Source organism: Silurus aristotelis, assembly GCF_946808225.1.
Source record: "Silurus aristotelis genome assembly, chromosome: 14".
NCBI classification, from domain to species: Eukaryota; Metazoa; Chordata; class Actinopteri; order Siluriformes; family Siluridae; genus Silurus; species Silurus aristotelis.
Genome location: NC_139587.1, coordinates 9,611,377 through 9,755,555, shown reverse-complemented (window position 1 = coordinate 9,755,555; position 144,179 = coordinate 9,611,377). Strand labels below are relative to the sequence as shown.

The 144,179-nt window shown below is 37.1% G+C and overlaps 7 protein-coding genes and 1 long non-coding RNA gene across 10 annotated transcripts in view; 5 read left to right on the top strand and 3 right to left on the bottom strand.

Annotated features, from left to right (window-relative positions):
- Positions 1-207: 207 nt before the first annotated feature.
- Positions 208-38,641, top strand: LOC310736524 (fibronectin type-III domain-containing protein 3A-like). The gene is made up of 26 exons (XM_083560071.1): positions 208-455; positions 8,513-8,642; positions 15,043-15,118; positions 15,216-15,292; positions 15,434-15,638; positions 17,022-17,255; positions 18,763-18,821; positions 18,981-19,144; positions 20,032-20,091; positions 20,920-21,058; positions 21,194-21,247; positions 21,336-21,460; positions 21,684-21,867; positions 23,029-23,115; positions 24,231-24,369; positions 25,149-25,211; positions 25,344-25,462; positions 25,560-25,665; positions 26,683-26,858; positions 29,590-29,703; positions 29,794-29,943; positions 31,113-31,399; positions 31,495-31,698; positions 32,981-33,147; positions 33,527-33,648; positions 34,294-38,641. Exons 2-26 carry the CDS (start codon positions 8,544-8,546, stop codon positions 34,594-34,596), a joined length of 3,513 nt encoding a protein of 1,170 aa, XP_083416197.1. The 5' UTR covers positions 208-455; positions 8,513-8,543; the 3' UTR covers positions 34,597-38,641.
- A 2,503-nt stretch (positions 38,642-41,144) lies between these two features.
- rraga (Ras-related GTP binding A) lies at positions 41,145-53,612 on the top strand. Its single transcript, XM_083559905.1, has 11 exons — positions 41,145-41,339; positions 43,998-44,113; positions 44,273-44,372; positions 46,136-46,202; positions 47,174-47,396; positions 48,470-48,565; positions 49,472-49,594; positions 49,781-49,872; positions 49,964-50,079; positions 50,529-50,660; positions 52,984-53,612. Exons 2-10 carry the CDS (start codon positions 44,087-44,089, stop codon positions 50,630-50,632), a joined length of 948 nt encoding a protein of 315 aa, XP_083416031.1. The 5' UTR covers positions 41,145-41,339; positions 43,998-44,086; the 3' UTR covers positions 50,633-50,660; positions 52,984-53,612.
- On the bottom strand, positions 51,963-52,261 carry LOC310736425. Its single transcript, XR_014536550.1, has 2 exons — positions 52,129-52,261; positions 51,963-52,049 (listed from the first exon to the last, which is right to left on the bottom strand). It is a non-coding gene; the product is annotated as an uncharacterized lncRNA (long non-coding RNA).
- A 27,604-nt stretch (positions 53,613-81,216) lies between the features above and the next one.
- Positions 81,217-94,029, top strand: LOC310737390 (endothelin receptor type B-like). Its single transcript, XM_083561697.1, has 8 exons — positions 81,217-81,564; positions 84,094-84,557; positions 86,926-87,038; positions 90,759-90,963; positions 91,210-91,359; positions 91,469-91,602; positions 91,815-91,923; positions 92,007-94,029. Exons 2-8 carry the CDS (start codon positions 84,153-84,155, stop codon positions 92,142-92,144), a joined length of 1,254 nt encoding a protein of 417 aa, XP_083417823.1. The 5' UTR covers positions 81,217-81,564; positions 84,094-84,152; the 3' UTR covers positions 92,145-94,029.
- polr1d (RNA polymerase I and III subunit D) lies at positions 92,915-104,400 on the bottom strand. Its single transcript, XM_083561701.1, has 6 exons — positions 104,365-104,400; positions 103,282-103,440; positions 98,882-98,979; positions 97,179-97,255; positions 94,737-94,819; positions 92,915-94,298 (listed from the first exon to the last, which is right to left on the bottom strand). Exons 1-6 carry the CDS (start codon positions 104,383-104,385, stop codon positions 94,251-94,253), a joined length of 486 nt encoding a protein of 161 aa, XP_083417827.1. The 5' UTR covers positions 104,386-104,400; the 3' UTR covers positions 92,915-94,250.
- An 818-nt stretch (positions 104,401-105,218) lies between these two features.
- sybl1 (synaptobrevin-like 1) lies at positions 105,219-122,420 on the top strand. Of its 2 annotated transcripts, XM_083561699.1 has the most exons (8): positions 105,219-105,349; positions 109,136-109,290; positions 109,389-109,446; positions 113,521-113,658; positions 115,286-115,376; positions 116,174-116,241; positions 116,333-116,425; positions 120,945-122,420. In XM_083561699.1, exons 2-8 carry the CDS (start codon positions 109,145-109,147, stop codon positions 121,011-121,013), a joined length of 663 nt encoding a protein of 220 aa, XP_083417825.1. In that variant the 5' UTR covers positions 105,219-105,349; positions 109,136-109,144; the 3' UTR covers positions 121,014-122,420. The 2 variants fall into 2 exon arrangements, with proteins under 2 accessions (XP_083417825.1, XP_083417824.1); XM_083561698.1 differs by lacking the exon at positions 120,945-122,420 and having other exon boundaries at positions 116,333-116,808.
- A 4,071-nt stretch (positions 122,421-126,491) lies between these two features.
- On the bottom strand, positions 126,492-136,867 carry LOC310736652 (calnexin). Its single transcript, XM_083560374.1, has 14 exons — positions 136,524-136,867; positions 135,970-136,043; positions 135,762-135,820; positions 134,029-134,170; positions 133,218-133,299; positions 132,954-133,146; positions 132,458-132,647; positions 131,636-131,749; positions 129,857-130,013; positions 128,905-129,102; positions 127,321-127,440; positions 127,009-127,111; positions 126,855-126,928; positions 126,492-126,741 (listed from the first exon to the last, which is right to left on the bottom strand). The coding sequence occupies exons 1-14, from the start codon at positions 136,593-136,595 to the stop codon at positions 126,739-126,741; spliced, it is 1,581 nt and encodes a 526-aa protein (XP_083416500.1). The 5' UTR covers positions 136,596-136,867; the 3' UTR covers positions 126,492-126,738.
- Positions 136,868-144,051: 7,184 nt separating this feature from the next.
- The window catches only part of rhogd (ras homolog gene family, member Gd), a 4,437-nt gene continuing 4,309 nt past the window's right edge, over positions 144,052-144,179 (top strand). Inside the window, exon 1 of one of the 2 annotated variants that reach the window (XM_083559944.1) lies at positions 144,052-144,179. The gene's annotated coding sequence lies outside the window, so the exon portion shown is untranslated. The other variant, XM_083559945.1, reaches the window with a different exon arrangement.

Here is a 144,179-nt window from a genome sequence, read left to right as displayed (position 1 = left end):
TACATTGTATATACCTAAGCTCCAAAAGGATACGATCCCTAATGCATGATTGGGATTAGGATCAAATAAGAAGGAAGACGGTGTAAATGGTGTAAAATTCTGAGCTCCCGCGTTTCCGCTTCTAACTTTCCCCCTTCCTTCTTCCCACTATGGGAAGACCCGGGTTCAGGCGAACGGAATTTCGCTCGCACTGCGCATGCGCCCGCCGAGGCTGATGGCGATGTAGCAGCGAGCTCCGGGAATTCACCTCAGATGTCCCCAGTTTGAGTCTGAGTGGAGGTCGCAGTGGGGATGAACGCCTACAAGCAGCCGTGCGGAATAACCGAGAGCTCGGGCACGGATTAAAGTCTGACTTCATTTTTTTATTTTATTTTTGAGAGGGTGGTTCAATTCAGCGCCATATAATCACACGCGAGCTGCGTCGTCCATGTCTTCTCCGTTCCGGCACTATTGCGGTAGGCAACGACTATTTCCTCCCATCACTCTTGTATGAAAACGGCGCTGCTTCGAAGCAACGCGTGTCGAGGTCCGGTCCAATTTCCATTCGCGCACTGGGACTCCTTCCTGATGGTCCCCGACTCGTAGACTACGCCCTGTTCGTCATTAACTGACCCTCATCATGGTTTTTCCCAACTTCCGCTAGAAACAAACCGATTTTTCCCCTTCTTTTGAATAGAAACCGGTTTCTGCTTAACTTAAAACCAAAGGCAACATTTCCACAACATTGAGAAAACGTAAAGGGAGTTTTCATGCGAGATTCCGTCGAGCGGTTTCTCCAGGGCTGTAGCTGTAGTCTGATTAAACACGAGGACGTGGCACCGTTGTAATTTATTTGACATTTTTTTATTTTAATATCCTAATGCTATCACAACCATTTGCTTTGTTCAGCCAAAATTCAGCCAGTGGAAGCGAGTTTCTTTAAGATTTAATGGTTCTGGAACCATCCATTGAACAATATTTACTTTTAGTCATTCTATACAAGGCTTTTATACACGATGATACATTTATATCTAAAGAATGAGGTATTAGTTTTATATATATATATATATATATATATATATATATATATATATATATATATATATATATATATATAAAATGTGTGTGTATGTTGTTTATATTGCAGCTTTGTTACTAAACGTATTGTACAGACATATTGTGTAAAAACATTTAAGTATATTTGGTACAAGATGAAAGAAGGAAAAAAAATATTGATTTAATTAATTAATGATTATTAGTTAGTTATTTAACACAAAACAGTAAAGCGTATTCATAAAAATAATTATTAAGAATAGTTTTACCCTGACATCATTTATTACCTTATTATTATTATTATTATCATTAATATTATTATATTTCTAGCTATGGTGTGTATATATATATATATAAACATGTTGCCTTAGTATTTCCACATTTCCAGGTGCACACATCTGTCTTTTTGGATTTTGGATTTTCTTTACATCCTCTTAGTGTAGTTACAAGATTATCTTTATGGAATAGAGATACTACACTTTAATTTCCTTGGTGGATCAACAGGTAAATAAATGCCCAGTTTCAGTTTGTTCTGCTCCCTCTCCCATTTCCCATTGTAAAAACAGTGGGATTCAAACTACAATTTTCCACACATTATACAATCCCTTTCATTTTGTCTGCAAAATCATTTCAGAAACATGGGCAGTAAAATAAGTAGCATATTAAACAGACCAACAGTGGATTACATCTGTGTGAGTGTTAATAAATCATTCCTCTGACAGACGTAAAGTCTGCCCTGTTGTTGTCCCAGTTCTAAGCCAAGGCTTTTTCTTTTTTATTTTTTTCACACAGTAAAATTTCCACCTGCAGATGATCACTTGCAGGTTGAATTGATACCTACAGGGGTGTATTAGCTCATACAGTGTTCATTTAGGCCCAGATGGATGTTGCTCTGTAGCCTGTTATCCTGTTTTGCTCATCTGTGAGGCATCTCGCAGGTCTGATGTGAGGGAAAATGTGCTGGTGTGTGTTAGAGAAAAGAAAAGACAGACACTATGCGAGTTGTCGAATTACACACCGTAATTCTGAGCTGCTCTGTCCCTCGACCGACATTGTTTAGGAAAACTAAATTTCGTTCGAATAAAAGTTGGGTTATTTTTGGACACGAGTAATAAAGAAGGTAGAAGGAAGGTGAAAGGAGTGGTCGCGGGAAATCGAGATTTCCCATTACAGCATCTTTTGTCTGATGAGGGGTTTGGTTTCCTCAATGCCCCGCTCCTGGTGTCACACCTTTGAAAACCTGGCCTCATGCTGGATGTCCTGAGGGCATTTTCACACAGAGGTTTTTTTTTCCCCCTGGTTCCCTCCCTGTGACACATCCAAACTAACATGTTAGAGGTATGAGTAGTTCAGTGGTTTAAAGGCTGAACTTCTGCTCCAACTGTTCAGTTGTATGAATGAGATACTTGAAGTCGCTCTGAGAAGGGGCGTCTGCCAAATGCTGTAAATGTTGAAAATGCTAGCTGATTGGTTGTGTGAAAGGAATTCAGAGCCTCTTGAGCCTCCTGATAAAACATATCAAAGATTTTAGCCACAGAGAGACATTTCCAGGTCTATAGTGTTTTAGGCTACACATTTAATGACAACAAAATCAGTGGCACAAATATAGCAAAAAACGAATCATGTAGATGACCTGGTGGCCCAACTGAAAGAGTTGATAACTCATTTCCATCAACAGGGCCTTTCTTTTAGTTCAATGACTAGCTCTTTCTTGGATGTAGCCTCCTATGTGTATAGCAGCAACTGGGAAGTTTTTCCATTAAGTTCAGCTCCAGCCTCAGTAACATCAAGAATGTGTCTGGATCAGTCTAAACTCGCTTCCTGGAACAGGAGAGTGACGTGGCGGCTAATGTTTTTTTTTTTTTTTTTTTTTTTTTTTTTGCACAATGCAACAGTGCAAGGGTTTTGTTTCAAATTCATTCGGCTTGAAAAAACAACAAAATGATTATGCAAGGTATTCAAGCTGAATTTAAAAAGACCTTGTGCATAACCCTGCATATAATAAAACTTACATCATGTAAGTAATAGCATTCCATAATTTCAAAAATGACTTTTCCCAGGATCGTATTGCAAACTACATAATTTGCAGACTAGCAAAGCACATTTAACTCTTCTGGGCCGTGTGTTGAGACTACCACTCATGACTAGTGAATAGATAGTACATTATATGGTCAATTCAACCCCTGGCTATTTCACCTCTTTATTTTCTTAAAACTAGATTTTGCAGTGAGGTTGAGGGGATTTGTCCATTCACCCACAGGAGCATTAGTTAGGTCAGGCTCTGGTGCCAGGTGAGGAGGCCTGGCATGCAGTCCAATTCCAGTTCGTCTCACAGGTCCAAAGTTCAAGTCAGTTCAACTTTACACAAACCGTGTACCAACAAACGATGAAACATGTTTGGATTCAAGTGAAGGACCAATGTGATATCAGCTGTCCACAAACTTTTGAATATATTGTGCATTAATCTGTACGGCTGCTATCTTAAACATCTGGCATGTCCAAAATTGGAAAATGAAAATAGCGTGATGTCTTTGAATGTGATAACAGCACAGACATATATGCTTTCAGAAGTATATAAAGACTTTATTATAAACTTTCTTTCGGCTTCTCCCATTAGGGGTCTCCACAGCGGACCAGCCGCATGTTTGATTTGGCACATGTTTTTACGCTGGATGCCCTTCCTAACGCAACCCTCCCCATTTATCCGGTCTTGGGACCGGCACGAAGGCTTGTGCAACCCTAATGGCTGGGGTTGGTTCCTTGACCGGGGATCGAACCTGAGCCGCAGCGATGAGAGCACTGCATCCTAACCACTAGACCACCAGGGAACCCTATATTAAGACTTTATTATAATATTGAAATTATATTGTTATATCACCTCAACCTGTATGTCAGTAACTGTTAATGTAAAACTGTTAAGATGAGTTTTATCAGAAGCCAAGAAAGTAACAAGCAGTGGCGGAAAACAAATTGTTGAAAAACAAAAATATGTTGCTAATATCATAATGTGAGCGCCTGAGTTAGCGCTGGCGCATGTCTATGCAGGACTGAACAGGGCTTGAGGTGCTTTATTCAAGAACAGCTGTTGAACAGAGGCAAATGGAAGGACCCAGCTCCCGCCAATGTCAAAGAGTTATTGTGTGGCACTGGTGCGCTTGGCTAAAGGGGTGCCTGGCACTGCCAGACCTCTTCACCCACAATCCCATACTAAGCTTCCAACACTTATGGGCCTCTGTTAGCATGAGAGAAACAGAATGATAAAGAAGCACACAGGCAGAACTGAGTCATTCTTTTTTCTTATGATTAAAAAACCCTCACAAAAAACAGTGCAAACTTTTGGTCAAATCCCATGTGTACAGCTGAGCGTAACACTTTCATAAACGCTGTAGAAGAGCAATTAATTATTAATATTATAGTAATCATGAAATGATGTTCAAGCGAAATGGATGAACATTGAAAGAAATGTTACTTACATTTATATACATTTTCAATGGGTGCTTTTTGCAAGTGAGCAAATATAATATGTTTAATGAAAAACATGATTCTATACCTACAAGAATCTTAGTGTAACGAATGCTGTTTGTCTGCTCCAACAATAAAGGGCAACTGTTTACATAATAGGTAAAGTAAATATTACAGTTATTCACTGCTAAAAGGTTTCCCAGCGGAGTACTGTAAAAAAGTTTGTACTTTTATTTTCAGTTCTTTAAACTGACCTGTTTTATATATTTACATGTATGTTTTAGCAGATCATAACATGATAGAAGCATTTACATATTTGAAGTTATTTCTTTTCTTTAACTCCGACTGTCATGACTTTAGTTTTTTGCATATTGAACATCTTATTTTTAGGTTTATTGGCCCGACGACCTGTAGAATTTTTTGAGTTTAGTTTCAAGAGGAGTCTATTCACAATTTTAAAGTCAGCAAGTGCATATTATTTTCTAGGTTTAACTACCTTGAAATGTCTCTCATTGTACTGGATTATTATTATAACTCTTCTTATTATTGTTATTTATTTTACACTAAATATACTTGCAGTTGGTTATTTTCCTCTTTTTTTTTTTTTTTTATGTATGACGATTTATTGGCAACCCTGTAAAAATTGACAGTAAATTTTTTAAAATATTAATCTGTCTTTTTTAAATCACAGTGCTGTTGAATTCTCGATTCTGATTGGTCAGAAGGGGTTAATTTTTCACAGTGTTTCCTAACCAAACCACAGAGGAGTTTCATGCAAGCCAAATTTTCCACAGGTTGTGGTTAAGGGGGGGTGCACATCCATAACTTAACACAATAACATGCATATTAAATTACTATTACACACCTTGGCTGATTTATTTATTGTTTATTTCATATATAAAATGTAACTCAGTTAGGCATGATGCAGAATCAGTGGAAGCTTTAATAATCGATGTGTAGAAAAAACTGCGACTGAAACAAGTGCGGGAAATTGGCATAGGTAGAAGTGGTAATTTTTCCAAAACATACACCCTGCAGACCATAAAATGGAAAAAAATAAAAATTCCTTGTGCAAGCCGGTACCAAATGAGCCACAGCTTTGGCCCAGTTGTTGGGAACCAGTGAATTAAATGTTATAACACAAAAAAAGCATGGGTTTATAACCCATTCTAATATGTAATATAATCGATGACTTAGTGTTTACATTCAGGAGTCTCCAGTGTCAGCACTGGGAACAGTTAAAAGTAAAGCTGCATTTTTTGTCCTATTATCTTCAGGAGAGGTTTTGATAGGGCAGAACCGTAATGTAATACAGGAACTAATGTGTGTTGTTTGTTTTTTTGGAAACATTAAATAATTAAAAATGAAAAAATGCAGGTATTGGGAAATAATCAGCTTTATGTAGGGACACATCACACAATTGTGCTGTTTATAGATTTTCTACAAGAGTTATAATTTATTCCTCAAGTGTTTATTAGTACGTTTTAACATAATTACTGTAGAATAAGAAATCAATGAAAATAAATATAGTTGATTAAACAGTGATACGATTAGACACCTCAGTTTTACCATTTTGAGCATTTGTGTGTTTCCTGTTTCCTCACACAACATCATTCAGGCTGGGAGGTTTGTTCCAGTTTTCTACCCAAAGGGGAATCGTGTGTGGTCCGTGTGGCTCTTCCCTGTGTGCAAGCGCAGGTCGTCTTGTGCTCTGGCATGGTGCAGACTTTTCTGTCACATCACACGTGTTCCCCCGTGTTTCCTGTTTACAGCCTGGGCTGAATTTGTACTGAGGAGCGTGGAGTTATTGACTCCAGATGGGTAATGTAGCATGAATTTGAGAGCGAGCGAGAGAGAGAGAGAGAGAGAGAGAGAGAGAGAGAGAGAGAGAGAGAGAGAGAGAATCATACCACATCACTGCAGTTTCTCTGTTTTTCTTTCTTTACTTGAAAAGGACTTTAACTTTTGCAGAAAACAAGTAGAGGTCAAATATGTTCTGATAGGGGTGGGGGGTTCAGCATCAATTTTCCAGATTTCTCAATCTCAATAAAAGCTAGACTTGTTTCAAACACAGATCACAATGTGGAATATTGTACTGCTCTTTCTGTTAAGGTGGAAAATTGCTAGTGGTTTAAAATGGACTCCTCATCTACAATTCACTGAGGTTTAGGCTTTCAGTTACTGAAAGACTGAAAGAAACTCCTTTTTAATGCAGCTAGTCTAATGAGAGGCCGCTGTTGTGTAAAGAATATCACAGTACTGAATGGTACTCCATATTGCTTGTTCTTCACTATTTAATGTACCTAATAAAAAAAAAATCCAAATGGCCTGATAATAATAATCAGAATAAATTGCACAAACAGAAAAGATTATTTGTATGTATAATATTTTATTTAAATCAAATGTAACTGCAAACAAATAAATCTTCAGTATAATTATGTATCATTCGAATAGACATTGAGTCTTGAGATGTGCTGCTTTTCTCGTTTATTTCTAAGATTGTAGCAGTTTTCTTGGCATTGATATATGAGCAGAGGAGAAAACAATTCAGTTTAGAAAATCTTGTAGCTTTTGGAACTATATATACACTCTGACTGGGCGATAAAGCGAAATGTTTGATGGATATTTTGATATCTTTGTATTTGCTTTGGAAAAAGGGGAAAAAACTTTTGGAAAGAATGGCTGCTGTTGCGGAGTACTGATGGAATGTTTAGCGCAAAAACTCACAGTAAAAAATTATGTATCCATTATGCTAACGATGCATGAACTAGATTTTTTTCTATGAGCACATCTCTTGTGCTGTCATACTCATTAGACTAAAAGAAGGCGTGTCATCGGCCTGTAGGCTCCGCCTTTTTTAGCGTTATAATTTTTTTCAGCTTAACATTCTAATATCCAATGTATTGCTCAGCCCTAAAATATGGAGCATCCTAAAAGCCTGTAATTACAAGGGATCATTTATATTATGTATATATAGGGATTATGTATACCTGCACCACATTGTGTATGCCACGAACATCCAATTGCATCCTGTGCACAGTCTTCAATGTCGTTCATGATGTCCTTGCCATGTTTATTGTTAAAGTCCATCGCAACCTTGTTACAGCTTCCCGCTCCAGCCATGAGAACGATTTCAGTGCTTTTTTTTTTTTTTGACAAACGCATTCAGAAATGCTATTTTTAACATATGTATGAAAAATGTGTTTTTGCTGAAAAGTTCAAATTCCCTCTACGTATGGAGAAATATAGGAAAACATTAAAGTAAATAAGTAGTATATAATATGTTACTGTAAAAAACTGTTTATTCTGCTCTAATGGCGTGGTTATTGACTAGCAGACACTGAAAACTTCAGTGTTTGAGAAATCATTGTTTTTACATGACTTTTTTTTTTTATTAAAAGATAACTGATATTACTAACTCCTGTACAGTTGTACATACAATGTACATACTGCATATTGTAATTTATATACCCCTGCTTTTCTACACATATTGTGCCTTACATACATCTGCAATAATATTTTATTTGTGTATCTATACTGTATATGCTTTACATACTGTACATCCTGCCTAAAATTTCACATTTGTAAATACATATATATTTAGTGTACTTGTTTATTCAGCTTTTTGCACATTTCACTCCCGTTGCCTTATAACCTTTTACTTGTTGTACTTTTCAACTGTGTCTACACAGTCTTTCACTGCTATAGCCTTTATATTTATTTATTGTACATGTATCTACACATGCTACTATTTACACTTCTGGTAGATGCAAAACTGTGTACCTGTACTATGTAACGGCAATAAAGTTGTATCTATGTGTCTGTCTGTCTGTCTGTCTGTCTGTCTGTCTGTCTGTCTGTCTGTCTGTCTGTCTAAAAATGGCACATGGATATAAGATAATCAGGAGTCACAGTTGCAGTCGTACTTCCCTCATTTTACGCTCCTGCTTCTAAACCATGATTATAGTGTTTAAGGGTTTAAATCGTGTTTCTTTTTTTTTTTTTTATCGTCTCATAGGAGTTGATGTCAATGAACGCTCTCTTCAGCTATGATGACAGATCAGCACCTCCCACTTTTGGAGGCCACGTCCATGTTGGCTGAAATGCCCCTCCACCCGCACATGCTCAGCCGAGACGGCATGCAGCAGGTGAGTGACCCAGAACGACGAGGCTAGATCATCAGATAGCAAGCTCTTCTTTTATTCAGCTCACAAAAGACACTCAGGGAATCTAATGCTTAGGGCACAGGCTTGGTTCTAGCATGTAGTTGGCTGAAAAGAAAAAAGCTTAAGATAATCCTCATGGACAAACAGTGTATACATGCTTTCTGCTTCTTTCTCCATTATTATACAGATTAGAGTTTTTGTGTTGTGAATGATCCATGCCTACTTATTGTTATAAGGTTTCGCAAGATTTGGATCTAAATGCAGGGTTTATTAGAAAACCGAGGCAGACAGCCCTGAAAGCCAAAGCTAACTCCGAGTGCTAAACAGGCACAAGGGGAGATGATCAGCAGGCAGATATCACCAGTCAAGGTCTAGCCCGTAAACTATGCAGAACTAACTCAAAACCAGATGCTGATAAAATCGGCAGACTTGGATCCCGGAGTGGCAGAGAACTGGTGCTTGCTGTGGACATTTAAACGTGGACAGCTGAGTTGAGTTACTGGAGACAGTGAACGAGGGTGCATGTCATGTGACTAAAAATGGTAATGATATGATGTTAATGAGGTTTGGCATTAGACGTTTGTTGAGTGATTTTGTAGTCGAGGCCGTGACATAAAAGCTTCTACTGTCAGGAGAACTTAACTCCCAACAATCCTGTAGCTCGGAGCCAAAACATCAAAATTGGATGTCCCTCTGGGTGGAGGTTTGTGGTCGGCATATTCTTCCAAACCTGTCAATCACACTGACACGAGCCAGCAGTAGGCGTATACAGTATGAGGTCATTAATGCGGAAAAATTTATTGCACAACGTTAGCCTTCACTGGTCCTGACTGGTAGCTGGTTAATGATAAGTGAGAGCTGGTCAAGGGGTTGGGAATTTTGGCATTTTTAATGTTTTTAAACAGATCACCGGAATTGTTTTCGAAGTCGTTTTTATATTGTATCATGGCTATATAAAAAGGTGTATTTTTTAATCAAAAACTCAATTAACAATTAACCCTTTCAACTCGAAACAAAAAAAGATGGTGCTCTTGGTGGACCTTTTCTGAAGTACTGTGCATTGCGTACGCACCTAACTTTGCCGAGCCCTGATACTATGGTTTGGTTATCAACTGACCTTGGTCTATTTCCTGTTTTGAGTGTGATTCACGTTTTTTGGCATTTAACTGCCTGCTTGTCAATAAACACATCCGTTTCTGCCCCAGCCTCCTACCACAATGAGAACGAAATGCAATGTGGTGTGTTTTTTTCTAACTGTTTACTGCATTTGACTGCAAAATCACTTTAGAAATCCAGCATCCAGCTGAGTTTCCGCAACTGGTGCAGTTGCTGACCGCACAGATGAGAATATTCTTACATACTCCTTTACCCTCGAAAAACGGTTGAAATCCTGCTTACTGTCACTGTCGGTTAAGGGGTTAAGGGTTTTGGACGATTAAATCGTTTCTTGCAAAAATAAAACAGAAATAATAATTCAGAAAGCAATTATTATCGCACATTAGTTCAAACTAGTCGACTAAGGATACATTTTTGCACAATCTTGTGCTTCTTTCTTATTAGTGGCCTTTAGACAAGTGTTTTAAGAAAAGTCAAACATTAAAATTTTATTTAAAAAAAAAAGAGACAAAAGAAAAAAAATCTGCCTTTAGTTGTTCGTAACTAAATTCAGGTACCAGCGAGCACGTCCCCGAAGCGCCTGGCTGATCTCAGCTTGTTATCACTGTTCCTGCACGTTATTATCGTCTGCATTACGGTGAATTACAGTGTGCTGTTGTCAGGATGAAACTCGTGCAGCGTAAAGCTGGCTTTATTACATGTTTATTTACACATGTTAATCATTAACAGCTGCAGCTGCTCATATGTCTTGTGTGTCGATGGGATTGTGTACGTGTATGTATGTGTGTGTGAGAACTTTTTTTCGTCATCTGGATAATTCTGCGTGCTTTAGTGGTCACACTCTCGTACCAGTCTGTTCTTTTTAACCCAAGTGGATACCAGTTAGTCTTTATTTCGTTCGAACACTTTCTTTAGACAAAGCACTGGGTCATGCGAGGGCTTTCGGGTTTAGTCAAGCTAAGTCGAGAGACTGGAGAGAGGAGAGAAGCGAAGAGAAGAGCGAAGTGTCTGCATTCCTCACAGCCACACTCTGCCAGCAGAATTTCCAGGAAGAGGAGGCAAAAAAGGGGGGGAGGGAAAGGGGCTGGAAGTGTACACATCCGGAACTCGGTCCTGATAGCCTCCGCTGATAGGAGGGTGTCAGTGTGTGTGTGTGTGTGTGTGTGTGTGTGTGTGTGTGTGTGTGTGTGTGTGTGTGTGTGTGTGTGTGTGTGTGTGTGTGTGTGTGTGTGTGTGTGTGTGTGTGTGTGTGGGTGGGGCATGTGTGCTCTTCCCAGCATGTGTTTCTTTTTCACAGTTACTTTCATCAGTGTGTGAAGCAATCGTCTTCTCTGCTGTACTGTAGTGCTTATTGTTCTACAGAAGTTCTGTAAAATAGTGTAATATCTGTTTTAAAACCAAAAGAAACAAATGCAATCTTCTTAAATCGTGGGTGCTTTTAGTTCCAAAAAAACTTTTGATGTGCATCAATTCAGCATTAGCAGATGGTTTAAAAAAAATAAATAAATAAAAAAGAATATATATATTATTAAATTAAATGGGGTTGTGGCCCATGTAAAAAGGCATGCTGTTATATAGCAACAAGAAAAAAAAAAGTGTGGGTAAATCTTTTATTCATCCCACCCACCCCCACCTTTCTGAAAAAAGAAAGCCACATTCCATGCCTGCTTTCCCATCGTTTGGCCTCTAGATCAAAGCCTGCTGGGAGCTCAAAGGCCACACAAAGAGCAGAGACGAGAGCTCGGGTTGAGACGTGGCTTTTGAGCAACTTTATCTCCTTGAGAGTCAGCGTCAGATTAGCCTTAAACAGTCCAGGTCACTGCGTCTCACCATGCTGTCTATCAGTCTTGCAATGGGGGGGCTTGATCTTGTACTTTTCTAATTAAGCAGCACATTTCTTCTTTGGCTGAAGCGTTTAGTGAATCGTACCTGAGAATATGAAGGTACGTTAGAGGAATGCACCAGAATTTTTGCGGAAAGGCATTAAGGAGATGCGATTATTCATCCTAATTAAGCCTCTGTGACTGGGATATGTGACTCAACCCAGGCAGTGACTGAACTTCCCAACACTCCCACACACATTTTACCAGAAGCTGTGTGTTTTTTTTTTGTTGTTTTTTTTTTTTTCTAACAGTGACTAGACGTTACACAGACTGGCGTTAGTCTTGAAAATGTTCTTCTGAATTACACCAAGAACTAACGTTTTGGATCAGACAGTGTTTTTTTTGCCTCTTTGTGTACCCGATTTACATGTCTTTTACTTCCCAGCGATCAAACTATTTTTTTTTTTTTTTTTTGACGTCTTTGGTCCGGTGCGCAAACGAGATCTGCCGAGGAACAACTGTCTCTTCCTATTTTACGTCCTCTCGCCGAAGTTGGAAAAGAGTCTAAATATTTACCCTGCGCCTTTAAAACTGCTTCCTCAGCCCAAACACGTTGTGGGATTGTTTTCTTTTGTTTTGGCACAGACAGAGCAGCTGCTTGACGTCGTTTGTGGTTTTTGGTACGAGATTGGACCGAGCTTGGATGTCGCTCCGGTTCAGCAAATTCTTCCCAACTGTAGCACAAACGCTCCAGCTACTTTAACTCTCAAACGGCTTATTCCTCTTAGGGTCATTTGTCAGTGTTCGCTTTGTTTTCCATATTGTCCAGTTTACACAGTACAACACACACACACACACACACACACACACACACACACACACACACACACACACACACACACACACACACAAAGCCAGAAGGATCTACCTCAAGTGGAGACTATTTTTATAGCAGAGAAGAGTTTTTTTAAGCCGGCACCAAGTCAATTAATCTTTATCGTTCCTTTTTTTTCCCCTCAAATCGTGACGTTAGGACCGAAATATAGTTTCCCTCAGAATCAGTGATGGAATTGAGACCTAATAAACACATCGACAGACAGCGCAGCATCAATTATATACACTAAACACAGACAAGCAACCACAGCCACATAATAAACTTGGACTACGCAAAAACTATTCTATGATTCTAACGTTGTTGTACTTTTTTTCCCCCTTTTCGTATTAATGCCCAAATTTGGAAGTCAAATTTTACTTTCCGTAATAAAACAATTAACAATCAGTATTTAAGCAGCTGTATTGATTACAATGTTTATTGTGTGTAATGCAAAAGTGCAGCCTTACAGCATCAACATATTATGGAAAACTATTCAACGCCTTCAGTTCAAGAGTGCTGTAAAAACACTGCTAAGTATTATTATTTTTATTTATTTTTTCATTGTTTATATCAAACTGCTTTTAGTGTACGAATGAATCAGGCAGTGATAATGTCTGTGCCTTGCTTTTTCCTTTTTACCTCCTTTACCCTAGCCACCCCCCTTTTCCCTCTCTCCCCCTCCCTGTTTCCTCACCTCTGGGTTTTGGCTCCCAGGGATGGCAATGGCTTTGGGGTCTGGTCGGGGCATTCCATGCATACTTCTGCCCCTCTTCCACCGTCTGTATCCTGCATTCCTCACATACTGCCCCAGTCCGCTTCCTCCCCCACTCTTTCTCTCCCTTTTCATTCCAATTACTTTATCTCGCTCTCTCTCTCTCTCTCTCTCTCTCTCTCTCTCTCTCTCTCTCTCTCTCTCTCTTCTCTCTCTCTTTCTCTCTCTCTCTCTCTCTCTGCCCCCCCTTCCCTCTCTCTTTCTCTCTCTTTCTCTCTTTCATACGTTCCACCAGCAATTGTACATAAACTGTTTGTTCACGGCCTTTTGTAAACAGGAATGTGTGTTCTTTCCCCTGTTTTTTGTCATTGATATATATTTGTCACATGCCTGCGACGGCCGCTGGGTCAGTGCAGCAGCGACTGCCTGTGTGCAGAGACTGATGTAACATCCAGGCTCGTGTACATTTCCCATGGAGGCGTATTTTGTCAAATGGGGCCGAGGCTTTGTGCACACACACTCTGCAGGCTAGGGGGAAACAAACGCATGGTTTTGGAGTGTGTGGACGAGTGTTTTTACTGAGCCAGACATCATATGGAAAGCATTCAAATAAAACTGGATATAAGCCATTAGAAATGGGAAATATGCATATTGTTAATATTAAAAGTAATAAAAAATATATATATATATATATATATATATATATATATATATATATATATATATATATATATATATATATATAAAATCTAATAAGACACAAAATGCACAATAATGTTGGCTTGTATACACCTTTGTTATTATAAACAAAAAATCAGTGTTGTAGTGGTAAGACGTGGCATGTCCAGTAACGTCACATCACAACAAACTAAAGCAAAAGCAAATCTTTTATTCCCCTTATACCACCGCAAATTCTCAACAATTACAATTCTGAAATGAATAACGAACACCACATTTCACTGAAAATATATTTCTTGTTGTAGAACATGCTTAGCTTATAATATCTATAAACAGACGTTCCACCACTGCCTTAAAGCGATTTCAATAAAGCTTTTTTAATTCGACCAGGACGGGCCTAATTTCAATTTTAAAAGGTGTATTTCCACGATAAAGTATTAAGACATAACAGTAAGCCATGTTACTGTTTAAAACGTTTTGCCTATTACAAAACTCTGATGCGCAGATCTGCGTTTACATCACAGAATTCTTCATCACATTAAGGATTCCATGTATTAAATGAAAGACTTTACTTATCTGAATCTCATTGCCCATGTAGGCACATACATAGGCGGCTGCAATGGCAGGTCTTCCTGTACCAGAAAGAAAACCAAAGGATATATTCTATTATTTAGTTTAGGTGCTTGTATTCAGACACCAAGCTGTAATTTCAATTTCTATTTTGACTTCTCAGACTTGATTTGGAACGCTTTTCTGCAGAATAAACACCAAAAAACAGCCACATTTCGAGATTTTAGCCACACTTGTGCCACTGCTTGTGAGAAAGATTTTAAATACTGGTTTAAGTTTGCAGACAATGATGTAGAAAAAGAAAACTTTTGTTACCATAATCATAATACGCTGCCCAGCACTTAGAAGCACACACAAAAAAAACCCTGTAGTTAAAACACATCAAATGTAATCACCGCATAAATCACAAAGCTGATGCAACTCTTTCCAGAAATCTTTATAATGACTGTGGAGTTTCAGGACACAGTAGCAGGGACTTTTTGTTTTGGAAGTAAAGATAAACAAACAAAGCGGGGCTCCATGTATTTGAAGTGTTATTTCACGTTCACATGGTTCACATCATAGCTCAAGACGTCTGATTGTTTTACTGTTTGTTTGTGTCTTTTCCAGATGGTCCTGGTGCAGGTCAATCCAGGAGAGACGTTTACTGTACGCACAGACGATGGCCAGATTCAGTGCATTACAGGTAAATTCTACACACACACACACATATACACACGCATGTATGTTCAGGTTTTTAGTTTGTGGTATTTATATATATGCTGCATTCTGTGTTTTTTCAGGTCCGGCACAGGTGCCCATGGTGTCGCCTAATGGCACCGTGCCTCCAATTTTTGTGCCTCCAGGTTACATATCTCAGGTATTCTCATCATCGTTTATTATGCCATAAAAATCATTGCTGTAATTGTATTTTGAATTAATAGACAAGCAGAGATGAAAAGAAGTGATTCAGGACTAATAAACCCAAAAACTGTTTTGTGGTCTTGTGTGTCCCCTACAGGTGGTGGAGGAGAACGGCATGTGGAAGGTGCTGGTTCTGCCTCATACTATGGAGTTTCATCCCACTTTACCCCCTGTGCCACCACATCTCCCACTGTACACGCCACCACAACCAGCCATGCTGCACCACCCACACTTCTACCCCACCGAACTCTCTCCTCACTACATTCACCAGCTGCCTGCACTTCCTGTCTACCCTGATCAAGGTGAGCACAAACTCACACTCCCACACACCCTAATACATAATATGTTTGTATATGTGTATAGGACAGCGGTTGACCCATTTATTAGATGACACATATTATTAACTTTGCAACAATCTTACCCAGGGTGTATTCACCTGCAAACTTAACCAGAGTCCAGGTGTGAATAAAGAGTGCACTAAATTCTAGAGGTCCAGTTTTTATGATTGTAATTCGAGCTGTTTCTATCAATTATTTTAGTAATCGGGTACGCTGCCGATTATTCCAACCATTAATCGAGTAATCGGATAAAAAGTAGTTGTTTATAAAAAGAGCAACCCTAAATATACAAGAAAAAGTTTGTTTGCAACTTGTTCCCTTTTTTAAAAAATGTCAAATTTTGATTTCTGAAATTGCATAAAGAATATATGTGCAATCTAAACCTATTTAGTGCTTTTAATTTCCATATAACACTTGAAAATGTAAATGCAAATATATACATAAAAGAAAATCATAAATAAAAAATGTTTATTTTAAAATTATTCCAAACTTTGGAAACTTTGTGTGTCATTCTTTGACCTGAATCCTATGATTTTTTCCGAGTTTTTTCTCGCAAAACGATTTTATTTAACATCCGATAACATACAACATTTCTGGTGCATCCACCGGTATCTATGTTGTCGGCCTGAAGTGTGAAGCTGTTGGCGTATGAGTGAGGCTCCTCTGCTTCATCTGTCTTGTTCCGTCTTCTCCAGAGCTGATTGTTAGACAGTTCTCTCCAGGGATCGGAAGCTTAGTTTGGTACCATGCAATTTTATTGATTGTAGACCATTTTATAAGGCGGTGGCACTGCCCGATTTGATGGGGGGGGGAACTTAACTTTTTTTATTTAATGAGGCTATGATGTTTTTTTCTGTTAGTTGGGACCCACTAAAACTTCAAACTAGCTCAAACGAGTCTGGCCATAGGCCTCCTCTCTTGCTTTTTTTTTTATTTTTATTTTTTTATCAATTCTAATGTATATCATAAATATTAACTAGATCTCTTGATCTGTTTGCATGGTGTTATTTTGATTTAGTTTCTTTCCTAACCAGTTGTGTGCAGGAGGTAAGCTGAAGACTAAAGGTATAATTGTGCAAAGGAGTAGGCTGCATGCCCGGGACACAAAGATTACATGTCTGTCCTGATAGTTATTTATTCGTAGTTGCTCAGTGGACAAGTAGATTCATATTCATAGATGCTCGGTGGACTTTTACTGCTGAAGTGACATGTTGCCTTTTTTTTTGTCTACTTCAGACACTTGGCTAACTAGCATAACATATGTTATAAGACTATTTGGTTTCTAGGACAACTGTTCTACATTTATGATGTGTTCTGAGAATTGTGTGTCTGTCTGTATGCACCCAGACATGATGTGCCACAGTGTATCAATGCCCATCCGTGAAGAGCGTGCAGTAAAAATGCAGGAGCAGCTGCAGCGGAGGCTGAAAGGCGGGCATTTGGGTGCTACTAACGGCATGCCACTCACTCACAACGGACACAGCAAAGTCCGGACAGGCATGGCTGCATCTCCAACTCCACCACGTCTTAAACACTCAGTCCGCAACAGAGGCTCGTCTCAGAGTGACTATGAGGTTAAAGGTGAATTGTGCACACACATGCACACACTGTTCACTTTAACTGGAACGCATGTACATTTGCCCAATTATGCAGTTATCTAATAGAAGCACGATGCATACACTCGTGCAGATACAAGTAGAGATTCAGATGTTTGCATTATACATCTAAATAGGGGAAATGTGTGTTTTTTGTGACTCTAATTGTAACATGGTTGTTGGTGTCATATAGGCCAGTGGTCCCCAAACTTATTTTGCGCCACAGACCAGATTAATGTCGGACAATATTTTTACGGACCGGTTTAATGGCAGATATTATTTTGACAGGTCGGCCTTTAAGGTGTGGTGGATAAATACAACAAAATAAAATGATAGGACGGCATAAAAACTGGTATTTTCTAAATATTATAATAAACGTGAATCCACAGTGTTGTTCTTTGTTCGTTTTGCTAGCTTGGGGGTTTCAATTTAGCTGTTATGTATTATGTGTTAGCGGCTGGAGCAGCCCCTTTAAGAAGGTATGTACCGGAGAGAATCCGGTAATTTTCCAAAATAAAACATCGTTCAGAATCAGATTATAAATAAAACGGAAATAATGAAGGTAATGTATCCTTTCCGTGCGGCCCGGTACCAATTGACCCGCGGACCAACCCGGAGAGAGCCTCTAGAAAAATTGAGCGAGCAATAGATCTGTGGGTAGTAATGCGTTTCAGAGGAAACGGCTCAGTTGGTTTAAGCGGGCAGAAAGGATAAATTATCTCAAATATTCACTTATTACAGTCATGGCGAAAAAATGTGTCTCAGCATGTACAAAACACAGAACCTTGTGGTGGATGACCTACAACGTTAAAAAACACACATCAAGTTTTACTTACGTCAGCCAAGACCAACAGTCTGAGGCTACCTTGGGAACAGTTTAACCCAAACAGACAAGCTAAAAAGTAGAGAAATACATCTAAACATCATCATCAAAATCAATCATTAGAAAAATCACAGTCTTTAGCTGTCTCTTTATACTTCTATGACAGGACACCAAAACCCTTTGCAGAAAATAGAGATCATTTAAATGGCATCTCTTGTGCTGATGCCAAGGCTTTAATAGATTTTTAGTTGCAGTCTGGTGTTTAAGTGACAGCATTGAACAGCATTTGTATATATATTTATAGTTACCTAAATATACTTTTTAGATCCATTATAACAGATGAATCATGTTATAATGGAAACCTAATGAAGTCATTTTGACTTGGGAGCAACTTGAAATAAAGATGTCCACAAATACTGGCTTTTGGAAACATGCAGAAATGTGAAATTTGTCAGCGTCACATGACACATATCATATAACATATATCACAAACATACCTCACACACATAGATATTCCATCAGTAGGATACCCAAACAGTTTTGTTTTATATAAACTAAACAACATACAAACAAACATAAACTCATCTTTGTTTTTAATGCAAAAAAAATCTGTCTGGAGCGGGATAATAGAACGTGACACTTTTGTCTAATGGAACTGTTACATCTGCAGATCCGGAAGAGGAAATGAGGCGAGTGCAGGAGCTGCTATCTTCTGTATGCAAACCAGCAGTAAGTATTTTACACTTATGGAGATGATAACAGCCTACAAGTCAGTTTTAAAGTGCATTAGTTCTGTTATAATTTCCTGTCCCCCCCCCTCTCTCTCTCTCTCTCTCTCTCTCTCTCTCTCTCTCTCTCTCTCTTTCTCTCCCTCCCTCCCGTCCTCAGGTTGGCAGTGTCACGTCACACTCTGCAGTTCTCTCCTGGCGTCCTCCCCTCAATCTACTGTCAGAATCAGATGCACACTTACACTCACACCCTGCATTGCCGCTCAGCTACGAGCTGGCCTTGTTCCAGAGTGGCTCAGAGGGAGATTTCAAACTCGTGTACCAGTAAGTCTTGAGATCCACAAAACCTGATTACAGTGTTAATTACACTATATAGCCGAAGGTTTGTGGACATGTTGAACATCCCATTCTAGATGTAGTCCTTCCATTTGTTGTTACAATCAGGTCCATCCTTTCAGGAAGACTTTTCTCTACATTTTGGAGTGTGCTTGTGTTCCTGTGTTGATTTAGACACACAAGCATTAGTAAGGTTGTGTTCATCCAAAAGGTGTTCAGAATCTGTGCAGGCCATTAAAATTCTTTTACTCCATTTTTGGCAAGCCATGTCTTTGTAGACCTTGCCTAATATTTATTTTAAAACTTTAGCATGCAAAGACATTCAACACAAGTGTGTGCTTCCAAATTTCTGCAAACAGTTTGTGGGAAAAACTCACATATGAATGTGTCCACAGTCCTTTAGCCATACAGTACCTGCACTTTAGCTTCCTCATTGGAACTGCCTCGAACTGCCTTGAAATAATTTGGGGGCATCCTCATGCCACAGCAAAGTCTCTTTATTTATTTATTTGTTGTTGATTTGTTGTTGCTGTTTTTGGTGTTTAAGAATCAAGAATACACTTTTACACAGTTTACGCTGACAGAGTGGTTTAGAATGTGCTTGCATTGCTGCTGGCGGAAACAGCACAGACAGGGCGCAAACATTTGCACTGGTTTCTAAAAGAAATGACAGCAACACATTGGATATCACAGTGGGATGTCGATCTGGAAGTGTCCTCTTATTAACATTCATTTAAATCTCACTGCTGATGCTCAAAACAATACAAAAAAAAAGAATGGCCTATGGTCTAAGACTTTATTTAGTAAAACTTTGATCTTTTGACTGCTTCTGTGCACATTCCTCGCATGCTTCATAATGCTGAACGTTCTTCCAGAGGGAAAGACACTGCATGTACTTTGGGAGAGCTCAGACCTGCTACACACTATTATGCCAGGTGAGACACACCGACACTCACATGTTAACTCTTGTCAATTTGATGGAGATTTGTCAATCAGAGATGTGTTTTGAGTTAACTGGGAAGTTGGGAGTTCAAACACCATCTTCCAGTCACTACCAGTTAAAAGTAAATTAGATTATTATGAATAAATAAGAATTTAAGATGAATCACCATGGTGTAATCATCCATTAAAACTTTGTAACTGTGGCTCAAAGGGTGACATTTTACTCTCTGCATCACCAATCAAAAAACCTGACCCAACATTAGCAGGTTCTACACCCATGAATGAGACACAGCATGGCAGATTAGTGGGTGTAACATTTTCATGAAAAGAATCCAGACATAAAGCTGTGTCTTAAATTCTTTACATATTGTGTTAGTATTTCATGTACCATAAACCATAAAACAAAATAAATCTGCATTTTATATATTAAACAACATAATTAGGAAACATTTTGGGATGTACATTTCCAGTAATCAGAATATGAATATATATATATTGTTATTTCTTAATCCATAAAGTATGAAAGTATGTTCCACAGTTGCAACCACCCATTGAGTCACTCCTGATCTCTTGACCTTTAACCTTTTAACCTAGGCAAACTTTTTTCTTGGGCTGTATTTAAAGTTTTAAGTCTTTGCATTCAACTGTCTAGCAAATGAAAAAATCAAATTGCTTGGAGTACATGTGAAGTTTCTGTTCGAATTATTCATATTATACTTTATAGTCTTTATAAGGACATATTTTCTATTTTAAGTTCATAAATGCATGTATGAAGGCCTTGACACTGTACTGTATGCTGATGCTCTGTCTGTGTGTGAAAGGGTGTGTGTGGCATGTAGGTCAATGAAAGGAGCCCCATCAGAGAGTATAACCTTCACTACACTGTGCAGCGTCCCAGACACTCCTGCAGTCCCCCAATTTATTCGGCACACCGAGAGCTCCATAAGCCTTCAGTGGAGAGTAGGCCCTTTTTTGTACATGTTCAATTTTTACAAGTCTAGGCTTAGTTTTCTCTTCTTATAAATGAAACAGTAATTCCATAATATAGTTTAAAAATCAGCTCATTATCAGCTTCTTTATTCTTGTCTGTCTCAGTCGCCCAATGACAATGGCTCAAAGATCACCGGCTTTTGCTTGGAATACCACGAGGTGAGGACTGGACACTGAACAAGCACCAATCTTTCTTTCCATTCAAATCATAATCTTGTAAGTATGAATGTGCATTTTGTTTGATCAGCAGGGAAAACAAAGTGCATTTAAGGAGATTTACAGTGGCCTTGCCAAGCAGTACAAAGTTGTGCACCTCATGCCTTCAACAAAATATGCCTTCAGACTTGCTGCTAAAAACGATGTAGGAATGAGGTAAGCATATTATTTCTCCCCTAGATCTCACAAATGAATTCAGTGATTCTTTGATTATATCACAGGTATTAATATTCTAATAATATAAATTGGATATGTTGTTGAATGTAATTCATGTTTCTGGATCAATTTTAGTCACAAGCTAGATTTATTTTTTCAGTTCTGGTCTAGATTAAGAATGATTTGCTCAACACAAGCATGTTCATCCGTCTTCTCTTTCCAGTGCCTTCAGTGATGTTCTGAGTTGTTGCACAGGCAGCTGTGTCATGTCTTCTCCAGTTCCTCCACCTACACCTCGTCTGATAGAGGCTGGCGTAACATGGCTGAGTCTAGAGTGGAGCTCCCCCTGTGGGACAGCCAGCCAAGAAACACTCTGTTACACTCTGGAGATGGAAGAGACTGGATCTGTGAGTGCGCACACAAACCAGTAGAAATACAATCACTGTAATTCTACTGGAGTATGTGGCAAACAATAGTGTTTCATTGTGTATACAACCTTGCATAAGTATTCGCTCCACTGAACATAGAGGTATAACGTGGAACTGAGACAAAACTTTAAAATTTTTGTTGCTGTGAAATCCCTTAATTTGGTGACTTCTGGTGCCATCTGGTGCTATCAGAAGTCACCTAATTAGTTGAATGGAGTCGACCTGTCTGCAGTCGTCTCTCAGTCTCAGTGTAATTTCAATATAAACAAATCTGTTTCTGGAAGGGCCCATATTCATTTTCTAAACAAACAGCAAAAGGAAACCTAAGGAGCTTTCAAGTATTATTTAGGGTTTGGCAATTAACAAAAAAACAACAAAAAACACAAACAAAATCACATACCTGCCGAGCAACATTAAATCTATTATATAAAAAAAAAAAAAAACACAAAAGCAACTCTGCCTAGTCAGTCTGTCTTTTATCTATTAGTCAGACAAGCAATCAGGAGACCCAAACCCAACTCTGGATGAGCTGGAGTAATCCAAAGCTTAGATTATAGAAGCTGTTCACAGGAAAAACACATCATTGCGCACAGCAATTTTGTGGAAGACTGCCAGTGTTCGGCTTATGTTTTGCAGGAAACCCACTCATCACCCAGAGAACACCGTTCCAACAGTGAAGCGTAGTGGTGCCAGCATAATACTACCTTTGCCCTCTTGGTTGCTTCTATAATTTTTAGGTGTACATCTTCTTCAGTTCATCAGAAGACGAAGGCCCCAATTGGACTGTCTGTGTGCATTTTTTTGTGTTTGAGAGATGACAAGAACAGCTGGTATCTGCAGTGTAATACTTAACCATAGCTTCAGATACTCAAGTCCAAATGCACTGCAGTGTGCCTAATTAGATACAGATGTTGGAGGCAGTTTATGCGCCTTCGTCCTACTTTCTTCTCACATATGTCTCTGTTTACCAGTCCTGCTTGACCACAGTGGCATGCTAAAGGTTAAAAAACAGTCAAGCCAACACTTGTTATGACTTATATTTTCTGTTTTAATGGGTAAAGGCCAGAAAGTGGTTTGCAACATAGTCATGTTGACAAGATGTTTTTTTTTTTTTTTTTTTTTTTTTTTTTTTATGTGCAGGGGTGTGGCTTCCAGCCGAAGCATAGAGGGGAGGAGCAGTCATGTATAGTGAGGGAGCTCAGGCGATACACCTCTTACCGATTTAGGGTGAGTGATGGAATATGAAGTGCATTTGACAAGTTAATATTTAAAGATTTAGATTTGTTTTCTATTTAACCAGCTTTTGTTGAATTCTGTACAGAATGAAATGGGTTATTTTAAAACGAGCAGTGGAAAATTATGAAACGGTTACTAAAGGTTTTGAACTCTTTTAAGTTAAACATTATCTAATTTTAAAACAATAGGCCCCCTCCCCCAACACAACACACACACACACACACACACACACACACACAACCTACACAGCTTCCTTCTACTGAGTTTCAGCTACATCCTCTGGCTCAGTTTGCTGTTTTATTTTAGCAGCTCACATGACAAAATGCTGCCCCACAACCTAAAATATCCAGCACGTTTGATTCATTTCCTGCAGTTGGATTGTATTGGGGTTGAACTGTGTTCTCATTGGAGTCAGACTGCCCCCGGGTTGTTTTGGACATGGCCTGAGAAACCTGGCTAGTTCTGTCGATACTGGTGAAATTGCTGTAAATGCACCAGTGTATGTTTTTAAATAAAACCTGCATATGTGAAACAGCACCAATTCTCGGTGTATGAAGTCTTTTAACCATGTGTCTGTCTGGGAAAAATGTCACTGTGGCTGCATTCTAGACAATATAAAAATGCAAAAATTATTTACAATTTCTACAAATATTTATTTGCGCTATATTGTCCTTTAAGATGTCACCAATATATTTTATTAAAACAACATGATTCTTTTTATTTTTTTATCTCGCCTAGACGTTTTGTCTAATTGCAAAGATTTGATATGATTTGATTGGGTGTAAAGACATCTAAAACCTCACCCACCAAATTTCCTCACAGAAACAAAATTCCACAAGGGAATTCTCACATTCGAATAGATAGATTCAGCAGAGACACATTTTACAGTCCAGGAAAGTCTTGGAATTTTTTTTGACCTGTAGTAGAAACTGTAAAAATATTAATATGTGAAGGGCAGACCGACTCACAGCTGGACACAAACATACATGTATACACATATATACACTTATATATGAGAGCACATCACAGGAAAAATAAACCTGTTTATTATTGATAATGTCCCTTTAATAATTCTAGTGGTTCATCATGTTCTTGTGTTTTAACAGGTGTCTGTGGCTGGACCAGAGGGTCACAGTGTGTCTAGTGCAGAAGTGGAATACCGAACCTTGCCAGAGCAACCAGGCAGGCCAGGAAAACCTTCACTGCACAGTTCGGTACAACCACACAGCCTGGATGTTGTCTGGGGTAAGCCACTCTCCGATCAGTACAAAGAGTTATTCTCAAAATATAGGTGTATACAGTGATGTGTGAAAACCTGTAGACTTTCTTAGATTTTCCTGGATGTTGACCAACAGAACCCAATTAAATATTAGAAACAAAAATATTATACATGGATATTTATTTATGATCCCATTTATGATGCAGTATTGCATGTCTGTGACTGGCAAACATACGCAAGCCGTTGTTTTTGGTATCATTTGCGACAGCCTCGTGTAGCATTAACTGCAGGACTGTGCCTGTGTCCGTTATCCAAATCGAATGTGTCTCGTTTTAAAGCAAAACATAAAATGTATTTTGATCTTACTGTACAGCAATACTGCAGGAAAGTTTGCTAGTACTTATCAATAGGTTATGGTGTCTATGATGCCCATGTCTATGGAACAGCATGTCCTGTGAGTAAAAATAAGTGCTGGTATGTGATCATTTATAACACCATCACATCATAGTACACAAAGAGTATCTCAGTTATGTAACTAAACACAAGTGATGATTTGAAACTGTTAAAAAAAATTTATATAACAGCTTGAAGTACTCTGTGTAGGCTAAAGCTTTCAGCATGCAAAATGTGAGATCTGCTGTGAATATGAGTGGCAACCAGTTCTGAACGGAGATGCTATAATACACAATCTGTATGTGTATTTAGCAACGCGAAAAAAACTCAGGCAGCTTTTAATGCTTATTTTATATTCTGTATTTGTATGTACTTAATTGTGAGATTATATTGACCACTTATTTCTCATCAGAAGCCCCAGAGGATGACGGAGGCTTGCCGATCACTCTTTATGTGCTGGAACTCAGTCAGAGTGGTGAGAGAAGCTACTGGCTTCAAATCACACCTATATCTAGTTATCATATTAGACCCGAAATATATTTAGCAACATAATAACTGACCAAATGTTTATAACGAACACATACTTTATATGTGTGTTTGTATGTAGATCACCAGTGGGATGTGGTGTACCGTGGCCCTCTCAGACACCATGTGTGTGAGGGCTTGCAGGAAGGGAGATGGTACAAATTGCGTGTGTACTGTGAGAGTTTGGGAGGTCAGAGTCAGGTAAGGGCATTTGGATATTTTGGAATGATGAGCTTTTTGATAGAGCAGGGACATTTGCTTGTGTCCTCTTTGAAGACCAGTTATTTGTTCCTTTCAGGTGTCGGAGAGTCTTTGTGTGCAGATGGCACCTCTGCCCCCAGGACCATGCCAAGCCTTGCGCCCTGCAGAGGGAGCCACATCCTCAGAGATTTCACTATCTTGGGGTGAAGCTTCTTTATTTTTGTTTCTGTTTTAGTTAAAATCGTGATTTATTCAATAGCAAACGTCAAAAACCATTAAACAATGGCTACATGGCCTTATGGTTATTATTTTATTGCATTTTGTTTCTTATTTTAATTTGAATCAAACGTGTTTAGAGGTCTGGAATAGGATCTATGGTTACATCTATTTATATTTATTCAGTTGCTTATGCGTAATAAGCAAATATAAGATACAGTTTAAATAGTGTAATTGGAATCCTTGATTTTATTGGTGTAGTATTTGAGATTTTAACCTTCTGTTATTGTTATTCGCATAACTTGATTTTACTTACTGGTACTTCATTTATATTACTTAGCATTTTTAAATAGTTCTTTCATTTAATTACAAACACTGTGAGATCCAGAAGAATCCAGAGGAAAATTCACAAAAAAAAAGAAAGCCTATATATTATATATACACTGTACATTTTCTTTGAATGTCCTAATTTGTTAGGAAGTTGAGATTAGAGCACATGGTCAGCACCCTTGGAACCAAGAGGGCTAAAGACTAAATAGTGGCAGCGCTAGGTTTGGGTCTGAACGCCTAATTAGATAAATATTCAATTCAATTCAATTTTATTTGTATAATGCTTTTAACAGTGGACATTCCCCCAAAGTAGCTTTACAGCGATAACGTGGTTATTAATTTTGAACTGATATGTTAGTGCCTATAGGATTATCCATAATGACAGCCAGCCATAAAGCCAGTAGTGACAGGGCCAAGAAAAAGCTCCCTGAGGCAGTATGAGGAAGAAACCTTGAAATTAACTGCAAAGGGAACCTCATCCTTATCTGAATGGCACCGAATGAATGTTAGCCTGCTTTCCGATTACTGGCTCACGATCAAAACACTAGCATAAATCTAGCATAAAGGGCGTGTGTCATGTAAATAAGATGTACATTTTAATTGGGATGTGTCATATGCTAATGACCTGTTTGATGAAGTGTTTATATATACATTTGTGTCTGTCTCTGTTCCAGATCCTCCAGTGTGTGATGGAGGGGCAGCAGTCTCTATGTACTGTGTGGAAATGGCTCAGTCAGTGGGAGACTCTCAACAGCAGGTGTTTCAGGGCTCAGATCCCTACTGCACTGTGGGCCAACTTCATCCTGGCACAACTTACCTGTTTTGGGTGAAAGCTTACAATGCAGCAGGGGTAAGTTCATACCGGAGAGCTGTGTGATGATGGGTATATTCGTTAATCCCATATGTGGAATATCAAAGTTTGCTCTACTTTATCATCATTTTTAATATCAAGAACTGTACAAAACTGTTAACAATTTAAGCTACACGTAGCATTTGTATGTTAGCAACAAATTTTAAAAGGAGTAGAAATAATGGCAGTCACAAAAGCAGTCACAAAAGCACAAAAGCATTTTTAGCACGTAAATTTGGACCAGTAGGTGGTGCTGGGAAGAAATGTATTTAAATTTGTTTAAAATTTTGACACACTTTTTTTCAAAGGTTACGACCACAAGCATGCTTCAAGATTAGGCCCAAATTTGACCTGATGGTGATGCTAGATCATTAGGGGCACTTGGCACAAATTTGGTCTAAGTATTTCTAAGACCTGCCCTACACAGATACAGTAGATATATATATATATATATATATATATATATATATATATATATATATATATATATATATATATATATATATATATATATATATACAGCCAAAAGAAGAAGAAGTGGGGGAAAGAAGAATTGGTAGAACAACAAAAGGTTGCACCTTTGGTGCGAAATAAAATAGCCACTACAATTGTGAATGAATTGATCTTGTTAGTCACTAAAATGCACTTAATACACTGTAGTGTCAATTTGTAGAGGTAAATCAGAATGCACACACATGGTTCTTTATTTGCTTTTTTAATCCTTCACTTCAGTTACAGTCACATTTGTGTACAAAAAGGCCACTGAGACACTGTGCTGAGGAGCCGCAGGGCCGATCACATGATTTGGATTTTTAAAGATGCTCTCTCAGCTGATTTATTTGAGGTTTTGTTTTAATCAAAATGTAGTTTTTTTTTTTTTTATTAGTTCAATTCATTTAAATTTTAGTTCAAAGAAAATGGAAAATAGTAATAGTTCCTTCACCATTTATCATTGCCTCTGTAAAAATAAATTGTGTTAATGTTATTTGAGCAAGTTCACATTTCATGTAATGCCTGCTTTCCAAAAAGAACGTTTTTATCGTCTTTAGAAAGTTTTAAACACCTGAAGTTGTAAATGCTATTCAACTTCACTGAAAATGTCTGCATTTTGCATGTGTTTGCAATGTTCATGTGGGTTTACTTCAGTTCTCTTCCCACTGTTCAACAATTTGCAACCTTCACTAACATGACGAGGATAAAGCAGATAAGCAGACAGTAAAATATACAGACAGACAGATACATAAGCAGGTAGATAGTTAAGGTTGATATCTAAAGGAAGATTCACTAAAAGAAGAAAGCCTATATATTATACATTACTGTACAATGGAACTCTTTTCTTTGAATGTCCTAATTTGTTAGGAAGTTGGGATTAGAGCACATGGTCAGCACCCTTGGAACCCAGAGGGCTAAAGACTGAATAGTGGCAGCGCTAGGTTTGGGTCTGAACGCCTAATCAGATGAATATTCAATTCAAATACATTTTATTCGTATAGTGCTTTTAACAGTAGACTTTCCCCCAAAGTAGCTTTACAGATAAAAAATGGTTTTAAGTTTGAATTTATATGTAAGTGCCTAAAGGTTATGCATAATGACTAATCCAGTAGTAACAGTGGCAAGAAAAAACTCTCTGAGGCAGTATGAGGAAGAAACCTGCAAAGGGAACCTCATCCTCATGTGAATGGCACTGAATGAATATTAGCCTGCTTTCCGATTACTGGCTCACAATCAAAACACTAGCATTTATCATATGCTTATGACCCGTTTGATGATGTGTTTATATATACATTTTTCTGGATGCTTGACTTCTTATGTGAAGCTACTTTGTGATAACATCAGAGTAAAAACAAACAGACGACTTAATTAGTCAAATATTCAGTAGGTAAATAAATAGGTTCTAATAGAGCATCAGAGATTCAGCTCGGATTCTGTGGCCACAAGCTTGACAACTAAGACACAGTTTTTTATTACAGCATTTATTCTCTTACACATTTTCAATCTTATTATTAAAAATCTTTTTTGTCCAAATGTATCTCGGATGTGTTTTAAATGCAAATCTGAAATAGGAACTTTGATGCATTTATTTTGGGACTGTAAGAACATCAAACCTTTTTGGCAGGAGGTACATGATATGGTTCAGAAGATGCTGGATAGACAATTTACTTTGTCTCCAACTATTTATTTACTAAACTGCAAAACATCATTGGATTTCTCTACTGACTCACAGGCTTTGTTAAATATAATTACTTATCTGGCGAAGAAATGCATACTTATTCTCTGGTCATCACCAAAGGTACCAACTTTAAAGATGTGTTTAGCACAAGTGGCTAATCTTCTCCCTTTGGAAAAAACTTACGTATGACTTACAGAATAAATCCGATGTATTCTGGCGGATATGGGCCCCTTTGTGGGATTTACTTACTTTGCAGGCAAGACCCTAACCCTAATTTATGTTTTCTTTTTTGTGTTTTGTTTTGTTTACCCATTTGTAGTTGTTTCCATCCTGTTTTGATTTGCCCTTTGCCTTTCCATGGTCACTTTCTCATATTAGCATTATATTGTTGTTATTAATATGCTTGAGTGTATGCTGTGTGTGTTGACTGAGCGGCTCTGTTGTTGTTTTGTTTTAGCGAGAAATAAATAAAAATATAATTAAAAAAAATAATAAAATAAATAAATAAATCTTATTTGTATTATTTCTGTACCAATTATTGCTCCCCTTTTTCCACCACAGTGGGGTCCCCTGTCTGATGTGTGCCAGGCTTCAACGATGCCAGGAGCCCCAGAAGAGTGCAGTGTCCCAAATATTATACTAAATACTTGCAGCAGTGTACTCGCTACCTGGGAGGTGAGAAGGTCAACTGCTTCATTTGTTGTTGTTTTTTTACTGGCAGAAATCTAAAAACTTAAGGAAATTTCTTTATCATTCTTATTACAGAGCCCAGCTTGTAATGGTTCAGAGGTGTATGAGTTTCAGTTGGAGTGGGGTATCGACGAAAGTGCTCTGGAGTTACTGTACTGTGGTTCTTTATCTCAGTATGAAGTGAGAGACTTACAGCCAGCTACACAGTATTACTGCAGAGTGCAGGTAGGAACTTCATGTAATCAAGGCTAAAAAAAAAAAGACATATATATATATATATATATATATATATATATATATATATATATATATATATATATATATATATATATATATATATGGATGGATGGATGGATTTGTATGTGAGTGATTGGCCTTTGTGTTACTGTGTCATTAATTTGGACTTTGCTTAGTTATTAGCTGTGGCCTTAAAGATAAATGATATTTTTTAGTGTGTAATCTGATAATGGCACATATATAAGCACAAGATGATTTTTTACTTTTTAACAATAACACAAAACATTATTTCAAATAATGTGTAAAAATGGATAATAGAATAACTACTTTAAAACATTTTGTGTATCACACTGTTTAATTTCCCTGTTTTATTACATTGGTTCTAATATACCAGACCCTTCACATTAATGTTTACATTAATCTCCTATAGCTCAGTTGTTGCCTTGTGGCTCAGTTTAGCAGCTCATACCTACAGAAATACGCTGCTGTCATGCTCAGATAAAGAGTTGGAGACCAGAATACAGTCAATAAGCTTTATTCGCCTTAGTACTCGAGACAGGAGCTTCGGCAGAAGCACAAACCGGAAAACAGGTAGAATCCCTAACATGGGAAGTCCAGTGATGATCTCAAGTGCGAACTGTAGATCGGACGGTGAGCGAGTGGAAATGGTGGCCTTATAAAGGGGAGAGTAGATTGAAGACAGGTGAAGGTGATTAGTAGGCTGTGCGAGTGTGCTGAGTGCAGAAGGAAGGCATGGCTGGTGGTTCCCTGACAGCTGCGTCCAACCCAAAATTCACAAAAATGCTTTTTTATTTGGGTCAGTTCAGGTTGAATCACTTTCTCACCGCAGTCAAAGCTCTTCACATTTCACTCGAAAGCCTTTAAGACAACCTGGGTTAAACATTGTCCAAACAACAGTACATGTGTGCGTCTGTGTGTGTGTGTGTGTGTGTGTGTGTGTGTGTGTGTGTGTGTGTGTGTGTGTGTGTGTTTAGATTGATTTAATGTTAATTATAGGTAATATTATAAGTCAGAATGAATTTAATAAATTTAAATAAATATTTAGGGTCATAGGTAAACAGAATAAAACAATAAAAGCATTACAATAGAAAATGTCAAAGTAACAAGATGGTTTGTTTTTCTTTTTACACATATAGGCAGTCAATGCTATTGGAGCTGGCCTCTTCAGCGATGTTGCCACAGTACAGACCCCAGCCTCCATCCCAGCAGCTGTAGAACATGTGGAGGAAATTGGGACAAACTCTCTGGGTGTTGGTCCAGCTCATAATACTGCTACCAGTCTGGCTATAAGGTGGACAGAACCTAAGTGTCATGGAGCAGAGATTTCTGGATACAACATAGACTTTGGAGAAGAGCACCCTCTGTCTGTAGGGAGGACTAATTACCACATACTGGAAAATCTTAATTCAGACACTACATATAGGTATTACGAATATATTTAAGATATAACCAAATATTGTTTATAGAAAATAATGATATTTTTCTCGAGAGGTTCCAAATAATTTTGCTGTGTTTCAGGATACGAGTGCAGGCAGTGAATAGCATAGGCGCCGGTCCCTTTAGCACAGCGCTGAAACTCAGAACACGTCCTTTGCCTCCTGAACCCCCAGTGCTGGAGTGTGTGGTGGCTGGACCTCAGAGTCTGAAGCTGAAATGGGGAGACAGGCTTCAGAACAGTCACGGAACACACTACTGTTTGCACATGCAAGATGCTACGGACAGGTACAGTCCCTGCAAGCCTTTAATCTGTGTAGAATATATGATCAATCATCATGTTCGAATGCTACGTAATTCAGACCCATGCTTTGTTCAAAAATTAAGACTTAACAATGTTGAATTTTCTCCTTGGCTTTCTTCACTTTCAAACAACAAAATTTCAATGCGTATGAACATGCATTTATGTAGCTTATTATTTAGAGTGTGCCTATTGGTGTTTTGAACTTCCCGTACTTCAAAGTTGGGATGATGGGATTTACTTTACCTTGATCCAAGTTAAACCACGATGCATGTTGCAAGCCATTAGTATGGCAAACATAATTTTTATGTAACGCAGTTCTCATCATGCATTGCTATAATTGTCGGTTCATTTGTCCATCAGGACAGAAAGGCACCAGGTTTTAAAACAAACGCTCCAAACATCCTTTGATTATCAGATGTCAGGCATCCAAATGCATACTCAAATATAGATTCTTGTTGATTCGTTTATGTCTGTCTCCCTGGTGGGTTAAACAGAGGTCACTGCATAATGATTATGGAGGATTCCAGAGAGAGGATTGAGAAACTTTCGGGGAGTCATAGCTGATTGCACAATAGATGAGCATATAATCAATTAAATACATTTGATTGGGTAGAAGGAAATGCATTATCAGTTGTTCTTTTTTTCATTCATTCATTTTCTCCCGCTTATCCGTAATTCGGGTCGCGGGGGCAGCAGTCTAAGCAGGCCCCCGCCTTCGACTGCTGCCCAATCCTCACAGCACCGTACCTTACGGTCCCTCCTGCAGGTGGTGAGCCCACGGGAAGGCGGCCCCACGTCAATCTGACGTCACGGACCTCGATATTTCCCTCGTAAGGGACCCCCGGAGCATAGAGGGTTAAGGGATTCTTGCTCAAGGGCCCAAGAGTGGCAGCTTGCTCAAGGGCCCAAGAGTGGCAGCTTGGCGATACCGGGGCTTGAACCACAGATCTTCCGATCGGCAACCCAGCGCCTTAACCGCTGAAGCCACCACTCCCCCCAAATTTATTTTATTTATTTCAAGCATACTTTGAAAAAATAGTGATATGCCCTGTTCGATTTATTGTTCGGTTTATTGTTTTGAGCTACCATATGATTTTGCTTGTGCGAGTTGGTTCTGGTAGTTCAGCACTCACATAAGGTACTTGTGAGATGTTTAATGAGGCAGAATTGTCTTGCATGAGAAGGAACCACAGAATATCTACACCCAGAAGAAAACAGCAGAAACACATCAAATGAGCTAAGATTCTGTGCATTTCTGTGTTGTAGGTTGGTTTGCATCTACAGTGGTCCCTGCCATACGTTTAAAGTGCAGAGATTGTGTGAGGCTACAGAGTACCAGTTCACCATTCAAGCTCACAGCGCAGCAGGCATGGGCCCCCTCTCTCCTCCATACATTTTCAGCACCACCCGCTCTCCACCACCTCAGCTCAAACGTAAGCCTTGATTTTCCATTTTACCTTTTTATACTTGTGTGCAATAGGGCTATTTTACAAGGGGGGAAGGAGCCAGTGGTGATTAGGATTCTAGTTTGATGTCCTAATTTGACACCAGAATAATTTAGCCACTTTTAAAAGAAGAGCTTGGATTAAAAAAGACCTGAAGACAGCTGACAAAAGGGGGAAAATGCATAGTTCTCATTTCTGGGCAAAATAAATGGACCAAGCCCAAAATATCAAAATATTAAGTATATTTTCGTCTTAACAACATGTATTTGGTCGGGAAATTAGCAAAAATTAAACAAATACTGTAGATCTGTCTATGCTCTATCAGTCGTGTTTTATTGCTTATTTATAATATTTATTGTTTCCATAGCCCCAAAGGTGGAACAGGTCGAGTGGAATAGGTATACAGTCACGTGGGAGGCACTTCAAGCAATGAGAGGAGACCCAATTGTTTATGCACTGCAGCTGCTGAGAGGCAGAGAAGTGGAGCAGGTATGGAAAGGAGGGACTAACCTCAGTGTAAAAATACACATAGTATAAACACAGTTCTCCAACTTTATATGTATCTTTTTCCCTGTATTAAGAAAAACAGAAGAACTGTTCACTCAGAGATCACTTAATTGAGATCTAATGGCAGTTGATAGACTGTGAAATGTTGTTACAGCCTAACAATGAAAATGTAATAGTGAGACATACATGAAAAAGTATATTCATAGATTATTTATATGTAGTGTTAAAGGAAGAAAGGCTGCCAACATTGACCATGAATGTAGGGGTAGATGGATAGATGGAAGTATGGAGGCATGGGTTAATGGATGGAGAGATGGATGAATGTATGGTTGGGTGGGCGAATAAATGAATGGATAGGTGGATGGAAGGGTGCATAACAGGAGAGGTGGCTGATAAATGGAGGAATGTCTTGATATTTAGTTGCATTGAGGAATGGGTGGATAGATAAAGAGATGAACTGAGGATTAATGGATTTATGAGCGTGTCAGATATTAGTCAGCTGCTCTTATATGATCACTATAAGTGTATATGAATAAATAGGTGCTAAGCCCGTTTCACTATCTCTCTCTGACAATCAGCAATTTCTCTTTATAGAAATATCATGAGTATCAATCCTTTTTTTTCCAGCTATATAAAGGATCTGGAACCTCATACACATGGCAAAACTCCTCAGTGAGTAGCATGTGTCGTCTGCGTGTGAGTGCCGGTCGTCGGAGCCCGGATGGTGGAGAGCTGTGGGGTCAGTGCAGCCTTAGCACGGCCCTTCCTGTCACTGAGCCGCCCAGAATCTCAAGCTCCCACAGTCCCCGGCCCAAGAGGAGTTGGTCTGTTGCCGACGAGCGCTTTGCAACCATCCTGCTCCTTGGCTTTGTCATCTTGGCCATTCTATTTGCCGTGGTTATCCAGTACTTTATCATTGAGGTGCAATGAGGGAAGAGGAGAGCAATTTGTTGCAAGAAGGGAAGCAAGGAATAAGAAAGAGGAAGGAGAAGGAAGAAGCGGCATCTTAGAGCAGAGCAGGCCTCGTAGCACATAGCCGCCCCGGCTAGCACAGAGCATTTTGAAATGGTCATTATTATTATTATTATTATTATTATTATTATTTTATATATTTTTTTTTAATGACTATTAATGCATGGAGGCAAGAAATCTATATATGGCATCAGTAGGTACTTTGTTGTGTAAACTGTGATGAATGGGATTCCAGTGTGGCGTCTGTATACTTTTCAGAAGGTTATTTCACAGTTTTGGCCACGATTTTTATCATCATTTCATCTGAATCGAGAATATTTTTAGATCACAGATGCATCTCTAGGCGAAGCCGATCACTCAATGCTTTGGTGAGCTTGGCTGGTATTCGGTACACAGCAGCCTTTTCTGAACATTAAAGGACCTCATTCTCAGTATGGAAGTCATGAGATTCTCCTGCGAATCCCCTGAGGATTGTTATATCAGTGAGTTTATTTTGCTTTATATAAATGAAGTTTTATGGGCCGAGTGCTTTTTACTGCCTTTGAATAATATGACGTTTTTTATTTAGCGCATATATCATGTAGGCAGTATGTTCCAATGTTTTATTTTTGTTTTGTTTTTTTGTTCTTTTCCTCAATATCACAAGTGTTAAAAATGGAGACAGTGCCAAAGCTTTCATATTCAAGATATTTCAGACATATTCAAACGAGCATACTCTCATCAACGACTGGAGACTATTGTACTCTTATTCGCAGATACGAATTATTTTTTACCCTTTCAGAATTCATAACATCATAACCACATTATGCATCGTAATCCATTCATGTATCTGAGACATTGGGAGAGCTCGATTTTTCCGTTCTGCGATCACCAGTGTGTTCTTTCTATGATAGACTATACATACATTCTAGCTATGTTCATGTACATACAGATATGGCAGTATTGCTTAGATAGCCTATATGGATATGCATTTGTTATAAATGTCTATATTTAGCTCAAACTGAGCAATGTAGTCCCCTTTTCTGAATTTTTTTTCTTTTTTTTCGGAGAAGAGTTTTATTTAACACTATATTTTCTCAGCTAATTTGTAATGTATTCTCATCGTTATTTCCAGAAGCAAATGTTAGCACATCCCATCTTTAGGGCCAGTAAAGCTGCTTCTCAGTTGCCGTGATCTTGATTGGTGCCTAGCAGTGCAGCAGAACAAATACCCATCCCTCCCTCATTCCCTCCTTCTCTCACTCCCTTATTCTCTCCTTCTTTAAAGGGCTGCACAAGACACAAGACCTTTAGCTTCAACATTTTATACTTATATCCAGACTGAAAAACCCAGTTTCCTTGTGGTGCTTAATCAAGAAAAAGTTCATTGATTTTAATAGTTCCTGTTCCACTCCAAGGTCGTTTAGATCCTAGATGCAACTTATAGTGCTCGATCAAGTAGACCCAGAGTGAAGTGCCTCTGTCTGTGAAGGCATCATGTTGTAAGTACGTCATTCGCAGTCTAGAATCTTCACCTTTCTTTGCCTTCGCTTACTTTAAGGACTTGAAATCATAATCATTAGTTGAAGTGCATTAGAGCGCAATTAGTGTCATATGCTTCTGTGCAAGGCCTACTATTGCGCTTCTCAAGCCGTGTTTCACTACAAAAAGTAGCGAGAAACGTGTTTATGGAGCTGCTAGTCTTTTTTTTTACAATAGAGAGAAAAGCTGCTGTCTGAACTTCCTCGGTTTCGAACTTGAATAGAGCCCAACGCTGTTCTTTATACCTCTTTCTTGTCGCTGAAAGCCATTCAATTGCACGTTTCTTTTTTCCCCCTATGCTTTTCTTCCATATAATCATTTACATTACCCCCCCATACATATCCCCATGCATAGGGAATTTCCATTTTTAAAGGTTTTGGAAGCAGGAATCTGTTGGGCCAAACTGGTAATGACTTTTCAGCCTTCACTGGAAAATAAATGCTGTTGCGAGCTACAAGTGAGTTCTGCGGCAGTCTTTCCTAAACGAGCACGTTAATCTCAGCCATTGGCCCGTTCGCAGTCACTGTTATTGTATGCTGTTGATGCTACTACAGCAGTAATCTGTGTTCACTGTCACATAGATCAGGTGGGCACAGGCCTGGATTACTCACGTTTGCACAATATAAGTGAGTTAAAATACAAAAATACAGAGCAATTCGTTATCTCTCGTTAAACACTAATGACATATCACCTCAACAACTTTTCATAATTCTAAATCCACAACTTTGAAGGATAAATAAGCTGCTAGCATCCCATCAAGTTGAAGAGTAAATAAAAGACCAATCCAGTCAGCAAAAAAAATAAAAGCCCAGTGTTCGAACCCTCACTACGTATGATACCATTTCCCTTTTTTTTTTACGTGTTCTCGCTTGTGCTCGTTCTCTCATGATTGGCTGTAGCTCCTGCCAGTCATTGTTTACTTTTTTCATGCCTGAAGTAGGGAGTGATAATGTTTAATGTATCTCAACTGGCATGTGCTGTTTATACATGCAAACTGCCCACTAAATTCTCTTTTGACTCAACCGATCCATGAACTTCAGCATTAATAATCCTATGGCGTGCTAATAATAAATAATAGCATGCCATAAATGTAATGAAAGCTTCATATTTATTTTGCATTGAGCCAAATAATGAACATACTCCATAAACACCAATATTAACTGGTGGGCAAAACATGTTAGTGAGGATTATTCCTGGGCGTCAACACTAATAGCACTGACCTGATTATGATTGGTTGAATTGATTAGTTAATTTTTATGCTGACTGACGTGAAAAATAAACCATTGGCAGTTTCATTGCAATCAGAGAGACCTAATTCCATAAAAATGTAGCATACTGAATTTCCATTCTGCTTCATTTTGTTTGGTTTGAAGAAATATATCATATTGTCATTTTCTTAATATGTCTTATAAATGCCTAAAGATTAGTGCTGAATGTTGTGGATTGGGAGCTTGAAATAATTCAGTAATTAATGACTTGATTGCACCTTCATGTAACGTGTTCCTTTTTGTAAGAAAGAAAAATCCTATCTACTTGCTGCTACAAGAAAATGGACTGTTCATCCTTTAAAGTGAGCCAAAAACCGAAAAGTCCTTTTGTATACTTCACACCGAACACTAAACCAATAGCATTTACAGTAACGGTGGCTCTAAGGAACGGACCAAAGATATTACCGCTGCGGTATATTTTAATACGGTTTAATGCCAGCCGTGCGTGATTAAACATCTTCAGATGTTTGATATTATGATTCATCTGTTCATCGCATCATTTTATTCCAATCGAGCTGCGGGAGTTTGAATTCACTGAGCTTGCAAATCAGATTCACACTTTTCATTATTTAATAAATTGTAGATTTCTGAAGAAATGACCCAGAACAACTGAGAAATCTGTGCTTTTACACCATACACTTTGTTTCCCTCTTAATCATTTAAGTTTCTAGTCATAACCCTGATCTCTGTGCAGCTTTAAAATTTGTGTTTAAGCTACTGCATTTGTAATCTCATAGAATTTCCAGTTTCCTGAAGAAGTAACCAAAGCCGATACAAAGACTGTTAACAGGCACCGAGGTTACTGTGCACACACTGTCATGCTTTCATTGTACATTAAAGAATTTCAATAAACAACAAAACAAAGACCGTCATAAAACATAAGAAGCCATAAAGGGACAACCTGAATTATCACGGTCTCTCTGTGTGTCGCTCGCTGCTAAAAACACAAACAGAAAATAGACTATGAAAGGTTTTAAGCCCTATGTAGTGTCTCTGTGTTTTAGATTGTCGTGTGTAGAGTATGGAGGTTGACTGGCAACACAAACACATTAGCAGTCAGTAGCCTGTACTGTGTGCCAGCATGTACATCATGGAATCGTCTTTTTTTTTTTTTTTTTTTTGTCAATCGATCAGCTTCAAATCACCTTTTTGTTGTCATGCCAGTGTTTATAGACTACATTTTTGATACTGAACTTTTTTTTTTTTTTTCTTTTTTTTTGAAATACAAAAATATATACATTCCAAAACAAATATTTATCTTTTTGTTGTTTTTTTTTTACTCACATTACAGACTGCCATGTACCGTATGTCATAACTGACTTGTAACATAGATAATATATTTAATATGTTCAATAAATTATAGTCATTCTGTGTATTAATTGTGACTCCTGGCAGTGGGGTGGGGTGGGGGTGGGGGATTAAATAAGGTAAATGATGACTGAATATGGATAGAGGCTTTTTGGGTTAACAAAAAGGAAAACTTCAAAAATGAATAAATGGTAAGATGAAATGAAATGTAGTCTTCTAAGAAGAGGAAGAAGAAGAGGTTAATGGCAAAATAGTAAAATATAATGTCTATCCCATACTAAGTTAATGTACCTATTTGTTTAATGCTTGCTCAATTTCTGGTCAGTGATTTGGGGCTTTAAAATCTTCACATTTTGCCACTTTGGATTTGGGCTCTTTTTTTTTTAGCACTAAGATTAATATAATTTAGCTTAATATAGATAAAGTGGATATAAAGTTGTTTAAAAGAATGGTGTTTAGTGCCTATACGTTTGTTCCTTATAATTGCAAGTTTATCCCAAATTAACAAGTCAGTGGCGACTGTGACAAGAAAAAATTTCCTGAGATGGCATGAGGAAGAAATCTGGAGAGGAACCAGACCCAAAAGGGAATCCGTCCTCATCTGGGTGGCACCGAATGTCCGTTCATTATGGTTCCATCATTGTTGAGGTCATTGACATTTGGTATATCAAATAGAATGTCAATGGTAAATTAAATAATAAATATAAATAAACCATAAATAAATGGATGGTGATACAACTAAAAGGATCCAGAAGATGCTCAGCTGGTACAAGGAATAATGGAAAAATGTGTACAAGTGAAATACCATTTAGAACTAATAATAATATAATTATAATAATGCAATTATTTAATAATGCAATGTAACAAGTTTTAGTGATGATCAGCATCAAAACTGATGAGATATAATACCACGTCTTCCTATGATCCGATCCTGCAACTTTTGTTGGTGCCCGATGTGTTAAATAGAGCATAAAACAATTAAAAAACTGCGGATCGTAAAGGATTTTACACTTAAATGCAGTAACAATGGGGCCCGAAGGCATCCCAATCGTGGAATCCTTTATAAGTGCAGGCAAATATGAGCTATTCGAGACTATCTATTTGATCTACGTTCTGATCATTTCTGCCTTACAGGTAACCTTTACTATCTATATACTAACCTGTCGATATATAACCTTAACCTATCTATATAGTGATGATTTTTGCCTTACAGGAATTTAATACTATTTGTCTATTGTTACACCAGACACACAAGACTTTATTGCCGTTGATATTCAGACATTGTTCTTTCTTCACTAAAGTATTTCAGGAGGTTGTTGAAGACAATTTAAATGGGTTTAAAACAGGTCTTTTACTGTTTTACACAGTTTTATCACTTATAAATGCAGACTAATATAAATAATTGGAGAATATCTATCTATCTATCTATCTATCTATCTATCTATCTATCTATCTATCTATCTATCTATCTATCTATCTATCTATCTATCTATCTATCTATCTATCTACTAATGGTTTCTGGCTTACAGACAACCTACAGTATAGTATTATATTCTAACCTACCTGCATATAACCTATACTATTTATATCTATCTATATTCTGATTACCTTTGCCTTACAATGAACCCATACCATAACCTTTGTATATGTTTGTTACACCAGTGACACTGAATACTTTATTACTATTGATATTCAGACATTTTTCTACCTTCACTAAAATTTCAGGATGTAGTTTAAGACAATTTACCTGGGTTTAAAACAGGTCTTTTACTGTTTTATTTGAAACATATTTGTAAATGAAATAGGGGCACAAATGGCATTCCAATCGTGGAATCAATAAAAAATTCTTGTGGATATCAATCATTTACATGCTGATTATTTCTGCCCTTAAGGTAACCTATTTTGTCTATAAAAAAATAATTCAATATATAACCTATACTATGTATATACTGATTGTTTTTGCCTTACAATTAACCCATACAATTTGTCTATTTTTTTTAGACCAGTGACATTTTTTTTATTCCCTATATCAGGGGTTTCCCACCCTTTTGAAACGGAGAGCTACTTCTTGGGTACCGATTAATGCTACCAGTTTGATACACACAATTTTCAGTTTGATCTGAAATAACAAATTTGCCTAATTTACCTTTTATTATATATTATTATTAATAATTAATGGTATTCATCTATGTGAAGACACTGATCATATTAATGATTTATCATAATAATTATCGACAATGATTTAACAAAGTAGGAAACAGCTATTTTTTAGAAAAGGCTCGCCGGCTACTCGTGTGGTCCTTGCGGGCTACTTGGGCTACCACGTTGGTGACCCCTGCCCTAAATTATTTCAGGATGGTGACTCTGCGCAGAACAGTATTTCTGCGTTTTTTCCGCGCATTCTTCGACGTCTTGAACGCACCCCATGTTTACAATTGGTCACATGCTGTGTTTCTTTTTTTTTCCAACGCCGATTGTTGGAGAAAGTGTGTTACAGCCTGAATAAATCATGGAACTGGGGTCTTAATGGCGTCGAGGTTTTAACAAAATAACAGTCAATGGATTGTATTTAATAGGAAGAAGAAATCAGCAACCGAGGGACAGGTATTCGGGGGAAAAGTTTTTCATTCCGTGTTCCGTCTTTATGTGCAGCTCGTTAGCGAACTGCTCTGACCATTAGCCTGCTCCCTGGGCCTTATAGTGGGGTCTGATAATACCGCGCTCTAAAATGGATATGGTTTTAAAAACTACCTTTTATATATACACGTGTTTTATATTATAGTCTGCTAATAAAACCAAGACTTTTGGCTAATCGTAGTTAGTAAGCTAGCTAGCTATCTTCTACTGCTGTCCTAACTCGCTGTGTTAGAACAGCTATCTTTCTAAATCAAGTTTATTCAACCAGTTATTTTATATCTATACTAAATTTTATTTTTCTTTGTTAGATTTATGCACTTTATATCCTAACACTTTTATTAGGACTTCCTTACTATTTATTTTTAGAAACAGCTTCCGAGATACAGATGTCACACGACAGACTAACTTGTGATCAGGCGGTCACGTGACCGCAGTTTCTAAACTGGAAAGCATTAAGCCTTTAATTTTCCATAGCAATAAAACATTAGATCCGAGGAGCCCAAACCTTTCCCCATAAAGACCCAAAACTCACACTTGGGCTGAACGGAAATGTTTATATGCAGATGAAACGTTGCCATGGTACCCTTGTTTATGATGTCATGACGGTGGTTAAGCTGTTAAGGCTCTGTGTCATGATCATAAGATCATGAGGAGGTTCAAGATATGGGCTTCTCCGATTTAGATGTTAAACTATTGCACTGTGATATTTGTGATATTTAACTGTTTATAATTGCTATTAAGTGTTTATTTTATTTATTATTATTTATTTTTTTTCATCTATAAAATCATTCAGATTCTAGTTTGACATTACTTATTGGCCATAAAACCACTTGGCGGAATCCACTTGATTAACAAAAATGCAAAACAACACTGACCTGTGATGCTTGTGATGCTTCACAGACCCATAAAGGTTCCCAGAGTCCACTTTACAAACCATGATTCTACAGAGTGCCTCCTGATGATAAAATGTCAAAATTCACAAAAAAAGGTGTTATTTCACATGGGGTTGAATGTCAAGAAACCAAAGGGAAAATGCGGAGCATAGAGATGAGCATTTAGGACGTAGAGTATATTTTGTAAATACTGGGACCTGTGTATAAACAAAATAGTGTCGGTTTGGACTAATTTTTTATTTTCTGATCTAATTTTCTGGTCTGTTTTCTGAAATCTGTTTCATAAATGCCAATACCTTTTTTTTTTTTTTTTTTTTTATCAAATTTCATTATCTTACATCCTGGGTTTTCGTGGGTTGTAAATGATATTTTGCATTCAGGACATTGGAAAACAGGCGAAAAATTGTCTGATTAAAATCCCCCAAAAACAGAGGATTCCAACAGCATCAGTACATTGCTGGTTGCTTTAAAGTGTGATGAGTATGCCTAGGAGGTTATCAGAGTTCAAATTGAATGGCATTTGGCAGACAGCCTTATCCAGAGAGACTTACAGTTATCTTAATAATACACTGAGCAGGTGAAGGTTAAGGGTCTTGCTCAGGAGTGCAGCAGTGTTAGCTTCATGATGGTGGAGTTTAAAGTGATGACCTTTTCATCCAAGGGCTACAGCTTCAGCCACTGAGCTACCATGTCCCACCTACAATTATTGCTACGTCTCTATTGAGGTTTTGCTGAGTTAAACTGCGAAAGGCGGGACAGGCCACAGCAGACCATGTTCACTGGGTGGAACAATGATGTAAAGTAGAAGCCATTGGTAGATCTGCGGTAGCTGCTGACACTGTCTTTGAGTCTTTGAGTTTTCAATCTTGACCTTCTAGTACGTTCAAGACTTTTTCCTAAGCGGTCTGAGGCAAACATGAATCAGAATCAGGTTTATTGGCCAAATGTGTTGACACACACAAGGAATTTGGTTCCAGTTGTTAGTGACTCTGAAAGTACAGACATAAATAAAACTATACATTCAGCTTGGACTCTACAAGACTAAAACAGACTATACAAGACAATGTGAGACAATATAGACAGTATGAGTATTAAATTAAATGAGTATTAAAGCTGAAGTCTTCAGACAACAGATCTGGGGGTGTAAGAATTTTCCAAAGAAGCTCACTAGAAAGGAGAAAGCAGCCTGGTCAGTAGCTCAAAGTTTCCTGGGCAATCACAAAGCCGAAAGCTATGTGGAGTTGGGTGAGACGCCGGTGAAGAGCTACGGCACAATGGGCTCTCACGATGTCTCTCAAAGCCCATGTCCTTAAAACTCCTCTTGTTAAATTCAATAAGAACATGAGTGTAAGGCAAGTGCTTCCTTCAGAATATACTGGCCTCTGAACTTTGTTGCCAAGGACAGTATAACGAGAGCAACGATGTGAGAGTGTGCGGCTTCATTATACTATATAACTGTAAAATCTCAAAAGATTACTCCAAAATTCTTTGTGGCTCTTTATACGGATCATTTGAGTTTACATGCAGGTTAACGTTGATGCATATCTCGGCATTATTTAAACAAAAAGGCACAAATGTGCCTGTTTTTGAATCAAATGGACTCAAAAAGAATGTTTGAATAGATTAATATCCATTTTCTTTACATTTGAGGCAAAAATCGATTAGATAAAACACTTACTTCCCAGGAGCAATAATTGTGTTGTGTTGTAACTGTTCTTTTCTTGTGTTGTAGTGTTGAAGACTGAAGAAGATCTTCCGGGTGTGGCAGAGTTTTCTCGGCTTTGGGATTGTTAACAGCAGGCTCCGTCACTGACAGGGAAGATGTCGAGCACAGCCATGAAGAAAAAGGTGATTTAATGAAACAAGGGTTTTAACACCAACACGTGATCAGGAACAGTAATATAAATTACCATCATTTCTAACATACAGTCTCATTTTCATTTGGATGAATCAAAAAGCACAAGAAAAGCCTCTTGAGCTGTTTGCTGAGTTGTTCTTGTTGTCTAGGTGTTGTTGATGGGAAAGAGTGGTTCAGGAAAGACCAGCATGAGATCAATCATCTTCGCCAACTACATTGCCAGGGACACTCGCCGCCTGGGAGCCACGAGTAAGACGTTTTAACACCAACCGGTGATTCCTCCTTCAGCTGTTTTGCGCTTGTTTTTGAACTTCTATTTGAAAACATAGTCTTGTGACTCTTGTATCAGTGTCAACAACTTCACCCTTTTCAGTCAGATCCTGTTTCTAATTAATTATTTCTGAATGAACTGCATAAACAACACCACACTATGGCTTCTATGGGTAACACTTGGCAGAGCAGATTTTCATTTATTTCATTCAGTACTGTCAAGTATGGACTATTTTATGTATATATATATATATATATATATATATATATATATATATATATATATATATATATATATATATATATATATATATATATATATAATTTTTTTTTTTTTTTTTTTTTTTTTTAATAATCATTATAACAATAATCACCGCTCAGAATCGGAACAAATCACATATTTTAATTATTTATTTTTACATTTCTCCCCTGCCATGAGGCGCATTGTGCAGCAAAGTTTCCACAGTTTTCACTATTCCCACAACTGAGCACCTATGGGGGGGTTAAGGGCCTTGCTCAAGGGCCCAATAGTGGCAGAGTTAACCACTCGACTTCCACCTCCCCCACTTATTATACAGAGTGCTTTTTCTTTAGTTTTGTGATGAAAGCAATGAGTGAGCATTTCTGAAATGTTTCGCCTTTGCTTTTATCTCAGTCTGTTTTGACCCTTTTTGTTTTATTCAGTTCCGCCAAAATGTGAAAAAGTAGAAAACTGCATTGCAAGATTTAATTAAAGAAACGCACCAATTTGCCAAGTGTTTTACTGGTTAGAATTTTTTTTTTGTAACAGCATGTTAGTTCCTTTTAGAACTTGGGTCACGGCAACAGAAAAGACTTTTTATTTTATCTATTTATTTATTTATTTATTTTAAACCCTGTACATTTGAAGAACAAGGACATAACCAGGTGCTCAGGATGTGACATGCTGGATGGATAGACAGTGAGACACACATGAAACATAACAAGAAGAAGAAATATATAGATGTGCACATTTAGTCAAAAGTTTTATAAGACCTCCATTTACCTCCATTTAAAGAACCTTTGTTTACAGTCATAGCCTACACTGAAAGTAGAGCATAGCATAGAGCAAATAAACAATTAGACAAAAAAAAAAAACATAAACCATTGAATCACTTTGTTTAATAAAATTGAAACTTGACTCGTCGTTGACTCATCAAAGTAGCAGACCTGCAGTCTGCTCTTCACAATAGCAGTTGTCCTATGAGCTGCTTATCACACAAGCTGGTGTAGGAAACAGTGCTTTCTGACACCTTGGCTTTCTTTGCAAGTTCTCGAAAAGAAAGAGTTGCAGTTTTAAGGGTTATAATTGTCTTAATTGCCTTTTTTTCTCACTGTTATGAGAACAATATACTACTTCCTGCAAATATCGCTTGAGAGGGTTTAGTAACCTTTTTTCAACACTGCATTTATATAGAGGGTTTGTAAGGAATCAATAAAAGGACCATGCCGGAATTGTTAGCATCCCCATTCAAGGCTTAATTTACTTTGATTGCTGCAGAACAGCTGTAAGTTTCCCTGGAACGGTTTCAGGATTATCACGGTAGTACAACTTGAAATTTCAATTAAAAACTGAAGAAAGGGTCACGTATTTTAACTGTAGTAGTGTTTCTCACAGTGTGTGGAGTTTTTAGTTCTTAGCTAGTTGAGTTACAGTTTCAGGTCATTTGCTTTATTGTAATTTATAATTCTATATGTAATTGTAATTCTGTATTCTTTTGCAGTTGATGTGGAACACTCCCATGTGCGCTTTCTGGGCAATCTGGTACTAAACTTGTGGGACTGTGGAGGGTGAGTGCTCAGCCTGGTTACTCTTCAGTGTTCAAAGATTTTGTGATCACCTCGAACTTTCTAAACTTTTTGGTTGATTTAACAGCATCATGGTTTGGAGACAAATTAGCTGAAAAACATCCCTAACTGTATTTGTACATAAAATACTTTTACACACAGCTGTGTATAATATATATAAGTTAGTCATAGTTGCTTTATTTCAGGAAAGTCATTATACTTGGTAATTTCTTTAATCTTGTATTTATAAGAGAGAATTTCCATTTTCTTAGTTTTTATTACCGGTAGTTTTTTGTTTTTTTGTTTTTACATATATATTTAAATGTATTTTATTAACTGTTATCACTGCATAGCGATTTGTCCAGTGTAGGGGTTTAACAGTACACGTATTAAACCAAAGATTTTCAGTACAGGGCTTTAATGCAGTCTTTTTTTTACTTGCGGAACATAGTTGAAATCGGAGTTCCCGAATAAGCAGATGTAATGTAATATGTAATATTAAATGTAACACATCTGTATTACCCAAATCGGGTCCAACAAATTAAAAACTATTTAATTAAAATGTTTACATTTATTTAATGTACATTGTGCCATTCAATTGATTACTGAATTTAATCAATGTAATGAAAAGTGTATTGTTTTAATTAGATCTATTCTATTTTTATAAAATATCATCAAACATTCAAATGACATTTTATTTGATTTTAAAATGGTTTTAAAAATGGTAACTGTTCAAATGTTGATCTCAAATGCTAACAATAATAAACTGCGTTAATAATATAAAAAATAATATTAATTTCTTCCCCTCTAACCGTACCGAAATTGAACCGAACCGTGACTGAAAAACCGAGGTGTGTAGCGAACCGTGAATTTTGTGTACCGTTACACCCCTGGTCCAGTGGGGTTGATCACATTATGTAAAATAGGTTACAGGTTGTTTCCTTGTGTTTGCTAACAGTGTGTTTTCTTTTCAGGCAGGATACCTTCATGGAGAACTACTTCACCAGTCAGAGAGATAATATCTTCAGAAATGTGGAGGTGCTGATCTATGTGTTCGATGTGGAGAGCCGTGAGTTGGAGAAGGACATGCATTACTACCAGTCGTGTTTGGAAGCCATCCTTCAGAATTCCCCGGATGCTAAAGTCTTCTGCTTAGTGCATAAAATGGACCTGGTTCAGGAAGACCAGCGAGACCTGGTTAGAAAATTGTCCCTATATATTATGATAATGAAGATAAGAAGAAGGTTTAAAAAAAGAAGAAACAAAAAAGAAAAAAAAAATATTTTATTAAATTATTAAGTCAACTTTAATAACTAAAGTGTTTAAATAATTTGTAACAGTTGATAAAGAAAAAAAAACTATTAAAAAAAGATAGTGCACTATCAGCATTACAGTATCAGAAAAATGAATTTTGACAATTGATCATTCTGTTGTTATGGTATCAGCGTATTGCCCTGTCGTAAACTGTGACATCATCTAAAATTTCGAATGGAAAAGTAAAGTCCATTTGCAGCTGTATTTCCCTTGTCTTATGTTTTCAAAAATGGAGGCAGTCGGTGAAATTGTGCATTACATTATGGTGTGCTCAGATACTCCAAGCAGCCATGCAGGCTGGACACATGAGTAACCATCTTTAATATCTTGTAGTACTTAATCATTTCTCAATCAAAGGACGTCCTGGTCTTTTAGTTGTTCTGTCCTTCACAAAAAGCCTGTTAGCCACTTCACTTAGGCCACAAACTCATTTCATTTGTCCAAAACTAAAAGGCTTCTGAGTAAGAGGAAATCTGTAGAGTATGAACTGTCATCAGCTTGCTGCACAAGCACCATAATGTCAGAGTGCCTCCATTGTTCAAAACATTCCGCAAAATCGTCTATTACTGGGATTTCCGCTCTTGACGGTCGACTGTAATTGATGTAACTTCCCAATCCAAGCAGGCCCAATAATATAGTCCCACTCCTGACACTTGATTGACAGCTTTCATTGAAAGGCATCGGAAATGCAAATGCAAAAGGAATTGTGATTTCCTTTGAGTTTTGAAAGGCCACATGCACGACGCAGAGAAAGCGGCAAATAATATTGCTTGTAAGACACAGGAAATACAGTTGCAAATGGACTTTGCTTTTTCACTTCGAAATTTGGCAGTCAGTGTGCGCTCTCGAAAGCGAGAACGCAAGCGGAACACGCGATTGCAAAACATTTGTAATTCCTTTTGAAAATTGCCTGGAACATCGTTCCATATATCATCGCTCCTTGTGCGTTAATGCAGATCTTTAAAGAACGGGAGGAAGACCTGAAGAGACTTTCACGCCCGCTGTTATGCACCTGCTTTAGAACCTCCATTTGGGACGAGACACTTTATAAGGTAAAGCCGTTTGATTTTAGTGTACAGTTTATGACTATGGGATGTAGAAATTATTTTTTTTTGTTGTTGACACGATTAACTCATCAACTACTTGTATTCAATGACTTGTATTTAAAGCTGTTTTAATGACTATGATACTACATGTAATAATATAAATGTCTTTAGAAAGCAAAGTATATACGTGTACAATGCGTAAGAGATGATCCATGACTAGGGCTACGTTATGTGATGTTAATAAATGACTCGTCATTAAATAAATCATACTCAAAGATAAAATAGTGCAGAAAAATTACATAAATTTGAATGATTTTTAATAAATAGTAATTAAATATAGATAGTGTGTGTGTGAATGATGTGCATCCGTGTCGTGTCTGTACTAACAATGATGGTTATTGTTTTGTTTTTATGTTTTTTTTAATCTTTGCCAATTTATCACGTCTTAGCCCATTTACAGATTGCACCATTTTCTCTGTATGAGTTAAATGATGCCCAGAAATCATCATTTAGCTCAGTGACGTCATCGAAAAGGTTTACCGTAGATGTGTGACTCTGCATGTTCTAGTGATTAAACTCAGTGGAACAACCGTCCAGCAATCAGAATCATTCAGACAGTCAATAGTTGAATCAATTATTCAGATAGACCATCGTATAATAATGCGATCAAAAAATGGGTTTTTAGTCCTGCTGAATGTCTGAGAACCTCTAATTATTATATAATAACTTATCCTCTAGATCTGTTAAATGACTTAGCAAAGTTAATACTGGTTTCCAGTATTGTCTGTGGTGAGGGTTATTTTGCTTTATGACACTCTACTTTAATAACTTTTGATGTCTGTGGGAGTGTAGGATTACACTGAGATGTCCACTGCTTTTGTGGTGTGTGTGTGTGTGTGTGTGTGTGTTTAGGCATGGTCCAGCATTGTTTATCAGCTAATCCCAAATGTGCAGCAGCTCGAATCCAACTTGCGCAACTTTGCCCAGATCATCGAGGCAGACGAGGTCCTGCTTTTTGAAAGAGCCACCTTTCTGGTAATGCTGACTTGAAATCATCTTATTGTTCTGCTTTTCATCATGGCCTACTGTTCTGCTTTCTCAAATCCACTTTCCTGTCTTTATGTAGCTGAAGCCTAGACATGGTGAAGAAAAATTTGCTTGGAGAAATGAAGAAAACATTCTTTCATTTTTTCCTATCTTTATTTTGCACTTTGTTTTTAGGTGATCTCTCACTATCAGTGTAAGGAGCAGCGAGACGCCCATCGCTTCGAGAAGATTAGCAACATTATTAAACAGTTTAAACTGAGCTGCAGGTGAACGTTTCGGTTCTTCTCACTACATCAAATAATCTCGGTGATGGTTTTAATCCCGAACTCATTCGGTTTTTTATTTGTAATCCCACAGTAAATTGGCTGCTTCCTTCCAGAGCATGGAAGTGCGCAACTCCAACTTCGCTGCTTTCATTGATGTGTTCACCTCAAACACCTACGTCATGGTGATCATGTCTGACCCTTCCATACGTACGTGAGACTCCAATCTGGTTATCATTAGGTGTCACTCAGGCTCTTTCTTGTAAGAATGTGTATGTCTGTGTGTGGGGGTGTTTGTGTGTATGATGAGGGATACGTGAGTGTGCAGGGATGTGTGGGTGGGTGTGGGTATGTGTATGTCTGTGTTTGTCTCTCTCTGAGCGTGTTTGTGTCTGCTTGTGTGTCTCTGTAGTTGTGTTTTGTTTAGTGATAAAGGATTCATAATTTTTGTGATGCCGATATAAAAGTTGGTTTTTAAGTTGGTTTTATAACACACATCACTTCACTCTGCCTCAATACTTCTGAACATTTAGACCACACGTAATTTAATCGATTCTGTTACTATATGTTAGTGTTAGTTTGTGCTGTAGTTGTTTTTTTATTATTATTATTATAAATCACTATCTTTCTTTTTACTGTCTTTCTCTCTTTGCCTCTAGCCTCTGCTGCTACCCTCATCAACATTCGTAATGCCAGGAAGCATTTTGAGAAGCTGGAAAGGGTGGACGGCCCAAAGCACAGCTTGCACATGCGCATGCGTTAGACAACGAAACCTTGGTTTCTCTCCTTAGGTAAGGCAATCAGCATACAGCCACAATTTTGCTTCCTTCTCTCTCATCTGAAACATTTGTTTTAAAATATAGTTTTTTTTTTACTTCATTTAGCGTTTTTATCACACCACAAAACAGAAATGTTGCTATAGTGTATTTTCTCATAAAAACAAAAAGTAGATCTGGAAGTTCAGTGGAAACGTACCTAATATATAAACTTTACAACATGCTGAACAAATATGTTTCGTTTATGCTCTTCTTTCGGCTGCTCCCATTAGGGGTCGCCACAGCGGATCGTCCTCAGTATCATCAAAACTTTTATATAAAAAAAAAAATGTTAAAAAAAAAGAAGATTTTTATTTAATTTTATCATTTAAAATATACATTTTGACCATGTCCTATTAAGTATTTGGGTCTTGATTCATTGATTTAGTTTCATTTATCGATCGTAGATTTATAAAATCTCTAATAGAGTTGGAAAAGTTGGTTTGTTATAGTTTTGTCTTTTGGCATACATCAATTAGCCAAAACATTAAAACCACCTGTCTATTATTTTATTTGTTCTTCTTATGCTGCCAAAACAACTATATTTAGTCGAGGCCTGGCCTCCACAATGCTTGTGAAGATGCACTCTTGTATCTAGCACTGAGACTTCAGCAGCAGATCTTAAGTTGTGAAGTGGGGTCCTGTGGGGGGTTTGTACAGAACATCCCACAGATGCTCCGATTGAGACCCAGATTGAGTCAACAAGTCTTGAACTTTATGTTGCCCAAAATATTTCTAAACAGTTTGTAGCAGTGTAGCAGGGTTGCCATAAGAGGTACATTCCTGTACATGGTCTGCGACAGTGTTCCAGTCAAAATAATTCCCACATGAATGTCAGGACCCCATGTTTTCCGAAGGAAAACTTTGTCACTGTACAGGTCAGCATGGGAAGCAGTGCAACCCCATACACAGCAGGCTGTGATCCACACTATGTTCTGACACCTTTCTTTCTGAGTCTTCATGAAACTTTTCTGTGGTATCAGACCTGAGGATTGTCCGGACTATTAAGTGAGCGGCAGGTCAAACGTCAGAGGAACCTCATCCATATTTATAATGTGGTGCGGCCCGATTCAGGGGGAGCGCATCTGATTTAATATAAAGAGTTTCATGGGTTCACCTTAACCTGTTTGGCAATTTTATTAGTTTAATGTTATGGGGCTCAGTTTTTTGGCATGAAGCTTGTGAAACCGGGAAAAATCCATAAATTAGCCGCTTCATTGTTTAAGCCGCGGGGTTCAAAGCGTGGGGAAAAAGTAGCAGCTTATAGTCCAGAAAATATGGTACTTTTGGTAGGTATAAACTTCTGCATACCTGGAACACCCCACAAGTTGACAAAAAAGACCTGCCATTTTGAAGATTCTCTGACTAAGCCTCAAAATATAGCACTTGTCAAAGATGGTTAGATCTTTACCCTTGACTGCTTTCAACATATCAGTTTGAGGACAGACTGCTCACTTGTGAATCTATATCTCGCTCCATGGCAAGAACCAGTGTAACAAGATAATCAAATTTCTTTTACATGGCAGTGGTTTTAATGATGTGGCAGATTGGAATATTAATGATACCTTTACCCAGATAATGATACTTTCAATACATAAGTCATTGTCCTGTGTACATATTGTGTCCAATCATAATTCAGTTGATATAAATGGGTTTGACACATGTAGTGTTTAATATAATGAAAGAAACTATAATTGTCCTTTGGTTGTATTATTCAGACTGTTCCATCCTGAAGTGGGATTGTAGCCACTGTTTTAATTTTTATTTAATTTAATTATTATTATTTTTATTTTTTTATGGTTTCTATAATCAGTTGTTATGCTTTATTGTGTATGCTTTTCTTTTATTCTTTCCCCATGGCAAAAGCAGAAAGGAGGTATTCCTGGTTCAATTCAATTCAATGCATTTTTTTTGTTTTGTTTTTGTTTTGTTTAGTGTTTTTTACAATAGATATTGTCACAAAGCAGCTTTACAGAGATTTACAGAAAATTGGTAATGCCTATTAGTTTAGTGCCTTTAAGTTTATCCCTAAGAAGCAACTCAGCGGCGAAAATATCAAGGAAAATTCTCTGAGATGGTACGAGGAACAAACCTTCAAGAGGAACCTCAAAAAGAAAACCCATCCTCCTGTTTATTTATAAATATACGAGAAAAGAGTCTAAGAGGCCTAATATTTTCTGCATCAGCTGTTTTTGTTTTGTTTTTGTAACCATTAACACGCCAAAACCCCCTAATAGGATTTACTTTTCAGTGCATGTCTGATCACTGTTTCGTTCTTTTTTTTTCTGTGATCCGCTAGAGGGCCTGCATGCCAGGGAAATGGCACCCTGGGGAATTCCTCATATCTGCTGACTTCACTGCATCCAGGGTGTTTTTCTAGAGACTTGGCATTTTTAGACGAGACACTTTGTCGCACCTTTTCCTCCAACGTATGACTGCTTGGGATTGATGAGGAACTGGGTGAAATTGTGAAAATCTTGTCAAATGAGTGGATTGTTAAGCCAAAAGGAAAAAAAAATTAAAATCATTTACATTTTATGGATACATTTAAATGTCCCTTAACATATGATCAGTGCCATATAGTGAGCAAAGTTGTATAGGCTTAAACAAACAGTGAATAGAATCTTATATCGATCATGTTCTTTTTCTCTTTCTTTGCGTTCACTTGTGTTTGGTTTACACTGTACAAGCGCTGCCTGTCCTGCAGCTTGCCACCATATGGTATATTCTGAAAATGTTGTCTAAAGAGAACAGGACATCATTCTTGTTCATTAACCATCTCAAACGAAGCAAAATTTTACATCTCTCGTCTTTTTCTATACAAAAGATTATTTCTCTATGTTTATTTCCCTATTTATTGTATTGGTGATGGCAACACAAATAAAAGCAAAGCAAATAAAATCAAAGAAAGTATTACTTTTTGAAAAAGTTTAATGTTTTTCTCTGGTTTTTCTTCTACATGTCACATATATATTTCTTTAATGGGCCTGGGGACATTTTGCTGGAAGGTGGATGTTGATACCAGATAAGCTGGTTTGCGTATTTCAGAAGTTAAAGATTTCCATAGACTTTCTCGCATGCAGTCTCTATCAAGTTTGTGCTAAAAAACAAAATTAGAGTGCAGGCTGAAACACCATGTTGAGAAATGATCAGACTGGTTAGACCTGGCAGAAAATCTTAAATAACTCTTATCACTCTGAGCAGAAGTTCATCTCAGCACTCTCAAGTTCTACTCCTGTCAGCCAAGAACAAGAATCTGAGGCAATCATAAGCACAGATTCCCTTAATCAGCACAATTACAGTGGGAAAGACATCAGTTTATTGCTTATATTCAATTGTTCAGTTTGGTCTGTGCCCATTATAGCCTCAGATTCTTGTTCTTGGCTGACAGGAGAGGAATCTAATGTGGTCTTCTGTTATTGTAGGTCATCCACCAAACACTTGATATTTAGAGCATGTCGAGATGCTTTTTTGCTCACAAAGATTGCAATAAATACTATGATGGGTTACTTTATTGTTTCTGGCAGTTTAAAATTCAGTTAAAAACTTGGTTTCTTCCAGCTGAACCTCCACAAACACATTGTGTGACTGTTGTGTATAAAAACCCAAAAAGATCAGCAATTTCTCATATACCCAAACCAGCCCACAGAGCTCACTGCTTTAATGTGGACATTAACTGAAGTTTTTGTCCTGTATCTTCACCATGTTATGCATTGCACTGCTGCCACATCACAAACTAACTAAACAAACCTGCTAATAATAACCAATTGAACAAGCCTATAAGGATAAATGCCCCTTGCATATGGACTGAAACGTATGAGCTTATTCTGTGCTTAACAGGATAACATGCAGGACAAAGACTACACTCAATATCATGTACAGGATGTACGGGTTTCACTTGGTTAGGATGGTTTAAACAATGAATATAGTACACATTTTGGGAACTTAAATTTATAAGAAAGTATCACAAGCAAGTCACTTACAACTCTGTTTTAGTCCATGGTACTGGTTACACATATATTTATTTATACTGTAATGAACATTATAGCACAGTGAAATAATTTTAAACTATAGCCTAGCAATGTTACAGTAGGTGAGCGCAGGCTGGAGCATAGAGTGTTAACAAGATTCTGGAAGGTGAGAGGATGCCTGAGAAATAGAGAAGGAGTGTGCTGGTACCGATCTTTACAAATTAGGGAGATGTGCAGACCTCAAGTAATTACAGGGGAATAAAGTTGATCAGTCACACCTTGAAGTTATGGGAAAAAAGAATAGTGGAAGCCAGGCTGAGAGAAGAGGTGACCATCTGTGAGCAACAGTGTGACAGCAGTGAAGTGTGCAGTAGAAACGACAGACTGGTTCAAGATGGCGGTTAGACTGCATCAAGGCTCGGCTCCAAACCTTTTCCTGTTTGCAGTGGTGATGAACAGCTTGACGGATGAGGTCAGACAGGAGTCTCCATGGACTCTGATGTTTGCGGATGATATTGTGATTTGTGGTGAGAGTAGCTTGGAGAGGTGGAGGTATGCGCTGGAGAGAAGGATATCCCTTATCTCCAGCGCATACCTCCACCTCTCCAAGCTACTCTCACCACAAAAAAGTCAGTAGGAGTCAGTAGGAGTAAGACAGTACATGTATGTGAATGAGAGGGAGGCAGTGGAGGGGTGCGGTTGCATGGAGAAGAGGTGGAGGAGTTCAGGTACCTGGGGGTCAACAGTGCAGAGTAATGGAGGGTGTGTTAGAAAAGTAAAGAAAAGAGTGCAGGCAGGGTGGAGTGGGTGGAGAAGTGTGATAGCAGGAGGGATTTGTGAGAAGAGTATCTGCAAGAGTGAAAGGGAAAGTTTATAGGACTGTGAAGTGAGACCTGCGATGTTTTGGACATGTGCCGAGGAGGGACATGGGGTGTATCGGTGGGAGAATGCTGAGGATCGAGGGAGGAGGAAAAGAGGAAGGCCAAGGAGAAGGTATATGGATGTGGTGAAGGAAGACATGCAGGCAGTTGGTTTGAAAGAGGCAGATGTAGAGGACGGGGGGGTATGGAGGCGGATGATCTGCTGTGGCGACCCCTAATGGGAGAAGCCAAAAGAAGAAAAAGAAGTCATATATGAATGTGGGTTTTTATTTGTACTTTTCCATGGTTACTCTTGGATTTATTTAGTCGGTTTTAAGCAGGTTTCTTTTTATAATTTTTCAGCCAAGGCATTATTTGTATTAACAGTGATACCTTTTATACTCCTCTCCAGCTCTGAGTAAAGTCAATATATCTGATGAAGATATTATGCCTATTGCGATGTCTACAAATAGATTTTTGCTTGTTGGCTTCAATCAGAATTGTTAATTAAAACATATGCATGTCTAAAAATGTTTTTAAGTGTGTAAAAAAAAATCATGTTCCTTTATATTGTTCTTTGTACAGGACTGCAGTGTTTGGAAAATTTGCATATTATGTTCTTTAACTCTGCAGTCTGAAATCTGTTAAACAGAAAGCATTGTATGAGTTTAGGTAAGGATGTGGATCCTGTGGTTCGTAACACTATCAGTAATCATAAAACCAGTCCTTGGAATTATGCCATAAAAGATGGTCTTTGTGATATCATGGAAACCTACATCAGTGCAGAAACACACTCAAATGCAATGATTGCTTTATAACGTGGCTTGAGAGAATTTGCTAGAAGGTTGAGGACAGATAAGGTTTCCACCGCCGGGGATCTCCCAGACTGTGAGCTCTTTCTTGTTTCCCAGCTGGATATGCGTCATTGCATCCAAAAAAAACAAATACATATGACAAATCCTTCTGTTAAGCACTTAGTTATGATTATGTTTCAAATTGTTTGTTGGCTACAACATATTTCTTAAGACTTTCAGCCATGTTACAGAAAATGTGCATTTATTGAAGTATAATATGTTCAGTTAAAATTTGAAAAGTAAATAAAGAGGGAAGTTTATTTCCAATAAAGTAGTAAAAAAAAAAAAATAGTATATAGTTATAGTTTGCTATAGTTTTTTTCTATTCCGAATAGTTTCACATTTCCTGTAGATCAGAGCTTTTCATCAGCGAGCGCATCTGACATATTTAATGGACAAAAGATTTTTAGACACTTGACCATAATTTTCATGTGCTTTTTGAACATACCATTTCACATTTTGTCCCCTTTTGCTTTTATAAGATGCTTTACTAGATTTTAGAGAGTGTTTGTGGAGATTTGCACTTAATCAGACATAATAGTGTTAGTTAATGTACTGGTACTGATGTAGGGTGAGGAGGCCTGGGGTGCAGTCAGTGTTACAATTAATCCAAAAGCTGTTCAATATGGTTGAGGTCAGATTTTTATAGCAGGCCACACAAAATCTTTCACTCCAAATCATGTACAGCACATGAATATCGCTCTGTGTGCAGCTATTCTGGATCAGGTTTGGGTCTCCAGGTTGAAGCAAAGGGAAATTGTAATGCCACCGAATCCAGACACCTATACCAGAGTGTGCCTTCAACTTTGTGGTAGCAGTTTGGAAGGAACTACAAATGGCTGGAAATATCAGATCATGTAAACGATATATTGTCAACTTCTCATTTAAAAGAGACTTTCTCATCTTCCACCACCAAATGATTCGAATTTTGCTGCGCTAAAAATGATTCAAAATATCTTCATTGAATTGTACCAAAAGTTCTGTTCCATTAAGTTATTAGTAGATTTTGTGTCTTGATCTAGAATGTAAAAAAAAGATAAGAAACAATGAATCTCTAATGATGAGGAATAGAAGCATATGTTCTTCATTCACTTCCTCTTGATCACTAGTGTAAATTTCCTTTTTGTTCTTTCCCTCCTCCAAGTTCCTCAGTTGATTAAGAGCTGATTATTTGATTTGAAGCTAGACTTCAAAGCAGATCCTGGAGAGGCAACAGGAAACTACTCATTTGTTTTAGACCTGCTGTTCATTAGTGCAAAGGATCTATGTAAACTAGATGAAGCAAGCGTGTGCGTGTCACGTGCAAAGAGCAACTGTTCGGCCTGCTAACCAGCTGCAGATGCCAAATAGATTGTGGATAAATGACACAAAATAGAAACTGCACTCAGTTACAAAAGATTGCAAGTTATTTTATTATATTGCTCATCTGTAATGAAACTCTTGGATCAAAAATTTTAATATGATTCTGATCTGCTTGGAATTTAAATGCTTAGACTGCACCATTCGAATTTAGTCTAGGATTAATTTCTGGCTTTTTTTAAGGCTTTTAATTTTCGCTTTCTCCCCACACACACTCCAAACCATGAATAGCATACACTTTGGGAACTTTTACTAAAATCACTCTGGTAAAATTATTTGATTTATACTGATCAGTAGGTGGGGAAGATGGAGTAGGTGGAGAGTTCTCTTCTATTCCTACAAAATGCATTTGCCTGTCGATATGACGCTTTCCTGCTGAACAGTTCAGAATGCTGAGCTGATTCCCCTGATTGATTAAGATTTAAGAAGTATTAAATTCAAGTGTTGACGTCACTTCATTTTGAGGAGCACCATGAATGTGTATAGCAATGCTGCCATTGCCTCTACAGTTGTTTTTTTATATCTCAAAAAACATTGTGATTGCACACAAACTCACACACAAGCATGCAAGCACACACACATCCCCTACACGCACACAGTCTTTCAAAAGGTTGTAAATACGTAGTCAAGTTACAGTTTTGTTTATATGCAACAAACTAGGTCATTACGTGCATAAAGATTTACTATGATGAAACAAATATATAAATATACAGATGTTAAACTTTATTTTCATCGAAAAAATCCTCCCTGTACACACACTCTGCATCTGGTCAGTTAGTTTCTTTCAAAATTCCGATAAAAGACTTTCAGATGCCTCTTGTAAAACTTCCCAAAGTGCCCATAGGTGTTCTTTACTGGTTGAATATTTTTTCAGTCCAGTTGATTCCACCCTGAAATATCAGTCTATTCCAGGACACCATTCACACTTATGGGCATCTTATCATACGCAATTCACCTACCTGCATGTTATTGGATATTGAAAGAAAAATCACATGGGCACTAGGAGAACATGCAAAACTTTGCACAGACAGTAACACAAGCTGAGGCTTGAACCCAGGGCCCAGGAGCTGTGTGCTGCCCGCTGTACCACCATGCTGTGGTATTTGAGATGTCAAAAGCGAAACATTTCAACATCATGTTCTTTCATTATGCATACACAGTACTTTCAACACATATGCTTGTATTCATCGTTTGTGCTGAGTGCACAGTTTGATAATGGACCAAGAACATATCTATCATTTGCAGTGCATTTCCCCTGGGCAGAACTAGTGACGACTGATTCCCTCTGCATCTTACCGGGAATACGGCCAAGGTTTTCTGCAGATTTATGTTACGCAAATGAGAATTGATAAGGCTGATGATGACCTTAACTCATGCGGAATATCTGATTTTGGCACTTAATATGAATTCCACAGATCAGAACATCAGTTAAACAGCAATGGACTGAGACTAAAACCTCTTGTCCCAAACTTTAAAGCCTTTGAAGCAAACCTGCTTAGACAGAGCTCTGTAAGCCTGATCTATCGTTCCAAGTCACGTCTGGTCCAATTAAAACACCACACTCACTGTTGTTTGTGCTTTTGCAAAAACAGATGTTCAAATTTACAGCCAGTACAACAGAGAGGTGAGAAGAGCATTTTGAGACTGTGAGCATATACAGTATATATGTTTATATGTGTGTATATATGTATGTGTGTGTGTGTATATATATATATATATATATATATGAGTACACCTCTCACATTTCAGCAACCATTTTTATATCTTCTCAAGGGTCAATACTATAGAAATGAAACTTGGATACATTTTAGTCAATGTGCAGCTTATATAGCAGTACAGATTTACTGTGGTCTGAAAATGACTCAACATACAGCCATTGTTGTCCAAATAACTGACAACAAAAGTGAGTACACCCTAAGTGAACATGTCAATAGTTCAAAAGTCAAAAGTGTGAATATTCTGTGTGAGCACCATTGTTATCTAGCACTGCTTTAATCCTCCTGGGCATGGAATTCACCAGAGCTGCACAGGTTGTTGGATCCTCTTCCATTTTTCCAAAATGACATCACCGAGCTGCTTGATGTTACACATATGACGCTTCTCCACCTTCCACTTGAGGATGCCCCACAGGTGCTGAATAGCGATCAGGTCTGGAGATATACTTGGCTACTCCATCACCTTCACCTTCCTCAGTCTCATCTTGGCGGGGTGTTTGAGGTTGTTTATATGTTGGAAAACTGCCGTTCAACCCAGTTTCTGAATGGAGGGCATAAGCATTCCGCTTCAGAATGTCACATTACATGTTGGAATCCTTGTTTCCCTCAATGAACAGCAGCCCCAAGTACCAGCAGCAATCATGCAGCCCCAGACCATAATGCTACCACCACCATGCTTGACTGTAGCAATACATAGTTTTCTTTGTCATCCTCAACAGGGCATCACCACATGCTAGACACCATCTGAGCCAAACAAGTTTATCCTAGTCTCATCAGACCATAGGACATGGTTCCAGTAATTCATGCTCTTGGACAGGTTGTCTTTAGCAAACTGTTCTTAGGCTTTCTTGTGATCCCAGGCTTCCTTCTGCAAAGACTGCCATGCAAACCGACTTGTTGCAGTGTGCGGCGTATGGTCTGAGCCCTGACAAGCAGACCATCCGCTTCTGCAACCTCTAAAGCAATGCTGGCAGCACTCATGCATCTGTTTTTTTTTTTAAGCCAGCTTCAGCACTTGACCAACAGCACGAGGACTTAACTTCTTTGATGGACCCTTGCGAGGCCTCTTCTCTGGGAAGCCTCTGCATGATCCTGGCCGCTGTACTGTAACTCAGTTTCAGGGTGATATCAATCTTCTTACAGACTAGGCCATCTTAGTGGAGAGCAACAATTCTAATTCTCAAATCCTCAGAGAGTTCTTTGTCATGAGGTGCCATGTTGAACATCCAATCCCATTTTAACTGCTAATACAAGTGTGTATGGTCTTGTCAAGCAGACAAAAACTTGAACATAATGAATAGGACATGTTTAGCCATAGATTATTTATTATTATATGTAGAGCTGTTATATCTTACTGTGTACTCACTTTTGTTGCCAGCTATTTTGACAATAATGGCTGTATGTTGAAAATCTACAAACCCGATTACAAAAAAGTTAGGACACTGTACAAATTGTGAATAAAAACAGAATGCAATGATGTGTCAAATTTCAATATTTTATTAAAAATTTTTTTAGAATTTTATTCAGAATACAACATAGATGACATATCATATGTATATCATATGCATAATGACCAGCCTGAAGTCCAGATCTTTCACCCATAGAAAACATTTGGCGCATCATAAAGAGGAAGATGCGACAAAGAAGACCTAAGACAGTTGAGCAACTAGAAGCCTGTATTAGACAAGAATGGGCAAGCACATTCCTATTCCTAAACTTGAGCAACTTGTCTCCTCAGTCCCCAGACGTTTGCAGACTGTTATAAAAAGTAGAGGGGATGCCACCCAGTGGTAAACATGGCCTTGTCCCAACTTTTTTGAAATGTGTTGTTGCCACGAAATTTAAAATCAACGTATTTTTCCAGTTTAAACATTTGATATGTCATCTATTTTGTACTCTAAAATAAAATATTGAAACTTCCAAATCATTGCATTGTGTTTTTATTCACAATTTGTACAGTGTCCCAACTTTTTTGGAACCCGGGTTTGTATATTGTTATACAAGGTGCATATAAGTATTGTCCCTTAAGAAGATCTACTAAAAGGGTTGCTGAAATATATACTGTATATACATACAGTGTATTTGATCTTTCTCAATCAGAATGTTTTTACCAGCAGCACCTCAGCTTGCGAGAAATACTTTCAAATACTCAAATCAACCCATCTGCCACCAATAACGATGCCACAAAGACTATGTACAATGCAGCTGACAAATGATTGGTTGATTGGATAAATGCATGAATAAGCAGGTATACACATGTAAAGCAAGCAGGTATACACATGTATTGGATAAATGCATGAATAAGCAGGTATACACATGTAAAGCAAGCAGGTATACACATGTATTGGATAAATGCATGAATAAGCAGGTATACACATGTAAAGCAAGCAGGTATACACATGTATTGGATAAATGCATGAATAAGCAGGTATACACATGTAAAGCAAAAAAACATTTTTTAAACAACACATTTTTAAAAAGGTGTTAGACTAAAAGACTAAGAATATGCAGTTGTATAGGATGACAATACTCCTGTAGACAAACCTCTTTGAAAACCAACCATGTAGAACCAAAACTGTACAGCTCTGACCTCAACCCTATTAAATACTTTTGGGGAAAAATGTAAATGCTGACTGCACCCCAGGTCTCCTCACCCTACATCAGTACCTGACTTTACTAACACCCTTGTGGCTGACTGAGCACAAATCTCTACAACCACACTCCAAAATTCTAGTGGAACATCTTCTCAGAAGAAGTTATTATAACAGCAAATGAGCACTAAATGTGGAATGGGATGTTCAAAAAGCACACACGTGTACGTTACCTTTTCCACTGACATAAAAACATACTTATATTTATCAACTCAATAATGCAAAAGTCATAAAAACAGACATCCATTGCTAAATGATGAATTATGAATTAGCATAAATGTCTAAGACTTTCGCACAGTATTGTATGCGATTTTTTGCCACTAATAATAAAGGAATAGTGTCTTTTTTCCTCGCCGTGTATAGTGTGGAGCACATCAAAGAGGTCACGTGGTTGTCATGCGAAAAGATCATGTGGTCCCTGCGACTGAAAGCACTTTCTATTCACTTCTTTAATTGGCATGACTGTATCCACTTTACAGTTCCTGTATTTCAGTGTGCGCAAAAAGCAGCAACTTGTAGCTTAGTAGAAAGTGGCTAAGAATACAGATAACAACATTGGTTCTGTGAGAATTTGGCCCCCAAGGCAAGTCTAATTAACTGGCTGTGGTCACACTGGATCTATTCTTCATGGCAGAACAAAATATGGTGATGTTACAGAGAGTATTGGTGTGCCATTTTTTTTTTAAGGTGTGAATATAGTGAGTCATTAACCCTAATTTGAATCATGTAGAAATTTAACTTTGAGGACAGGTTTGTTCATATCAGCGAAAGTTTGTAAAGTGAATGCCTGTATATATACTGTATATATACAATTGAGTTCCCCAGCTTTGTGGTAACAGTTTGGAAAAGAAACACATATGGCAGGAAAGGTCAGGTGACCCAATACCTTTGGCAATATAGCTTTACTCTTAATTTAATCTTGACATAGATTTTTTCTTTGTTTTTTTTTGCATGTTTGTTAGGTATTATATTGGAAAACGTTTGTAAAATGTGCATCAAATATTTTATTGCTTTACCCAAGCAAGTGCACACAGCTAGTGGTATTCTGATAACATTAGTTTATTTGGTTTCTAATAAAACTTTGGTTTTAAAGACACATTATGGCTGCATATCATTACAGATTTATTATTGCTTACTATCCAAACAGTCAATGACACAAAATACAACTCATCAGGAGAGGCTTGAGCTACTGAGTACTGGCAAACTACATCAATTGTTTTGTATATCACGTGTAACTCAATATCACATGTTGTGGTATATAACGGTCTCTGCCATATTTTACCAACATGGGCATACAAGTATCCAGTTTAATAACAGTACATGAAAGGCATCAGCAAAAAATGGAGGCAGACGATTTTATCTTTTTTTTATAATTGCCAGTAGGAGTCTTGGATCCTGATACCAGATTAACTTTTACCAAGACACCATAAGCTCAAACATGCTCAGGAGCAGCCATTTCATAAATCAAGATCAGAGATTTAGAAAAGTTCTGTTTTGGAGGAGTGTGTTATGTATGGCACATTGGGATGGATACAATAACAATAAGATGCAATTCAGAGTATGAAAGAGTGTGGAATTGATTCACACACACAATAAGATGTATATAGACAAATAATGCTTTACACATAATGCAACTGCAGTGCAAGAAGATTTCCCTTTTTGATTAATGAGACATTTTCATTCTTATTTTTATTTTTTAAATTGTTTTATTTAGTTTCTCCTAACCAGTGCTTCTTCTTTTGTGCACATAAATAGTCATTTAAGTCATAAATAAAATGACATAGTACCTACTACTGTATAGTTATTCAATATGTTGGGATTAGGGCTGTTGCTATTGATTATTTTAGTAATCGAGTATTCTACCGATTATACCAACGATTAATCTATTAATCGGATTAGAAGTGTTTATTCTTTATTAAAGAGCAATACTAAATATACAAGAGAAAATTAGATGGGTCTCTTAAAACGAACAAGTAATTTGTTTTCTTTTTAGATGAATTTACATTTTTATAGCTGAAATTGCATACAGGAATATCTGTGAAAACTAAACCCATTTTGTGCATTTAATTGCCATATTACATCAAAATGCAAATATAAATATATACATTAAAAAAATCATAAATATAAATTACGATTTCTCGAAAAAAAAAAAAAAAAAAAAAAAAAAAGGTAAATGCACTGTGTGGGGTTTTTGTTTTATTTTGAAATGACACAAACTTTGGAAACCTTCTGTCTCTTTATTTGGCCTGAATCATATGGAAGCCCGTTTCAACCACACAAAAAAAGTTTGCCTAATTCCGACTGTTTTCTTGTGATTCCAAGTTTTTTCTCGCAATTCTGACTTTATTTCTCATAAACATCCGACATATTTGGTGCATCCTCCGGTAACTATGTTGTTAGCGTGATGTTTCAACCTGTTGGTGTATGAACGAGTCTATTTTGTTTTCAATATGTAAAGCTTTTTGGAACTACAAAGGGGTGATGCTGACGACTGGCCAAAAAAACCTCGGAATTGCAAAAATAAATAGTCAGAATCGGGAGGAAAATTTGTAATCATGAAAACTTTGAAATTGGGCAAACTTTATATTTAATGTGGCGGAAATGGGCTTCCATATGAATCCTCTCCTCGCCCTTCGCTGTTTTATAATTCAGGTATCAATAATTTGCCCAAATTATTTTTTAGCGAATTGCTCGCGTTACTCGAGGAATCGTTACAGCCCTATTTGGATATCTTGTTGTGCTAGAGGTTATCCAGTGCCCAAATCTATTAGAGACAGAGAAAGACCATCTGCTGTATTTCACCCAAGTTGTCAGTGTGGACCACTTGCACAACACAACCCTAAGCTTAAAATACATCTTAAAACCTTGTCTATAGTTGTTTAGAACCATGCCCCAGAACATGTAAGTGGCCCTGATCTGCCCAGTGGGTATAGCCATTGATGTCCCTTGTCTAAAGTTCTCTGATTCTTAGCCTTCTTGCAACAGGTATACCAGTTCAAAGTTTATTATAATGGTGGCCTGTAGCCTTCCCTTGCACACTAAAAATACGTTTCAGGAGAGTTGCATCTAATGCAACAAATTTCGGAAAAACACAAGCAGTCCTCCTTGCTGAGTCAACTCCCTGTTGAGAAATAAATGGCTTTCTGGTTCAAACATTATCTCAAAGCTGGCCTTGTGAATGCCAGCTTCTGTATGCATTTCTGCCTCTTTCTCCTATCCACATTGCACAGGATCAGCTGTCAAACAATAGAGTTCTGCTTATGACCCCAACATGATCAGAAAAACCCTGGTTCCCACTCGTAATCTCACTTTTTGAAGGGAACACCCTGACGACTTCCACAATGAACGGATGTATGGGTAAAGAAGAATAGAAAGAAATCCCTGGCTAGATTATCTGCAGCTGCTGGTTTGGCCCCTCGAAGCAGTGAACAACTTGAAAGCTGTCAGCCTTTCAAGAAAAGATACTGAAGTATAGAGCTTCTAATATGGCAAAGTTTAGCCCACTGTTTGAAAGCAGCATATAGATTTGAAAAAATTCCAAATTCACAAATTCACAGGTACAGGTGAAAACCTGATTTAAACAGTGATTACAAGCAAAGTGACTACAAGATACATACTGTATATCAGCAAGCATGAGATTAACCCAATGGATAATAGTTGTAATGAAACCTTGTAACAAAAAAATATTTAGGATGTACAGTATTTCAACAGTAAGTCCTTTAACCCTGGTTGTTAACCACTAAATAATATTTCTGGTCCTTTATTACAAAATTAAACTCGGTTTAGTCAGTCATGGTATAGTTTGTTCTTTTAACAAATAAGCACCCTACTTCTTGTTCTTCTTCTTCTTGTTCTTCTTGTTCTTCTTCTTCTTGTTCTTCTTCTTCTTGTTCTTGTTCTTCTTGTTCTTCTTCTTCCTCTTCCCGGCTTCTCCCATTAGGGGTCGCCACAGCAGATCATCCGTCTCCATACCTCCCTGTCCTCTACATCTGCCTCTTTCCAATCAACTACCTGCATGTTTTCCTCCACCACATCCATAAACCTCCTCCTTGGCCTTCCTCTTTTCCTCCTTTCTGGTGGCTCCATCCTCAGCATTCTCCTACCGATATACCCCATGTCCCTCCTCCGCACATGTCCAAAACATCTCGATCTCACCTCCCTCACCTTGTCTCCAAAAAACCTTATTGTATATTTTCATTTATTGTTAGATCTGTATTCTATTATATTTGTCTCTTAAGTGAGTGCATATAAAGCATTTAGACTCAATAAATGCCCCACAAAATAAATTAGCAAAACTAAAAAAAAAAAAAAAAAAAGACTGTCAGTATTTGTTCAAAGCCAGTATTTTCTTTATATACAAAATATGAATATTTAAATCAATTTAATTTAATTTGATTCAATTCAATTTATTTGTATTTGGACATTGTCTCAAAGCAGATTTACACAGATAAAGCAGTTATAAGCTTGTAAAAAGAATATACATTTGCACTAAGGATATAATTCAATTCAATTCAATTTTATTTTATTTGTGTAGCACTTTTAACAATGAACATTGTCTCAAAGCAGCTTTACACAGATAATGTGTTGATTGAAATTAATAAGATGTTTTTTATAAGTGTTAGTTTGTCCCTGATGACGCCGGTGGCAAGGAAAAACTCCCCGAGATGGCATAAGGAAGAAACCTTAAGAGGAACCAGATTTAAGAGGGAACCCATCCTCATCTGGGTTGCACCGAATGTCCATTTATTACAGATTACGATGTTGCGGGGTGATGGTGATGGTGATCAGAAGCAAACTGCAGTCAGTGTAGCAAACTGACAGTAACTACAGTCCAAGTCCATTCTCAAAGCTCCCATTCTTACTCCGGAATTTCATGGAACCACCAATGGCATTGATGAGAAACCGTCCCCAGCTGCACAGAGTGGCCTCCAGTTGAGAGGCACTATCCAGAGGCAGGCCTGGACGTTGTGGAAGATCCACGCAGGGAAGAGGGGCAGGAACAGTGGTCACTGGAACCTCAGGAGCATGTTTATCTCGACCGAGAGAGAGAGAGAGAGAGAGAGAGAGAGAGAGAGAGAAGAGGGGTGACAGGAAGAGAAGAATATGGATTATTATGTGTCCTTATTGTTGTATGAAAGTTAAGGACACTGTGTAGTTGGGGACTCCGACCACACTCGCTATGGCAGCATAACTAAAGGAAAGAACCAAAAGGTAACACAGACATGAGGGATCTTTCGGATGAGAGCGACCCACCACACCATCGTCAACAAACCTGAGTGAGCGTGTAAGAGTGAGGGGACAACAGCATAGAAATATCACAGTTCACCGAACACTCTATATCCATAATACCTCCAGATCTGCTACTTTACCTAAGAAAAACCTACTGATCAAAAGCTTGACTAAATAAATGTTTTCAGCCTCGACTTTCCGAACACTGATTGGAAGGCTGTTCCATAACTGTGGGGCTTTATAAGAGAAAGATCTGCCCCCTGCTGTAGTCTTCATTATTTAAGGTATCAACAAATAGCCTGCACCTTTTGATCTAAGTCGGCGTGGAGGATCATACTGGTATAGAAGTTCACTCAGAAACTGCGGTGTGAGACCATTAAGCGCTTTATATGTCAGTAGTAGTATTTTATAGTCAATGCGAAATTTAATTGGGAGTGTAGACTGAATAAAAACAGGGGTGATGTGCTCATATTTTCTAGATCTAGTGAGGACTCTTGCTGCTGCATTCTGAACTAACTGAAGCTTGTTTATGCACTTACTCGCACACCCAGACAGTAAAGCATTAAACTAGTCTAATCTAGCTGTAACAAATGCATGAACTAGTTTTTCTGCATCCTGTAATTACACTATATTTCTAATTTTAGCAATATTTATAAGGTGAAAGAAGACAATCCTTGTAATATTATTCATGTGAGTCTCAAAGGAAAGAGTAGGGTCAATAATTACACTAAGGTTTTTGACTGCTGTACACACTGAGACAGAAACACCATCCAAAGATGCTACGTAATCAGAAAGTTTACTTCTAGCTGCATGTGCTCCTAGTAAAAGTATTTCCGTCTTATCTGAGTTGAGCAGAAGAAAGTTATTAAGTATCCTTTGTCCTTTAAAACAGTTTTATCAATGTATATTTTTCTTAGCATATGTCAGCATCAAAAGCTTTGAATAGCAAATTTAAATGACATTTTTTTTATAAATGCAATTATTGTATTTATAACAATATACTCTATAAGGATGCTAATATAAACCAAATAGAAGAGGAGGGAATAAAGCCCCAAGCCTATGTTTAAGTGAAAAATGTCGAAATATTGAGGAAAGCAGGAGGAATAAAAAAGATTACTGCTAGATTTAAATTATTCCTAATAAATCATGCTTGATGCATTTTTTACAAATACCTTATTAGTCCTGCTTATAAATTCAGTACATAGGTTTCCTGGGTGGGACAGTCAAATTAATCAAGCAAATTTCTTCTAATCTTATAAGATAGAAAAATGATTGTAGCTTGTGTTTCTGGCATTGTCCAAATTAAACTGAAGCCAAAGAAATTTAACACTAAATTTTCCAGCCTGTAAACTGGACAATGTCTTTGCAGTCTAACAGCTCACAAGGCAAGGCTCATGTGACTTCACAGTTTCTCCAAGTATAAGGCAAGGCAAAGATTTCAGAATATCCCAAAGGCATCCCTAACTCCTGATAATGCAATTGGTGGTCATTAATGTTATTGCCTAAGTCAAGAGTCCACTTTTTCCCCTTAGGGTGTAGGAAAAAAAAGAGTAACTTGGGACTTTGAACACCGGGAAGCCCCTCTGATAATTGGAAGTCCATTTACTGTCCATGATAAGGGCTGTGTGACTAAAGCTTCCAGCTAAAGAACAAAAGCCAACTATTTTTCAGTTTAACAGCAGAAGCTCATGTGCCCTTCTGCTTGGATGGGAGGATCCAACAACATCCTGTGACTTTTAGCAAAGTGTGTTCTGTGCCCTGAGCTAATCCACAAATCCACACACATTTAATGGATTGCCAATGAACCAGTAAACTTTCCAAACTTTCTGTCTCTTTAATCATTGTGACATTTCTTCATATATATATATATATATATATATATATATATATATATATATATATATGCCAAATGCCATACATTTCATACAGTGTCTTATTCACATGTATGGCATTTGGCATATGCTAATCCAGAGATATCAGAGCGATTTATTTATAATTTTCTTTACAACTGAGCAGTTGAGAGTTAAGGACCTTGCTTAAAGGCAATGCAGTGACAGTTTTGTGGGGCTCACTACCATCCAATCTAAAATCTAACACTGTAACCACTGAGCAACCACTTTATCATAATGCAGCGTTAAAAACGATATTTAAACAATTATTAATCAGTTATTGATTTACATAACAAACTGGTTCCCCTGATTATTATATCAAATATTATATTAGATATTACTCCCTTAGATTTAGATATTGCCCAATATATTATTTTATTAGCTTTTCAAACAGTGTGAAGATCAATTCCATTTGAACTGCATTGATCCCAAGGGCACATTCCTCATGCTTTCTTATAACCCCTGACACAGAGCTGTCTTGCTATGTTTTGTCACAGTTTATTTTTCACTAGCACTATGTAGCATCTGACAGCAAAGTGAGGCCAAACAGCCGGATTAGGTTATCCTAGAACAAAACATCTTTGATACAGGCGTTGTTCACGGGGGGTCTGTTACATAGAATAAGTGCCTGTTTAGAGATGTGCTTTGACTCAGACTCATGTTTTGCCATGACAGCCCTTTGGAACCTGTATTCTAATAAATACACTTGGGTAGTTCTTTACAGTTTTTTTTGGGGGGTCTTGTGCAAACTGTAGACAAATTGACTGCAATATCGCAAGTATAAAAGAAGATATGCATTTGTGATATTGCCTTATGAAAGGAAACGCCTTGGGTGGTTCCATGGAATTCCGGAGTAAGAACGGGAGCTTTGAAGATTGATTTGGACTGTAGTTAATGTCAACAGTCTGCTACATTGACTCAGGACTACAGTTTGCTTCCGATCACCATCACTGCACCCGCAACATCGTATATCTGTAATAAATGGACATTTGGTGCAACCCAGATGAGGATGGGTTCCTTCTTGGGTCTGGTTCCTCTCAAGGTTTTTTCCTTTGCCATCTCGGGGGGGTTTTCCTTGCCACAGTCACCACCAGCGTCATCAGGGACAAACGTACTTATAAACAACATATTCATTTTTTATCACCACGTGTATCTGTGCTTTGAGACAATGTTTATTGTTAAAAGGCGCTATACAAATAAAAATGAATTGAATTGAATTGAATCGAAGAAGTTATAGATTTAAAGCACTGGATCTGTTTCCATGGATTTCTTTTAGAATTTTGAAAGCAGTTTTTACTTATTTGTGTGGAATTATGTTTGTCTGTTAGACACACTTAAACTATATAATAATGTTCAATTTCACAATGTTAGATTCAATCTTATAGTTAAAGCTGAGTTACTGTTATGCTTTTTAAAAATTAAAACCTATAGTGTCTATTTTCTTATAGATAAACTGAGATGGAAAAAAGTGTCACATGAAAAAAAATATATCCTGCAAATAATTGCATGTACATGCATTCCTGTCTTTTATAATGTAGCTATAATAATTAATAATTAGGTTAAATGCATATATTGTCAGAATTGCTGGCTGTAAATTCCCTTAAGATGGACTAGTTAGTTGTTTTGCTTTTTTCCCTCACAGACTGTCTATTGTATTCTGGTCTCTCATCACATGATTCCTGGTCACTCAGTCATCAAAACACAGGAGTCACAGGAGTATATGCAGTATGTGAAATCTATAGAAGAATGTTAAATCATTTCTGAAATATACAACAACATAAATCTGTATGTTCGATATACAAATTAATTGGGTCCATACAGTAATTATGATACAACTTTCATTATTTTGATTATACAACATAAAAACAAACAAACAAGCACAGAACAGGAACAGGAACATAAAGATGCTTGAACTATTCTGGATGGAGGAAGATCAAGAACTCTCCGCAGATGTCTTCAGCTTTAGAGGTTACAGGATACGGCATTACTGTTAATAAATATCAGTTATGGGGTACCATTACTTTCGAAGCTATTGTTCTGAAGACAAAAGAAAGAATGGCTTAAGAATCAACATCTTGTTTGGGATACTGATATAAAACTGCACTATGTGCAATTTTGGCTAACCAGATAAATATTATATATTAGATAAATATTTGATTACCCATGAGCACTGACTCTTATTACTAGCAAACAATTGAATGAAATATGTTCCTTTCCAATAAGGCAGGATGTTTATTTTAAATGAAGCCCACATATGGGTAGAGCCAAAAATGCTTCGTTGGGCACACAGACACTGGGTATCTTTGAGCATTTCTATGATTTACATTCAACTGGATTTGCATGTGTTTTTAATAAGCATTTCACAATACAATTGTTTCCTGAACTCCAGTTTGAAAGATTTTATATAAACATTGCTGTTTTTAGTTAATGATCCATTTAAGCTGGGCTGGACTGTAAAAGCTGTGTATACAAGCGATTTTAATAAGCGATAAACTTATTGTCATGTTATAGATTTATCTGCGCTATAACTTTACATGCCTGGTTTCTGATTAATGCTATTAACCACACGAAAAGCCTTGGGAAAGCTTAAATAAAACTTTATGCATTTTTATGCTAGTTTTTTATTTAAGAATTTGTCTTATAGTATCAGTGTCTTAAGTTTACATGGAACAATACTTTTGATTTCTATTATATTGCTCTAGAATATTTTTAATTCACTTTGGAAGGTTTGTTAATTTTTGAATGTAAATCAAATCATACTTGATACACAGGGTTATGTATGATTGATTTGATTTATGTTCCTGTTCATGGCATTTGGCAGACACCAGAGTGACTTACTGAAGTGATGAAAGAAAACAAATAAACTCTTTATGGAAGCAGAGGTGAGAAAAAACACAAGAACATTTAATATGTCAGTGTTAATATATTCTATATTAAAGATAAGGAATTATTTTAGATAAAATGTAGGAAGATTTTTAGAACTTTTAGAAACTGCTGCTTAATAAATAATTTTAAGATTGTTTTGAAGATTTACATTGATTTATATTAGTCCTTAATTTGTCCTTTTCACCAGTCCAGGTGATCTCTGTTCTATGTTCTCTGTACAAAAGAGTTGCCCAGTATTTGTCCTAAAGGGGCCGAAAATCAAACTTGATTGAGGGCCACAGGCTGAAAATAAAGGTTGCTTTATTCAAAACATGATATTACAATAAGTTGGCATTGTTCCTGCAATTATAATTTAATTATTAAAAAAAAAAATTAATAAATACAAAACATTACTCTCTAATTTGCTTAGAAATGCACTTTTATTATAAAATTTCTATTTCAGGAAAACTTATAGTACAATGAGAAACAATCAAATTTATTGTAAGAAAGTTCAATAGAGTTTAATAACTTAATACAGCTATTTAATGACCTCTAATTAGACATGAAACTGGTCCTTATTCTTCAAAAGTTTTTCCAAATGGCATTTTCCCCCTTTTTTCCCTTCTTTTATATAAGGCATGGCAAATCAAAGGTCACCATGGATAAATTTTGGCCTGCGGGCCGTAGTTCTGGCATCTCAGTTGTAGATGAAAAAGAATAATGTTCTGATTATTGATATTTGGATATTTCTCTTTTATATTCACCCTGTTGTTGGAAATACCTCCCTTAAATGTGTGTACATGTGGAGTTTAATAAATTGAGACATTAAAAGACCATAAAGTCAAACTCAAACTGCTAAATCAGTATTGTAAATTAGTATTTCTGCTCGATGCTGCAGTATATCAGTATATCTTTTTTTAGATGCACAGAACCCAGTGTCCATAATTAATAATACGTCCTGACGTAGTTTTTGCTTTTTCTTTCCTGTCCTTCTCTGTCCTGAGGTCAGCCACCTACACTAAAACTTGTTTTCTCATAGACATGTAGAGCTCCTGATGAAGAGTACAGGAGAAAGGAAGTGCCTGCCTTTCCTGAGTATCTCTCCCTTTTCTTTTATATTGTTGCTGGACAGAAAAATTGACCTTTTCATCCCCTTTCCCATGAGGCCCCTCTGTGTGGATATAAACCAATAGCAAGGATGTGGATATCTAAAATGTTCTGTGCTGGACATTATGGGTGTGGGCTGACTACCAGTAGGCTGTTATCTCTAGATTTTAATTTATCCACAAGCAGTGAATGAAACGATTTCACAAGAAAAAAACGATTAGTCAGCATAAGGGTAGTCTTCCATATACATATTTAACACCACAATGAGCCTAATGTAATGTTTATTAGTGTTGTTAATGAATCCATAAGGCTGTGAACATGATTCGGTTTAATTTAAAAACTAGATTCATTCCAAAAAGAAACTTGAATATTTACATTATTCTTCACAGTGAGGACGTTTCAACCAGTGTCAGCTCTTGGCCATGTTTATTAAGAAAAGAAACCTCTTATTTTGGTGACATAGTTTGTTTTCACTGCACAGTGGTAGTTTACTAAGTAATTTTTGGCACATAAGGGAAAATAAAATATGATTTGTTGTGTATTTGTTTTTTTGTCAAAGAATAGATCAGTATTTATTTTAACTGATATTTTTTATAGTCTTTTTAGCCATTCTCTTGAAGAGGCAATAAATGAGTCATCCACATATGTGCATATTCTGTTAAATGGATCCATATTTAACTGATATTTCTGCTGGTTTATTGACTTCAATTTGGCCTCATTTTATATGTTGAAAGACCATTTGCAACACATGTTTACTTTTGTTTTACACAGCATTTTGGCTTATTTTCAGACATAAAAAAGAATGATCATGACCATAACTGAAAAGAACCTTAGTTAAAAAGATCTTTTGTGTGAAAAAATTAAGTTAATTAAATGAAATACATATAAAACTTATCTGAACTGGACCCCACAATGTTTGTTTGCTTTCTGGTTGTTTCCTTCTTAATGGCTTTGGAAAAATGTGCGAAAGTAGTACTATGCTAAACTAATAATATGCCTTTCTTAAGTCCCTTATGTCACTTTAATCTTGGACAAATTAGTGAACAAAAGTACAGTAGAATCCTGATTCCTGTAAACTTCACTTTCGTCTGGAGCCTTTGTAAGAGCATTACATTCAGCACTACCTCTTTTCCAGCTCTCAGTAATGCGTGAGTGACGAGCTCAGCACTATATTTTCTATGCTTGAGTAATATCTTAAGATCCTGCATGCAATAAAAGTCTATGAAGCATAACAGGGTTTTTATTTTAATGCTCTTGCACAGGGTTAAACTCAGTTGAGATGCAGGTCATTTAAAGAGCTTATGACCTTAATAGTGTAAACATTTCACAATGTTTCTGAACATAGATAAAACCTTCGAATACTAAGGTCACAAGCAGGCACTGAGCAGGACGAGCTCTGACCGGATGAATGTACTCTCTGCAAGAGGGGCTATTGTGGTTTTCTTGGAACAATTATAAAGGATATGCTTACTTAAACTGCTGATTCTAAAACATCTGGATCTAGACAAATGGTATTGTGTAATGTTATCCAGTGTATCTTGAAACCTGGACAGCTTGGTGCAGTAGAAATAATGTCAATCAACTCCTTATGCACATAAAGCTTTATTCAGATAATTGAAAAAAAAAAGAAGGAAATAAGATTAAGCCAATTTATAAACAATTGATTCAAGTAGTTAAAAGGTTATTAACTAAAATAATTTGTTTTTATTTAGTTGCTGTGTGTTGTAGCATTTACATTAGTACATTAGTAATTAAATCAAACTATATTTAGCTAATAATGTGTTTCATTTGATTTTATTTCACAAAACCATACACACTCTGCAAATAGATAGTAGTTCAGCTTATTTACTTGAAGTCATCATCTACTCTATGTTCCATACATCAGAGTGCATTATGGGAAGTTTAGCCAGGAGTTTAACCAGCAGTTTTATTGCTCCTTGTGATGCTAAATGTATATTTCTTGAGATCTTTTTCTTTTGTGGCCACAAAGTACTTAACTATTCGGCAACTACTATATTTTTAAATGAGCAAAACCTAGAGATATTAGTGGACCACTGTGGGCACAGAAACATGGAGATGATGGAAGAATGTACAAAGACATACATGATTTCATTATATTATATTATATTATATTATATTATATTATATTATATTATATTATATTATATTATATTATATTATATTATATTATATTATATTATATTATATTATATCATCTTTTATAGATTCTCAAATTGCAAATACACTTTTCTATAAATAAGCAAATAGACTTTCTTCTAAATAAAAAATGAAGAACATAGTGTTTAGGTTTCATGGCCATTAGTTAATATATTGTAGTCCTGAGATTTGTTGAAGTTGTCACAAAGGCACAAGTAAATAATTCAGAACAAAGTTTAGTTTGCACATCCATACATAATGATATATAAGCATACATTTACTTCAATAAATGGTTATTTCAACACTTTATGACACTTCTTATGAGTGAATATATTTAGATTTATTTATATTTATAGGCAACTTTATTTGTTTGATAAGTGTATGTTCTGTTGAGCAGATGCTGTTAGAAAGTTCGGCACCAGCATGTTTTTTGATCTTATGATCTTATTATTGATCTTGTGTTACTGACTGATATTTATTTAGAAATAAAATTTGTTTTCAGTGACGAACTTGTTTAGAATGCCATAGTAATCTGATAAATGTAATATAACGATAATGTAATATAACTTTTTATAAGTTCATATTAGCGAAAGGCATGCTTGCCCAGCACATTTATTAAAACCATGTGATATTTGAAAATGTACAATTACACTTTAATGGCAAAAAATTATGGACACCTGACTATCGCACCCATATGTGCCCATTCAAAAAACCATGGACCATATAGAGTTGTTAACTTCCCCTTTGGTCTTAAAATAATAACCTCGACCATTGTGAAACCTTTCCACTAGATTGGGGAATGCTGTTTTGGGGGATTTGTGCTTTCAGGTGAGGAGGTATGGAGTTCATTGGAACGCCATGCTGTCATGAAGCTCGCTTTGAACACAGGGGCATCGTCATGATGAAATATGTTTGTGTCCATTAAAACATCATGTGCAAATTTTTACTTTGAGTTTGAGTTTGTAGTTTGGAGAAATGATGAAAAAAATTTTGTCATACAGTCTATGTTTTACTGTCAGTTATATGCTTTATTACAAATATATATGAAAGAAAGCTTATTATAATGCTAACGTTTTGTGCAATATGTTATTTTATAGTGAATAACAGGCAAAGACCCTTTAATAACACTTAACAGTAGCAAAGCAAAAGGTCTTACTTGAGTCTTTATCACAAAAGGATGATGCATTTTGCGGAATATGGGAGCCTTTTTTTATTTTATCTACTGTTCTTGCAAATGTTTATGTGTAGCCCTGTTAGTTTTTTAAATGCTTAGCTGGAGACAGGAGTAAAAAAAAAAAGAACAACAAAAAAAAAGAAATCAACTAGTAAGCATTAACAAAATATTGCATTACCATAGTTGCAATTTGGCATAATAGATAGGTTTTTTTTATTTTTTGCTGATATAAGCAAATTATTGCAATGATTCCAGCCTTTTGGCTCTCAGTTGTAATATTGTTATTATTATAACGTCTCTTGTCAGATATACTGTACATTTAAAAAATAGGCAAGTTTGTGGGCTGCTGAAATGATTAGGAAGGAAGGAAATTTCTCAAACTTTTGAGCACAACTCTAGTCCTAGAAGGTCACACCTGGGAAATGAATTACTTAAGTAATTCATTGAGTTGGGTGTGTCAGCATGTATTCAGGAAACATTTTGTCTCTTGTAATTATGGATGAGGGAAAGTTATAGAAATGTTTGAGAGCAAATGGAGTGTACGTGTAGATTAGATAATATTTTTGAAGAGTCCATCTTATCACAGATTGTGATGACAATATGTTCAAACTGATCTCATGGACAACATTGTAATTAATAGAGGTCCAATAAAGGACTGTTCATTTATCCCATCTGGAAACATATAAACCCTGGTTTAAACTTCACACGCAGCATGTCTTCTTTTCTCACACACAGTTTACCAATGCAAGCTTGATCTATGGATGTAATATTGGTTTCTGTTTTATCTGAAAACTCCTTTTTTTTTTCATCTACAGTAACAGCTTTATCATGGACTGGATAGCAGTGGATCTGAAGTGTTGTTTTTTTTTTCATTTCATCTTCTCCCGCTTATCTGTAATTCGGGTCGCGGGGGCAGCAGTCTAAGCAGATTCCCCAGACACTTCTCCGTGTCCAGGGAACGGGCTGTCAAGACCCCCGCCTTCGACTGCTGCCCAATCCTCTCAGCACCGGTCCCTTACGGTCCCTCCTGCAGGTGGTGAGCCCACGGGAAGGCGGCCCCACGTCGCTCCGACGTAACGGTCCTTGGTTTATTTTACCGTAAGGGTCCCCTGGAGCATAGAGGGTTAAGGGCCTTGCTCAAGGGCCCAAGAGTGGCAACTTGGCGATACCCGGGCTTGAACCCACAACCTTCCGATCGGTAACCCAGCGCCTTAACCGCTGGAGCCACCACTCCCCCTATCTGAAGATCTGAAGTGTGTCCTATAAAAACTGGGCTCGGGGGTAAAGGCGGTTTCATCACAGGATACACACACATTCACACCTAGGGCCAAGTTCTATTAGTCAATATTTACAGAATAAACGTTAGGTGCTTTCCTCAGGCACTCATTTATGTAACTGTAGCTGTCAGCCAGAAGCAGATGTCATCACGTGGTACCCGGGTTTCATCACAGGACACACACACACACACATTCACACCTAAGGTGAAGTTTTATTAGTCAATACGAAACAATACTCTACTACTTACTTAATTTTGGAGGTGGAAACCAAAGAATATATATACACTATATAGACAAATGTTTGTGAACACCTGACCATACGATTTGTATGTGCTTTTTGAACATCCCATTGCACTAGTTCCACTAGATTTTGGCTTGTGCTTGTGGAGATTTGTGCTCATTCAGATACAATAGTGTTAGTAAATCAGGTACTGCTGAGGAGGCCTGGGGTGCAGTCAGTGTTCCAATTCATCCCAAAGTTGTTTAATAGGGTTGAACTCCTACCCATGTAAAGCATATCTTCATGGAGCTAGAGCTTTGTGCACAGGGACATTGTCATGCTGAAACAGGTTTGAGTCTTCTACTTCAAGTGAAGAGAAAATGTTTATGCTAACCAATCCAAATACCCATACAATTGTACATAAAATATACTGAACAGAATTAGAAATGCAACACATTTTTGTCATACATAGAAAAAGTCTTAGAGCTTTGAGTTCAGCTCATGAAAAATGGGGGCAAAAACAAAAGTGTTGCACTTATAATTTTGTTCAGTATACAAAAACACATACAATTGTGTGCTCCCAACTTTGTGGTAACAGGTTGCAGGAGAAACATGTATAACTGGAAAAGTCATGCGTTCCAATACTTTTGTTCATATAGTGTACGTATATTGTAATGTATTGATGAACTATACTTTATTGTGAGTGATTTTGGGAGTGATTCTTTCCTTTTAATAAATTTTACTGTAAATCCAATTATTGCTTAATTCTGAATTATTGTCTTATACCACCTAATGAAAACATGCAGGATGGTCAAACGACAGCTTTGTGAGCATTGAAAAAAGAGCAGTTAACATACAGTACATCCGGAAAGTGTTCATAGGGTTTTAATTTTTCTACATTATGTTACAACCTTATTCCAAAAAGGATTAAATTCATTATTTTCCTAGAAATTCTACAAACAATACCCCATAATTGACAATGTAAAAGAAGTTTGTTTGAAATCTTTGTAAATGTAAAAAATAAAAAAATAAATAAAATAAAATCAGGTACATAAGTATTCACAGCTTTTTCCATGACACTCAAAATTGAGCTCAGGTGCATCCTGTTTCCACTGACCATAATTGAGATGTTTAGTTAATTAGCCATGATGTGGAAAGGCACACACCTGTCTATTGAAGGTTCCACAGTTAACAGTGTGTGTCAGAGCACAAACCAAACCAAGCCATGAAATCCAATGAACTATCTGTAGACCTCAGAGACAGGATTGTATCAAGGCACAGATCTGGGGAAGGGTACAGAAAGGTTTCTGCAGCATTGAAAATCCCAATGAGCACAGTGGCCTCTATCATCCCTAAATGGAAGAAGTTTGGAATAAGGCTGTAACATAAAATGTGGATAAAAGTGGAAAATAAAACTTTCGGGATGCACTGTATATTAATAAACCTTCACTGATAAAATTTCATACCATTATAAACAATACATTTATTGAACTAAAATGAAAATGTATTTATGATTCAGAGCCTTAAATATGTAAATATGTTCATATGTTTATACTATTTGAGGTAAAGCTAAACAATTAATGAGTTTCACATTATGTTTACATACTAAAATGTTCTGAAAGTAAACTGCAGTTTCTCCAGTTGTGAACTGATAAAACTCACAGCCTGTGAGGACCAGAGTTCTGATGCGTATTTTCTATTAATAGCATAACACTACTAATGCTTCTAACAATGTGCATTGTTATGTCATGTTGATGCCTTTGAGGTCAAAGTAGCAACGGATATTGAGGTAACCAGGGTTCCTTTCTCCTAGCTGTCCACGTGCAGAATTAAAGATAAACCCTAAAGCCTGTCTTGCCTAAGGCTTCATCTCACTATATTTAGCAAGTCGTCAAGCTATTTTGAGGCACTTTCTGTGCATTTTACACCCGCAATCCAGCCCAAAGACAGGCTACCTTTGTTGGAAACAGCCCATGCTCAATTTAAAGCTATTTAGGAGTCATGTGCTGTCATTGGGTGCTGTTTTCTTTTCCCAAATTGTCATGGAGTTGTTACATCCACAGCAGGCAGCAGTGTCATTGTCAGGAATACTCTCAGTCCAAGTTTCACAGCTATATATTACAGTTTATATAGAGTTATATAATGACATCTTTTGGATTTGAACAGCTTTGGTAAATGTACAAAAAAGAAAGAAAGAAAGAAAGAAAGAAAGAAAGAAAGAAAGAAAGAAAGAAAGAAAGAAAGAAAGAAAGAAAGAAAGAAAGAAAGAAAGAAAGAAAGAAAGAAAGAAAGAAAGACAATGATTTTTTTAAAGTCTGCAAACAATTTTAAAGCTTGCCTGAGAGTAAGATCACTGCAGGAGATTTTAGCTGTTTGTCTATAATGTTTACTAGGAGTATTGACTGTTTTCTTGCTAAGTAAGTATGTGTGTGTGTGTGTGTGTGTGTGTTTGTGTGTGTGAAAGAGAGAGAGAGAGAGAGAGAGAGAGAGAGAGAGAGAGAGAGAGAGAGAGAGAGAGAGAGAGAGAGAGAGAGTAAAGCTCTGGAACTCAATAGGAGGTGAGCTAATGTTGCATATGTAAATAGTAAAATAAATACCATATTATTAAAGGAAATCTGAATTCACCCTGCAGTTATTATAAAGGTTATACATAGTCTTTTTTTTTCTTTTTTTTTCACTCTAATGGTGTGAAAAAGTTCATAAGAGTAGGCAATTTCCATTCGTGGTTGAAAAATGGGCCAGATTTTAAAAGAAACACATCCCTGGTCAGAAAATGAGAAAGAATCAAACAAATGAACACATGAGAATCTCATGTGTTGCAGTTTTTTTATTTTATTTTTTTATTTTTTTATTTTTTTGCTGCAGTCTAGTTTTTGGGGAAAAACCTAGAAAAGGAAAACTTTTACGAAAACTTGTAAATACAGTGTTATCTAATGCAAAGATGAAATCAGGATAAGGATTTAAATGTTTTATGCAAAATTCAACTATTTAAAAGGAAAAATCTCTCCCATACTCACTTACTTTATGTATTTAATTCTTGCAGATTTCCTGACCACTGAATCCTTATGCATTTATTTATTTTATTTAAAACATGAGTGCATTTATTGTGTTCATTCAAATAAATATAAAATGTTCCCTGTAATCGGGTGCTAGGAAGCTTTTTTTTTCTTCTTCTTCTTCAGCAGATAGGAATGATTCTCTGCTGCAGGAAGTGTGAGAATCCTGCTCTAGAGGAATGGATATGGAAATGAGGGTGAAGATGTGAATAGATGTGATCAGTGTGGCGGGAGGGAATGAAGCGCTGAGCGCGTATATAACTGCAGCACACACACACACTGCAGCACACACACACACTGAAGCGCACACACACTGAAGCTCACACACACACTGAAACACGGTGATCTCAGAGGATCAGATCGGTCACGTCAAGAAACACTCGATGGATGAGAAACGCGACAAATCTCTGAGATAACTGAAAAACCGCGGACATATTTGTGGATAAATAGACGAGCTCAGAGTTCAGGAGGAGACCAGAAGCAGTTTAAAGAGCAGGTGAGATTCGCAAATGTGTGCAAATGTGTGTTTCTCTCTATTCAGAAGGGACTGGAATTATAGCTGATAGAATAAATACAACAGCAGTGCGACAGTGGCATGAGGTTCGAATGGGGTTAATACTTTTTGCACAGGGATCTGTTCTTTTCATTGCACTTCTACATGTTTATGAGATGTTCAGATTTGTTGCATTATTTATAGTCTTTGGACTATTTGGATGAAGGAAACTAACTAATCATCTAGTTTTAGTAAAATGTTCATTTTTTGTATTTTTTTATTTCTTCATTTAAAAAAAATATGAAAAATATTATTATTAATAAAATATTATGACTTTTTTATTATTTACTTTATTATTTACTTTATTATTAATAAAATATTATTACTTTTTTTTAAACATACATTTAATGAGGGATTCATAGAACAATAGACAATAAATACATTATATATACCAATCAATAATATTATTACTCGTTTCTTTTTTTAATATATATATATATATATATATATATATATATATATATATATATATATATATATATATATATATATATATATATAAACAATTTAACTGGCCAATAACTATATTTAGTAATTTAGTAATATGTGTATTAACTTTGATCTTTTATATAACCTATTATTATTATTTTATTATTATTATTATTATTATTATTATTATTATTATTATTATTATTATTATTATTATTATTGTTAATATTATTTGTAGTAGTAATGTAGATTGTTATATTATCCCGTGTAAAAATAAATAAATAAATAAATAATAAATAAATAAATAAATAGAAAATGGCTGCTTTACAAACCCCACTTTGCAAATCAGAAACACAACAATTTATTTATTAAAGTTTTACAGCTTTGGAAATAATTAAGTGATGTAAAAACACTGCAGAAAAACACATTAATCACATTTATCTTGTATTTCTTGTTATAAAATTGTAGTCAATCAATTATAAGATCATAAAACCTGTGGAGATTATTGCTCATTTCACACTTTGTAATTCTACTGACAGTTCATTATATTTCTTTCTAAAAATAAATGCTGAAAATGAGTAAAATTATCTGACTATATATCAGTCAAGACTAATTCAAGCTTAACATAAGTAGAAAGATTTATTGTAATTTGGTTTGTTGTAATCTTATAATAGGAAATACTAGATCAGTTTGATTATATTTAGGATATTTCCACTTGCTTGTGCAATAAAATATAGGGGAATATTTAACTTCTATCAATGAGATCCATACTTACTTGTTTTGTCTGCTGCAAGACTGATGCACTTTATTTATTTATTTTTAATGATTACTTTCATTGAGCTGTTCTAGTCATGTGTGAGCACGCTGTCTCTGAGAGTTCACATGTGGTGATACAAAAGAAGGATTTAAAACCCCATTATTGCCCTGAGGGTGCTATGGAATGACTTGATGAAATGGTACATGTGAGCAATGCAGCCGTTGTATTATGTTTTCTTCCCCGAAAACATCTTGAGTTTTGGTGTCCGTACTAATCTGTGTAATGTCTGCTGAAGGTTATGGCCCTTGCCCTCCACCTCTATTGCTGAGCTCCATACTCAGTGCCATTGTGGGGCTTTACATTGACTCCATTGTATTGTGTTGTTATGTGTTTTTGGCTGTTTATGAAATTTGTGAATTTCATTAAATTCAGTGAAATTGCTTGCCATAATTTTAGAGATAACTTGCAAGAATTTCTATTCAGCTGGTACTGAAACGTACAGTGTCTTCCATTGGACCTGAGCAATTTCTTTTGTTAAAAGAAGGATAGTTTAATTCTTAACCAATTCTGTTCTCACAAAAATTGCAAAATTGCACCCAAAGTCTTTTGCACTCTTTTCAGCATTATTCCTCAATTACTAATCTGGCTTGCCAGTATTCAAGTTCTCACATATGCTTTAGTGGTTGATCAATCAAGCTATTCATACTGGGGAGGCGCACATGACTTCTAATGCCCCTAAGTCTAGAAATTGAAAGGACCTTTCTGTCTATAGACTCGCCCCAGCTCTCCCAGCTCTCAGCAACTAATATAATAATATATAGTAGCTGGAGGGGGAGATTTTATGGGAAATGAAAGAGCATAGTATAAAAGTTGTCACACCATAGCCACCTCATTTGGACTTTAGAAATCTTTGTTAACAAGCAAATGCCAAAGAAAAAAAAAATATATCCCTCTCAGTATCATTGGGCAATATTATTCTGAACAGACATGACGAGTCATTTATCATGTCTGTAAGCTGTCTGCTGTGTGCATTTGTACAGATAAGATAAAAAAGTGAAGGAAAATGTGAAGGTGGTGGTCTATTCTGATAAGACTAAAAGACTTCTCTTGGCATGCTTTCATTTTACACAGTAGGATGTACTATGACTCAGAGAGATCTGGCTAAAATACAAACAACATCGTGACTTCTCTCAGCAAAGATCTTGTCTTATGTCTTCAGCATGCTACACTGCATGTGTAAGATGTTCTTTTGGATTGTCTAACACAAATGTACTTTTTTGCCACAGGTGCACCAAAAGAACCTTATAAACCTGTTTCCACATCTCGTGCAGTGTTTCAACTGAGAATGAAGCCCGTGTGGCTGGTGATTCTACTCCTGACAGGCTGCTGTTGGGCTTCCCGTTTCAGTCGTGACTCAACTCGAGTTGCACTCAGCCGTGTTCCCAGTGACGAGGTAGAGAGCACGGCCTGGAATGACTCCAACACAGAGCAGCCTGGGTCAAGGAACTCGCCACGCATCCCGTTCCCACCTATGTGTGCCAGACCCAGTGAGATCAAGCACACATTTAAGTACATCAACACCGTCATATCCTGCATGATTTTTGTGGTGGGCATCATTGGAAACTCAACCCTACTGCGTATCATCTACAAGAACAAGTGCATGAGGAACGGGCCGAACGTGCTCATTGGCAGCTTAGCTTTAGGAGATCTCCTCTACATCCTCATCGCCATCCCTATCAATGTGTTTAAGGTAGGATACACATTTTGTACGCACTGTAAGAAAAAACAAGTTGGGTCACATGGCATCCAGTGTGTAATTAATTGCAGTTGCATGTGAGGAAGCCAATATTAAACTAAGATTTGTTAGAATAGGCTGCAGACTTTTTCTTTTTTTTTTTGGTTGGACCCAGCTGTAAAATACACAAAAGACCTCTTATTCTAGGGCAGTTACACAATCAATTATTACGCTTATAGCTTGAGGTTGGTTGGATATAAATGGTTGCAGATCTCATAGTAGTTTAAGCTCTGAAATGATAAATTGCTTCATTGTGAATATGTAACTTGGACATTAATGGAGTTTAGAGCTCAGCCAAATAGTGAGCTTTTAAAGGAAATGGGAACCGAAAATGACTGACACCATTTGGAAAATTATGTAGTTATCAAAGCATTTTAGAGATGCGAATGCAAAGTCATTTAAATCTGAAATATTAAATGCATTTAAACTTGGTGAAAGGTTAATGATCAGTAGATGCCAACAGGGCATGATGTTAATATTACATTAATATAAGAAGTTTCAGGGTAATGTGATCTCTCCCTACCCACAGAATAGTTTGTCCCAAAATGTTACTGGTTAAATTTTACATGGCATGCATGATCATCCACCATCATATATATATATGTAAATTCAGAAACAAATGAAATCTATCAGTCTGGAAAAGGTTATAAAGCCATTTCTAAAGCTTTGGGACTCCAGCAAACCACAGTGAGAGCCATTATTTACAAATGGCAAAAACATGGAACAGTGGAAAACCTTCCCAGGAGTGTCTGGCCGACCAAAATTACCCCAAGAGCACAGCGACGACTCAAAAGACCCCACAACAACATCTAAAGAACTGCAGGTCTCACTTGCCTCAGTTTAGGTCAGTGTTCATGACTCCACCATAAGAAAGACACTGGGCAAAAATGTTCTGCATGGCAGAGTTCCAAGACGAAAACCGCTGCTGAGCAAAAAGAACATAATGGCTTGTCTCAGTTTTGCCAGAAAACATCTTGATGATCCCCAAGACATTTGGGAAAATACTCTGTGGACTGACGAGACAAAAGTTGAACTTTTTGAAAAGTGTGTGTCCAATTACGTCTGCCATAAAAGTAACACCCCATTTCAGAAAAAGATGATCATACCAACAGTAAAATATGGTGGTGGTAGTGTGATGGTCTGGGGCTGTTTTGCTGCTTCAGGACCTGGAAGATATGCTGTGATAAATGGAACCATGAATTCTGCTGTTTACCAAAATTCCTGAAGAAGAATGTCCTGCCATCTGTTCGTGACCTCAAGCTAACGCGAACTTGGGTTCTGCAGCAGGACAATGATCCAAAACACACTAACAAGTCCACCTCTGAATGGCTGAAGAATAACAAAATGTAGACTTTGGAGTGGCCTAGTCAAAGTCCTGACCTGAATCCTATTGAGATGCTGTGGCATGACCTTAAAAAGGGGTTCATGCTCGAAAACCCTCCAATGTGACTGAATTGCAACAATTCTGCATAGATGAGTGGAGCAAAGTTCCTCCACTTCGCTGTAACAGATATCATTGCAAGTTATCGCAAATGCTTGATTGTAATTGTTGCTGCTAAGGTTGTCCCAACCAGTTATTAGATTTAGGGGGCAAACACTTTTTCACACAGGGCCATGTAGTTTTGGATTTTGTTTTCCCTCAATAATAAAAACCTTCATTTAAAAGCTGCATGTTGTGTTCACTTGTGTTATCTTTTGCTAATATTTTAATTAGTTTGATGATCTGAAACATCAAAGTGTGACATGCAAAAAAATTATATAAAAAAGTATATATTGGCTGTCAATCGATTAAAATATTTAATCATTAGTAATCGCATGATTGTCATGAGTTAACTTACGATTAATTGTGAAAAAAATATTTTTTTATCTGTTCTAAATGTACCTTAAATTAATACTTTTAAACTTTTTTATACTCTAATCAACATAGGCATGGACAAATATTGATGCTTTATGCAAATGTATGTCTATTGATACGGAAATCTTACTCAAAAAAGAGCAGGAAGACAAAATATTCTTGTAAATGTTTTAAAGTAATTATGGTGTTTTAATTCCGTAAATCAGCAGGACACCAAAAATAACTTTTGCTCTCTATATATATATAAATTACAATAAAGACAGTACTTTTTCCTTATACTTAGAAATCTGTAGGTAGGTTTATAAGCCAAGGATAAGAATACAAACAACTTCAGACGATGCTTTGAAGGAAATAGAGAAAGAAATTAATTATTTAATCTGTCTGATGTCAAATACATATTTTATTGACATGTGGTGGTCTTTGAAAAAAAAAAAGAAAAATAATAATAATCATTGTTTTTCTTCTCAGCTGCTGGCAGAAGATTGGCCATTTGGTGTGTACATCTGCAAGCTAATGCCATTCATCCAAAAAGCCTCAGTGGGCATCACGGTTCTCAGCTTATGTGCCCTCAGCATTGACAGGTTAGTAAGAAAGTGTGGCTACAAATGTACATACAGGCTATGGAATTAAAAAAATATTTTTTCTGAGTATTCAAATGCCAAACAAGATTAAAAATTACCAAAGATTTAAAAGAATAAGCATAGGATTTTAATCAGACATTCATGACATGTTGGTCAAGGACAAAATAGTAAACATAAAGAGAACCAATTGGCAACAACTAAAACTTACAACTGGGAATAATTACAGCATCAATCATAAGTGTTTACACATGCATTCAAGTAACTACAAGCTTCAGTTAATTTCCACATCAAATATCAGAATGGAGAAAAGTGTGATCACATTGACTTCTAATGTGGAACGGTTGTTGGTACCAGATGAGCTGGTTTGCGGATTTCATAAACTACTGCACTAGTATCCTCAAACACAACAGTTCACTGGAACTGGACAGATGAAGATGTTAACCTTTATGCGGCCCTCGTTAATAGGGCTGTATTTTTCCTGACCAGGATGGTAACATCCACAAAGATTCAAGTGCTGTAAAAATATATCAGATCAACATTTGTTTCCACTTTTTCCACTTAAATCTGTTAATTAACCTTAGTTTTGATCAAAACTACAAAAAAAAAATTTAATTCCAGGATTTTTATTTGTAATTGCCAATTGAATTAGTGACATCACACAAAAATGGAAGAAAAAAAAAAAACACAAAATCACTGAAATTCGATATAAAAATTAATTGTAAACTGGATTTTCTTTGACCGTTTATCACAGGCTTGGATGTGTCAAAGACTGGAGAAAAACTGACTTTTATGCATCCTTAGTTTTTTTGCAGCATCAGCTTGAATTATTGTGATGATTTTTCCCCATTAAATTACATTAAAACGACATTTAGGAGGAAGAGGGTACATTTGTAATAGAGCTGTGGATAGAAAGCTTAGTTTCTGGCTTCTATGGAGTTTTTTTATGGAGTATTATAGTGCGTGTGTGCGTGTGTGTGTGTGTGTGTGTGTGTGTGTGTGTGTGTGTGTGTGGGTGGGTGACCTTTGCTCAACTACCCTTGATATGTCTGAGAAAATCAGAATATGCGAATCAGCTCTCAGAACTACCCTTTGTTGATGAGAAGTACAGACTAAACAAAAACAAGGTAAGTGGAATAAAACACTTGCATTACTTCCTGCTGGTCATTTGACAATGAAACGAACAGCTGACAAACGGAAGAGAGCCTTCAGCCCAGAAGAAGTTCTGGAGGAAGTCATGCAGCCTGACCCCAGTGAGCTGCAGATTTCATCTACAGACAGCACTGACTCGAGAGAGTCAGATGCAGATTTTAAGCCAGCATCCACACCCTCAACTACGAGTGAGGAGGATTCTGAGGATCCTGGATCAGGGTGAATTGGGAGAAATGGGCAGGTGTGGTCTTCAAATAACGAAGAGACCGCTCCTTTCACCCAGCCTGCTTGCGGCGTGACTGCAGGGCCGACACGTTACGCAATAGCAAGGGTAGGAGACATACAGTCTTCCTTTGACCTTTTTTTTCACTTCTGAGATGCTAGACCTAATTGTCAGCATGACGAACATTCATGGTCGGCGCAATGATAAAGACTGGATCGTGGTGGACTCGACGGATCTCAAGGCCTACATGGGACTAAATATTTTGGCTAGGGTCTACAGGTCCAGGAACGAGTCCACCTGCTGCCTGTGGGATGATCGACGTGGCCGGGCCATTTTCAAGGCCACCATGTCTCTAAAGAGATTTCACCAAATAAGCAGAGCCCTGCGCTTTGATGATAAGGTCACCAGAGCAGCTCGCATAAGAGATGATAAGCTTGCACCGATCAGAGCCCTATGGGATCTGTGGGCTCATCGGCTTGAGATTCTCTTCAATCCAGGCAGGGAGGTGACTGTAGATAAACAGCTTGTTCCATTTAAAGGACGCTGCCAATTTCGGCAGTATATGCCTAAGAAACCGGCAAAATATGGATTAAAACTTTGGGTCACGGCTGATGTGGCTACATCATATGCCTGGCGCTGTGCACCATCTCTGGGGAAGATCGGGGATGCTGCAGAGGTGGGACAAGGCATGCGTGTACACATGAAGGTCAGTGAACAAAGGTTACCCTCTGTGAGAGACAGGCAAACACATACATACTAGAAAACTCCATAGGAAAGCCAGAAACTAAGCTTTCTCTCCACAGCTCTATATTATGGTCTCGTTTTACTCAACAGTAAAAAACGCAAATGTAATCTCTTCCCAACAGGAGGTGCTAATAACTTTCAAAAATGCATTCATGTATAATGTCATGGTGAAGCAATTAAAAAATGTCGTTCTAATGGGAGTCAATGGGGAAAAATCAACCACTAAGGACAAATGAGGATGGAAAATAATTCAAGCTGATGCTGCAAAAAACTAACCATGCATAAAAGTCAGTTTTTCTCCAGTCTTTTGACACATCCAAGCCTGTGATAAACAGTCAAAGAAAATCCGGTTTACAATTACTGTTTATATCAAATTTCAGTCATTTTGTGTTTTGTTTTTTTTTCATTTTTGTGTGACGTCACTAATTCAATTGGCAATTACAAAGAAAAATCCTGGATTAAAATTTTCTTTTGTAGTTTTGATCAAAACTGAGGTTAATTAACAGATTTAAGTGAAAAAAGTGGAAACAAATGTTGATCTGATATATTTTTACAGCACTTGAAACTTTGTGGATGTTAACAGCCACGAGGGACAGATTAGGCTGGAAATAATTCAAGCTGATGCTGCAAAAAAACTAAGGATGCATAAAAGTCAGTTTTTCTCCAGTCTTTGGCACATCCAAGCCTGTGATAAACGGTCAAAGAAAATCCAGTTTACAATTAATTTTTATATCGAATTTCAGTGATTTTGTGGGGTTTTTTTTTTTCATTTTTGTATGACATCACTAATTCAATTGGCAATTAAAAAGAAAAATCCGGGATTACAAATTTTTTTGTAGTTTTGATCAAAACTGAGGTTAATTAACAGATTTAAGTGAAAAAAAGTTGTTGACAAATGTTGATCTGATATATTTTTACAGCACTTGAATCTTTGTGGATGTTAACAGCCACGAGGGACGTTGAAGGATGTATTTTTGTACAGAGGAAACTGCTGACATAGCAAAAATGTGGAAAAAAAAAATTTTGAATAAAAAAAAAAATAAATAATTTTCACAAAGTATCATTCCATTAGCTGAAACACATGTAAAGTTATCGGCGAAAGAAATTTTTAATTGAATAAAAATGGCGCGAGGGACGCATAAGGGTTAAGATTAAAATGGTCAGGAAACAAAGCCTGGTACAGTGTAGTATCAGATTTTTGTTCAGGAGGAAACCCATTTTCTTCTGCTGCTGTAGCCAATCTGCCTCAAGGTTAGACATGTTGTTCATCAGGTTTGCACACAGCGGTTATTTGAGCTGTCTGCATTTTGGCTCACTTTGGCCATTTAATAAATATTTTTTGTTTTATGCACCACTCTATAGAGACTGTTGTATGTGAAAATCCCAGGTCAGTTTCTTTTTATTATTTTTTTCTAAAATAATCAAACTGTCCATGATCAAACCAAGCCACCTTGATCACATTTCTATCATGCTGATGTCTGATGTAAACATTAGCTTAAGGTCTTAAAATGTGAGTGGTTAGAGTATGAAAATCACAATACAGATAATTATTTCTGAAAAAAACAAAAAACAATTGATCAAACCATGCGTCGCTTTGCAATCAGATACCATGCTGTTACTTCATGGAGCCGAGTGAAGGGGATGGGGATTCCCTTATGGAAAGCTGTGGAAGTAACACTCATCTGGCTACTGTCAGTGATCCTAGCAGTGCCTGAGGCGTTGGCCTTTGACATAATGGAGACAGTTTACAGAGGCCAGAAACTGCGGGTGTGCTTGCTTCATCCTGTACAGACTACACCATTCCTGCAGGTATTATTACATTCCCCTTGCATTCAATCACATATGAGACTTTATATGTTTAACCACAGGTTCATGCATAGACAGATTCTAAGGGTAGATTTTTTTTCTGTATTTAATTGAACCATAATTATTTAGATTATCTTCATAGATGCACTTTAAAGAAGATTTCTGATCTTCAAAAGAATCTAAAACATGAGAATGCATTTTACCAGATTCTTCAAATGTACTAAATATTTTGAATCTCTATCCTTCAAGTTTTATCAGGATGCAAAGGACTGGTGGCTGTTTGGCTTTTACTTCTGTTTACCGCTGGCTTGCACTGGTGTCTTCTATACCCTTATGTCATGCGAGATGCTGAAAAGGAAGAAAGGAATGCGCATCGCCCTTAATGATCATATGAAGCAGGTACTTGCACCTTTTCAGGCTTTTGGTATTTAATACGAAACACAATTTAGTCTTTCAAATCATATTTTAAAATGACCTTTAATGCTTTGTGTTTTGACTCTTCTTCAAGCGACGGGAAGTGGCGAAAACGATATTCTGCCTTGTGGTCATCTTTGCTCTCTGCTGGTTGCCTCTGCACCTCAGCCGCATCCTGAAAAAGACTATCTACAATCCGACTGACCCTAACCGCTGTGAGCTCTTAAGGTAGTTCATTTCTCCATATTTGATCATCTACCAACTGACAACCCAAATTTTTTTACCACGAATAGCACACTGAACACGTCATCAGCTGTGACTTTTGCTAGTATTTAAATCAGCAGATCTTCACACGAGGAAATTTCAGTGCAGTCCCATATCTCACTTCCTGTTTTACGTCTCCCTCACCTTTCCCTTTTTGACCTTGTCTGCATTGCTAGCTTTCTTCTTGTGATGGACTACATCGGCATCAATATGGCTTCCCTCAACTCGTGCATCAACCCCGTGGCTCTCTACTTTGTCAGTCAGAAGTTCAAAAATTGCTTCAAGGTATGGAACTTAAACTTGCATTGCATTTGACATGCCTGAACAGTTAACACAGCTCTAATTTAGTTTTTCTTTTAATCCTGTAGTCATGTCTCTGTTGCTGGTGCCAGAGGAACTCTCCAGCAATTGAGCAGGGCTCAGGAGTCCGCTGGAAAGGGTCAAGTCATGGTAATGGTCTGGATCGGTCCAGCTCGCGGTCTAGTCAGAAGTACAGTTCCTCCTAAATACTCCATGATGCCTCAGGTTCCTGGGTTTAGAAGCAACTAGATTTGCTCTTAGTACCACATCAATGATTCCTGAGGACTCAAACTCCAGATTCTCATCAGACTTCCACTTCAAAGCTAGTATTTGACTTGGATGGCTGAGCAGAGTCACCACTTCTGATCAAGAAGATTTCCAACACAAAGAACACATTTGCAGGTTTTATTCACAGACTAGCTGTTTGTTGTAAGATATCTAAGTCGCATGTAGCCCATGCAGGCTGGATCCTGGTGGTCCATGCTGGAGATCTAAATATAGTACTGCCACTGGATGGCTCCACTTTAGGGGTTCATGATAAAACTGAAATACTGAGACTGCACTGGAGTGAAGCACTATGTAAAGTAAATCACCTTGAGATTCTGGTGTTCTGCTTTACCTTAGACAAAGCTTAAGCACTTCCATAAAACAACTGAAGTGTTGCTGGTGGAACAGCACTGATGATATGCATTGTACTTTGCAATCTGTAGTAATTTGAGCAATAATGAGTCATAAAAAAAAGACTGTGTAAAACATTTTGTTACATTGAGGTAAACTGTGCAAGCTGTATTATTATTATAGTATTTTAGGAGGTGATAAAACTTGTTTATCACTGCAGTGATCAACTGCATGAGCTTTATATTTCATGTACAATACAGTGTAACTGATTTGCCTGCTACTAAAGGAAATGTGTAAACTACTGGATATAAGCAAGGCAAACTTTTCCATGTTTGCTTTTTTTTTTTTTTTTAATGAGTTCATTGAATCGTGAAACCACCATATTATTATTATTACATTGATTCACCTTTGTTAAAAATAAATAAATATTATATTTTAGTGCATTCTTTATTGTGTACATAAGAGCGCCAATATTGCCTGTAAATGTAGTAATGGTGGTAAATAAGTAGAGACCCAGTTCAGTCTTCAATTTGAAAATATACTTGGCTTTTTTTTGTTTTTGATGCTTACATCTGGTCTAGCCGTAACGTTTACAATTTTATTCTTTTTGAACAGTTTCTATGGTGATGGGGAAGACACCTGCTTTTAACAGCAAAAGTAGAAGTAGAAGTAAAAGTAGAAGTCAGAACAAAAGCCTTTAAAATTCAGCCAGCGGAAAAGACAAATCCCTGAACAGGAAATGCTGCAGGAAAGGAAAAGTGTAATAGCTACTAGTTATACTAGTTTTGTTCGTGCCGATTTTACCCAGGTGAACTTTGACCTGTGAATTCATGAACTGTGAGCTGTTTGGTCAAATAAAAAGGGTGCCTCTGCATTTTATTACATAATAGTTACACCCAAATTGGGGCGGGGGGTGTTGGTATTCAGATTAAAATTCCATGCCTTCAGGCCGACCTGTAATTACCCGATTTTGAAACTTAGGGGTGGCAGTGTCCACACACATCAGAACCAATATAGAACTGATGCTTGGGATTGGAGGGGCTGTGGTATGGTTTATGTTGTGCCACACAGAAAATCAAAATGTATTCAATGGATGCCAAAAGGTGGAAATTTGTTTGCATTTCTGTATTGATTGTAATGTGTATTGCATCTTTCATTATGTACTTCATAATTGTCATTTATTTCATTTTTTAAACTTAGTAATGAATGTATATTTTTTCTTCCATACATCTTATTACTGAACTACTAACACTAATCTGATTTAATGTGACATTTAGCCATTGACATGGCTTCAATGTTAAACTGTTCTATACCCGTTTTAAATATTTGGTGTATTTACCCCCACCCCAAAAAAAAGAAAAAAAAAAAAGGTACACTCATTTATCCTCAAAGGATTCTATTTTTCATTATTAACAATGCTTTTATATTGTACCAGCTTAGCAAATAGGCTGCAATAAATGCTATTTTATCACACTGATGTTGCCGGTGTTTGTTTGAAAAAGCTTGTTGTAAGAAACTAAATGTCCAATACCAATTAATTTGCATAATTGCTGCAATCACATGATACAGTTATTATACACTGTATCTTTATGCTATATTACAGGTTTTCTGTACAAAAGTCCTTGTTGGCAAAGAGAGCTTTAAAATGAGTCCAGGATCAGATGTAGCTCATATGGCAATTCTCTTGGTCCGGGTTATTCCATCGCCTCTCCTTGCTGTTGTCTGAAGTCTTTAATTTGTGCCTGTCAAATCAAGAATTCAGCAGTTAGCAAAATTGCCTAATTCTTGGAAATGATTGTGGCACTAAGAACATTTATGAGCTCGACTCATTACACAAAAACATGCAAACCGTTGTCAAATATTGCATGACCAAATATAATTATATAAATAGTATACTACTACTGCTGAGAATATATTTGCAAATTTACTTTGTTACATTCGGAAGTAATGAATATTTCTAGATAAAGAGGAAGACATTTTACATTATAGCTATCAAACTCTCTTTGGGCCACTACCAAAACTACACACCTCTGATCACACAGTGTGTGTGATGCTTGCCACTACTAACAGGAAATCCAGGAAATGAGGTTGAAGAGTTTATCTGAGCAAAAAGCAGGTGGAGAGCTGAGGAAGAGGTGGGATGGGAATGTGTGGGAGTGTGTGTTTTGGGGTTGTCTCACCTCAAATGTGTGCAGGACGTGTTTACAGACATCAGTGAGGTCGTTCAAGCCCTTGCGTAAGGGTTCGGTTGCTGGGAGGCCTCCTGGGAATATCACGGAAAATAAATATATGCTCAAAACACACAGGAGGACAAGTAACAACAACAACAACAACAAAGTGTACGCATGTACTGTGTGTCCTCCTCAATGTATAACTGCTTCTGAGTGTCTCGCTGCACAGCCGGCTTTGTACTTTGACAGCAAAAATTATGACTTCACAAAGTACAATCACACCACTAGCCTGCTTTATCTATATATTTTTTGCAATAGACTTTCATGGGTCATATCCATTTTAAGCAGCACAGGCCTTGTATTCAACCCTAAATACTTCTATGCAGAATTTTAAGAACAAGATATACAGTAAAAGATATACCAAAGCACTTTTCGTGAATCGGGATACTCCCACCAGCAGGTGTGGTTAGTTTGGTCACTGATTTGTAAACCGCAGCTGGTGACAATCGTGTACACCACTGTTTGTGAACGTTCATTGCTAAAATGACCTGACTATAACCTTGAAAATATAAATATGGAGCATGCACTTCAAGCACTTTTTTGCTAGTATAAGCAAGTGAATGAATGTGGGGCGGAAACAGTTGTGAACTATGACAACATGTCTCAGGCCCACTGCTACCACTAATGGGCAGATCAACAGTGCAGCAACACTGGCACTTTTTAAGGGACAGTGTTTAGGCTACAATTGAAAATGTATCATTCAATTGCAAGATGGAGTCATGTGAATTCTGAAAATTGTTGAAAAGTCTGGAGCCATGCCTTCAAATGAATCCATTAAACCAGGCAATTCTGCGTAATATTCCTTCAGAGAAGCCACAGCAAAAAAACAGAAAGATCCTCTTTCTTGGCCAAAGTGCTGCACTTTATTTAGAATAAACCATGTGTTTGAATGCGTAAAATGTAAACGAATGTAAAATGTCATGATTCCTGCACGAAGATCCTCCTTCTGTTCTAACAGACAAAGCTTTGGGCTTTCTGAAATTTGCTCCGGAAAACAGTGCTGGTGAAGTATAACGATTTTAATCCTACATTTAACTACTGGCACGGCTTCAATCAAGGCAGACTAAACAAAACATACAGAAAAACGTTGGTATCAAAACTGTTATACACCTAAATAACTGAAATCTGCGAGGATCTTGTGCAACTTTTAGGTGAGGAATGCTTATGTTTTTTGCATGCTTATTTGGGGCTTATTTGTGAAATGTATATTCTAATCTTAATTTCTATTTTAACCTTATTATTGCAATAAAGCTGCTTTGTGACAAATCCCATTGTTGAAACGACCAAACAAACAAAACGGAACTGAAGGTGCTGATATTAACTTATCCTTTACAGATTCTAATTAACATTCTTTTTCCCCCCAAAATATCCATTTTGTCATATTATAAAAGCAATAAATATTGCTAACAAAGAATTAACAAACATATAACAAAGAATTGCTATGCACTAGGATTGATTTATAGATATATTATTATGAAATTGAGTTTTGAAATCAATCGTTAAACAATAAAATCAGACAGAGGCAGCAGAGCTCCTTCAACAGCTGTATACACAAACCACCGGACTCCAATTAGCTTCTGGAGCGAAAAACTCCATTCTTTAGTCTAAGATTCTTGTCATGCGTTCCAAGTTGCTGTGCCAAGAGGAGTAACAGTGAAGTAACTGACCCTACTGATATGTCTTATTGAATTCTGCTTGGAAATAATGACATTAAGTGATCTTTGAGTGATTTTTTTTGTTTAGTTTTTTTTTACTCGGATTTTAGGTGTGTTTTGCATGATGTGTTTGTGTCAAGCAAAACTGCACTGGATTGGGAGACACTACAAAGAAAGTCTCTTTTTGTGGAGTCTGCTCAAGTGTAACTGAAGAGCTGCTTTTGTTCTGTGTCCTGCTTCATTCAGGACAAGAACAATCTAATTAACATGGAATACCCTCATCTCTTGCCACTGGCAGTCACTGTTAATGAGAAAAGAATGTGCTTCAAGGTTCAAGAAAGTGTCTCTGTCTGCCATTCTTCAAGAAATAAAATTCATTACATAATTTCAACAGCAAAATTTGAAAGCCTGAAGAATGTAGAACAAGATACAAGAAGACTTAAAAATGTGTTTCTTTCACTGGTTAAATGTATTACTTATTATTATTATTATTTTGGAAGTGGCTTCTGTAATATTTAATAGTATGATCAAGCATTGTTCTATTTTTAAAACATTGTTGTTGTTTTTTTTATGTGTCTTTTGCCAGATCACTCTTGATCGTACTCCTGATTGAGCTTTAGCCTGGTTATATAAATGTGACCATGTAACTTATTTATTATTACTTTTTTTGGTAAAACCGTATTACAGCTGTGTAAAAGGTAGTCGATGCAGTTTTTAGAATAGTTCCGATTCTCACCTCGAGTCTGTATGCGGAAGTTGATCTTGCTCTCTGATGGGTGTGTAATGCTGTAGCCACAAAACTCCACTTCAGTACTGTGGAAACAAAACATGTCAAGTCCCATGCAGCTGTTAAATGGATAAATGCTAAACAATTTTGTGACATTAGTAAAAACATTTGGCAAATCGAACATGCAGATCATGAATAGGCATGATCCGCTGTGGCGACCCCTAATGGGTGAAGCTGAAAGAATGAATGAAAGAATAAATGAATGAAAGAAAGAAATTATTACAGGTTCCTTTATGCTTGTCGTAAACCTTATTTGTGCTGACTGTGCACTCACTACATCCATTTACTTGGTACTAGATATAATTTAGTTCAGCCTGTCCAGAAAGTTTACTGCAGTGTATGTCAGTATCAAAACTGAAGTTTGTTATGATTAAAAGTGTTGCGAAAAATATAACCCAATAATTATTTCAAAACAATCCCCCGAACAGAGAAATCTGTGGTGGGAAATCTCTGATTTCTGAAATCTCAGAAAGACGTTTGAGTTTTCCTAAGTTGCTGTTTCTTTGCCGAGTATCAGTAGCATCGTCACCTTGAGACTAAAAGGTCAATCACGTTCACTCCGCATTCAAGTGCTGATACAGCTTTTAGCATTTAGACAACAGAGCAGTTGTATGGGACAAAGTTAGTGTTTAAAAAAAAAAAAAAAAAAAAAAGGGACCAGGAAAGGGATCTCCAGTGTATTAAAAAAAAATAAAATAAATAAAATAAAATAAATACTAAAAATAAATAGATAGATAAAAAATTTAAATAAACTAAAAAAGTTCTGGCAAATATACTTTTTAGACTTACTTAGTCAAAGAACTACATTTACATACAGTGTCTCACAAAAGTGAGTACTACCCCCTGACCCCTATTGAGCACCTGTGGGGCATCCTCAAGCAAAAGGTGGAGAAGCACCATGTGTCTAACATCCAGCAGCTTGGTGATTTCATTATGGAGGAATGGAAAAGGATCCCAACAACAACCTGTGCAGCTCTGGTGAATTCCATCCCCAGGAGGATTAAGGCAGTGCTGGATAACAATGGTGCTCACACAAAATATTGACACTTTCGACCCAGTTTTGACATGTTCACTTAGGGGAATTTTTAGACAATTTAGAGAATACTGACTATTTGTTGAGTTATTTTTAGACCACAGTAAATTTGCATTGCAATACAAGCTGCACATTGACTACTCAGAAAAATATCCAAGTTTCATTTTTATAGTATTGACCCTTGAGATGCTAAAACGGCTACCAAATGTGAGGGGTGCACTCACTTTTGTGAGATGCTGTACATAATTTAAGGTTTGGGAATTGAAATACTGATCAATATATAATTTGCTCCTTACTATTAGCACTAAACATATGAGTGTTTTGCTAGGCCTATTTTCTTATATATATATATATATATATATATATATATATATATATATATATATATATATATATATATATATATATATATATATATATTTTATTTTGGTCTGGTAGGTGATATAGTTACATCATCCATCATCACAATAATATGGACAGAGGCTTTTTTTTTTTTTCATATACTAATCTTGAATTTCTACATTCTTAGATCTCAAAATGCCATTATTGATCATTTTGCTGAAAACAACCCATGGGTTTTATAGACCCTGACCAATTACAGATGGGAACAATTTCTTACTTCTTCATGACCATGTATCTGAGAGAATTGCCCAGTGTGTGGTCCTCTTCATGCAAGACAAATGTCACACATCCTTCATCTGCACCATCCGCTTGCACCTGCACAAATATGGAACACAATAGCAGCAGCTTTGAGTAAATCTGACGAAGTTCTCTTTAGGAGGAAATACGAAGAATGCTAGAAGAAAGTCCTTGTTGTCTTTGTGATTTTTATTTAGATTCTTAAACAAATATATAACATGGTTTCTCTCAGTGGTATTTTTTACATCACAGAAATGCAATGCTGACAGCGGTGTGCAGATTTGTTATATTAGCTAATACTTCGCTAATTAGCCAATCTATTTGAAGAAAATAAAAAAACCTGGCTTGTTAGTTGGAAATGGAACTACCTGTTTTCAGGATAATTGGTGCACTGTTTAATAACTTTTTGTGTATGCATGTGGGATTATTAAGTGAAGCTAGAATACCACTAACATAAGACATCTTTGTATGCAGAAGAATTTTAATCTCTATGAAGCCAATGTTTCTCAAAACTGGAGTTGCAGATGTCATGTGGCCGTCCCCCTGACCTCTACCACACTAATCAAGTTTGGGATGAACTGGAACACTCACTGCCTTTCTTATCCAACATCACTAATGCGCATGTAAATCAATAAAATAAAATCCACACAGCTATGCTCTAAACAATCTAGCAAAAAGCCAATAAAGAAGATTTCATACTTAGGTAGCCACATATACACAAATCAGTCCTAAGTATTCGGACAGTGGCAATTTTTGTAATTCTGCCTTGAGTGTGACAACGGATTTTAAATGAAAGAATCTATTTAATGATTTAAAGCTCCACTCCAATTACATATTACTTATTTATTTACATAAACTTTATTTCCTGATTGCTTTATTGTCCACTGTGGTGGTGCACTGATGCTAAATTAAAAACTAATGTTTTAAGCTTCAAAAATTAAATTAAATAAAAAAACTAGTCCAAACCAAACTAAAACCAAAATCACATTTAGAAGATTGAACACGCAACACTCAATGGTGTCATCAGGAATTCATTTAAAATAAACCTTATCACCACAAAATTAAGAAAAATCAATGTATATGGATATTTCATCACATGCACACCATATATTAAGGACCTGCTATTTATTGAGACTGTAAACAAAAAAAAATACCAATAATTAATGACTAATAAAAGCTAATTTGGTCACCTAAGCACTGAAGAGAATCAGCTGTTAATACAAGACCGGAAAGGTGGAGAGGTCATATTTTGTTTTGGGACGGAAAGCTCTGTTGACACAGGACAGGAGGGGCAGTTTGAGGCAAAACTACAAGAAGATAAAGAATAAGGGGCTGACAGATTAAAGCTACATTCGCATGGTGCTAAGCTTTAACTTCTGTTTATCAGATCAACAGAAGATTAGAGCAAATTCAGATGGTTTGGTACAAATATCAACACTGAACGTTTTGTTCAACTTTTCTGATTGTTATCTCTCTCTCTCTCTCTCTCTCTCTCTCTCTCTCTCTCTCTCTCTCTCTCTCTCTCTCTCTCTCTCTCTCTCTCATATTTACAGTGCTGTGCAGAACTCTGGCCTACTCTATTACTGAATTACAAATTATCCTTCGAAATGTTATTCTGCTTTATATTTTTTGTAGACAAGGCAACTCTGGTATAAGTTTTCAACCCCTGTGTTGTGATAGCTCCCACTGATGAAAGAAATTACTCTTATAAGGACACAATTACCTTACTATTTTGGCACTTTGGCATCCACCTGCGAATCATTAAAATTTTTTTAATTCTCTGAATAAAACCCCCCATTGTTAAAAGCTAATTAGTTAGGCTGCGAGTGTAAAGAAATACTGAAGACCAATCAACAATTGGTCCTCAGTAAAGAAGATAGAGTACATGCAAATGCATAGAGTATAAAAAGGGTAAAAAATATTATACAAGTGCTAGGCTATCTCAGTTGGCTCAGTAATCAGGAAGTGGAAGCTGTCCCTCAAAGCTCAGCACTAAAAAAAAAAAGGAGACTTGTGAGAAGAAGAAAGGCCAACAATCAAGCTGTTAGAGTTCAGTTGCTGGGAGTGGAGTAATGGTGCAATGGGGAAGCAAGGTGGCCAGAAGAAGCCGTTATGTTACGAGTATTATGAACGTATAAGAGCGAACCAGTTACAACGTGGAAAAAGGTTTTATAAGCAGATCATTAGAACTTGTTGAACAGTAGATTTATTTCAAATCTAAAACCTCCTATTCCTCAAGACACACCATCCCTACAGTGAAGTATGGTGGTGGCAGCATTGCGCTGTGAGGATGCTCTTTGGTTTCACACTTCGGTTTGCTTAAAAACTGAAGCTTTAAAAGAAATGTAGCTTTCAGCAGGCAACAATGCTAGGCTAAAAACAACACTAGAATAGCTCAGGAACAAAATAGTACATTTCGAGTCTACAAGCAACACCCAAGCAACCTCAAAAACCTGGAGTAGGGCTGCACGATTCTGGAAAAATGTCATGTTGCGATTATTGTGATAAATGTTGTTATATAATAAATGGTATCATTAGTCTACTTGATTGGTTATCAAGGAAATTGCACACAGATTAGTGATAATGTTGAAATGTGTATTTAAAAAAACGTTTTTCAAAATTAATATATATATATATATATATATATATATATATATATATATATTTTTTTTTTTTTTACAAAATCAAATAACATATGATGTCAATAAAATGACCAATAATATGACAAATGTGCAACGTCTCACTGTTTCTGAGATGGAACAAAGACGGCAGGCGATGGCTCACTTGTTTATCTCATTAAATCACAACATTTTTGCCGTTATATAATTGCACATGCAGACATCACGATCGTGATACAATTAATCGTGCAGCACATAATCCATAAAAACAGAACAACATTTCAAATCCCATTAAAAATTCGGTAAAATAAGGTCAGGGTTTGTTTGCTTTTTAATGGTCATTTACCTCTGGACTTATATCTTTGGTCAGTAGTAATGCACCACTCCCACTTTGTTTCTTGTTATACGCTAAGACTTCTATGTGTTATGCTATCTGAGCTGACCCCTTGATCTTTAAAAGAATGAATATATATTGGCTTTTTTGTCCTGTGCTTACATGCAAGGTTTGTGTAGTGTCAGGCATGATTACACATTCATCAGAAACAAATGGAGATTCATCTGGATGATCAGAGCAATGAGTTAAAGAGCTTGGTAAAGCGATTAAGTTTGTTTTTACAACGCAGCATTCTATGATATCAGTAAAGCATTGGAAGCCAATTTGGCTGATGCTTTTGTACAGGATGACCTATGGAAATACATCGATATTTTGATACTTACAAATTTATGGCATTTGGTGGACGCCCTTATCCAGAGTTACCTTAGTGATATAGTTATTAGTGAGTTAAGGCCTTAAGGGCCTTGCTCAAGGGCCCAGCAGGAGCAGCTTGGTGGTGCTGGGATTTAAAAGCATGAACCTCCAATGAGAACATCTTATCCACTGAGCTACCACTTCTCAAAGAGGTACTAATGAACAAATAAATAAGGAAATATAATAAGGAGGTGATTAGTGTACATTCAGATATTTACTGAAAAAAAATCTATTGAATTATTTTTGTTTTAAAACTCCCAGCTTTGAATGCCGAGATGAGATTCCTTGAGCTACAGCAAAGACGATTATATACTAATGTGAAAAACACTACTTGTTCTATTTTCTAACATTAGAAAAGATTTTAAGTTTGAGACATGGTTTAAGTAATATTTTATATTCTACTGTAGAATCAAATATTTCACAAAGCACTAATATATTTGGCTTCCTTACAGAGCTAATACAGCCGGGTTTGGGCTAAACTAACAGTGCCACCTAGTGGTCAGAAATGATCGTCTCATTTTCATATACCTAGCATTAAATCATAAGTGTCTTTGACTGAATTTAGAAAAGAATCGTGCAGAATCGTGTGGAAAAACGCAACAAAAGCGGTGATATGTTTTTCAGTAATATGTGATAGAGTAGCTTTCTAAAGAACCAGACCACATAGATCAGCGGTCGTTGTCCACACCAAAAAAGAGCCTTCAGGGTTTTTTTTCTGCAAGCTGCATTATTTGAGAGCTCGTATGGCATTATAAGGTTAATGCAACTAATCAGGAACTGTCCAACGTGCTCTTTATTCTGCTGACATTCGCCGTGTGGTGTTGTATTTTTTTTTTTATCTCTTTCTCGCATTTGAAATGATAAGGGAAAAAAAACATATTAAACCAGTTTCCAGGTTAATTCCGTATATATATATATATATATATATATATATATATATATATATATATATATATATATATATATATATATATATATATATATGTAAATATATATACATATATTTTAACTCACCATCTCCAAAACCGGTTTCTTTTCAATATCAATCCCAGCCATGCTTGCAACGCTGAAGCTGTCGCTCAGTGATGACGTTTCACTCGCGTCGCAGACACATGACGTTATTTGTTTTTCCTTTGCCTGAGCCTCCCAGGAAAGTCCCAAATAGTCCCTGTACTGGCTAAATGAAAAAAAGAAAAACAATTAGACTGCTTTGAGTGTTTCTTCATATAACAGTTCTACGAACATACATAACTGTCTGGTTTGGTTCAGCTACAAAATCAGACATCAAGACGTTCATGACTGCAGAGAGGATTGCAGTGTCTTACTGCCCAACCTTAAAGATCTTCACTCCTTTAGAATCCCCGTCCCCGTCCACCAAAACAGCCAGGCACATAAACAAATTTTTCCCGCAGGCTATACTCAGCCTGAACGATTAAAATATGCATAACTGACACATTTATACATAGAATCCAAATGGCACATTTGTAAACTGCCCACTTGTAAATAACATCTGTACATTAATTTAAACAGTATTTCTACTTCTGTATATAGTGCATTATTTAATTGTATGTTTTACTTATATTTTGATATATTATTTCTGTACTTTCTCCTGCACTGGAAGCTCCTCACCAAGTCAAATTCCTTGTATGTGTAAACATACTTCGTAATAAAGCTATTTCTGATTCTGATAAATATTGATATAACACCCCTCAACACTACTCCCCCTCACAATATCCAACAGCCCTGTGTCATCTGTGATGACCCCTTAAGTTTCTGTGAACTACCATTATCCAAAACCTGAAATGAGAGTCCAACATAAACTCTATTTTTTTAAAAAGGCCCAGAAGAGGATGTACATTCTATGCCAATTATGAAAGTCGGAAGTGATGATACAGTTCTACACTGCAGTCTTTGAATTTGTCCTGTGCACCTCCATCACCATCTGTTTTGGAGCAGCAACAAAACAGAACAGGGTCAGACTGCAGCAAACAGTTAAAACAACAGAAAAAAAGAATTGGTGCTCCCCTGCCCACTCTCCAAAACTTGTACCATACAAGAACCAAAAAAAAAACAACGAGCAGGAAAATCACTACCGACTCTTTGCCCCCCTGGACACATCCTCTTTCATCTCCTCCCTTCTGGCAGGTGCTACAGGACTTCAGGACTTCACCAAAAGTCCCAGACATAGGAACAGTTTCTTTCATTAACAACTGAGCCTAAGTATATGCCCTGCTTCATAACTATAAGTACTGCATTATCAGAACAGTCAGTTATCACATCATCCACATATGTTACACACACTTTTGCTGCTGTATATTGTATAAAGTTTCTAAAGTAACCTCTTTATCTTAGGTGATGTACAGTACTGTTATTTACCCTACAATGCACTCTCACACTTTATGTAAATTACTGATCTGTCATATACTCTGTACATTGTGTTCTATTTAATACCCTACTGTCTGTACCGTCTCATATTGTCTGTATTGCTTCGTATAGTCTTTTTTGTCTTGTATAGCCTAAACTAAATGTATAAATGGATATGTTATATGTAACAACTGGAACCAAATTCATTGTTTGTGTCAACACACTTGGCCAATAAACTTGATTCTGATTTGCAAAAAATAGATTGGGAAATGAGCTGCCTCTTTTCCCTCTTATTCCCAATTACATTGACATCTAATAGAATAAATATTATTCATTAATAGTATAATAATAATAATAATTTTTTTATTCGTCCTTAAATCGCTGGGCTTCAGATAACGCAGTGGTAGCGAGTGGACGAAACCAGTGAAATTGACTTTTTTCTTCCTAAAAACAGACAGCACGGTTGTATCTACACGGAGTGTTTTGTCTTTACGTACAAAAAAAAGAGGATACAATATAAAAAACTGTAAAAAAAAAAAAAAAAAACGTAAAAAACTGAACTGTACACAAAACTGTGTAGTCAGAAAAAAACGTCACTTCCAGAGATGCAGTGGGGCGGAAGTCACTGGACCCTGCGGAAGGAACTTTCAGGAGCCTTTATGCCTTTTAATGTTTCCAACGCAAACAAAGCCTAGACGCCTTGATTAAATTGTATCAGGTATGAGCACGATCATTTATTCATCCCTGTAGTGTTTGTATAAATTGCCTGTCTATGTAGAAGGATACATTTCCGTCGATATGTTTGCTTTAGCTCGTTTAGCTTTCATCTGTCATGTTATGCTAGTAGCTGTATTAATGTAGTCATTTCTTTTCCTACCTGTATTTCTATAAACCCGCCTACTGTGACAGGATTGGCTAAGTGTTCCGTATTATGTCAGATTGTGAGCGAGAATAGCCAATCCGGGCTGGAGGCTGATAAGTCAATCACTGTACACGAGGCGGAATTTGTCGGAATACAGGTGGGAAAGAAAAGTGATTGAGTGAGTCAGACTGAAAGCTAGTTTTGTGTGTTCATGTGATGTGTGTACTGAATGATCGAACAGGGCAGGAGTTTATCAAGAGTTCTAGTGTGATGAAACAGTACGTTTGGGTTTTATTGTCAGTAGCTAACACCCAAGCCAAGCTGTTTTTTTGTTTTGTTTTGTTTTGAGCTCTGCTGATTAAGTGTGTGTGTGTGTGTGTGTGTGTGTGTGTGTGTGTGTGTGTGTGTGTGTGTGTGTGTGTGTGTTAGTTAACCTGCCTATTGTTACACATTTAACCCACAAACACTGCTGTGTTACCGATAGTTACTGATAGTGTAATCACTTTTCTGTAGTTCTTAAATTTCCTGTGCATTCTACATTCTACATACTACATGGCCTGAAGTGCATTATTTGGTTATTTTTTACCATTAACAGCAGTCCTTTATTTCTCTGATACCACATCAACCCTCCAGTGAAATGATCATTTATTCACCATTATTTGCTATATGCATGATGCCCTGTCGTGCCACAATATATATAACATTGTATATAACTGTTTTAAATGGGATGCTGAAAATGTATGTATTAGTGTACTATCATTAAAAAAACTAATAAAAATGATATTAATAATAATATAAAAAAAAAAACTAGGAGAGAAACACCTGGATTTGGTGTGATGTGCCCAGATGTTGGATGTTTTTTAATCATTAAGAGCAGCGTTTTATTACTGACACCACAGCAATGCTCCAATGAAATGATCATTTATTAAAGACTGATATGTTGTGCTCTTTTGGCCACTTATAATTGTAATTAGGGCTGAAACGATTCCTCAAGTAACTCGAGTAATTCGAATATAACAAATCAGCAAGGCAAATTATTTGCCTCGATGCTTCGTTTAGTCGATTTAACTGAAAATGAAAAAGAGAAGATTCATATAAAAGCCTGTTTCTGCCACTCAGTTTTTTTTTTCCTTCGCAATTCCGCCTTTTTCTCACAATACCGATTAATTAAAACATTTTTGGCCCTTGGACGTTTGTTTTAATTCATTGGCTTTCATTTAAAGTGTCGGCGGGAGACGATTTATACACAGTGATATTGTGACAATTTATTTACTCCACATGAAAACTAGGAACTAAATTGCTGTCGGAAATTCTAGTGTTCAGGTTTCCGAAAAACAAAACATAACGTGACTCTTGGATTGCAGCAAAGAAGAGAGAAGACTGGATACTGGACTGGATCTACTTTAATCTAACAACAAACAACACGTGATCAATTCGAATTAAATATGAATTGCTTAATACACACTAAAAATACACTGCATTGCATTTTATGCACCTTTTTGTTTGTTTGTGACCAAACACAGGGTTCAGATAGGCCATTCAGCACTCAGATAGGCCATTCAGCACTCAGATAGAGCAGTAGTCCTAAACCCCTGGCACCGGTCCGCGGTTCAATTGGTACCGGGCCGCACAGAAAGAATACATTACTTACATTATTTCCGCTCTGTCACATCTGTCTATGAATCACTCTTAATGCATGTAATGGTGCTTCGGTCACATTTCTTACCAACATCCACTACCTTCATAAAGGGGCTGCTCCGGCTGCTAACACATAATACATTACCGCTAAATTCAAACCCCCAACCGAGCAAAATGAACAAAAAACAAAACAGTGGTTTCACGTTTATTATTATATTTAGAAAATACCGTTTTTTTTGCCGGTCGTTTAATTTTATTTTGTTGTATTTATCCGCCACACCTTAAAGGCCGAAAAAACAAATATTGTCTGACATTAATCCAGTCCGTGGCGCAAAAAACATTAATCCAGGCCGTCTCTCTCTCTCTCTCTCTCTCTCTCTCTCTCTCTCTCTCTCTCTCTCTCTCTCTCTCTCTCTCTCTCTCTCTCTCTCTCTCTCTCTCTCTCTCTCTCTCTCTCTCTGTCTTTCTCCCCCGTTATCACCAGTTTTTATTTCAAGTAGTGCATCATGTATAACTTTTAATTTCACTCCCTAAAATGTAATTGAATTCAGATATCAATGTGAGTTCTTATTAGCACAGCCATACCGATTTACCCAGACATGTAAGTGCAACGCTTACTAATATTCTCCCCGGTTACCATAGCAACATAATAGCGTGTGACGCTCCAACCCTCACCAAACATATTATAAACATCATCCACGCTGATGACCGACTTTTCCGCTAAAGAAGTAATTGTTGGCATCCAGACTCCGATAAATCTTCACTCCATCTCAAACAGATAATAATACACACCTGGATACGGTACTTCAGATAAACGTTTAATGTTCTGAGTGAAAAGTTGTCGCCTTATTGTTTGATTTAAAGCCTCTGGTAATTTCACATCATCATCATGTTTTTAGCTTTTATGAATATTTTAACTGTTCTGTTTTAGCTCAACTTACACTAAAGCACCAGACATGTGCAGTATCATCACAGCGCGTTTGTTGTTATTGTTTACTTCCTTGAAATGGTCTATAGAAATATAAAAACTAGATTAAAATAATAAAAAAAAAGGAAATAAAAGCGCACCAAACACACCTGATATGTATAAATAAATAAATAAATAATCAATAAAAAGAGAAAAAATACTTATTTTTGGTGTGATGCAGGTTTTTATTTTTTTAGATTCAGAAACCATAACCTATATTATTAAAATGGACATTGAGTTACAGCTGACACTGTTGTTAACCAAATCGACTTGGTTAAAAGAGCTGTGATTCACTTTAAGCTGTTTAGTGGATAGAAATGTATTTGTGCCACATAGATATGGATATGTTTTGTTAACATGATAATAATAGGTGTTTAGTTGTGGTGCAACAAAACGTCTGCTTAGTGCTGCACATATTCATCTGTATTTGGAAAAATCTGATAATTCCTGGCAATTTAACAAATTTATTGGGTATAGTTTTTCACAAGAAAAAAATAAACAAAATGGTTGCGCAATTTCAATACCCACATCCTGAACCAAACAGTTACTGTGGACAAATGAATGAAAGCTCTCAGTACACAAAGATTTTTATTAAAAGAAAACCACACACGCGTGAACCTCATATATAAACTGTCCTAATGACATATCAATAGTGCCTTCAAAACTTTAAAGGCACATGTGCCACATATGTTAAATGAATCATTGTAACATTTCACTTCCTTCTTTTTATAATACGCGATCGAAGTGCAAATTCGATCCCCTGCATGAATATCTAATTGAAATCAAGACAACTTCAAAGTTTTTTTTTTTGTTGGTTTTTAATGCAGTGATGAATTCTTTTAAAGATTTACAAACGTAAAAAACAAACATTTAAATAACCATTGTGACAGATAAGGTCTACTGGTGTAAGATTGGATCTGTGTCACTGTTGTAATCCCATCAGTTAAGCAACCAGGTCAGTTGGCCACACTGTGTGAGAGTACACTCACCCGATACATGTTCTCTCAGTGTGTTTAACATTGTTTTTCCATTTCCAGCTCGGTGTTATGGCTATCCTTTTCGCTGTGGTAGCTCGTGGAACCACTATACTTGCCAAACATGCCTGGTGTGGAGGAAACTTTCTCGAGGTGACGGAGCAAATTTTGGCAAAGGTTCCATCCGAAAACAACAAATTAACCTACTCGCATGGCAGGTAGGAAAACAGGAATGTCTGCTGAATCTACGTTTTTATATTGGTTGTTTTTGTTCTTATTTTTATGTAACACCTGATGTTATCGCTCTTGTTTTTAGCTACCTCTTCCACTACATCTGTCATGACCGAATTATCTATTTATGCATCACCGATGACGTGAGTATCGGATAGTTCTCGATCTGTTAAATTTCTCTGCTATCTCAGGCCTTTTTCCACTGCAAAAATGATCGGATATGTTGTGCTACAGGTTGGCATGGAGCGCTTTTTCACTTCCTGTCAACCTGTACAAATGTTTCATTGTCAAAATGGTATTAATGGACACAATGGCTTCTCTTGTCTGTCTTGCAGTAAAGATGTAAGTGCTTGCCTTAACCCAATGGACTAACATTTACTTCCTGGTTTACAAACGTTTCAGAAACACTGATGTCTTAATCACATGATTAACCCTAAAGTGAAACGTCCGTTCCTGACACAACTCATTTGCATTTAATGACGGCTTCAAAATGTGGTCTGCACTAATTCTTTCATTGGATGAGACATTTGTTTACAGTTCATGGCTATCCTACGACAGACTGGCACATTCTCTGTATTATTATTATTATTTTTTTTTTATTTTTGTTTCTGAATTACTAGCTTTTATCTGTAGATGTTTAACCTCTTTTTCAAATGATTTAATTTGGGCCAATAATACAAAAAAAACCATTATTTGCATTTCGTGACTTTAGCCAGCTTTATAATTTTTTTTTATTATTTATTTATTACACTTTAAATGAATTGAGTGTAACCGATCACTTAATAAAATACACTGCATTGCATTTCATGCACCTTTTTTGTTTGTTTGTGACCAAACACAGGATTCAGATAGAGCATTTAGCACTCAGATAGAGCAGTGGTCCCCAACCCCCGCAGACCGGCACCAGTCTTTGGGTCAATTGGTACGGGGCCGCACAGAAAGAATACATTAGTTACATTATTTCCGTTTTATTTATTATCTGATTCTGAACGATGTTTTATTTTGAAAAATTACCAGATTCTCTCCACCACATCTGTCTATGACTCACTCATGTCATGGTGCCTCGGTCACATGTCTTGCCAACATCTGCTACCTTCTTAAGCCCTATTCGGACGGGACTAGTTTTACAGGGGGTCGTTAGAGAAATTTCTGTTTCACAGCCCGTCCAAATCTGCCATGTCTGTCTTTCTCTCACACGACCTCTGTAAAAATTCCTCGGCGGCCCTCTGAGAAATCTAATCCCGTCCGAATGCGAATGTCTGTGATTGTCGCGAATGTTTTTTCAAAAACGCGTTTTCTTGTGTGTTTTGGTAAACGTGAACTACCGTACTAACCCTAGCGCGCCGGTATTCAAGTTTCTGCTCGGTCATATGACCATACGCATTCCACGCATCCTGGACATGTGGTCTTGTGCAACGCCCACATGTAAAACACAGACACTCCTACCTCCGTAATAGACACGGAGATGTTAGTCCCGTCCGAATCCATACATGAAATGACAGACGTCAGCTGAAAAAAAATTCTTACTTAATCGTCGTTTGGAAAACTAGTCCCGTCCAAATAGGGCTTTACACTCTAGTTACGTTATTTAGTTCAATTCACCATTTGAGTTACAGTATGTGTGTGTGTGTGTGTGTGTGTGTGTGTGTGTGTGTGTGTATATATATATATATATATATATATATATATATATATATATATATATATATATATAATACATACATACATACATACATACATACATATACAGTGAGGAGAATAAGTATTTGAACACCCTGCTATTTTGCAAGTTCTCCCACTTAGAAATCATGGAGGGGTCTGAAATTGTCATCGTAGGTGCATGTCCACTGTGAGAGACATAATCTAAAAAAAAAATCCAGAAATCACAATATATGATTTTTTAACTATTTATTTGTATGATACAGCTGCAAATAAGTATTTGAACACCTGTCTATCAGCTAGAATTCTGACCCTCAAAGACCTGTTAGTCTGCCTTTAAAATGTCCACCTCCACTACATTTATTATCCTAAATTAGATGCACCTGTTTGAGGTCGTTAGCAGCATAAAGACACCTGTCCACCCCATACAATCAGTAAGACTCCAACTACTAACATGGCCAAGACCAAAGAGTTGTCCAAAGACACCAGAGACAAAATTGTACACCTCCACAAGGCTGGAAAGGGCTACGGGGAAATTGCCAAGCAGCTTGGTGAAAAAAGGTCCACTGTTGGAGCAATCATTAGAAAATGGAAGAAGCTAAACATGACTGTCAATCTCCCTCGGACTGGGGCTCCATGCAAGATCTCACCTTGTGGGGTCTCAATGATCCTAAGGAAGGTGAGAAATCAGCCCAGAACTACACGGGAGGAGCTGGTCAATGACCTGAAAAGAGCTGGGACCACCGTTTCCAAGGTTACTGTTGGTAATACACTAAGACGTCATGGTTTGAAATCATGCATGGCACGGAAGGTTCCCCTGCTTAAACCAACCCATGTCCAGGCACGTCTTAAGTTTGCCAATGACCATTTGGATGATCCAGAGGAGTCATGGGAGTAAGTCATGTGGTCAGATGAGACCAAAATAGAACTTTTATAATTTATATAATTTATATAATTTATAACTTCATAATTCCACTAAACGTGTTTGGAGGAAGAAGAATGATGGGTACCATCCCAAGAACACCATCCCTACTGTAAAGCATGGGGGTGGTAGCATCATGCTTTGGGGGTGTTTTTCTGCACATGGGACAGGGCGACTGCACTGTATTAAGGAGAGGATGACCGGGGCCATGTATTGCGAGATTTTGGGGAACAACCTCCTTCCCTCAGTTAGAGCATTGAAGATGGGTCGAGGCTGGGTCTTTAAACATGACAATGACCCAAAGCACACAGCCAGGATAACCAAGGAGTGGCTCTGTAAGAAGCATATCAAGGTTCTGGCGTGGCTTAGCCAGTCTCCAGACCTAAACCCAATAGAGAATCTTTGGAGGGAGCTCAAACTCCGTGTTTCTCAGCGACAGGCCAGAAACCTGACTGATCTAGAGTAGATCTGTGTGGAGGAGTGGGCCAAAATCCCTCCTGCAGTGTGTGCAAACCTGGTGAAAAACTACAGGAAACGTTTGACCTCTGTAATTGCAAACAAAGGCTACTGTACCAAATATTAACATTGACTTTCTCAGGTGTTCAAATACTTATTTGCAGCTGTATCAAACAGCTGGATTTTTTTTTTTAGATTATGTCTCTCACAGTGGACATGCACCTACGATGACAATTTCAGACCCCTCCATGATTTCTAAGTGAGAGAACTTGCAAAATTGCAGGGTGTTCAAATACTTATTTTCCTCACTGTATATATATATATATAATTTCAAAGCGTCTCCAGATTTTGAGTGAAGAAACTTTAGGGCTAAAAGACTGCTTTTTATTTCTGAACCAGAATCAATGCAAAGCAATGTGCATTTTCTCTGGATTGAACCGAATGAATCATAAAGGGCTATGAAAAGGGTCACAGACGATGACGTGTTGTTTAGCTATTTTTTAAAGAAGATCAAACCAGAAATATATAAAATGTCAGGCATAGGCAAGGCCAAAACACACACAGGGATAATGTGTTAGGCAAACATTGAAAAACTAGATAAGTCAAAGAAATAGTGTGTTTGATTAAAAACGTGTAAAAAGTCAGCTGATTGGGTTCATGAACTTGTCTTCAGCAGGCACGTTTGAAGGCAACAGTGTGGTCTGAGAAGTGAAGGTTGTGGTCCCAACCAACAAATATTGTAAGGAAAAGGCACTACAGGTTCACCAGATCTTAAAAATATATACATTAGTAAATTCTCTTTGAACAAAGTCTCTGAATTGGGGAAGATAATTTTAATTTCTAAAGTAGCACATTAGGAAATAGAGTAACAAAGTCGGCTAAGATGACCGATTTCCACCGCTTCTTTCTCAAGCAGTGCACATTGCAGAAGCACTGAGCTGTTGTCATTTGAAAGCTACTGAAGAACCTATTTAAATTGTCATTTCTGTATAATAAACATTTGTTGGTTGTTGTGATCTGGAACCTTGAGCCTTGCGAATTGACCTCGATCCCTAAACTCTGTTGAAACCTCTTTTGAAATGTACAGTGGAAAAACGCCATTGTTCTGTGTTTAAACTGCTGCAATTTGTTCATTTCTTTCTGTTAATGATGGACAACAGTTGTGTGGATTTGTGTGCAGGACTTTGAGCGGTCGCGTGCATTCGGTTTTCTGAATGAAATCAAGAAACGTTTCCAGACCACCTATGGATCTCGGGCTCAGACGGCGTTACCCTACGCCATGAACAGCGAGTTCTCCAGCACGCTTGCTGCGCAAATGGTGCGTGACCTTTCACGCAACATTTTCCCTATTTAAGCTTTCGTTCCTGTCTGCACATCGGGAGCGCCTGTTCGTTTGCATTCATTTTCTCTTTCTCGCGCTTTGACACACCAACACCACACACACACACACACACACACACACACACACACACACACACACACACACACACACACACACAGCGAAAAAAAAAAAACATTTACACCACGTATCCATTTGGAATTCCTTTTTTTTTTTTTTTCTCCCCCTGTTTTAAAAGAAATTAGCACAGAATCACCTCAAAAGGTAGCTTCCAGCAGTCCTGATGGGTTTCTGTTGCATTTCCACACAAAAAAGCTGCTTTTCACCAGATATTGTAACACTATAAGGCTGTCGCTGACACAGTTACAAACCCTGAGTGAATTCCATCATCTTGCGTTAATATCACTGTTTTTGTACTGTATTATTATTAGGACTTGTATACTGACATGTTTTTTACATTTGCAAACAAAAAGAACCAACAATCAAGTTCTATCAGCGTCAGAATGGCATGTATACAAAAGAAATTCACCCTAAAGCTACATTTGAGAACACAATGTCTATGTGTTACATAAGAAACAAAAAAAAAAGCACTGATGGTAAAATATAAATTAAACATATGGAAATCCACATCAAAGTGTTTATGAAGTTGTTGTTAGAATTGTGGACGCAGAGAAAATGTTTCAAGAGTGCATTATCACTGGATATTGTAGTGTGTATAAACTGTAGTCATGAAGAAATGACACACATTCCACAGTGGCCCTAACGTTTGCTAGGATAACACCATTTTAGCTCATTTAAGACAAAGTCTGGTACATAATTGATTAGAATTATACTATTTGGTACATTAGTTGCCTAGTGTGCAGTGTGCCTGGTCTGTTGCATATTTGTTTTGTGACTTACAGGATTACCAAGCACTTTTATATGCACAAGTATTCATGAACACATGAATCTGTGCATAAACCTGTGAATATTTTAGGACCAGTCATGTGATTGGTGTTGGAATGTACCATTTTTGGTACAGTGCTTTCAGAACGTATTCAGACCCCATTCATTATTTTGTTGTTGCAGACTGATACTACAATCATTCATTGGCTATTGGGTTTAGTGTCTTGTCTTGTGTTGTCTGTCTGCACTGTCTGTACTGTTTTTCGTCTGCACTGTTTGCACTAGGTTGCACTCGATTCACTTTATGTAGCTTGTGTTGTGTTGTAGCTCTATGTTGTTGTTTAGTGTAGCACCAGGGTTCCGGAGGAACGTTTTCTTGTTTTTACTGTGTACCCATGTGTATAGTAGAAATGACAATAGAAGCCTCTTGACTTGACTTCAAAAAAGATTTTTCCCCCTCATTAATCTACACTCAGTACTTCATAATGACTTGTTTAAAAAAAAAAAAAAAAAAAAAAAAACAGAATTCAAGAAATGTCTGTAAATATTTTGTAAATCACATGTACATAAGTATTCAGACCCTTTACTTGACCATTGCTGAGATCAAGACAACAAGATTGAGATTGCTGCTGACATCAACAATATTATTGTTCTTTACACCATTACTGTAGGTATTGGCATGTATTCCTTTATTTATTTTTATTTTTTTAACTTATCACAGAAACATCACTCAGATCCAAGAGGCGGGGATCGACTGGTAGAGACACAGGTGCAGGTGGATGACTTGAAAGGCATTATGGTCCGGAATATAGGTGAGATGACCTCTTAAGTTTATTTATTTATTTTTATTTTTTTAAAGGAAAACAGGTCAACGTATTAAAATGACAAATCAATGTTATTATTTTTGATATACACTGAAGGTGGGGTTGGGATCAAAAGATGAATATGATCTTAGAATAAAGATGATCGATTCTTAGCTTTGATTTAATCATCTTTACATCTAGATGTGTTAAACAGATCAAACCCACCCATTATTTATGTGATCAAAAATATTTGAAGGTGTGATTGACTGGTGTTGCTTTTTGCCCATTTGGGTCCTGTCGGAGTGATAAATAATAAATAGTCCTAAATGTCTATTTCTAGTTTGATATTTTTGTTAAAAAAGAGTAAACCAGTCTGAAGACCAAAGAGCAGTGTATGGAAGTAAAACTTATAGGTCTGAGAAATAAGGAAAAAAGTAGCATCTAATGCTCATCCTTTGATATAAAAAGGAAATATCTTCAGTGTATATGAAAAAAATAAAGAATTGGTCTTGCTGTTCCTGTATATATTCAGATTTAAATATCTAGTATAAATTGTGAATATTGTTGGTTCCATACAGGCTGGTTTGGCAACTGTAGATCTTGGGGGTTTCACACACAACAGTCTAGAATTCACACATTATAGTGTGAAAGACAAACAACATCCACCTCGAGGCACTTAGAGAGTTCAGATGAGAATGGTCACAGTGGTTTGTGCTGACAGGAAAGCTCAAAAGCTACTCAAATAACTAACCTTCACAGCCATGGCAAGCATTAACTTATCTTAAAATGCAATGTTCTTGTTTTAGATCTCGTGGCACAAAGAGGAGAGAAGCTGGAACTTCTCATTGACAAGACCGAGAACTTGGTGGACTCGGTCAGTGTCTGCCGGATTCTGCATTTTAGCATTTTGCAAAAATCGACAGCAATAATATTTTCCTTTGCTTCTTGTTCCTTTTTCAATACAGTCTGTCACCTTCAAAACAACGAGTCGCAACCTGGCTCGCGCCATGTGTATGAAGAACCTAAAAATTACGATCATCATCGTAATTGTAGTAATCGTGAGTAAAACATTTAGTCCAGAACCGCTGCAAAATACAAAGTTCAGCTCACCAGCTGTTACGGTCAATTACACCAAATCTGCTGTGGGTTACAGGTATGGGTATGCAGATGAATCATATCGGCTTTTAAAAATATTTAATTATGTAAACTAATAAGGCTTGTGTCCATTCTATATATAAAAAAACAAAACAGAACACCTCCTAATGTTTTATTCTTTATACCACAGCAATAAGCCAAAGATTACAATAATTAATGTATTAATGATTGACATCATTTACATCATCATCATTCATAGCCATTGATAATTGTAATTAATTTGTAGAAACCAAATTTCTGTAAACACTTTACCAAAACTAATATAGGCCCTTCATCCTGCCAGCCCCCCCAAAAAAAAGCTCATTGCATGCAAAGTCATCACAGCTTTACCTTTCTGCTGATATACCAACACTGAAAACTCTAAATAAACATGTCCCTGCAGAAAGCTTCATAATAATAGTGATAAATATGAACAATAAATGTAGTATTGTAGTTTTAAAGCATGTCATACATCAAAACTGCCCCCATTACAATTTTGGCAGCAAATATCTCTTTTTGTATTTTAAAACCTTGACTTCTTTGTAAACCTTGGTAAAATTGGATTTTTATGTACACTGTAACGCCAAAGTTTTGTCGACACCTCACCATCATACCCACATATGCTTTTTGAGTATCCCATTCAAAGTTTTGTATTTGTTTGTTTGCTGTTCTAAATAGCTCCAATCTCCTGAAAAGGCTTTTTACTAGATTTTAGAGTGTGACTGTGGTAATTTTTCCATTAAGCTATTAGAATATTAGTAGAGCTGTATCTATCGATTATGTTAGTAATCATGTATTCTACCGATTATTCTAACGATTAATCGGATAAGAAGTACTTTTTCTTTATTAATGAGCAATGTTAAAATATACAGTACAAGGGAAACTTGTTTGCAACTTTTTAGAAAAATTTACATTTTTATTGCTGAAATTGCATACAAGATTATCTGTGAAAACTAAACCCATTTAGTGCATTCAATTCAATTCAATTCAATTCATTTTTATTTGTATAGCGCTTTTAACAATGAACATTGTCTCAAAGCAGCTTTACACAGATAATGCGGTGATTAAAAATGAATATGTTCTTTATGAGTAAGTTTGTCCCTGATGAGCAAGCCGGTGGCGACTGTGGCAAGGAAAAACTCCCCGAGATGGCATAAGGAAGAAACCTTGAGCGGAACCAGACTCAAGAGGGAACCCATCCTCATCTGGGTTACACCGAATTTCCATTTGTGGCGGGTATACAATGTTGCGGGGTGCAGTGATGATGATCAAAAGCGAAGTGTATTTCTGAGTCAGTGTAGGAGACTGTTGACATCAACTACAGTCCAATCCAGGCAGGCCTGGATGAAGTGGGAAGATCCACGGGGGGGAGAGGGGCAGGAACAGTGGTCACTGGAGCCTCAGGAGCATGTTTAACTTAACCGAGAGAGAGAGAGAGAGAGAGAGAGAGAGAGAGAGAGAGAAGAGGGTGACAGGAAGAGAAAGATATGGATTATTAAGTGTACCTATTGTTGCATGAGAGTTAAAGTCACTGTGCAGTTTGGACTCCGGCAAGACTCGCTATGGCAGCATAACTAAAAGGGAGAACCAGAAGGCAACACAGACATGAGGGATCTCTGGGATAAGAGACGGCCCACCACACCACCATCAACAAACCTGAGTGAACACGTGAATGTAAGGGGACGACAGCGTACAAATATCCCAGTTCACCAAACACTCTATATCAATATTCCCTCCAGATCTGAGCCTTTACCTGAGAAAAAATCTACTGATTAAAGGCTTGACTGAATAAATATGTTTTCAACCTCGACTTGAACACTGAGTCTGTGTCTGAGTCCCGAACACTGGTTGGAAGGCTGTTCCATAACTGCGGGGCTTTATAAGAGAAAGATCTGCCCCCTGCTGTAATCTTCATTATTGGAGGAACCAACAGATAGCCAGCACCTTTTGATCTAAGTAGGCGTGGAGGATCATACTGGTACAGAAGTTCACTCAGATACGGTGGTGCGAGACCATTAAGTGCTTTATATGTCAGTAGTAGAATTTTATAATCAATGCGAGATTTGTTTGGGAGCCAGTGTAGACTGATTAATACAGGGGTGATGTGGTCATATTTCCTAGATCTAGTGAGGACTCTTGCTGCTGCATTCTGAACTAACTGAAGCTTATTTATGCACCTACTCGCACACCCAGACAGTAAAGCGTTACAGTAGTCTAATCTAGAAGTAACAAAAGCATGAACTAGTTTTTCTGCATCCTGTAACGACATCATATTTCTAATTTTAGCAATATTTCTAAGGTGAAAGAAGGCGATCCTGGTAATATTATTCACGTGAGCCTCAAAGGAAAGACTCGAGTCAATAATCACACCAAGGTCTTTGACAGCCGTACACGCTGAAACAGAAACACCATCCAGAGATGTTAGGTAATCGGAAAGTTTGCTTCTAGCTGCATGTGGTCCTAGTAAAAGTACTTCCGTCTTATCTGAGTTTAGCAGAAGAAAGTTATCGAGCATCCACTGTCTAATGTCCTTTACACATTTTTCAACATTGTTAAGCTGATCTCTCTCATCTGGCTTTGCTGAAATATATAGCTGTGTATCATCAGCATAGTAATGGAATCTAATACCATGTTTATGAATAATTTCTCCAAGAGGCAGCATATATAAAGAGAAAAGCAGAGGGCCTAAGACAGATCCTTGAGGAACACCAAACTTTACCTCAGAGAGTGTGGAGAACTCACCATTAACATCAACAAACTGATAGCGATCAGTCAAATAAGACCTGAGCCAAGAGAGAGCCGTTCCCTTTATTCCAACAACGTTCTCAAGTCTAGCAAGTAGTATAGTGTGATCAATGGTGTCAAAAGCTGCACTAAGGTCGAGCAAAACAAGTAAGGAGACAAAACCCTGATCAGAGGACAAAACCCTGATCAGAGGATTCAATTGCCATATTACCGTAATTTCCGGACTATTAAGCGCACCCAAATATAAGCCGCACCCACAGAATTTTACAAAGATTTTTATTTTGAACATAAATAAGCCGCACCTGTCTATAAGTCTACACTGAAACTAATGAACTTTACACAGGTTTAATGAAAGACAGTGTCTGTTACACGGCTTGTATCTAAACAGTAGCCTACCAAGAAAGTCATTGTTCACCGTCTTCCTCCTTCCCTTCACAACAATTTCTCTCGGGAGTTTTTCTTTTGGCATCGTCGTGCGTTTAAAAATCACCATCGGTGAAGCTTTTCTCCCGATGCCGTGCAGCTCAGAACACAGGTGAAGTGCGTTTTTTCATGCCCGGTTGTTTTCAGTGTGACGAATTCACTGGGAGCGTGTCTGATTTAATATAAAGAGTTTAATTGGTTCACTTTAACCCGTTTGGCAATTTCATTGGTCTTATGTTATGGGGCTCAGTTTTTTGGCTTGAAGCTTGTGAAACCGGGAAAAACCCTGGAAAAATCCATAAATTAGCCGCTTCATTGTTTAAATTCAAAGCGTGGGAAAAAAGTAAGCGGCTTATAGTCTGGAAAATACGGTACATCAAAATGCAAATACAAATAATATAAATGATCGATTTCTAAATAAAAATATAAAAATAAATTAGATTACTCTTAATAAAACAAATTTTTTAAAAAAGGAAACGCACTGTACAGCGTTTACTTTGTTTTAGTTTGAAATGATCCCAAACTTTGGAAACTTTCTGTCGTTTTCATTGACCTGAATCTATGAGAACCTGTTTCTGCCACATGAAAAAAAAGTTCTGACTTTTTTCTAGCAATTCTGAGTTTTTCTCTCGCAATTCCGATTCTTTTTTTTCTTACAATTCCGACTGTTCTTTCTCACAATTGTGACTTTATTTCTCATAAACATAATGTTTCGTAATTGCGAGGATAATTAGGCAAACTTTATTTATTGTGGCGGAAACAAGCTTTGACATGAATCTTCTCTTTGCCCCTCGCTGTTTTCTCCCCGTTCCTCCATCTCCAGGGTTTAGCAGGCGGTGCATCGGTAATATGGTCCACGATGAAACACAATGCTCCGTGTGTAGTTAAATGCACTTAGCAAAGCATCGAGGCAAATCATTTACCTTAATGAAGAATTCTCGCAGAATCGTTTCAGTCTTAAATATTAGTGCAGTCTGGTACTAATACCAGGTGAGGAAGCCTTGGTGCAGTTCCAATTCCAAACTGATTGAGGTCAGGTTTCTGTGCAGGTTTTTCCAGTCCAACCTTGATAGACTATTTTTAGGCAGTGAAGGAAGCTCAAAAATGTACAGCATACAAAGACATTGTACCCAATAAGTGTATTATAAGAATCAAATAAGACCCACATATAGGTGTGATGGGCAGGTGTCCACATATTTTTGACCAGATAGTATGCATGTAATGTGTGTTTGCAAATATAAATTGTTTTCTACATTTGAATCTGTACATTTTCAGGTGATCCTGTTGATCATAGTGACGGCTGCATGCGGAGGCGTGAATTGGCCCAACTGCCGGAGCAAGTAGCTTCATCCTTCACGCTAACTGACCTGGAGGGGAAACAAACCACTCACTCAAAACCATTATGCCATCATTAGATTTATCAGGTATTCCTGAACTGTCTTCTGTTTAACCCTCATCATAATGACTTTGCAGCTTTACACACACCCAGGACTCCCAGGAGAGCCACACACTCTTTCCAAATCCCTTCGTTCTAATCCAGGATTCAATCCAGCCAATGTTTGTGAGTGTGATTTCTTCCTGGACTGTTTTCTCTTATGCCATATTGTGTAACAGTTCTGTTGGTAATGAACATGTATGTTAGCATGGCACAGTTTTATGCGTACGCATTTGTGCACAGTTAGCGCACTGTTTGTGTGCGAGGTGATTTTTTCAGTGCACCACACAAAGCTCTTTAATCACAACCCCCAGTTAAGAACTACTCATCACCCTAATGCCTAGAACATACACTTCATCCTGCGGAATAAAAAGAAATATTCATGAAATGTTATGTATGAATAAATCGAGAGTTTAGACATTGTATTATACACTCTATTACATCACTGATATATAAAGTGATTGAAATATTGAAATTCCAGATATATTTGAGATATTAGTGTTTAAGATCTGAAGGAAAAAAGTGAGAAAACAAGCAGTGTCCGTGTGTAGGAAAGTGTGTGTAAAGCTCACAGATACAGATTTTTCAGTTCTTCCCTCTTAGGAGATAAATAACCAATGCACAGTTCTAACATGGTGGGATGGTATAAGTGCCACTTGTTCATGTTTTTTAAGAGCAAATTATAATCTAATTTAGATTATAGACTTTTATTCATCTATAAGAACCCAAAATAGAGTAACCCTGTACAGGCCATTGTAGTTTTTTTTTTTTTTTTTTTTTTTTTTTTTTTTTTAAATGTGTATATAGACATCTATCTGAACTACAGTAATGCTGGCTTAATGATTTCTCTAAACAGTTTTATCTCAAAGTTTATAGTTTCTATAGATTATGTGTAATAACATGGATTATGTTTTCTACTTCTGATCAATGTGATGTGCATTGTATCACAGTAACTACGCACCACTTCAGTACAGACAAACAGATCAGACAGCCTAAAGTTCTATTACGTACATGCCTCGACTCATATTGAGCTCGAATACAATAAAATTGTGTGTAATTGTATGCATACAATTAGTATACAATAGTAGTATTTTAAGAGCTACAAAGGATTAGTATACACTGGTGAGTGTGAAGAGACTTTCTCTTGTCTCCCTCGATTGTTACATATGTGTCAATTAATAATTATTATTATAATTTTTTTTTTTTATCCGCAATGCACTTTTTAGTTTGCTTTTTTGCCATAATAATGTAATTATTAAGAATCTTGTAATTATTTAATTCTTCATCAAATTGAAAAGAATAAAGTTTTATCTTAAGTGCTTGTATTGTATTTCTTTCGAAGGGAAAATGAAATAATGAAAGTGTGCAATCTTTTGATGGTGTTTTCAAATTGATGCTTCTGGCCATGCACCTATGTTTGCCACAGCGCATTCATGGACCTGGATCTGTACTCCTCTTTTTTTGCCTAAATTTGTCCGTTTTGAAACATTTATAAAATAGTGCTATCGGACAAAAATTAGACAATGCGACTAGTTCAGATAGGATTGTATTCCCCCTACATGCGGTGTCAAATGCGAAATTAAATCGGATACGAAGCATTTTAGCCATACAGTCTATTATTATTTTTATTCGAAAGGTTTAAATTCATGGAGATGTGAAAGTGATTTAAGAATTTACTTGTAGCCATGATCAGATCTAAACCATAACTGTCCACAATTTACAAAACGTGTACATGATTAATCTGAGTTAATGGTGAATGAAAGCATGGACTGTAGTCATGAGTTTTCTTGTGTTGACTATGTAAGTTGGAGGTTAATGTATTAAGCAATCACAACAAACTTGAAATGAAATAGACTTTTAGGTCATTCTTTAATAAAGTCTGAGATAATCTGAATTAGCATGCTTAGCATGTTTATTTGCCATGGGATCTGTGATGGTCATTTACCATTGTTTGTCCTGACTTACATGCTATGTGTTTATATCATGTGTGAATTTCCCTCTGGGATAAATAAAGCTGTCTGTCACTTATTCCAGCATGTATTACTTCTATTTCGTAATCATTAATTGCACAATGTTCCTGCTTGGCATCTTTGCAAAAATGCAGTATATTACAAATAGTACAAAAAAAGTATCCATTCTATCTCATTTAATCCAAATATATTAATCCTAATCTTTACCTTCAGTCTCAACTTCTTTAAAGGGTTTGGTACTTTGTGTAGTGTTGCATGTGTAATTATTAAGGGCCCCTAACAAATATATTCATGAGGCAGCATTGTTTATTAGCAGTGTTGTCCTTCTCTCAGACTTCCATCATCTCATCACATTGCCACATTGACAGGGGATTTTAAGTAAGAATGACTTTTCTGCAAATGGCCATCAAAACTGGACACCAATCAGGTGAGATTGTGTATTGATGTTCCCGTTTCAATTTTACTATTTGTCCTGTCTGCACTTTTACACTGTGCATTTTTGGGCTCATTATCTTTATTTAATCACATTTAATCCATGTTTCAAAAGATCTTTTGGAGATTTGTGCCAATTCAATCCAAAGGTGTCCAGTATGGTTGAGGTCAGAGCTTTTACTCTCTATAACAGGCAGCTCAAGATCTTCCATTTCAACCTGCATATCTTCATGGAGCTTGCTTTTTGCACAGGGGCATTGTAATACTGAAACATGTTCACGTCTCCTAGTTTACGTGAATGGAAAATGTAATGCTACTGCATCCAGAGACACCAACACAATTGTGTGCCTCCAACTTACTGGAGTAACAGCTTATGTAAGAATCACATATGGCTGGAAAAGTCAGGTGTCCCAATACTTTTGTCCTAAAAGTGTACATATTCACTCACTGCGTATGTGCATTTTTACAGAACTTAAATTAATAATAATAAACCGGCACATTTATCTAAATAAATTCTCATATAAATGACCACCTGTATATGTTCCTTGTGGTTTTGTTTGCTTGGTTGCACTTTATTTAATAATTTATCTGTATTTGCATCCATTCCCACCACTACTGTTACTGTATGTTTGGATGAGTTTTCTTTTAGTCAGTAGGTTGATTGTTTAAGATGAATGTGTAATAGTGTGCAATTGTGTGCATACTGCAGTGGCATACTGACCTTGAACATGAACAGACGGTTTGCTCAAATAGAAGTTGTGTGTGCTGTTTATACAGGATTTTGTGTGTGGGTAGCATCTCACCTCACTGCTCCAGGATCATAGGTTTGATCCTTACATCAGGTGACTGTCTTCATGAAGTTTTTTATGTTCTTTTTGTTTGGTCTTAGTGACACATCGCCAAATAAATTTGCGAGATAAATTGTAACGTGAGGGGGAGTGGTGGCTCCAGCGGTTAAGGCGCTGGGTTGCCGATCGGAAGGTCTGGGGTTCAAGCCCCGGAGTGACGTGGGGCCGCCTTCCCGTGGGCTCACCACCTGCAGGAGGGACCGTAAGGGACGGTGCTGTGAGGATTGGGCAGCAGTCGAAGGCGGGGGCTTGCTTAGACTGCTGCCCCCGCGACCCGAATTACGGATAAGCGGGAGAAAATGAATAAATGAAAATGAATATACAGTGTCAGGCAACCCTGCAGTAGAAACCTTCACCCAAGGTGAGGTCGACCCCTAAGCACTGGTGAGCTACCTAAGAAGTAAGTACTTTTGACCATTTTGTTTTATTTCTTGATTAAAGGACATCGAAAAGAGAGCTTGATTGGCACAACTTACTTTCAAGGCCGTTTAAGAGAAGGCGTAGGTGCGAGGGTGCTGCAAGGTGCCAGCACTGTTTACTGTTCACCAGTGCTACAGAGAGGCTCTCTTCTAAAGTGGTTGCTATGTGGGAAGATCTTTATGCAAGGGATTCATCTTAGTGTGGGCCCTGTTTGGGGAGAGTGACCCAATGTAGCATGGTGGCAGGCATGCCTCCACCACATAAATGGCCTTGGCTGAAATAAAAGTGCATGCTTTTATTTTAAATTCACATCAAACATCAAAGTAAATTCAGAGTACAGGGTGATCCAACTTGCATGAATTTTATCAAGACAATGTAAGTCAGTGGCCCCAACATGCCTGTATGCACTCCCAACAATGTTTGAGGCATGCCCTTGGTAAGATGGCAGATGGTGTCCTGATTAGGGTGTCAGTGAGCTCCAGGGCAGTCTTTGATGCTACTCAGTGGCATTAGATGCTGGGTAGCACCAGAGTACATCACATCCCAGAGGTTCACAATCGGATTGAGGGCTTTTAAATGTGAGAGCCAGTCACTAGCATCTAGAAACAATTTATACACTTACACACATGAGGCCAGGCACTGTCATGCACCAGGAGGAACCCAGGGCCCACTGCACTAGTGTGAGGTCTGACAGTGGCTCTAATAAGTGTACTGTAGGCTAGCATGTGGGGGCAGCATAACAATCCGGAGTCCCAGAGTCTTTCAAGTCTTTCATGTGCTCACACTGAGATTGCCCTCGTCCGTGAAAAGAATGGGGAGCCAATGGTAGACCTGCCAATTCTGGTTCCCTCTGGTAAATATCAATCCAGCTGCATGATGCTGTAAGTGTGGAGTGTGACAGTTTGGTCAGAAACATCCACACCAGGAGCCTACTAGAGGTTATTTTGTAAGGTTGTGGCAGTGCTCCACCTGTTCCTCCTGGCCCTGCCAAGCTTTTCTAGTTATTTATGGGGAGAAAAAAAGGCTCTTATATATGTATAAGGGTTGGGGTGGGGCATTAGTACATTCACATTTTAGTTTGTTTGCCATTTCCATTATTTAAGCAAGATTAAATGACTGTATGTACCACTGGTAGTGGGCACTCCTACTTAAAATTGCCTAGAAATAGCATATGCTGGCCCAAATGGTGTCAACAGCATTTGCTATTTATAGGGAGGTTCTGGGAAGCAACCTCACCCCATATGGCACAATCTGAGACAAAGCAGCACCAGTGAGCAGTAAAGCATGTTATCCATCACACACTCCATTTCTAGGTCATTGCCCCACTCTTCCTAAAAATGAACTGTGATCATCGATCTGTAGGCCATAGTATCTATGTAAATCAGGACCACCATTGATCCATCACCACCACAGCTGCAGCTGATGTTATGTCAAATGTGCATGTTTAATTTAAGATTATCTAGATTAAGGTAGGTTTTGTTACTCCTCCTGTTCTTTATTCAAGTGTACATTAGGTACAACTTAATCTATTAACTATCAAGCATGTGCTATTGTAGTTAAAGTGGCTGTTGATGTCATAGTATTAATACTATTATTAATGGTAAACTTACTATTAATTTATATATTAAAAAAAGGTTCATCATGTACCCTTACTCCAAAATCTTACCTTTTATACTAACACCTTGGTTGAATCCTAACAGAAGTAATAGCATGGGACTCTGGAAGTGAAAGTTACCTTTATTCAAAACTCAGACTTTACAAAACAAAATATGCTTTTGTTACAGGTTAAAAGATCTTATCACCTACATCATCAATAAAAAAAAAATATTAAATGTATTTTTTCTCTGGAGTGTCTGGTGAATTGTTTTCAAGATTAGAATATTCATAGCAGGATGTCACCTAGGGCCCCATACATTCAGAAACCACACGTTTCCATTATTTCATTGTTGTATCCATGCTAGGTTTCACTAAACCACAAAGAAAGTTTGCGACATTAGCTTGCTTCCTGGAGACAGGAAGTTTTAAATATATCATTTTTTGGACAATTGGAAATGTAAATTATACTGAAATTCAGCTTTACCTTTAACTCCAGATCTGACTTTTTCTGTGTTTTGTTGACCTCCCGTTTTCTCAGATCAGTAGAGTTGTTGGATCCTTGGTCACGATATAACAAATCAATATTCAATTCAGAAAAATCTGTCATTTATTACTGCAGTTCAAGTTGTTGTTCCTACCATATTTAGAGAAGCTCATGTGGTCCTCTGGATCCTCTGAACCATCTGGCTGAGGCTCATCACTTTTCTTGTAGTAATATTCCTGATCTGAGGGGCCAAATCGCTGGCACACAAATTAAAATGTTAAGTATACAATTTTTTATTGACAGACATGTAAAATATTCAAAAATATTCACCCAAATTAAATCAAAATATATAAAATTGTAAAATTTTACTGTATATATTGACTCTAAATATATACTAGACTAGGGCTATAATTTAATTTGGTTGAATGTTTGTCACATAATATACAAAATATCCAGCAGGTTCTACCTTATCAGGCCACATGAAACTGACAAAAAGGATGATGGGAAGACCCACTGTGAAGATGTACACACCCCAGAGCCAGGGACGCTTTCCTGTGGCAAACAGTAACCGCTCCACAACTCCATGCTAGAAGAGTCATACAAGCTCAGTGAGTGTGCCAAAGCTGTACAGACACATACACTGCAAACAGTGATACCTTAGCAAGTAAAAAAATGTTGAATATGTAAGTTTTTAATAATAAACAGTATATATATATATATATATATATATATATATATATATATATATATATATATATATATATATATATATATATATATACATACACTCGCAATCAGAAATATTCAACCCCCTTACCTCAATAGACAATACAGTGATGTTGATGAAAGACAATGAAAATAAATGGGAAAAAAAAAACCTTGTGAAATAACAAACAATATTTATTGATACATACGAGTTATTTTGACAACGGCCAGGCAGGTTTGCAGCTGTTCCATAAGTTTTAAACTTCCTTATAATGCTCCCAATGGTGTCTCTTGGAATGTTAAATCTTTTGGAAATCTTCTTATACCCAAGGCCCTTCAAATGTGATGAAATAATCTCCTCTCTCAGCTTTTGTGGAAGCTCCTTTGTCTTTCCCATGACTGCAACTCACCTTGAACACCTTCATGGTTGGGGTTTATATATGCATCACAGCTAAAGCAAATGAAGGATCGTTATAGAGTTCCCAAAGGCTTAATGATGTTTCAGCTCCACTTCAGGCCATAAAAACTGTCAGAAAGCTTTAATAACAACAATATTATATAGGGGTTGAATATTTGTGACATGGCGATCTTAACAAAATATACTGTTACACACAAATACTACATCATACATTTTTTGTGTTGATTTTATGTATCACTAAACTCATTGAGAAGCTATCCAAAGCAGAATCCTGCACTTTGAAAAGATTTTTATTTATAAATCCTTAAAACTCTTTAGGGGTTAAATATTTGTGATTGCAAGCAAGTGTGTGTGTATATATATATATATATATATATATATATATATATATATATATATATATATATATATATATATATATATATATATATATATCGACCTTCCTTTCTCTTGTTAATTTCGAGTTTTGTTTCATTTTGCATTTCTAAGTGTGCACTGTAAATGATTATCATCACTTATCCGTTTAGTGAAAGACATCTGGCAGTCGAATGTTTAAAGCTTGTAATTAGTAAAAGCAGCTAACATATTAATTTGTTATAATTTTTTGGTAGTGTGATTATAGTTCAAAAAAAGACATGAGCCCTGATGATTATGGTTCAGGGTAAATCGAAATTATATTTATCCATAAGTGTAAATGAGTGTGTGAATATGTGTGCTGATGCTGCACTTTGATGCCACTAAATCCTATTCAGGTTGTAGTGTTTTCCATTTGGACTGCAACCCTGACAAGTCTAAAGTAATTAGTGAAGATGTATGAATTAATACATTTTGATGGGCGGCCTTTTTCCATTTCAAATGCATGATGTATTTTGTTGACCTTTCACCTCCAACAGTGTTTACATATCTATTGAATATAAAACAGCTTACGGTTTGCCTTTGTCCCCAAGTTTCCTCTGTCCAACGTCTGGCGATCACAGGGTCATCACAAAGCAAGATGTTGTCAAACAGCACATCACCAGTAAGGGACCAAAGCTCAAAGCCTACTGCAGACACAGGATTCATTCTGAATGGTTGAGTGTCCTCAAAGTAATCTGGGTTAGGGATCATTCGTGGCTTCCATTTCCCCTAATGGAGAGACCAGAAACAAACAGGAATCATTTTAATCAAATAGGATTCAGTTTAACTCTCATAATCTTGTAACTCGGATAGATATTCCTCATCACTTATAAACTAATTATACTATACTTTATATTATATATAAATATAATAATATATTATAATATATAATAATATAATATATATTTTTTAATTTAAATATAAAATATTAATTTAATGAAGATATATAATTTAAAGGGGAAATAAGTAGAAGCAGAATATAAATAAGGGGAAATATTCATTCCGTCAATTCCTTCTTTTGTGTGTTTGTTATACTTCCTGTGCATACTGTATATTTAAGTCAGACTGACAATCAAAACAGTTTTTGATTGTAAGATATTTTAGTTCAGGAAATCCTGCAGTTTTGATTGTGGTGTGTGTGTGTGTGTGTGTGTGTGTGTGTGTGTGTGTGTGTGTGTGTGTGTGTGTGCGCGTGTGCGTGTGCGTGTGTGTGTGCGTGTATGTGCATATGTGCGTGTGTGTAATGTGTTGCTAAAGGGAACTGAAAATTTCCACATGTTAACATGAACTGGAACTTTTCCCCTTGACTAAATTGTTCATCTTGTTTGTATAAGTAAACTATTTATTTCATATTTATTAGTGAAATTTAGACAAACAAAACAATTAATTTCTACTTTCAAATGGTCATTTCTTTCCTAGTGAAACACGAATTACAAGTTTACAAGTTACAATATCTGTGGTACAAATTGAGCTGCAAGTTTACCTGATAATTTGGGTTTTCTATCTTAGGTGACTTCCATTTCCCTTTGTATGCTGGGTTCGCCACCATGGGAGGCTTCCACGGCCCACAGCCGACAGCATGGGAGCAGGCAGGGTTAGCAATGAGAGGAGCTTCCCACTCTCCATCCATCTCCACTGACCTGTTTATCCAACAGATATATAGCAGTTATTCAATTAATTATCACATTTACATCACTGGACCTCCAGGGGGCCCTAGGTGTACAGGCTCAATAGGTGTTATAAGGTGAGTACGGTCTGCTTCTATCAACAGGAGGAGTTGTACCTCTGCTGGAGCGTTGCAATGGGATAAAAGTGCTCAGCCAAACCTAAGTGTTCAGAGGTAAAGGCATTCTGGATCTGGTAGCTCCATTGGGGCTGCGATATAGAGCATTCTCTAAAGGAAATGCAATCACAAAGGATGTGTAATTACCCACATTTCCAACAACGCTTGTTGTCTATGATCCATTTGATTATCTGCTCTGTACTAAACGCCTGTAAAGTGGTACACTGGCTTAAGTATTGTTCAGTACTGTCGCAGTATGGGCACAGAATTGTGACCTGTTCAGATCAACGTGCTGGCTCGGACTGATGCGAGGGCGTCAGCACCTGAGTAGCTGCTTCTGGGGGTCGGTCAGTTCCATGCAGGACAGAAGCGAGTTTAGGCTTTGCTACTGGCCTGGTTTTGGTTGCACCATCTTACGTTGCTGCTCTTTCCTCTGATTCAAGCTTTTACAGTTTTGAGCCACTCTGCTAGATCCAGTAGAGTGTAGGCATTCTGATAAGGCATGTGTCGTCTGAATGAGGCACACAAATCCAAGGGTTATTTGGTAAATAAACGGGCTACATGTGAGCTGCACTGTTGTTCCACATATCACATAGCAATAATCACCAAGTTGTATATTCATTGAACCTGAGATGAGGGTAGAAAAAGTATAGTGCATAAAATCTGACCCGACTACTAAACAAAATGATGCCTTGTGCCACTAGTGTCTTGTCTGCACATACTCTTAAGGGTTAGGGTTAGCATGTATATGGAACTTCTCTGTGTATTTCAGTATTTCAATGAATACTGTTTATAACTAAGATTAATACAAGTAATAAATCTTCTTTACTAAGCACTTTATCCTGATCAGAATATCAGTTTCCCAGGAAATTTAATGTAATATTAGGATCTATGAATATAAGTGCAGAAAATGTAATTTGTAGTGCAAATGTACAACAAAGAAACGAACAGAGAAACGACAACACAACGAAACAAAACAGAAAATAATTGGCCAAGAACACAAGAACCATAACCTGTACATGGACTTCCACTAACAATGCCTAGGAACAACTGAAGAAAGACAAGCATGAATTACAAGCAAGAGGGTCCAGTGATGTTTTATACACACACACACACACACACACACACACACACACACACACATACACATACATACATACATATACATACACACACAAGTACTAATTTTCATGTATGTGAATCAGGTCATGTTATGTGACTTGTATTAGCACAATAATTTGTCAGTGTACATAGTCCTGGTCCATAATCCTGATAGAACATGAGGCAGAAAAGCACCAGTCCACCAGCTGGACACAATACACACTCACACATTTGGTGAAGTGCAATGTGGTGTAGTCATTTAAGAAGTCAGTATTGTTTACCCGAAAAAATCATAATGTAACATAGAGTATACTCACATCATGCGTGAAGTGTGTAGTATAGATATAAACACGTGTGCGATGTAGCTGCATTACACACCAGTCATTTGGAGCCTGAGCCTCTGGGTCTGGGACAAAGGGCTCTTCATCTTCTATCCAGCCAATAGGTTTCTGCACAGTGGGGTCAGCAATATGTGGAGGAGCTTCTTCATCCCTTCACAGAGAACACAGAAAGACTAAATCTGCCATCATTACCTAGTGCAGTTACTGTGAATGTGTATTTAAATCTCTAAAATTAAATATTTAAAACTACTGCTTGTGTTTTTAAAGATTTAAATTTCATGAGTGAATCACTATATCACTAAATATATAACCTTATTAGCATAATAGTAGAGAATAAAAACTCCCTTCTTTTGCATTTAAAAAACATTTTGTTTGATGTAGACTTTGTTAAATTGGGGTCCTAATCCTGATCCTAATCTAATGGTATGGTTAATACACTGAGTGTAAAACCTTCAGCAACAGGTTGAGACATAATTGCTTAAACAAATACACTCACTGTTTACTGTATTGGTAACATGAACACCAATTATGCGGCAGCAGCTCAATCCAGAACAAAAACCATGCATAGGTCAAGACCTTCAGATAATGACTGCATCAAAAATAACACTGAGGGAAAGTGTTATCTTTGATCGAGGCTTGGTTGTTGATAGCAGATGGTCTGGACTGAGCATTTTAAAAACTGAGATTTTCATGCACACAACCATTTTCATATTTTATTTTCTCTCAATACTGTTTATATTTAAAATAACTGAGATAAAATATGTATTGGGTATTGAAAATTATTTGATTTGGTCTTAGGCAAACAACAAATGAAGCAGAATAATGAAAAAGAAAAGAAGAAAAATAAAAAAAAACACACCAATCATGGGGTTTTGTGATGGTAGGATCTGGAATATAACGCCTGTCGTCCCAGTTTAAGGGTTTAGTATCACTGGGGTCCTCTATCTTACGAGGAGGCATCACTGGTGGATCCATGTCCTCTAGGAGACTGCCGTTATTGATTAATGTTTGGTCGATTAGAATTTCAAATGTGTTGTCAGGATACAAATCTGAAAAATAAGGCTGCATTATTTATAACTGGTCTTCTGTCAGATGGAAATACACCACAGCTGCATACTGTATGTAACAGGATAATACAGAATATACCATATTCTTGCTTTTAATAGTTCAATTTATACTTATAAGGTCATTATTTTATGTATTTATCTGACGTATTGTAAGTATTTTTCGCTATTTTATGATGAAATTGTTATTGCGCATACTTGTTTTACATTATCTGTGTAAAGTTCTGGAACATCTCAATCTACCCCCTTTATTTGTTATATTTTTATTGATGTGCTCTTGTTAATACTCACTGAGAGTGTAAAGATGAGGGCTGTGGTCAGTGAAATAGTCGCTCAGGTCAGTCTTAGGCTGCCGAGCATGTTTCTCCTCATAGCTCCCTGTCAGTGGGTTCCGGTAGTTGAAAATGAAATGCACTTTGTACATACTTCCACATTTGTCTGGACCAAACATAATGCTGTATGGTGTGGCATCATTAAACTGACTCTAAAAAAATACCAAAACACATTAAGCCTATGTAATAAAGGAACACTTAGAGATATTAGTAACATTCGCACCAATTGTAGGTCATCTGAATGAGACAGCAACTTTATGTAGCCTCCTCCACACTCAATCCCATTTTGGAAGAAAACTTCATACCTGTATAGATCAAGTAACATGTAACCAAATAAGAAATAAACCAACATGTCAAAGGTAAATGATCCATAATGGAGCAATGTGCTGTGGCCCTGGAATTAAGTGCTAAATATTTCTAAAACAACAAAATAGTGTCCTCAAATAAATTCTAAAGCGTTTTATTGTTAGTTAGTTTTTTTTTACACAGTTTCACAAATCTTCCAATTTATAATATTTTAACAAATGGTACATAATGCTTATGCACACCAACAAACTATAAGAAAATATATTTGCTTATTAAACACTCCATTCCACATTTAGTCCCCATTTGCTTTGCTGTTATAACAACCTTCACTCCTCAACCTCAACTCCAAGATTCCACTAGATTCTGATGTGTAGTTGTGGACATTTTGTAAAAATTCAGCTATAAGGGCAAAGATGTTTAAAGACATCCTTTACAAATAGGATGTGTTACTTCTACTTAACTTTTGGTCATATACTGTGTATATAAACATACAAAAATAAAAAAATTAATTAATAATAATAATAATAATAATAATAATTAATCTTATGTTAAGCTTTAAATAAGAAAATAAAAGCATATTTAAAAAGTTAAAAAAAACTTTCATATATACCTTATTTTAATTACAGCCACATCACAGGTATATGTTCTAGCATTACAACTTGATCAAATCATTTTTGTAAATAAATTAAAGATATGAATAATGAAGCTGAATGAATGAAAATGCTTACTGTAGACACAGAGGTTTTTCATTGAAGTGGTACACTGTGCTTAGGTAAGCAGAAATTGCATGGTGCCGGCCAGGAGACTTAAGGACAAGGCCTTTATTTCCTGGTGATGCTCGATTCTTGGACTCCTCTAAAAGCCATTCTCCTAAAATAAAAAATAAAACAGCAGCAGCACTTTTGTACAAGTTCAGTATATAGAGACTAGATAAATAAATTGTGCTTTTTACTACAAGGGACTCATCTCAGAACCTTGTTAAAAGAAAACTTGAATATATTGTAAACTTTAAATGTGCACTGGCAATATTTTTATTCACTGAACCTGAGTTACATCTCTATCGTGAGTGCAAAGCCCTTAACCCTCTACTTCTCAGTTGTATAATTGTCACTCTGTATAAGACCATGAATGTAAATGAAGGGGCATTTAGTAGTGTGTCTCTTTATGACTTACAAGAGACGATTCCAAATTCTAACAGAAATTGTGTGACCTCCTGAGTCATTTTCTCCCAAATTTGTTGACATTTGCTTAAACTTCAACTTCAAAATCATTTCTACATAATCTTCAACATTATTGTAACTATTATGCAAATGACTATTACACCTTTATGTGTAAGGAAAAAAAAAATATTATAAAAAAAAAGGAAAACGTTCAAATTTCAAGGTGTCCAATGTGTCACTTAAGTTTTATTCGATGTTGCTTCTTTATAATTAAAATCATTTTAAAAGGATTGACTTATTTTTGCTTGAATACATTATAGATGTATCATGTATAAATCATCAGATGTATTGTGAACAGGGCTCATGACAACTGAGTTTGATGGCAGCAGGGCAACAATAATAATTACAGAGCCTCAGTAAAGATAAAGCTGAGAGGCATTCCCACTTGTTTTAAGTGAACTTTAACAATAACCCTCTTATAGTCATATGTAGTAGGAGGGTTTTTTGGGTGGTCCAATTTCATTCCTTTTTTTTTCCAATACAGGGTGGATTGAGGTGTTCTGGCTGATCCAGTAAATTCAGACAAAAATGTTTTTTCTTTCCTATCTCTAAACTGTTCCAAAACATTATACCACAATTCTTACAATATAAATAGTTTATACATCATGGAAAGACTGTATGTACTTTATTTGATTATCTGCTATGGTAGCTGCAGAGTATTATTAAATTAACCCAATCTGGCAACCTTTATTTCCTGGCCTAATGGACCTCTAATAATTCTTTGCTGAAATTCATATTTTGGATCACTTGTTGCAATATATAATTCCGTCGATGTTAATCATGCTACCACATGATGGTACGATATCTAGAACAAATCTATATCATTTAGATTTAGCTAACATGTTTTAAGAAAATAATTAGCATTTGAACATAAATGTATGCATATGTGTATGAGGATTCTAAATAATGGTTAACATTTGCTGAGCAGCTAATGCTGTATATATGCTGATGCCCTGCCCCTTCTGCCACCAATATCATAGTATGGATAGTTAGCTATTATCCACAGGGTATCAGCACTTATCTCTTAGTAAGATATTTAAGACCTGGTCACTCTACACAAAGATATTCAACACTTAAACCTTTGTAGCAAACTTGCAGAGTAAAAATGATTCACACTGACATTGAATGTCTGTGAAATAAAATTAGCACAATAACTAAAAAAAAAACTATAGGTAATAAAATGTAGTTCATGCTTTCCAACTATATTTATAAGCCACTGTGTAAAACAAGCTTGTTCTTACCATCATATTTATAAATGTTGAACTCTGCTTCTTTCAGTGATTGGGAAAGGACCCATTTTCTTCAGCATAAACAGAAACGGGTGAGATAAAACAATTAACTAGCTCTGACAACAACAGTGACGTATTACTGAAACTAACATGCATGCTTTTAAACATTTTACAGTGTACAGTATTTATAGGGATAATATAGGAATTAAAAGAACAGTACCTATCTAATGGACTTGTGTCAAATGTTTCTGCAAAATATGCTTGGTTTGGACTGGTGTCAGGTCTGTGAATGCTCTTGGAGTTAAAAAAAAAAAAAAGAAAAAAGGAAGAAAGTATAGTCATTCACAATTGTTTGTTGTTATTATTATTATTATTATTATTATTATTACTTTGTAGTTGTTGTCATCAACCCAATCCTTTTTCATACAGTGCATGCAAAAGTAAGTAATATATTATGAATAACAATAAAAGTACAAGTAAGCATCAATACATGTATTACCTGGGCAGCAACAACAACATTTTCAATAATTGTCGGTGCATTGTTTACACAATTATACAAAGAAAACAAGAGCAACAATAAATAATAATAATAATAATAATAATAATAATAATAATAATAATAATAATAATAATAATAATAATAATCAGCAGCAGCAGCAGCAGCAGCAGCAGCAGCATCATAAAATGACTATTGGTTATTATTATTATTATTATTATTATTATTATTATTATTATTAATAATAATATTATTATTAATAAACAGGTTTAACTGACCTGCTCCTCCCTGCTTACGGTCAGAGTTGAACAGAAACAGAAAGCAATTAGCGCCCCCTGTCTAATGAGCATGGTCGAGTTTTTCACATGTACATCAAACTCCTGATCAGTTGTTCTATTGTAATATAATCCTGTGTTCTCCTTAGTTTTTGTTCGGTTTTGTTACTAGCAGAAAAAGAGCCAAATGAAAGAACCACGAACAAGGTCTCTGTCACACTGCAATCGTGAGGAGGAAAAGTTTCCTGAATGCTGCCAGTTATCTAGAGTGAACTTTGACCAGTGTTAAACCATTTACAGACCTGTGAATAAAACACTATCCCATTCAGTGTTTCAAACATCACTTGATTGTCTTAAATATAAACAAATATTTATACTTATCACGCAGTGGTGAACCTTCCCAGGAGTGGCAGGAGCACAAAACTCATTTAAGTGTTTATAAAAGTACCTAGAACAACATCTAAAGACCTGCAGGCCTCACTTTGCGATTACAAATCGAGGTTGTTCACTCATTTTTCTCAGGGCAAAAAACAGTTCATGACCTATATGAAGGGGGCACATAATTTTGCATGCTTCAGGCAGTGTGTGTGTGCCAGCCACACCTGATGTTGTTTCCCAATACCCCAGCCAATGGCATGTGCCCGGCTGTCAGGAGGTCTGCACTTACTAACCTAAATAACATAATAATTTCTCCGTGACATACATACATACTGGTATATGACCAAATATGATTAGCTTTGAAAACCTTTTATACATTTTTGTAGACTGAAATTGCAGTTTGCCAGAGCATGCAACAGTCACAAATTAACTTACAAATAACTAAATTAAACTCACAAATTCCCAGATAATCACCAGAGATCAAAAGAAGGATTGGGGAGATCATTAGACCATAAAGATACCTTAGCTGCCATTTCAGTGAGTGAGGTTATGGCAGCAAAGGCTTACTATCCAAAAGGTCACTGATCATTGTATAAGCAGGCAGCAAAGGAAATTTAAGAAATGTATGTGCATTTAGTCCTTATTTCCACATCAGATTACAGGCAGCACAGCAGCACAAAACATCATTCAAACAACTTCCCACAGGAAAAACCACTGGAAAGATTGTCACTGAAATGAAAAACATGAAGAGAATTAAATGGTATAGCCAAAAATATAAGACCTTGGATATAACGGACATACGTGACTACATGGACCTTTCAATACAGGCTGGTATGTAGAGGTGTGGAGCTGAGGCTGCTTCTTGTTCCTTTTGAAATGTTGAGATGGGAAGACCAATATTTCATTTCAAAACATATTTACACAAATGCCTGAATATGTTTTGGTCCATATCACTGATACTCAGATATGACAGCCTGTTTGTCTGTTGTTTTTTTCCCCCCACTTTTTTTTATATTCTTAGACTATTTACCCACTGTTTCAATATACACATTCTATTAGATACATTTTTTTTTTATTATTTTTCCTTATTTTGTTATTTCCACAAGTGAAATGCACAGTAAGTGAGGAATATATTGCAGTGAGGACTGTGTTTGATGACTGTAATGGTTATAAACCCCAAGGTTTCAGCATGGACTTGCCATTTTAGATGAGAAATATTTAGATTGTTATCACTGTTATGTTTCAATATCTTCTCCATCCCATTAGGGGTCGCCACAGCGGATCATCCGTCTCCATACTAATCTGTCCTCTACATCTGCCTCTTTAAAACCATCTATCTGCATGTCTTCCTTCACCACATCCATAAACCTCCTCCTTGGTTTTCCTCTTTTCCTTCTGCATGGTGGCTCCATCCTCAGCATTCTCCTACCGATATACCCCATGTCCCTCCTCTGCACATATCCAAACCGCCTTTCTCACTTTGTCTCCAAAATGTCCTACATGCGCTGTCCCTCTAATAAACTAATTTCTACTACTGTTCATCCTCATCACTCGCAATGAAAACCTCAACATCATCTCAACATCAGCTCTGCTACCTCCAGCTCCACCTCCTGTCTTTTACTCAGTGCCATTGTCTCTAAACCATACAACATTGCAGGTCTCACCACAGTCCTATAAACTTTCCCTTTCATTTTTGCAAATACCCTTTTATCACAAATCACTCCTGCCAGTCTTCTCCACCCACTCCACCCTGCCTGCACTCTTTTCTTCACTTCTCTAACACTTTGCACTGTTGACCCCAGGTACCTGAACTCCTCCACCTTCTCCACCTCTTCTCCCTGCAACCACACCACTCCACTGACCTCCCTCTCATTCACACACATGTACCCTGTCTTACTCCTACTGACTGACTCCTACTACATACAGTGAGGAAAATAAGTATTTGAACACCCTGCTATTTTGCAAGTTCTCCCACTTAGAAATAATAGAGGGGTCTGAAATTGTCATCGCAGGTTTATGTCCACTGTGAGAGACATAATCTAAAAAATAAAATCCAGAAATCACAATATATGATTTTTAAACTATTTATTTGTATGATACAGCTGCAAATAAGTATTTGAACACCTGTCTATCAGCTAGAATTCTGACCCTCAAAGACCTGTTAGTCTGCCTTTAAAATATCCACCTCCACTACATTTATTATCCTAAATTAGATGCACCTGTTTGAGGTCGTTAGCTGCATAAAGACACCTGTCCACCCCATACAATCAGTAAGAATCCAACCACTAACATGGCCAAGACCAAAGAGTTGTTCAAAGACACTAGAGACAAAATTGTACACCTCCACAAGGCTGGAAAGGGCTACGGGGAAATTGCCAAGCAGCTTGGTGAAAAAAGGTCCACTGTTGGAGCAATCATTAGAAAATGGAAGAAGCTAAACATGACTGTCAATCGCCCTTGGACTGGGGCTCCATGCAAGATCTCACCTCGTGGGGTCTCAATGATCCTAAGGAAGGTGAGAAATCAGCCCAGAACTACACGGGAGGAGCTGTTCAATGACCTGAAAAGAGCTGGGACCACCGTTTCCAAGGTTACTGTTGGTAATTCACTAAGCTGTCATGGTTTGAAATTATGCATGGCACAGAAGGTTCCCCAGGCACGTCTTAAGTTTGCCAATGACCATTGGGATGATCCAGAGGAGTCATAGGAGAAAGTCATGCGGTCAGATGAGACCATAATAGAACTTTTGGGTCATAATTCCACTAAACGTGTTTGGAGGAAGAAGAATGATGAGTACCATCCCAAGAACACCATCCCTACTGTGAAGCATGGGGGTGGTAGCATCATGCTTTGGGGGTGTTTTTCTGCACATGGGACAGGGCGACTGCAATGTATTAAGAATTCCCTCAGTTAGAGCATTGAAGATGGGTCGAGGCTGGGTCTTCCAACATGACAATGACCCGAAGCACACAGCCAGGATAACCAAGGAGTGGCTCTGTAAGAAGCATATCAAGGTTCTGGCGTGGCCTAGCCAGTCTCCAGACCTAAACCCAATAGAGAATCTTTGGAGGGAGCTCAAACTCCGTGTTTCTCAGCGACAGGCCAGAAACCTGACTGATCTAGAGAAGATCTGTGTGGAGGAGTGGGCCAAAATCCCTCCTGCAGTGTGTGCAAACCTGGTGAAAAACTATAGGAAACGTTTGACCTCTTTAATTGCAAACAAAGGCTACTGTACCAAATATTAACATTAACTTTCTCAGGTGTTCAAATACTTATTTGCAGCTGTATCATACAAATAAATAGTTAAAAAATCATACATTGTGAATTCTGGATTTTTTTTTTAGATAATGTCTCTCACAGTGGACATGCACCTACGATGACAATTTCAGACCCCTCCATGATTTCTAAGTGGGAGAACTTGCAAAATAGCAGGGTGTTCAAATACTTATTTTCCTCACTATACTGTTCTGTTCTCATATCCTTCAAAAATAGGAAAAAATTGTTTCCTCCATAAAGTAAAAAAAAAAAAAACACACTTTCTGCTCTCTGAAACATTAATTAAGGATCAGTCACTCATACATTAATGTCTACCTACATTTATTTTTAATGTTTACCTAAAACACAATCTAAGTTAACCAAGGCTCTCATTAATGAACTTCAGTGTATGCCAGGTGGCTGCTGGAATTGTGTCAAATAAGCATCCTTATCCTGAAGAAAACTGTGAAGACTGTGAGTCAAAGATCACTTTCACTGGTGTGAGTTGAGTAGCTGAGGCCAACGCTCTTTACTGCTATTCTAATTTTGACACTCAAACCTATTTTGAAACCAGTCAGCTGTCTGTGGCTTGCCAGATGTTGAACAATTACTCAGCAAATGTGACCGAAAAGTAAATGTGACCAATTCTCTTAGCAACAATGCATCTATTGTAATTTCAATGCAGGAATTAATCCTTTGAAGATCCATTACAAATACACAAAATTCCTTTCAAAATTCTTTGATTTAGCCACTTACACTGTTGTAGTGCTTTATGCATGAATGTGTGTGGTTTGGTTGTGTTGGCTTATCGCTCTCTCTCTCTCTCTCTCTCTCTCTCTCTCTCTCTCTCTCTCTCTCTCTCTCTCTCTCTCTCTCTCTCTCTCTCTTTTCTCTGTATTTCTCTCTGTTCTTCCAACAGCTATTTTAAACTTGTTTCTGATCAGCTGCTGCCTGTCGGTATTGTATTTGGCCTCACAAATCAGTCATTTTGAAGCATCAGTTGAATATATGTCATGTCATCATATGTCATGATATTATTTGCTGCTTTATTTACATTGTTCCTCTCCTGTGATGCATTCTGCTCCCTTCAAGACATAGCAGGCACAATACATAAAAATAATGGCTTATACTGTGGTATGGTTGTAAAAAAAAAATAAATAAAAAAAAAAAAAAATAATAATAATAATAATTATATATATATATATATATATATATATATATATATATATATATATATATATATATATATATATATATATATATATATATATATATATTTGGTGCTGCTGGACAATGTTTAACAAATTTTCATCTTCCAGGAGGTGCTGCTGTCTGCATTGACCAAAATTTGTTTAACATTGTCCAGCAGCACCTCCTGGAAGATGAAGTTTGCAGACACTTCTCTTTCTAGTTGCAACCATGCTCTGAACACAGTTTAGTACTAAGCACAAGTTCACTGCAGTTTTAGAAGTGGAATGCAATGTAATACTGCCTGTGTACTGCCTCTAGCATATTGCACTGTAATACTGCCATAGTCTCCATCCAGCATAAAAGCTTTTCTGTGTGGCAGGGAATCTATCCATAGTTATTGGCAAAATTTCTGTACTTGAGTCAAAGTACTTCAAGATGACTCTGGTGAATGTAAAAAAATACTCCTTTTTAATTTCTATTTGAGTAAATGTAACCATTTATTTTTCAGGAATGTAGTGATAATATTCATTGAAATGTTTTCAAATAAACATAAAATGTACTTGACGTTTGTACTCAAGTGCATTTACACTTTCTGACTTGTCACCACAGTACACTTGGACTACTGTCTCTGTGGGGATTGAAACCAACATCGAGATTAGTCTAAAACTAATAAATAAAAGTATAACTAACAATAAATAAATAAATATATTTTTAAATTTCTTTATATATTTTATTTTAGTTTTTTTGACCAGCAGTCTGTAGGGTGCATTGATACAGTAAATGAATCTTCCACTAATTATATCTGTAATAATTAAACTAATAATTAAATCAGATAATATGTATAATAATATTATATGCACGGTGCACAGACTTTGTGCACCACGTGCATCAATAAAACATGATACCGTGCATACAGCGCATACAGAAAGTTTTCACTGAGCTCCATATTGTAATGCTACAAACTTATTCTAAAATGGATTAAATTAATTATTTTTCTAAAAATTATATAAACAATATATAAACGAAAAAAATCACATGTACGTAAGTATTCACAGCCTTTGCCATGACACTCAAACTTGAGCTCAGGTGCATCCTGTTTCCACTGATTATCCTTGAGATGTTTCTAAAAACTTGACTGGAGTTCACCTGTGGAAAATTCAGTTGATTGTACATAATGTGGAAAGGCACACACCTGTGTATAGAAGGTTCCACATTTAACAGTGCATGTCAGAGCACAACCCAAGCCATGAAGTCCAAGAAATTGTCTATAGACCTCAGAGACAGGATTGTATCGAGGCACAGATCTTGGGATTGGTATAAAAAACCTTTCTGCAGCATTTGAGGTCATAATGAGCGCAGTGGCCTCCATCATCCATAAATGGAAGAGGTTTGGAACCACCAGGACTCTTCCTAGAGCGGGCCGCCCGACCAAACTGAGCAACCGGGTGGAGGGCCTTAGTCAGTTAGGTGACCAAGAACCCGATGGTCACTCTGAAAGAGCTACAGCGTTTCTCTGTGCAAAGAGTTCAACCTTCCAGAAGAACAACCATCTCTGTAGCACTCCACGAAACAGGCCTGTATGGTAGAGTTGCCAGACAAAGTCACTCCTCAGTAAAAGGCACATGACAGCCTGCCTTGAGTTTGTCAGAAGGCACCTAAAGGACTCTCAGACAATGAGAAACAAAGATTTAACTCTTTGGCCTGCATGCCAAGCATCATGTCTGGAGAAAACCAGGCACCTCTCATCACCTGTCCAATACCATCCCTACAGTGAAGCATGGTGATTGCAGCATCATGCTGTGGGGATGTTTTTCAGCAGCAAAAACTGGGAGACTTGTCAGAATCAAGGAAAAGATGAATGCAGCAATTTACAGAGACACTCTTGATGAAAACCTGCTCCAGAGCGCTCTGGACTTCAGACTGGGGCGAGGGTTCATCTTACAACAGGACAGTGACCCAAAGCACACAGCCAAGATAACAAAGGAGTGGCTACTGGACGAGTCTGTGAATGTCCTTGAGTAACCCAGTCAGAGCCCAGACTTAAACCAGAGTGAACATCTCTGGAAAGATCTGAAAATGGCTGTGCACCGACACTCCCCATCCAACCTGATTGAGCTTGAGAGGAAGAAGAATGGGAGAAACTGCCTACAAATAGGTGTGCCAAGTGTGTAGCATCATACTCAATAAGGCTGTAATTGATGTCAAAGGTGCTTTAACAAAGTATTGAGCAAAATGCTCTACAAACTTGGGTTGTGAAATTATTTTTTTATATACATATATATAAAAATGTATAATACATTTGTAAAGATTTTAAACAAACTTCTTTCACGTTGTCATTATAGGGTATTGTTAGCAAAATTCTGAGAAAAAAAATTATTTAATTCATTATGGAATAAGGCTCTAACAACAAGATGTGGAAAAAGTGATCCGTTGTAAATACTTTCCGGATGCACTTTATTATATTACTATTAAACGTATTATATGATTTGGTTATCAAATTAATTATGAAATAAATGCAAATGTAACCCAACTCATCACGATGCAGAATCAGTGGGAGCTTCATTGATCGATGCATAGAAAATTCGCATAGGGGGAATAGTCTACTATATTTTTATTAAAACACCCCGCAGACAGCGAAAGTCATTGAAATGCACATAAAATAAAACTGTAAACGTTTTTATTTTTTTCTGTGCGACCCGGTCCGGTCCGGCTCGGCTGAGGACTCCGGTATGTGCGCGTGTGCGCGCGAATGTGCGCGTGTGCGCGCGCGCTGCTGTGTTCCTGTACTGAGTTCGGAGTGGCGCTAACGTTGGGCGCGGGAGGATCTCTGAGGCG

Bases quoted from the DNA above. Each gene is read 5' to 3' on its own strand.
- LOC310736524 (XM_083560071.1), top strand. From the start codon at position 8,544: ATGATGACAGATCAGCACCTCCCACTTTTGGAGGCCACGTCCATGTTG. The intron at 17,256-18,762 runs GTGAATTGTGCA...TTACATCTGCAG, and splicing joins GAGTGACTATGAGGTTAAAG to ATCCGGAAGAGGAAATGAGG. The intron at 18,822-18,980 runs GTAAGTATTTTA...TCCCGTCCTCAG, and splicing joins CTTCTGTATGCAAACCAGCA to GTTGGCAGTGTCACGTCACA.
- rraga (XM_083559905.1), top strand. From the start codon at position 44,087: ATGTCGAGCACAGCCATGAAGAAAAAG. The intron at 44,114-44,272 runs GTGATTTAATGA...CTTGTTGTCTAG, and splicing joins GCACAGCCATGAAGAAAAAG to GTGTTGTTGATGGGAAAGAG. The intron at 44,373-46,135 runs GTAAGACGTTTT...ATTCTTTTGCAG, and splicing joins TCGCCGCCTGGGAGCCACGA to TTGATGTGGAACACTCCCAT.
- LOC310737390 (XM_083561697.1), top strand. From the start codon at position 84,153: ATGAAGCCCGTGTGGCTGGTGATTCTACTCCTGACAGGCTGCTGTTGG. The intron at 87,039-90,758 runs GTTAGTAAGAAA...CTTTGCAATCAG, and splicing joins TGTGCCCTCAGCATTGACAG to ATACCATGCTGTTACTTCAT. The intron at 91,360-91,468 runs GTACTTGCACCT...CTCTTCTTCAAG, and splicing joins TTAATGATCATATGAAGCAG to CGACGGGAAGTGGCGAAAAC.
- polr1d (XM_083561701.1), bottom strand. From the start codon at position 104,385: ATGTGTCCAGGGGGGCAAAGA. The intron at 98,980-103,281 runs GTGAGTTAAAAT...ATATTTGTGCAG, and splicing joins AGAAACCGGTTTTGGAGATG to GTGCAAGCGGATGGTGCAGA. The intron at 94,299-94,736 runs GTGAGACAACCC...TTGATTTGACAG, and splicing joins ACGTCCTGCACACATTTGAG to GCACAAATTAAAGACTTCAG.
- sybl1 (XM_083561698.1), top strand. From the start codon at position 109,145: ATGGCTATCCTTTTCGCTGTGGTAGCTCGTGGAACCACTATACTTGCC. The intron at 109,291-109,388 runs GTAGGAAAACAG...TCTTGTTTTTAG, and splicing joins TTAACCTACTCGCATGGCAG to CTACCTCTTCCACTACATCT. The intron at 113,659-115,285 runs GTGCGTGACCTT...AACTTATCACAG, and splicing joins GCACGCTTGCTGCGCAAATG to AAACATCACTCAGATCCAAG.
- LOC310736652 (XM_083560374.1), bottom strand. From the start codon at position 136,595: ATGCTCATTAGACAGGGGGCGCTAATTGCTTTCTGTTTCTGTTCAACT. The intron at 134,171-135,761 runs GTAAGAACAAGC...TTTTTATTTTAG, and splicing joins CAACATTTATAAATATGATG to GAGAATGGCTTTTAGAGGAG. The intron at 126,929-127,008 runs GTAGGAACAACA...ATCGTGACCAAG, and splicing joins CATGAGCTTCTCTAAATATG to GATCCAACAACTCTACTGAT.